Source organism: Cupressus sempervirens, chromosome 3 (assembly GCF_028749045.1).
Source record: "Cupressus sempervirens isolate cs-2001-9-10 chromosome 3, ASM2874904v1, whole genome shotgun sequence".
Classification (NCBI taxonomy): domain Eukaryota; kingdom Viridiplantae; phylum Streptophyta; class Pinopsida; order Cupressales; family Cupressaceae; genus Cupressus; species Cupressus sempervirens.
The window spans coordinates 654,048,107-654,173,096 of NC_143120.1; the positions used below are offsets into that span (position 1 = coordinate 654,048,107).

The window sequence follows — 124,990 nt, forward strand, 5'->3', positions numbered from 1 at the left end:
GCTACTATGATACACATTGATTACCAGATGTTGAAGGAAGACACTCAATTTGATGTTTGTAAAATTATAAGGAAACTTGAAAATATTGAGAATATTAAGAAAAACATATCACATATTTCAAATTTGGTTCCCTAATTGTTTATATGTTTATCTATATGAGGAAACTTATTTTAGGTATAACACGGCTAAACAATACCCCTGCAACACTTCATATTTTTTAATTTTACTTGATGCAAGATAAGGATCAAATTGGTGTATTGATCTTAGGTAAAATTAAAATATTTCAAAAGAGAATGAAAAGAAAGAAAGAATACAAAATATTACAGTGGAGAAATATGCTGATATTATATGCTTTATGGTGGAAATAGATCAATGTTGTATGGAGGTAGTTAAATTGGGGAAAATATAGATGCCACTGATGGGATATGAAGTGATCCTAGAACTTATTGTGAAGTATGTTGATGAAATACTCTAGAGCCCAACTAATATTAATTCTAAGAGATTTAATATTTTTTCATAGTAGTGTGTGGAAGTTTGGTATGAGTTGATAGAGAATGTAAGGAATAAGAAGATTAAGAATATGATTGCCAAGGTTGCAAAAAATGCATGAATCAGTAAGAAGGAAATGGTTGAAGCAAGGAATAAGTATGGAAGGGTGACAATCATTACTATTGATGTAGATGAGAATTCACCCACTCCTTTTACCTATTCATATTCTAAGAAAAACTAGGATTTCTATTCGTTCTAAAGATTCACCTCTAGTATATAAGACCACTTCTTAATTGAAGGCTAAGAAAGTTAAGACAAAACTTGTGAGAAGAACTAAATAGAAGACCTCAAGACCAAAAATTAAGAAGGCACTAGATTCTTCTATTGAAATACATTAATCAAATAAGAAGATTCAGACTAAAGGTGCCACAACAATAAGGATTGTAATTGACAATCCTATGAGTGTAGCTAAGAGTAAAAATTCAATCGATAGGATACTTTATAAGGTTGTTAAACATGGTGTCTTAGCTCTTGTAAAGAAATATTGTCAATTATTTAATGAAGAAGATATAAGAAACTTATTAAAAAAACTAAATAGATCACATGATTAAGTTCAATAAAGCTTTAGTAGAGATACAATATTTGTTGCTTGAACACTTGTATAGAATATTGGAAGAGAACTAATAAGTTTCTTTGGGAGAAGATTAGAGGATTTGAGAAGTGTTTGCTAAATTAATTAGGTTGGAAACTAGAGTAAACTACCCATTACATGTGGATTTGACATCCTCAAAGCAATTACCAATTGACTTTTAAATCTATATAATATCAAACTAGGGACGTTAACTAGAAATGATGTGGAAAATTTTATGCTCTAAGTCATGTCAATTGTCATTACTACTTTATTGAAAGGGAATGCTTGAAGTGAGATGCTAGAATTACAATCCAAATTTAAAATCTAGAAAATAAAAACATCTATTATATTGAAAGAAATTCAACAATTAGATAGGATTCTACTCAGTCTTCCTTTATTGTAGGAACAACAAAGGGTTTTGTCATTGTGTGACTACACGAACAATAGAGTGTTAAATGACTTCTAGGAAAATTGGAAATGAAACTAACATAAAATCTCACTCACCAAGTGGGCCCCCTTGGGTGAGTTAGAAAGGAAAATCCTCAAGATAAATTAATAGAAATAAAAATTTCTAGTTTATTCATACTTGAGAAACTAAATACATGTTGAAATGAAATACTTTTTTTATTAATATCACTCAAGATTACAATATGACTTCTTTGCAAATAACTAACTAACTAACCAAAGTTTGTAAGGCAATTTATTTATCAAAGCACCTTTAACTAACTTCCTAGATTTAAGATCTCATTAGCCATATGAATATAACATAATTCACATTGATTACAATAGTTATAGAATAAGTCTTTCAACTAATTGTTCAACCATAAATATAGATTCGTGTGCTTCTAAATTTGCACTCCAATAGTTGACTCCTTACTTGACTTGTTAGTTGGGATGTAAATGCCTTTATGGTGGTCAACTGCCACTTCCCATAATAGTCATGGAACTGGTCAATCTTCTTCCTTATTGATGCATCCTTGATCTTGTTGCCTTATTCCTAGAAAAGGTTAGTAACACATACCACATGTCACAACATATAATCATATCATCATTTAATGAACTAACTTATTCTTGCAAACATGGGTTGACTTGGCTACAAGACATTTAATCCATTAAGCATAGATCAAAGAGGCAAATGATTCATTAAGATATAAATATATGTATGTATGTATTTGTGTGTGTATATATATATATATATATGTATGTATGTATGTATGTATGTATGTATGTATCATGACTATTATAAGTTTGTACCAAAACATCAAAACGTCAACTATGACTTATACAAACAATAGGAAAGTTTATACAAGACATTTGTTTAAAGTTTTTGGTAAAAATATAATAAAAAATCCTAGACTTGTCATCTAGCCTAAGGAACATATTGGCCATAAAATGGCCTCATCATCTCCTCTTGACTTAGATCCTTGTTGGTCCTCCAGTAGATGCACAATTATTGATCCTTGTTAGCATCCTAAAGTCTAAGGGTAGACGGTTCCCTATACCTTTTGCAAAACTCCAATAATACCCTTTGGCTTCTCTCAAATTTTCCTTTCTTTTCACTTATTCTTATATGTGGGAGTCAACACCATCATCAATTAAAAAAATAGTGGATAAATCAGTAGGGGAGGTTGAAACCTTAGAGGAATCCAAAAGATGGTTCTAGTTATGTCCAAAAGAATGTACCATGAAGCTCTCCTACTTGTCATAACATAATTTGGTAGTGAATATGGCTCCTTTATCTTTAAGTAATGTGGCAATCTAACCCACCTCTAATTGATTGCCCCTAAATCCATATGATATCACTATTTTTCATCTTCTCATAGTTTGAATATGCAACTTCTCTAAGGGTCCATTTGGTTTGTGGAATTTTAAAAACTTGGATTACTACAAACCTTGGTTTAGCCAAATTGAGGTTTTGCAAATCTTCGTTCCAATTTTTAGGATTTTACTTGAACTGTTTGTTTCACTCGGAAGATGCGTGTGAAGACACATTTTTATGTGTAAGCTTGGAGTTGAAAGCAAATTTCAAAAAGTAGTCCAATCTATTGTTTTTTCACTCGTTAAAAAACATAACCAGGTTTTGATTTTCAATTCCTACTTGCTAGTAGGAAGTTGGAAAACTTGGTTTTGAGCCAAAATTGGAAGTCACGTATGCTAATTCCATTTTGCCAATTTTGAAGCAAATGCAAAAAAATTCAAATCTGGATTTTGAGAAAGCCAATTCCTGTCATCTTCCTGGAACCAAACAGAATCTAAGGGGTATATGTAGTTTCTCCCCGGATTTATTTTAGTAACATCTAACCAATCATAATAATAATGTTTGCCATATTTAACCTCTGTTTGAGGGTCAAAGAAGCACCCTCTTCTTTATTCCTATAAGATCTGGCCCAATGCTCCCTACTTATTTCATTCTAAACCAAGGACATGAATTCCCTTGACTATATATCTCCTACATACTCGAGAGGATTCTATTTCCTATCATTTGGAACAACATAGTTATGTAGGTACAAGCCATACAAAAAGTTCTTAATGGTAGTAGAAGAAGATGTGAATGCACCATGAAAATCATGAGAAGTGTCAAGAGAAGGGTTAAGCCCTTGAGTAAGCTGTGTCAACTTTAGATTTATAAATTTCTCTTTAAGGTGGAGGTTGTAAACCTTCGGAGGCTTGCATTGCATAAGCTCTGGCACTACATATATAATCTGTGTAACCTTCTCCTTTGGCAATGTGATTTCCTCTTCCTTGTCAACCGTCTCTTGAGATTGGTCATCTATTATCTTATGTAACATATTCTTCTCTTCCCTCCACATTTCTATTTCAACCAACATCTCCTAGTACAAATTGATCCCTTCTCTCAACGGGGTAGATATATCGAGTGCAATATCAATCCATTCAAGGCCAAGATTAGATGTCTCTGCATCAACCCGTGGACCATGAGTTAGTTTTGTAGTTGGCTTACCTGTCCATACTACTGCCCTTTTTGGATTGTCTACATCAACCTGCTGTGCAGCTTGCGCCAATACATCTAAATTGCCATCTTTAAAGATCTGGTTTACCACATTGTTGACAGGTTCCCTATCTATTTCAAGGTTTACATAAAAAAATATTCTTAGTGTCAATATCAGGAGGATCTTCCATTACCACATCTTCATAATCTTGTGTGCTATCAAAAAATGTCTCGTGATATATGATGTTCAAAATCTGCTTCTGTTTGTGGTTCTTATTAACAATTGTTTCTTCTTCAGAACACAAAATTTTGTTCTTGTTCCTCTTCCTGAACTTCTTCTTCAACCACATTGTCAAAATTTCCTATCTCAACTTCCTTTTCTTGCACATTCCTAATGTCATGTTCTGCTATTTTCTCAACCATATTTGTATCCTTACATCTTTATTTCAAACTCTCCTGTGAATTATTGCCCTTTGTCTCAACGTTTACCTTCGATTAAGTCATCCTCTTCTCCGTAAATTCTGAGTTCAAGATTTATTGTTGATATTTTAGGGGAGGTATCTTGGCTAGGGTTCTTCTTAAACAACCAACTTCTCCTAACAAGGGTTTCTATTTCAAACTTAGGAAGTTTTTTTCTTATTTCTTTTGAGAGGATTGTCCTGCAGCAGTTGTTGTAGGAGTTTCGTCCTAAGCCTTCTTTTGTTTAGAGGGAAGAACGGTATTAGTATTAGGATCTAAAATTGAAATTTCTTACCTTTCCTCATGTATTTCTTGTTAGTATGAGACCTCTTCCCTACTATCTGATTTCCCATTTCCCTTTTGGGCAGAAGACCTAGTTCTGATAGTAGAATTAGGGGATTGAGTCTATTTAATAGAAACATTTTTCTTCTTACCCTAACCATAAGTTGAAGCTTTAGAAGACCCTTCAAGTTTCTTTTCCAAGACATGACTAGAGTTTTGAGGTGGAGAATCATATGAGAGTATAAATTTTTCCACATTTTACTTAGTTCCTTCTTCTATTCTAATTCTCTACCTATACCTGCCCCTCTTGGGCCTACCTTAGTTTGCACAAATTGTTTAGACAAAATGAAATCATCCCAAGAGATGGTTGAATGCTTCTATAAATATCTCTCTACTAGAAAGGTGATTAAACAATGGTGAGAGATATAATTGGCTTACATTATTTAAATTTGTTAACTCTCTTTTCCACAATGTGAGAAAATGTGAAAGGTTTATTGGCCTATTTTCATGTCACATGAGGAAGTTGAAAAGCTTGAAATATACCCTATGCAAGTATGAATGTCATCCTTCATAGGTGAGATATTGTGCAATGTAAATAACACATTGCCTATAGGGGTCTTGTTGAAACATTTTTTTTGCTCCGTACTTCTTGTCTGCCTCCAATAGGCCATGTATGTAAAGGGAAAATAGTGCTCAGGTCGAACGAAGATCCATATATTTTGCAAAATTTTCTCCTTCCTGCAATAAACCCAAGACATTTTCTATTACCTTCTTGTTACATTTGGAATTCAATCCTTTTACCCTAGCTTCACCATTATGTAACATGTTCAAGAATTCAAATGCCACTTCTTCATCATATGTTGTGAGCTTCTCAAAGTAATTTAACCAACTCATTGCCTCAAATTTAGGGTTACAAGCCTAGCATGATAGGCAAAGTTAGTTTCTTGGTAATTCATAGACTAGGTCGACACAAAATCAAACACAAAAAAGATGTATGCTTGGGTATACTCACACGTAGACAAATTAGCAGGTCAAGGAAATGGTTAATGATGTATTTATCAGCATGTTCGTTCCAATCCTTTCCATCAATACTCCACAATACGATTTGGGGTGGCTCATGATTCAAGTCAATTATCAAAAGACTTCTAAAAATGTGACATGAACTTTTAAAAATAATGTGAAATGTGTCATGACATGAACTTTATAGATAGATATTATCAGGAGATAGAACAAAAGATTTATTATGAATTCTTTGAGAAATTTCAAAGAGATCTGAGAATATGGACATGTGGTCCAAAGGCCTCTGTTGTAGGAGTCATGGGATGCTCGGTAAGTTGGAATTTCTGCAATAACTCCTCCATACTTTGTGGTTTCTAATAAAGCTTTAGCATGTGCTCATTTACCAATAGTTTGAATCAAACTAGATCTATAGTTGAGGGCTACACAACTCCATTGTCATACACAACAATAACTTCATAAGGTCCCAACCACTTGGTTTGAAACTTACCTGGTGTGCTCTGGTAGCGAGAGTCATAAAGTAATGTTGATTCACCAACAAAAAAATCCTTGTCTTTGATGAACTTATCATGCCTCTTCTTTTGATATTGTTGAATGATTTCACTATTGTGTCAAGTAGCCTTTTTGTACTCATCCAATCCACTTAGTTGCAAGACCATTTCTTATTGACCTTGTGTTAAATCAATAATTAACTTGAGTGTTGTGCATAGGATTTTTTTGTAAACTATCTCAAATGTTGTAAAACCTATTTTTGTCTTCCATGTTGTTTGATAAGCACAAATGACTTCAGGAAGTCTGAATGCCAAATCTTTCTTATGGATGGTCACAATCTTTGTCAATATTGCCTTGATTTCTCTATTAGTAATTTAAGTCTGTCTATTTGTTTGAGGGTGATATGGAGAGGATTTACCATGTCTGATGGTGTACTCATTCATTAATGCAGTGATCAAGTTTGAGGTAAATTGAGCACCCTAATTAGTCACTAAGTCTCTTGGCACACCAAACCTATTAAATATTGCTTCATACAGGAACTCAGCAACATTATTATCTCTAGCATGCTTCATAGGTTTTTCTTCCACCCACTTAGTAACATAATCAGTATAGACAAGTATATAGGACTTTCCATTTAAAGAAGGTTCAATAGGTCTAACAAAAGCAATTCATCATTTATCAAATGAAGTGACAATTACATGGGGTTGTAGTGACATCTCATTTGATTTGGTTGGTCATCTCATTTTGTGACATGAATCACACTTTTTTGTATACCTTGAATCATCGTGTAAGGTGGTCAGTAATATCCAGTGGTCAAGATTTTAAATTTTATTCTTTTGGCAAAAAAATTGCCACCATAGGCTTCATCATGACATGCATGAAAAATGGCATGTCTCATCTTCTCTGACACACCTGTACATAACCTAATCACCTGTACATAACCTAATCAGATCCTATGTAGCACTTCCAACCTTTCATCCAAGAAAAGTTAAAAAATTTCTCAACTAACAACCTTCTTTCCTTTGGAGAAAAGTGTGTTTGTGTTCATCATGTAGCAAGGTAGTTAGCAATATCAACATATCAGGGACTGTGAGTAGTGATAGAGAAAAGGTTCTCATTAAGGAAACTGACATCAATGATTGTAGGATCATTTGGAACTTGTGGGCCAGATAAGAAATTGACAACCACATTTTCTTTAGCAGTTGTCCACCACTTGGATATCAATTTCTTGCATTAGAAGCAACCATCTACCCAACTATCCAGACATAGCTAGCTTCTTCATCAAATATTTAATTGTTGCATGATCTGTGGACAAAAATCCCATACCCTATGATGTAATGCCAAGATTTGTTGAGGGCATATATGACATCTAGTAACTCCTTTTCATTGACTGTGTAGTTGAGTTCTACTTCTCACAATTTTTTGTTGATATTGTAAATGACATGCTTCCCTACTCCCTTTTTACCAACGCCTGCACCGATAGAAAAATCAAAGGCATCTATATGAATATGAAACGATAGAGTACAATTAGGACCTCCCAATAAAAGTTGCTTTATCAATACCTCTTCTAATTGCTAAAATTATTTGTCACGTTCAAGAGTCCATGTAAATTTGACTTCTTTATTGAGAAGATTAGATGATAGTTTCACAATCTGACTAAAGTCTTAAATAAACCTTCTAAAGGAACATACATGTCCTAAAAAACTTATGACATCTTATTTTTTAGGTGGAGGCAATGTAGCAATTACCTTTATTTTACATGGATTAACTTGAATTCTCATGGCTGAGAAAAAAGAGTCCTTTAACACAACTCCTTCCTCTATCATCATAAAACATCTTTCACTACTCAAGGAGAGGTTATGTTCTTGGAACCTCTTGAGAAATTTCTTCAAATTACTCTAGGCTTCGTCAAAAGTTGTGTCATATGCGGTGAAATCATCCATGTGGATCTCCATACAATCAACAAAAATGTTTGAAAATATACATGACAACCCTTTAAAACGTGGCCCATGCATTGCACAAACCAAATGACAAAATTTAATAGGAAAATGTCCCCCATGGACAAGTGAATGTTGTCTTGTCCTGGTCTTTAGGTGCTATCTTGATCTGATTGTATCCATTACAATTGTTTGCACTCTTGAATGTTTAATTTTTTGTACATTCCAATTCAATCTTTGTTTAAACTTTAATTTTTATATCTTTGCATTTAACAAAAAACTAGAACTATTATTTAGTTGTATTAAATTATTTTTTATAGTGAATAGATTCGTTACATTTTTCTTTAAAAAGACTCTTATCCCATGTAAAAGTGTTTAATCACCCTCTACTCTACATAAAGAAACAAAAGTTAAGTTTCATTTTTATTTATTTCAATTGTATTCTCAAGTCAATAAGATTTAAGTCAAAGAAAAGTTCCCCTAATTATTTGAAGAACAGATTACTATACATGTCAATGTCTTGTATTATATTGTACAAAACTAACAATTTCATTAAACATTTGACAACATGCTTTGGTAGGTAAATGAAGTCATTTATAGCAAAGAACTTAATTCACAATTTTATTAAAGGGCATATTAACTTCAATGTAACATTGTAACAAAGCATTACAAACTTTCTACTTCATATGATTAACTTGTGCTCCAAGTCTCTAATAGTGTGTAGCAAGGCCTAAGAGTGCCTCCATGTAATGTTGAAGGGATGAAAGAAGGGCTAGTGAATTTTTTTTGAAAGATATATCCTAATGTAAATACTTCACTTAAATACAATGGCTATTTTTGTCAATTTTTATGATCTAACAATTAGCAAGCCAAAAACAAAGATGGGTAAAAGTTATATTAGTCCAAGTTACTCATATTGGATACGACTACTTGTTAATCTCCAATCTTCCCATGTTATCAATTCATTTGCTCCGAAGAGGAATTGGTCAATATACAACTTCATCCAATCAATCAAGAGAAATGAATTTATCTTTTGACAAATATAAAAGTTATAAGTTTGGCATAATGCCATGCAACTTTAGGTTCGACAAACTTCAATGCATCCTTAAACTCTAGCCACATGTTGAGCTATTGATCCTAAAGACACTACACATATTTACAACGGGGCAAAACATAATGAATTAATTGAGGTCTCATTGGATGAGACAAGGCTTTATAGCAACATGGACTCAAAGTTTCCTTTAATGTGATCTTAATGAGTATTGATTAGGGGCACATTTCTATGTTTTTTTTTGTCATTTTACATATGAAACTATATTTTTAAACATTTTGTTATAGTTTTTATATGATATATGTAAGCACATTGACAATAAAAAATAATAATTTATATATTGTCTCTAATCTGAAACTAAATGTAGCTTTAATGTAATGTATTAAAATTTAAAAATATATATAATGAATGTCATTGATTTTATCATATAAATATTTTTAATTTCCTATATTTTTACTGTCAACTCTTATAAGCCTCCAAAAAATATCTGTCCCGACATCCCCTTTTGTCCTTGTGCCAAAAAGTTGGTGCATCATAAAGTTACAAATCATATATTATAAATTAACAAACAACTATGCCAGAACTAACATAGAAAGCACTATATGGAAAGCTGTAGTGTCTTAGACAGAAACAGTACACGTCATAGCTGCAGCGAAATTGAGCATAGATGTATCCTCAATGAAGAGTGGTCTCACATCGGAATGTACGAAGAAAATGAGTCCTCAATATTAAATATTTGTATTGATTATCAATGCATTAGTTTCTAAGAAAATGAATTCTCAATATTTGGATTGATTATCAATGCATTAGTTTCTCAATTCACATATTTCTTAAACCATTCCAACATCTTTTTATGTGCCAATTCAGCATTTGTTACAGCAGTTGCATCATTCTCATCGTATCTTACAGTCCAGCCATGAGCAACTCCAGGATAGATATGCACAAAACTGTCTACCTGCAATGGAAAAAGGATGCAAAGAGTCAACTACATACCTCATCTGATAACAACTAAACAATTTGCTCATTAGAAATCAGTCAAAACATTTCACGGGATATAAAAATTCTCCCCTTTAAAGGGATGAGATTGAATTACAGGGGATCAGGTGGCTGGTCCTAACTTTGGAAACAAACTGGGGCATTATATGCTGTGATCAATTTTTAATCATGCGAACCACTTCATTCATAAAATTTCATTCACGAACTCTCAGCATGTTTAAATTTTCATGTTACTAAAGAATCATGCGCAATTGTATTTTACAATGCAGCCCGAATGCCATCCCTAAAACCCCCATTTGAAGTCATAAAATATCATTTTTTTATGGAGGGTTCAGACCTGCGAGGCAGCTCAGCCCAGCAGAGGCTCGAAGCCTGCAAGCTACCAACCAAGGACTGAGGGGTATCCACACCTCCAAAATTGCCCGGGCACAATCCTGACCTCATCCTTTATGATGTCAGAGTCTTGCACTCAGCAAGACTTGATCCCTAGTGGGATCATTGATAACCTTTCAACTTCACCAGTAGACCAAAGGCCCATTAACTAAAAAAATCATATTTTTTTGACAGGATACAGTTTATTATTATTGTCATTAACTATGAGCACATACAGCTTATGTAAGATTAACATTCCCATTATGCATCTACAACTTTTAAGAGATCCACAAAGGCCACGCAGGTTATTCCCAATTACATTCATGACAAAGGAACAAGCTTGCAATGGCCCTCCAATCATCATCGACAGTTTCATCATCATACTACAATTTGCACACTTGAAGTCCAAGGAACCATCTGATTTATTAGCTTTTCTTTCATTTGTAGAAAAGCATGTCACATTACATATAACTAAAAACAAATACATTATTCTGACAATATTATAGGAAAAGTCTCTCCGTAGATTGACTCCCCCACCCCCAAATAAAAATATTTAACACTAGAACCCTAGAAGCATTGACTCAATGCCCTTCCAAATACACTTGCTTTTACTATTAAGAAGCTAAGCCAACTACTATGTGAAGAATATCAAATTCCCTACACTGAGATTGAATCGTCCACATAAGAAGCATCCTTGCACAGAAATCAAATTGTAATTAACCAAATTGTGTGGCAACTTTCCCCAATTGTCCAACTATATCCAAGAAAAGTGTCTCACCAAAAAAGAAGAGATTCAATAAAATAGTTAATTCGTCTTGAAGCCAAGACCAAAAGGTTTTGGCAGGAAAACATCTCCAAGCACAAGAAATGTGATCAACAATTTCCTCTGCACCACAGAACCTGTACTAATAACATGTATCACCAGTATTATGAAACCTTGATGGAGCAATGATCATCTCAAAACAGTTTTTCTTTCAGGAAGGTTAATTTCTAAATAATCTAGTTCCCCCATCTCTTGCTTAATTCTGGAGCAAGTTCAAAGTGCATCTCACGAAATCATAGAGATTGTGCACTGCAAAGTTGTTGAAGGTCTTTCTATTAATCTATAGACTATATACAATCTATCCAATAGCAACTTGACAGTCAGAGCTGCATTTGAAAAAGAAAGTTTTCATGGACTATTCTATGAAGTTCTTGGTGAACAGATTTATTGATCCCATATACGGAGTTTGGTTTAAACATGGAATATTTTTCATTTCCTATAAACCTTGAAATAGGCCATTGAGAAATGAGCTACTTCACTCACATGTAGATTTAGTCTGAAAATATGCTGCTAGAGAGAATACAGTACATGACAGCAGATATGTAAGCAAAAATAACAGTATATAAAACATGGACTAAAACCAAATTATATAGTTTTCTTCACAACTTGCTTTATAACTGCTACAAGTCCACAATTCTGGTCATGAAAACCAGCAGGGAATGACCCCTCTTGCAGCTGCCACTTCCAATACAGTATCCATGTAAGATGTAGAGTATGGGTTTTTCTTTGTAACTACCTCAAGACTTGATCCAACTAAAACTCTGCATACTCTCAATTTATACATGTTTTTATTTGGTGCAATAACTAGTGATATCCACTGTTGCTCAGACATTGCAGCCACCAAATGGAATGGCAAGCTGGATCAATACCAATGCCGCACATAGAGCAGAACAATGGGAAGTCCTGCAAGTAATGTGACGCACAACTTGGGATGATCTCTACAATTAATAGGTCAGCTCCTTGTTAGATTTTCAACGAACTCTCACTTTTCACTTAAAGGAGAAAAAGGAAAGAGGGGACATGGAAACAAAACCATAACCTAGAGGGGCATTGTGGCAAGACAAGGAGAATTCCCATGGCATGGGGTTATAACACAAGATCTAATAATCCACTGGAGCAAGGCAACACATTTGCAGGAATCAGCGGTAAGACCGGAAGCATGTGCAGTCATTAGCATGCACAACGTCAGGAACTGCTGACAAGACATTGACAGGTCCAATACACATAAATCAAGGGTACCTGACTGCAAATGGAAATAAAGAAAGGAGAAGAATTCCCATCACAGCAATTGAACACAGAAAACCACAATATCTCAGTCACCAAAGTGAACAAACATAACTACTGAACAAAATGTGAGGGAAAGTTTATATATTTGTATTAGCTATTAGAGGTTACAATAAGATGGACACAATATACTCTCAAGCTCAAGCTTGCAAAATGTTATGGTTTCCCCCAATAATTTCCTCTAGTCCTTCTTTCTATTCATAAGAGCTCAGCACATCAGCATTCTTCAAGGATGCATCCCTGGTGGTTTTATGCAGCAAGAAGCATGTTGTGAGGTTGGCTTCCTATTGCTCAAATTTATGTGGTAGCCTCTTGTTGCCTGTTTGGCATGAGCATATGGTTATGTGCTCTCACTAGTCCACATCATTGGTTGGTGGCAACAATTGTTTCCATTTGTCCTTGGGCTAATTACCTAATCATTGAGGGAGGTCACATACACTTTTCTACATTCCTTGCAACCATTGAACTTTGTGGTTGGGTGGTTCGTGTTGGTGGTAGTTTTGGACGTGTCTATGCCCACATAGTGCCATAGGTCCATTTGGGTGGCATGGCAATCTTTGTGGTGAGACAAGGTAGTTGATGATATATATGTTTGCAAGCTCCACTGGGGTCATTGATCTCTGTTCAATGAAGAAGCCAAAGGGAAAACTCAATTGTAGAGCATTGTAAATGTCTACTTACCATCCAATCAACAATCAACAATATTTGGAAAGTCCTTTTCTAGCTCAATGGTATTGCAAAAGGAAATCAGGAATTTAGATGCCTCCCATGAGTAGTGAGCATCATTTATTCATATTGGTGATATGATTTTCTGAGGATGTCCATGGCTTTGAGTGCAGGTTTGGGTGCCAAATCAGATTTGAAAGTCAAACTTCTTACCGACGCATTTAAAGCTCAACAGCTCTTTTGCAAGCTTTTATGAACTTATCTGGTTTGTACATGAAATTGGAAGGAATGATTTCCTTGATTTTTCTACAAAATCGGATCCCATATGGTTCTTGTGCTTGTACAGAAGAATAAAATCTAAAGATCCATCCTTTGTTGGTGGATATTTTGATAGGCAAGAGAGACTGTTCCTACGATTTATTAGGAAATGTCATGAAATAATCTAGAGTGTTGGCATGTGTACTACTCATATAACACAATCTTTTGTTTGCAGGTTTTTTTGCAGGTCACAAGTTTGGTTGGAGTGCTCATTTCTGCCACTCTTTCTATTGTTTCTCTTTTCTAGCAAATAAATGTAATGCAGTGCTTCTTTCAATTTTCAAGATAGTGGCATGTCGGAACATGCTTAGAAGGATATCAATGTTTTCCAAATTTAAAGGACAATGGGGCAATGGTGAGGGATGACTATATATAATATGTATTTATAACTTAAATTTGTAGAAATACTTTTCAAGAAATGCATGGTATCAAATATAAGTTACATACCTTGGGGACACGTCCCCGGCAAAAATCCTTGGGTTTCCAAGACAGGGACGTCCTCGGGATGGGGGGATGGGTATGAGACGTCCCCCACTGCCCCAAACAACCTTGAAAACCAAGTGATGTTTCCGGTACACAGGGAATCCCAGGAAAAAATAGGGGGACGGCTAGTATGTAAAGGGGACGCCCAGGCGTCCCCCAACCATACCGGGGATGGCTGATCGTCCCCTATTTGTTTCATGCATAAAAATAAAAAAGTCAACAAAAATATAAAAATAATGCCTCCTATTTGGTCGCCCAAGTGGGCCCCATCCCTCCAAATGCCCTAAAAGGTTAAAAGAGACCACATTTTGATTGTTTTGTCATTTACTTGGTTTTGCTAGTGAAGTTGGAGTGTGTTACAGCTGGCTGGGGTTTTCATTTTGTAAAAAGAGGTAATTTTTTTTGCTTCCAAGAGCTTGAGCAAGGGTTTGAGCTTCTATTTTGTGCACTAAGTATGAAACTCTTTATGCTTCCATTTTCCATTTTTTAAATAGATTCGCAGCTTGAAAAGTTCGATTTTTTTAAAAGTTTTTTTCTTTGTTTCAGCTCATATTTCCATTGCATAACTAAATCTCAAAACAAAGCACAATGAGCAGCAGTGAGAGTACTAGTAGTAGTGGTGATGAGGAAGAAAATTTGGTTGGGGGTGATGTTGCTAGTAGTGGGACTAGGAAAAGAGTTGATGCTAAATCTAATTTGTTTAAATGCCCTTCCACTATCATGAAGGATTTTGCAAAGGGTTCTTTCAATAGGTAGAAACCTCTTTTTCAATATGTCACACCTAGGCCAAACGATAAAAAAAATTCAGGAGGGACTAGGGTGTGGGATTGCCACGTTTGTCTTAATGATTTTAGGGGCAGCTATACAAGGGTGAAGTAACACTTTTTAGTTGTTGCATGCCATAGAGTCGAAGCTTGTCCTAACTTGACTAATGAACAAAGATTAGAATGTCAAAGATTGCACTTAGAGGCTCAAATGGAGGGGCAAAATTTGACAGTGGCATCACCATCTATTATGTCAATCATCTAGGCATGTCATCCGCCATTGGTACTAGTGGCAGCCCTATTGAGTCTAGAGGGAAGAGAAAGATGAGTAGTGGTGAGAAGGGCTCAGTGGAAAGTATGTTTAATGCACAGGCAAAGGAAACGTGTGAGGCATCCATTGGTAGATTCTTTGTTGCTAGTGGCATTCCATATCATGCAGCCTGTTCCACTTATTTTAAACAAATGGTGAAAAAGATATTGAATATGAATCCCTCATTTGTATCCCCTGGTGAGCATAAGCTACGAACCACCATCCTAGATGAAGAGTACTCAAGGGTTGCTTTGTTGTTTGAGGATATAAAACACACTTGGGTTAGGACGGGCTGCTCTATTGTGATGGATGGGTGGACCGATGTTAGACATCAACAACTCATCAATATCATTGTCACATCCTTTGTTGGCTCTTATTTTTTGAAAGCCATAGATTGCTCAAGAAAGAAGAAGGATGCAGAATTCTAGTTCACCATATTGAGAGATGTCATACAAGAGGTTGGGTCGTCTAGTGTAGTACAGGTTAACACAAATTTTGCACCTGTGTGCAAATTAGGTGGTTTGATGATAGAGTGTGCTTATGGGCACATCTTTTGGACCCCTTGTGTTCATGCCTTGAATAATGCATTGAAGGACATAAGAAAGATTGAATGGGTGAAACAAGCGGTGTTAGAAGCTAGAGAAGTGCAAATGTTTATATGCAGCCACCACACTTCACTTGCTCAATTCAGGTCATTCTCTAAGGAGTTCCTCAAGCCAGTCAAGACAAGGTATGTCAATTTTAATTATAGTTTGCTTTAAGTTTATTTTATTTATAATTGTTACAAACTTATATGTGATGTTTTTAATCATTAATTTTTAACTTTATTTTAATTTATAATTGTCTCTATCGGTATTGCACATATTTCATTTTGATGGAGAGGATGATTGAGGTGTATGAGGCCCTTCAATTAAGGGCGGTGAATCCAAAGTGGGGACGATGGTCCAATTCTAAGTCCTCTAAAGGAAAAGTGGTAAAGCAAAGGATCCTTGATGAGAGCTAGTGGTCCATAATGAGGTCAATTGCTGATTTTTAAATTTAACATTAGTCTTTTGCTTGCTGATTTTTCATACTAACAGTCTTAAAAAATTTAAAATTCTAATTCTGATTTTTATTTTTGTTTGCATCTTGCAAATATATTTGCTCTGTCATAGCACCCATTGCAGGTGTCATTAGATATGCTAATACTGACGCTCCTAGTTTGGGAGAGATATATGAGACTATTGACAACATGTTGGAGAAGATGAAGAGAATTGTTGCAGCAAAGGATCCTATATTGGGGTTTTATGAGGAGCATATAGGGCCTATTGTGACATGGAGGTGGAGCATGATGAATACCCTGCTTCATATGGCAACATTTGCTCTAAATTCCAAATGGTATGCACAATTGGGTGGAAGAGGCCTCCCATGTGATGATCCTGAGGTATTGGATGACTTCACAAGAGCTAATGATAAGATGTATTCAGCTCAAGAGGCCTCTACTCTTTGTGCACAATTCCTTTACTTCACCAACCTTCGTGGCCCAAACTTGGGTAAGCCACAAGCAAAATTGGATAGAGTGGTTTTGGCATAGAGAAATCCTATTCAATGGTGGACTTGGCATGGGAGAGATGCACCTGAGTTAAAAAAGCTTGCCTCTTGCCTCCTTGCACAAGTTGCTAGTTCCTCGGTAGCAGAGAGGAATTGGTCCACATATTCATTTATCCACTTCATCAAGAGGAACAAACTTAGCCTCTAAAAGAGAAGAGAAGCTAGCGACAATGCATCATTGTCATGTCCCCTCTTTTACCTCAATCTAGCAGAGACATGTGAGTCAACTTATTATGGGGTCTTGTAGGCTAACAAGGTTGGATAGAGACCCAGTATGGTTATTCAGTGTTGGGGACTTGATCTTCTGGTAGTTATTGATCAATTAGGAGACGTTCCTTGTTTTTAGGAGGCAATTCCTACTTTTTAGGAGGTATGATCTTGCCTAGGGTTGGGTCTCCATGGGATTACTCTTTAAGTTCAGTTTCAAAGGGATAGAGCTTGTTTACTAAATTTTAGGAGCATCCCTAGATTTTAGGGATGAAACTACCAGTGGATCCTTGATTTCTAACTTCAGTCACAGATAGGTGACAGGATGATTTTATGGTTTGTGATATCAGTTGGGCATTTTGTGGCTATTTGGGTTATATTTTTAGTATTTCCTAAGTTAGTGTTTAATAATTAAATAAGGCTAAGTTGTTAGCCATTTTGGAGTAATAAGGGGTTTTTGGCCTCATCTGGATGTGCATCCTATGGTGTGATAGCTCATTGGAAAGGTCTTGAAATTCTCTAAATCTTTTTCTTTGGTCTCAAGGTAATTCAATGAACAGATTTATGTCTATGAGGAAAAAGGTCATTTTCTAGTAACATGACCACTTTAAAATAAGAAATTATAACACTTTCACTACCCACCGCCACTTGGAGACACTTAGGGTTCAATTTGCAATTGAGAGGGGTTATAAGGAGATAGAAGCTTCATTCTAAGATCATCTTTTGCATATTTGACAACTTGTTTATAAATTTGCTTTGAATGGGTGATTTTTAGTCTGGGACGCAAACCCCAGGTTAGTGATTGACTAGGACGTAGCCTTCAGCAATCTTTGGCACCGAATCTCTTAGGCATTGTGCGTGGTGATTAAGGACAGAGGCATCAATTCTCATTGGGGTTTCAGCGTGGCATATCATATTTCCAGTTGGGACATGGTTTATTGCAGCCTGTGGGACGCCATTTGCAGCAGATACACCACATGGTGTATAGAGTATTGCTTGTATTCACTTCCAAATGTATGTTGGATTCAAGAACAATCTTCACCTTCCAGTTTGACATCAAATTTGTATGTGAGCTTTGGGAAATGCATTGGATTTGTTGCTTGGCTCTATAATTCAAACAAATCTGCCTGGTACGGTTTGCAATAATTCTGATTTTTTACTGAATACTTATTTATTTCAGTGTCGTTTCATGGTTGTTGTTCCTTATTCCTTTCTATGTTATAAAACCATCAAAAACAAACAAACCTTTCTGCACTTCTTTTTTCTAGTTCTGCAACAAAACATAAATAAATAAGAAAACAGATTTTAAAATATAAAATTACAGCAAATCAGCAAAAGAGATCCATCAAGGATCTTTCAATCATGCTCTTTGACTTGCGGATTGGCAAAATCCAGAGTATATGCAGACACCAGCTTTGCAGTGGGATGTTGAGCCCGAGGATGTGGCCCAAATAGATAAGGATGACACAACACCAGGATTGGTCGGGGTTCCATTGGATGGGACTACGCTTCCTGTGGAGGATGATAGTGAGGACTCCTCTGATTTTGATGTCATGGCGGCACAAGCAGAATAGGAGCAGTAGTCTGCTTCATTTTTCTATGTTTTGATTTCTTAATTCTATGTTGAACTTGAACATGATGATGATACATTGATACTTTATGGAAGCCTCTAGCCTTTAAGCATATTTAGATTTACAGTTTAACTTTTTTATAATATTGTTCACTACTAAAATTATATTTAAATATTTTTGTTCACATAATGTTATGCATATTGACAATTGAGTACTGAACTCGGTTATTATTTCCTAGATGGCACTCAAATGTTGTATGTTAAGGTTCTATAATGTTTAAATGATATGATTTGTGCTTAGGTTCATATGAATAACATGTATATTTGCAAATTTCCCTGTATATATATATATATAACGGTCCCTGATCCCTCGTCCCCAAAATCGCAAAAAAAAAATTCCTGTCCCAGAAACCCGTTTCGGAAACTCAGGGGAACATAGAATATAGGGAACACATTACTAGCTCCCTTAATATATAAATCAAAATTATAGTTCAATATACATCACAGGTCAAAAAAATGAGTTCAATACATATAAACTTGGTACATTGTAGTAAATTTTTAAATGAAAACAACATTTTCCAAATGGTTGACCCATCTATATAAACCCAACTCACTCCAATCAACCAAGCATCATTAGGCAGCAAGCATACTAATATCATGAAATGAGTGCAGCCACCCAAACTCTCCCAGGTGGCAGAGGAGAATAACTGAATTTTATGTAGAGGATCTCCCATAATTGGTTGAACTGAAGTGTGCAAGTGCTCAAAATCAAACTACTCATAATTATTTTATACAATCAGCATTATTAGAAAGAGGAAACTCCACATATAGTTTTGACTGGTTCATGATGCACTTTAAAAGAAAGAAATGGAAAATTGTACCTCTGATTTTTCAGCTAAAATAACTTCAAATTGCTTTACAAGTTCAGGTGGTGAAGTTCTGTCAATTTCAGCTCCCAATATTGCCAATGGGACTTTAACCGCTGGTGCAAACAAGAAAACACTTGTTAAATATCCATCACCTGAAGTTAATAATAGAAAGTAATTGCAATTGTAAATAATGCTAAATTTTAAAGTTAGAGAAACACTCAAAACGACCATAAAATAAACTACCATATAGCAGAACCCAAAAAAAAAATTGTTACAGCTGACATTCAAGAAACTTACAAACAAACTTTATATTCTCACCCTTAATATCATCAACAGTAACACGCGATGGATGCAATAATACTCCTGCTTTTAAATCCTCCCCTTTTGCAAGCTCCACTACCACCTTGGCTGTAATAACAAATGCAGTAAAAGATTGAGATTTTCAAAGATAACTATGCTCAAGCCAAATCTGCAACTTTTTTAATGCACTAAATTGCTTATTGCATTTAAAATTCCACTTCAGATTTCAACAAGATAAAATACACCCTGAAAATGGCATGGTCGGAGTTTGAAAATTAGTCAAGCTTTGCAGGGTATCATCAGAAGGGGAAAAAATAAACTATTTCTCACCTCCCCAGCAAAAGCCAGCTGCTCCAGTACTAGTTATGCCCCTGCTCTTCAAAACCTCGATAATTTTTAGAGAGTCCTCAAATCCTTTTTCCTAAGGCAGTGTATACAATACTAATCAGCATCATCTTCCAATAGTTTGACATTGACAAAAAAAGCAGTGATAGTATTATATACTAACCCACTTGACAGTTCAACTTTAAACAATGCCAACATGTTACAAATAATAAAATCTGATATTGCATATAAACAAACGTCCATTACGAAGCATTACCGGTGCATGATTCTTGAGCCAATCCTGAATGTTACTCTGGTTTGGAACATATGGGTCCCCATTGAAGTAGTCAGGAACAACCACTAAGTATCCAGCTTCTGCTACTTTATCAGCAAGCTTCCTGTAGCCATGTTCAAATAATGTTTAGAAATTAGAATGTTTCATGTAGTCAAATGTCTTAATCTTATTCCAGTTGAGTCGTTATAAAACTTCACAAACTAGTCTTGCCTATATATATATAATTTTCACTACAATATTCACTTCTTTCGGATATGAACAGACCACCAAGAACTATATGGTAATATGCTAGTTTATTGTACTAAGGTTCCATACAGAAATTACAAGTTCTGCATGAACCTTGGAATATTTTGTAGATATGATGAAAGGTACTCCCCTTACTGACCCAAACATACACAACACAATAGCGAAATAAATGGAAAATTGAAAGGCCCAAACAATTGAAAGAATAGAAACACTTATTTTCTATATCTTCAATGAAATGACATTACAATATTCGAAAAAATAACATGCTACAGCCATATGGACATTTTCATTACAATAATCTACAAGATAGAGCCTCAAACTACCCTTTTGGAACCGAACCCAAAACCCACCTTCACCCTTGTATATGTAGCACTAATAACCGCCTTAAAATATTTTACAAAGTTGAAAATTCCCGTCTTGGCGATCAGCGCCTCAATTCCCCACCTAAGTGATTTTTCTCTCTTCCCTTTTTGTATGAAGACTTGACTCTTGATGGCACAACTTTTGGAAGCCAAAACTTTTAAATCATGTACCTGAATTTCTGTTATAAACACTCTGTGGAAACCTTTCAAACTGCTCTACAATTAGGACTGTGTAAAACAATCTTAGAAAAGTTCTGACCCCTTCAGAAGCCTTTATGGCCTTCAAAGTTGAGTTCAAAGTTTTTGTACCGCCCCGACAAAACTAGAAAATTCAATAATGTCAAAACCTGTAATGTCCCCCATTTCATTAGCATCAGTGTTTGAGGGATTAGCTTATTATTGTGTCCCTCATAGGCTAATTATTGTGGTTAGAGGGTTTTCTGAGGCAAAAGCTAGGTTAATGAAGGTTCTTGTTTTCTCTAGAATTTTGTATGTCCCTGTTTGGCCTTCATTTGGCTCATAGTGGACTTTGTTTGGGCTCATTTTTATATACTTACTATTTATAGTAGGTCTAAGGTTGATAGAGATGGGCCCTTTCTATATTTCGTAAGGTATTCATACAAACAGAGGATGACTCCCTAGTTCAAACGTTTCATCAAAATAATCAGTATTTTATGAGATAAGAATATTCTAATGGCTTTAAATGATGTTTATTTATTGAAGTTATATTATAAAGTTATAATTTGACTTTATAATAAGTGGGGGTCAATTAATACTTGTTGATTTAAAATGTGCTTTATTAATGATATATTTGTTGAACAAGTCAAATAAATAAGATGGGGGTAATCAGTTAATTCCCACACACTTAATAAATTTTTCATTTATTGGTTAATACTTAATAAACAACAACCATCACTTAAGATCTGTCGATTATAGCACAATAATTTACCAATGTAAAAATAAGCACGAACGCATAGAAACACCAACATAAACAACACTATGATTTTAAGCTCAAAAGTATGTGATTTTGCGAAGAAACTACCCCTGCAAATACGCTCAAAAGTTGGTGATTTTGCGAAGAAACTAAATCACATGGCCAAAAGGGTATCTAAAAGTTAGATACCCCTGCAAATACGCTCAAAAGTATGTGATTTTGTGATTTAAGCTCTTTGAATCAAATAAAGTAGTAAGCTCGCACTACCACCACATACAGCTTGCATATAAGCAACAAGGCTGTATGAATCGAATAAACAATCTCGAATTCATGGACTTGCATACATCCCTCTTGAAATGATCTTCTATGTATGCTAGATGCACGTCACAAATCTATCGGCTAAAAGGGATTTGAGATAGGACACACCACCTCGAGCAATGTAATGATCCTCGAGCATACCAATGCAACACAATGATCACTAGTACCAATGGTTATGATTGTACATGCTAAGAGAAGTTGTTAGGCCCAACATTAAACATATGCATCACAAAGGATTGGTCAAAAAATACAATCCACCAGAACAATGCAAACATCATCAAGGCAAAAAATGAAAAAACAATTAATACTTAGTCAACTTGTTAGTGAACAGATTGTCTTTTCCAATCAAACAATAATTTACTCTATACCCCGGGAATGGAAAATCCAAAAATATTCACAACAGCTGGGAAAACTTCATATTATTTGCTTTCCCTCTGCATTTATAGGTACAGCTCCCTTTTGTAAAATTTATCAATGGACTCAAAGGATTTAACAATAATGAAATGCACACTTTTTACCAGAAAGTGTATAAGGAACTCTCACATACTCTTGGGTACTGAGTTAAATATCCACATGCTTGTTTACAAAAATGACATGAAAAGCCCAAAGTCTCTTCATTAACAATGATCTAATGGAAAACTAAATACCATTATAGTTCAAAGTAATCATACAAGAAAATAAATGAACATAAATTGCGGAGAAACAGCGACAGATATCACATACACCAAATTATCAACATTCTAAAAAAACAAAAATGATTGTACTGCTTCTAACACCCAATTTTAAAGCACGGTCAAAAATGATATATATATGTATATGTATATATATATACACTCAAAACTTTTTCCAACCCATAGTCTTTCAAAGAGTGCTTATATATATATGTGTGTGCGTGTGTGTGTGTGTACTGTCTGTCTATGCTATATCAATTCAAAAAAGACTAACTTTATCAAAGTATATTTCAACTTTCAAATTCTAACCCCTAACTAGTTAAATGCTACAGCATTTATAGTTTTTTACATATCGGAAAAGGCCTCCATTAAAGCCTAGCCTTTCGGCTAAAATAGTTACAATCGATAAAGACAATTTCAAAAGAAACAAACGGAAAGTAACAGATCAAACTAGCTTCATCGCCGGTTCTCTCCTCCTCACCTGCGGTTTGCTTCACCAACTTCTAGCTCCTGAAGGTACTTGTGAATTCTTGTATCACATGAGAGTATGGGCTCTTTAAACTCAACAACTTGGATCTGCAAGCATCCTTTTGCCATTTGAGTTGTTTAATCTTTAGACTTTGCCATAGCATGAGGTTCCTGTTCAAATACAGCATGGATTCAATGTTTGCTAGCGTAGTGAAATCACTAGCAGCGGGTATGTCATTGTTCTTGATCTTCATTATTGCATCATCAAAGCTTTTTGTCAATGCCTCGGAATTCATATTGCCATCTTCGAATTGTGGAATTCCTGTAGGATTTACCACATTCATATCTTTTAAAAGCTCTTTGTGCATCCCGGCAATTTCATTTTCAATTGATTGCATTTCTTTGATGGCTTCTCTATAGATTGATTCTTTCCAACCCATGTTACTTTTCAGGACAAATAGCATACAGGAATCCACGGTTTTCATTGGATTTTCACCCAAAAATTTTAGTACTCCATATTTTTCGAGTTCACTAATCTGAAATACGATGGCCTGACATCAATTTCGATTGGCCTCCCATCTTGGTGTAAGAGTTTGAATCTCACCTAATAGTGTTTCTCCCTCAGCACACATAGTAGTGAAATCTAGAATAAATTTGTTGCCCTCTTTAATTATAGAGGTTATCCAATCCTACATCACATCCAAGAGTAGCTTTTCTTTCTGAATTTGTTTAACTAATTGCTAGCTGTGTGTGGAATTAGGAACAAAGGACTCTAGGGTCTGAATCACTGGAAGAGCACCGAGGTTCATCAATGAATCTATGTAGGCAGCCATGGTCACTACCAGTGCCTTGAGTTCCTTCTTTTCTTTATTGTCCTTTTCTGACTGGGTTAGCATGTGATCTACAGAGAACTTGAAAAAGTGGTTACTTATATCCCTATTAATGGTTCCTAATTCCACACAAATAACCTTAAAGCCTTCGGTATCAATCTCCCTAGATTCAATCTTTTGTTTATATGTGCCTACTTCTGTTGTTATCTTCCCAATCACTGGATCTTTGATCAAATGAGCATCACTTTTTAACTTTGGAGCCACGAGCCGCATATTTCGTGACAATGTCTTTTACTGGTGTAGACACAAGTTGCAGGTTCCTTTTCTTGCTGACTAAATGGGATAGCCAGGTTGGAATAATGGGATTAGTGGAGATTCCTTTGGCTTCTCTGGTAGGAGTCATGAACTAGGGCTGGTTTGTCCTGGGGGATTCAATTAACTGCACATTGCCATCAGGATTATCTGAAAAACTAAGTCCATCGCTTAGATCCTGTCCTTGAGCTAGCACCTTTTCCTTCTGAATTTCTTGTTGCATGAGTGCCTCTAACTTGGTTTTGGACCTTGTCCTAGGAGCCGTATTTTGTGCAGCAGACAGTGTTCTTTTCTGTCTACTAGGAGTCGATACACCACCTGCAACAGGAGATGAAACTAGAAAGTCAAAAGTTAGTGGTTCAGAAAAAGAAATTGTTTTCGGAGATTTTCCAAATTGTTGCTCATTGACCGTCTTCATGCTTCTTCTCCTTAGCCAGTTATCTATGTAAGGATGGATCTAGTTCTTAAATTTATGTCATCTTCTTCCTCTTGATTCCAATCCATTTCTAGCTATTTTGACTCACTAGCTTCCTCCCATCTTGGTTCAACAATGTCTGAACCATCTTCAACCACTCCTAATTGGAACTTCAGCTTGAGGGAACTGATTTGTTGAAGCGTTAACCTCGAATGATCTCTCTTTAACACTTCTTCATTTTTGCAATCTTGCCACAAGTCTTCCAAATGTGGAACTGTAGATGATTGGCCTTTTAAACCAAGAATTTGGGCTGCAAACCCTTTGCTATCAAAATCCCTCCTTCCTTGATAGGATCCAAAACTAAAACCAAGCAAATTATTCCCAATGATTGAGGCGTTAATCATGCTGCTACAGGTTAAAGGGCCAAGTTTAATAAGGAAAACTAATTCCCAACTTTCTTGGGGAAAATTATCTTTCATCACTGAAAACAATTGTCTGCAAACTTCGGCCAAGACAAAACAATCAAGTGCATAGCAAGGCAGCTTCATCGATTCTTCTTCGAACCCACCCACTCTTAAATAAGTGAATTTAGGAAACTCGATGAAATAGCTTCCATAGTTTTGAATCAATTTTTGGGCTTCTAAGGATAGCCTTGGCATGGGTGCCTTTTTCAAACTGAAATGCACGCTTTCTATTAACACATCGTGCACTTTCCTAAAATCTTCTAACACCCTGTTCCTTTGGAGTAGAGGGCAGTATTGGTAAACGGTTATTTCTTCAATCCAAGTTTCATGTGGAAGGGAAGTGATGTTACTGACACAAGCGATGCAATATGTGAGATAAGAAGCCATGTAGAAATTTTCTTTAGATTCCTTAGCATGTTTGAGCTCGCTCCTTAATGAACTAGCAATTACTTCAGCCCAATCCAACAACTGCTGTCCTTTTAAAATAATCTCCACATAACGATACATCCACTCTTCAAAAAGGAAAACATCAGCTGAGCCCTTGACCCGATGTAACAGAACCATGAGGCCATGAATATGGGGTTTCATGTGGTCTTTAGTGACTACTTTGGGCAGCCTTGAACCACCTCTGTAATTGGTCGTTGTCTACTTCATGGCGAGGATGTTAAGGTATTTACTAGGGCTTTCCTAATACTCAGCTAGGGACTGGATAGGAGTAAATGCAGCAAAGGTACATTCAGGTAAGTGTAAAACTGAGGAAATAGTTTCCCTAGAAATCGACAACATAGGTTCTCCATCCTTGTTCAAGATGCTCTTACTTCTCACATCATAGTGATCAATACAGAGTTGGAGCAATTTAGGGCTTGACAGGGCAGGAGGAAAAGTTGCGGCTTCAATTAAACTGTTGGTTAAGATTTCCATACAACCATTCACTTTGTCGGCCTATTCAAGGAAATTAGCTTGCAATTTCTCTACTTTAACACCCTCAAAATCAGTATCACTAATGATGGGTCTTTTACATTCCAGACTTGAAACATTCTTGAAGAAATGTAATACAGATTTCATCTTAAACAAAGCAAGTAAAGCCCAAAACTAATCTTTTCTTTGAAATGAACACAGACAATAGAACAAAAGGAGGAATTTTCTATGTTCTCACATGTAGCTTGCTGAGAAAAACTAGGCCCTTTTCCTTGTCTCTCTATCACTTCTCCTTCAAATTATTTTTTGCATAATAAACAAAAGGGGAAACTTATGTTCTTTTAAAGGAAGAAGAGAACATAGAGGTGAAAATACGGCCTCGTAATGAGGCATTCATGACAAATCAGTTGCGGCTGGATTCACACATTTGAAACCCCATGACAAGACCCCTTATTAAATAACTTCCCTTTGTGGCTGTCCTTGCTATGATTACTTTCATCTGACAAATGATCTACTTCTCAGGTGAAAGATTTCCCATCCCAAGTCATGATGACGACTTCTCTCATGCTCGAAATTAAGCTGCAGTTCACATTATTACCTCCTGACATATCAATCAATGCCTCGGGAACTGGGAACCTTTTGAAAATCATAACCATTTTCCCTCAAAGATTTTAGTTATAGAACCACTTCGAACTGCTTTGAACCGAGATTCAAAGAGGGTCAAAGTAGTTCAAGAGAACACTTTTATAATTATGGGCGTGTATCACCTATAGGAAAATGGTTAGTATAAAAACCTTTGGTTGGACTCCTTTGAACTACTTTGAACCGAGGTTCAAAGGGGTTCAAAGAGGTTCAGAGTATAAAAGATGTGACAGACAGTTCAGGTGACTTCATACAATGTTTGACGGCAACCGAGAAACATGAAGTCAAGCAGGCGGTTTCAATAACTAAACTGAGCATGCTTTGGGGAAGCGTAGAAAAATTAAATAATGGTGACTCAAAATAGGGCTAATAGGGGCTCTGACTGGGGACTGCTTACACGGAGTACGCAGAGAACTCAGAATACTGGAGACAAAACTAGCACAAGAAAAACACCTAAGCGGAAAACAAAGGAAAAAGAAAGGGAAAAGCAGGACGAAAAGCCAAAAACGAAGCATGTACATGACCGAGACTTTTTAGGGAATTACATCTTCATTAACTTTAGATCCTGCCCATTATAGGTAAAGGGTAGAACTGTGCCATCTAGGTAACTCAGGCGGAAAGTATTCAGACCAACAGTTTCTGAAATGACAAACTGGCCTTTCCAAAGAGAATCAAATTTGCTATGCACTTCTTTAGTTTCTCTCCTATCCCATAAAAGAACTTCATCCCCCTTTAGGAAGTTATGAGGCTTGGCTCTCATATCAAAAATTTGTTTTAACTTCATCTGATGTTTAGTAATATGATCAACAAGCTTATCTCTTTCTTCTTCCAGTTTGTTCAAATACATCACCCTTTCTTGGCAAAAACCATCCTCAATTACGGACTGCAATTTTGTGGTAGACAGCTCCAGAGGTAGGGACACTTGAGCACCTACTCCATACACCAGTTCAAACAGGGCCATGCCAATAGCTCTTTTAGGGGTGATCCAATCAGTGCGCAATGCTTCATACAATTTTTTATGCCAATTTTGGGGGTTATCAGCTACCAATTTCTTCATTATAGCAATCAAAACTTTGTTACTAGATTCTGCCTGCCCGTTCCCTTAAGGAAAATAGTCTAAGGAATGAGCTAATAATATGCCATGTTCATAGTAGAACAAGGAGATTTCTTCAGATGAGAAGTATGTTGCATTGTATGTTACTATTTTTTGAGGAACCCCGAACCTGACAAATATGTATTCAACTAAGAACTCACACACCACCTGAGAGTTGGCCTTCTTAGTTGGTATAGCTTCCACCCACTTGGTGAAATAATTAGTAGTTGTTAATATGTACACATGCCCAGCACTAGATGGAGGATTTAGTGGCCGCTAAAATCAATACCCCATTGATGGAAAGGTTCATCAATCACTATTAGTCTAAGGGGTAAAGCTGCTAACTAAGGACAACCAGTAAAAAGTTGGCATTTTTCACAATTTTATACAAAAAAAAAAAGCATCCTTAAACATACCTGGCGAATAGAAGTAATTTCTGAGGATTTTAAAAGCAGTGAAAGCAGATGAAAAGTATCCCCCAAAAACATCTGAATGATATAATTTCAACAACATTTTATGTTGCTCTTTGTCTGCACATCTCAGAAAGGTCCCATCCATTCCTCTTTTATACAACACACCATTAGAAATTACATATTTTTTTGCCTTTAGTCTAAGATTATGTTTTTCTTTATAGCTCATATTTGGAGGGCATTCACCATATGTCAAAAAGTATGTTACATTAGAGAACCATGGGTCTGTTTCGCTTACTAACAAAACAGAAGGCGTTACTTCAGTACTGTCAGGGAGTGATTCTTTATTTTCAGCTATCAACTTGCATAAGCCTCGTCCTCTCACCAAAGAAGTTGGTTTGATGGTTAAATGATATTCTTGAACTTTTTCCACCTACACAGCTCGTTTATTCACTGCAATTTCCTGTTGAGTCAGTATGCTTTTTACTGCTGTCTCAAGTACATAGACGATTGAATGGGAATGTAAAATGTAGTACCTGCACTACTTTAATGCTCTCACCACAGCGAATGCATGTTTCTCCATTTGAGTGTAATTTAATTCATGCTTTTTTAGGGGAATGCTCATCAAAGCAACTAGGGCTTTGTTGTCCTTATCGTCCCTCTGGATTAGAATACTTGACAGTATGTGTTCTAAAGCATAGCAATAGATAATAAAATCTTTTTCAAAATCTTGACTTACCAACATGGAAGTGTTTGAAATGGCTGTTTTAATATCTTCGAAGGCTTTTTGACCTTCCTCCTACCACCTAAAAGGGTGCTTCTCACTCATCATATTCAACAAATGCCTCACTTTTTCAGAAAATTCAGAAAAAAAACTTCTTAAAAAATTAATTTGACCAAAGAAGGATTTTAAATCACTCCTATTCGTGGGTAAAGCCAACTCTTGTATCGCTTTCACCCTATCTAGGTCAATTCTTATACCTCTTTTTGAAACGATATGCCTGAGAAATTTGCCTTCTTCCACGAAGAATACAGACTTCTTGGGATTGAGGGATATACTGCGTTGTCTGCATCAGCGCAACACCACCTCTAGATCTCTCAAGTGATGTTTTCTTCTTTTAGAGTATACAGTCAGGTCATCAAGGTATATTACAATTATTTTGTCTCTTAAATCTTTAAAGGAAGAATTCATTGCTCTCTAGAAAGTTGCTCCTGCATTGATTAGGCCAAACCGCATTTGATTCTAAGGAAAAGTGCCCCAGGGAGTAATGAAGGTTGTTGTGTTGATCCGCAGGTGCAACAATGATCTGATTGTATCCTAAATATCCATCAAGCATTGACATAACTTCAGACCCAACAATTGTTTGTAGAACGTGATCCATAGTGGGGAGCGCATAATTGTCCTTGAGACTGGCTTGGTTCAAATTTCTGAAGTCCACACAAATTCTTATTTCACCATTTTTCTTTCTCACAAGAACAATATTCCTATCCAAAATGAGTGATGGATTGGATAAATTATGCAAGCTTTCAACATCTTCTCTACTTCTTTGAAAATAGCCTCAGATACCTTAGGGTTATAGTTTCTGTGTTTTTGCTTGAAAGTGACAACTCCAATTTTAAGGGTATATGATACATAAATTCCCCATTCCTGAAATTCTTTAAATCTTTGTATCTCGAGGCGAAAACATCTTAATATTTGGTAAGAAGTTTCGATAGTTTATCCTTTTCCCTTTCGGAGCAGGTTTGGCCAATGGGAATCCATTTAGGGTTTTCTTCATTCCCAATGTTTATTTTGTCATGTTCCTTTAAGTCTTTATTGGGATCATTTTCCCTCTTCATGGCGCTATCATCCTTTCTACCAAAGAGATGTTCTAAAGACACTAACCCCTTTGGGATTCTGTTACCTTTTAATTGAATAACTTCTCCTAATTTGGTTAACTCCTCTCCAACCAATTTGCCATCATTGTCTGACCCTTCGAAGAAAGTATCAACAAAATTTCCAGCACATTCGGTAAAATCCCTTAACTGTGCATCATTATCAAAAATCTACCAATGATTTACATTATTTGGAACCCTAGGTCTCCAAATCATTTCAATTCTGTAAGTATCACTTTTGAATTCTAGATGTGGTAGCATCAAAGAGGTTGAGACAGCTAAGGAATCAGCTTTAGTGTTTTGAGATCGAGGCACAAATTCAATGGAGAAAGCATCAAAGGATTCAATTTCATCCCAAACTAGATTCCTATAATGTCTCAACTTATCATTTTTCACAGAAAACTGCTTTCTTACTTGTTTTACGATGTGTTCAGCATCACCTCTCACCTTTGATTGCTTTATCTTCTTTGCTTTGGCTTCCTGCAGGCCTAGGAGCAATGCTTCATACTCTGCAGTGTTATTTGTATTATGAAAATCCAATTTAAAAGAGAATGGAAACATTTCTCCCGAAGGTGAAATCAAAACAACTCCTGCTCCTGAACCTGAATTAGAGCAGCTACCATCGAATTTCAAAATCCACAAGGTGTCCTTATAGTTTCCCATACTATCCTCCTTGGGTTTATCTTCAGGCAAGATGTCATAATTTCCAAATTGGCACTCTTGATACAATATTTGGGCCTTTGGATTGTCTGAGGGTACCACCATGTATTTATTCTTAGGTTTCGGTTCTAGTTTTATCTTTTACTTTGCTATCGGGATGTAAGCTTCAGACCAATCCATCTTGTTTTCTCCACCCATATCCTTACAGAAGGTTCTACTGAGCAACATTCCATAACTAGTTGGTATATCAGCTACCAAGATGGTGAGTTTCAATCTTTTATCCAGGCAAGCATAAAGAACAGCTTGTACGTCTTTCACCTAGCCAACTAAAGGTACTTTCTTTCCACCCATGGAATAGCAACATCTGTAGGTTTTAGTGAGATCTAAGCCAAGGGCCTTAGCAACAGGAGGAGGCATAATATTGTCAGAGGCTACGGAGTGAATGATACAATTGCTGAGTTTTTGTCCATTTATCAATAAGGACACATAGAAAGGATTAGGTTCCTCTTCCATTTCCCCTTCCACAACATTGACCATTGGTTCAGTATGGGGGGCATTCTCTGTATGTCTTTCAGATACAAAGACTAATTTCTCTAGGGATTCTCGATTTTCAGCCATATGCCTAGCAAACTGGGCATTAGTGACAGGTGTCCCTTTTACATACTGAACTAACTTATCCAACTCTTTAGGGTTCATTCTTAAATATTTTGTTGGAGAAATGGATATAGAGGAAGATTTACAAAAATCTACAATGTCAAAAGAAGATGCACCAAAGGTTGTTTCTATCTTGGATAAAATCTTGAAATCTATATTCTTTGCTGGATCACTGTATACATGTTCCTTCCCTTTAGAACCTAAAGCAATTGTGTTAGTTCCAAGATAAGGCTTCTGATTTCTTTGATTTCTGGTCATAACAGTACAGGTCAGATCTTGGAGTGTCACGAAGGCATCTCCCCCTATTTCTGAGTCAAATTCATATTCAAGAAAATAAGTATTTGCATCTTCACCTTCAGTTCTTTCACTTACAATCGGCGATTCAGCACCAAGGGCATCCTTCGCTAGCTGAACACATCTCAACCAATCTGTGCAAGTTTTCCCATCATGGTCCATAGTCAAATGGAAAGAACACATAGTCTCTTTAAGTGCTCCCTCAATTTGTAACCCTTGCTGAGAAGTTGTTAAGAGCGAGGTTTTACCGTGAACCTGATGTTGTTGGCATCTATAAATGTCTTGATAGGGGGATTGGTAAGGACCATGAGGTCTATTTTGTTACCTTTTCAGCATGGCTATATCATTCATCAACCTTTGAGCGAAAGGGTCTGTGGGGGCAAAAGTAGAAGCAAGCCCGGAAGTTTGAACATCTCTCTTCCATTTACATGTAGTAATGAACGCATCTTCTAATTGGATAGTCAATCTTTAAGCGGCTGCTAAATCAGCAACTGTGTCTTTAATGAGGTGAAAACTCACATCAGAGGGAACTGCGTTGACAAAGAATATTTTTTGATTTTCCCTATTTGGTCTGGAGGCAGCTGGAATTCTCTCAATTAGCCTATTGAATTTCGCTACAAACTCCCTCATGGGCTTGTGCATTTTCTTCTTCAATTGACTTAGTTGAAGTAACAATGAGCATTCATTGTCAGGGGTCTTCAATCTGGTTTTGAACGCTATTTTCATGTCATCCCAGCTAGTTATAGAATGATAGGGTAGGTGGTTAAACCAATCCACAACAGCATCAGTTAGCGTTCGAACAAATAACCTGACAGTGATTTCTTGGGTCAAGACACTTATAACTCCGCAGGCAATGTGGAAGGCACTTAAGTGATCATCTGTAGAAATTTTGCCATCCCACTAAACTTAGGTAAAATTTCGGTTGCAGCCTTGGGTAATGTGGCAGGATTGACCCTAAGATTCAACGGGCCCATATTTTGCCCCCACAGTTGGTTGACAACCATGGTTGGTAGCACAAATTGCAATGGCCTAATGTTCAAATGAGAAGGGCCAGAGCTTTCAATGAAAGTAAAGATTGTACCAAAGGTGAGAGAGAGGAAGGCTTTGGGGGAGGATTAGGCCTGCTACAGGATTTAGTTTTCTTCATCTTTGGGTCCTTAAAATCAGGCAAAAAACTAAAGTTTTTCAAAGGCTCAAAATTTTCATCTAGAATGCCCCTTTCTCTTTCTCCTCTTGTATACCTCCTTTCAGCTAGGTCTTTTTTTATTTAAGGTCTCGCAAGGGGTTGAGCGAGTCTATTTACCACCACTTATTTTTGGACTTCTGGCACGCCTCTCAAAAGTTCAGCATGCTCTTCTTCCCTTTCTAGCACAATAAGTGCTTGTCGAAATTGCTGAATATTTTGGCGTAACGTCCAGGCAATAGATGACAAATCAGAGATTATGTCTTCCTGTGTGTCTTTAAATCTAAGATTAGGCTACAAAATAGGAAATACATTATCACTCGGGAGGACCATTGTGATTCATCATTACTTCACAAGGCTTAGTCTTTTTCAAGGGACTCTCTCCCCAGCAGAGTCGCTAAAAATCTGTTAGTGAACAGATTGTCTTTTCCGATCAAACAACAATTTACTCTATACCCCGGGAATGGAAAATCCAAAAATATTCACAACAGTTGGGAAAACTTCATATTATTTTCTTTCCCTCTGTATTTATAGGTACAACTCCCTTTTGTAAAATTTATCAATGGACTCAAAGGAGTTAACAATAATGAAATGCACACTTTTTACCAGAAAGCATATAAGGAACTCTCACGTACTTTTGGGTACTAAGGTAAATATCCACATGCTTGCTTATAGAAATGACATGAAAAGCCCAAAGTCTCTTCATTAACAATTATCTAACTGAAAACTAAATACCATTATAGTTCAAAGTAATCATACAAGAAAATAACTAAACATAAATTGCGAAGAATCAGTGACAGATATCACATACACCAGATTATCAACATTCACAAAGTAACAATGATTGAATTGCTTCAAATACCCAGTTTTAAAGCATGGTCGCAAATTTTATATATATATACTCAAAACTTTTTCCAGCCCATAGTCTTTCAAAGAGTACTTATATATATATATATATATATATATATATATATATATATATATATATATATATATATATATATATATATATACTATCTATCTATGCTATTTCAATTCAAAAAAGACTAACTTTATCAAAGTAAGAAACTTTCAAATTCTAACCCCTAACTAGTTAAATGCTCTAGCATTTATAGTTTTTTACATATCCGAAAAGGCCTCCATTAAAGCCCAGCCTTTCGGTTAAACAAGTTACAATCGGTAAAGACAGTTTTTAAAACAGTTTCAAAAGAAACAAACGGAAAGTAACTGATCAAACTAAGCCTCATCACCGGTTTTCTCCTCCTCACCCATGATTTGCTTCACCAGCTTCCAGCTCCTGAAGGTACTTGTGAATTCTTGCATCGCATGAAAGTATGGGTTCTTTAAACTCAACAACTTGGATCTGCAGGCATTCTTTTGCCATTTGAACTATTTAATCTTTAGACTTTGCCGCGACATGAGGTTCCTGTTCAAATACAACATGGATTCAATGTTTGCTAGCGTAGTGAAATCACTAGCAGCGGGTGTGTCATTGTTCTTGATCTTCATTAATGCATCATTGAAGCTTTTTGTCAGCGCCTAAAAATCCATATTGTCATCTTCGAATTGTGGAATCCCTATAGGATTTACCACATTCATATTTTTTAAAAGCTCTTTGTGCATCTCGACAATTTCATTTTCAATTGATTGCATTTCTTCAATGGCTTCTCTGTAGATCGATTCTTTCGAACCCATGTTACTTTTCAATACAAATAGCATACAGGAATTCACAGTTTTCATAGGATTTTTGCCCAAAAATTTTAGTACTCCATATTTTTCGACTTCACTAATCTGAAATATGATGGCTTGACATCAATTTCGATCGGCCTCCCATCCTAGTGTAAGGGTTTGAATCTCACCTAATAGTGTTTCTCCCTCAGCACACATAGCAGTGAAATCTAGAATAAATTTGTTACCCTCTTTAATTATAGAGGTTATCCAGTCCTGCATCGCATCCGAGAGTAGCTTTCCTTTCTAAATTTGTTTAACTAATTGCTGGCTATCTGTGGAATTAGGATCAAAGGACTATGGGGTCTGAACCACTGGAAGAGCACCGAGATTCATCAATGAATCTATGTAGGAAGCCATGGTCACTACTAGTGCCTTGAGTTCCTTCTTTTCTTTACTGTCCTTTTCTGAATGGGTTAGCATGTGATCTACGGAGAACTTGAAAAAGCGGTTACCTGTATCCCTGTTAATGGTTCCTAATTCCATAGAAGTAACCTTAAGACCTTTAGTATCAATCTCCCCAGATTTAGTCTTTTGTTTATATGTGGCTACTTCTGTTGTTATCTTCCCAGTCATTGGATCTTTGATCAAATGAGCATCACTTTTTAACTTTTTAACTTTGGAGCCATGAGCCGCGTATTTAGTGACAATGTCTTTTACTGGTGTACACACAAGTTGCAAGTTCCTTTTCTTGCTAACTGAATGGGATAGCCAGGTTGGAATAATGGGATTAGTGGAGATTCCTTGGGCTTCTCTGGTGGGAGTCATGAACTTGGGCTGGTCTATCCTGGGGGCTTCAATTAACAGCACATCACCATCGGGATTATCTGAAAAACTAAGTCCATCGCTTAGATCCTATCCTTGGGCCATCACCTTTTCATTCTGAATTTCTTGTTGCATGAGTGCCTCTGACTTGGTTTTGGACCTTGTCCTAGGAGCCGTATTTTGCGCAGGAGACAACATTCTTTTCTGTCTACTAGGAGTCGATAAACTACCTGCAATAGGAGATGAAACCAGAAAGTCAGAAGTTAGTGGTTCAAAAAAAGAAACTGTTTTTGGAGATTTTCCAGAGTGTTGCTCATTGACCATCTTCATGCATCTTCTCCTTAGCTAGTTGTCTGTGTGAGTAAGGATGGATCTAGTTCTTAAATTTTTGTCATCTTCTTCCTCTTGATTCCAATCCATTTCTAGCTGTTGTGACTCACTAGCTTCCTCCCATCTTGGTTCAACAATGTTTAAAACATCTTCAGCCACTCCTAATTGGAACTTCAGCTTGAGGGAACTAATTTGTTGAAGCATTAACTTCGAATGATCTCTCTTTAACACTTCTTCATTTTTGCAATCTTGCCACAAGTCTTCCAAATGTGGAACTATAGATGATTGGCCTTTTAAACCAAGAATTTGAGCTACAAACCCTTTGCTATCAAAATCCCTCCTTCCTTGATAGGACCCAAAACTAAAACCGAGCAAATTACTCTCAATGACTGAGGCGTTAATCATGCTACTACAGGTTAAAGGGCCAAGTTTAATAGGGAAAACTAATTCCCAACTTTCTTGGGGTAAATTATCTTTCATCACTAAAAACAATTGTCTGCAAACTTCGGCCAAGACAAAACAATCAAGTGCGTAGCGAGGCAGCTTCATCGGTTCTTCTTCGAACCCAACCACTATTAAATAAGTGAATTTAGGAAACTCGATGAAATAGCTTCCATAGTTTTGAATCAATTTTTGGGCTTCTAAGGATAGCCTTGGCATGGGCGCCTTTTTCAAACTGAAATGCACACTTTCTATTAACACATCATGCACTTTCCTAAAATCTTCTAACACCCTGTTCCTTTGGAGTAGAGGGCAGTATTGCTAAATGGTTATTTCTTCAATCCAAGTTTCATGTGGAAGGGAAGTGATGTTACTGACACAAGCGATGCAATATGTGAGATAAGAAGCCATGCAGAAATTTTCTTTAGATTCCTTAGCACGTTTGAGCTTGCTCCTTAATGGACTCGCAATTACTTCAGCCCAATCCAACAACTTCTGTCCTTTTAAAATAATCTCCACATAATGATACATCCACTCTTCAAAAAGGAAAACATTAGTTGAGCCCTTGACCCGATGTAACAAAACCATGAGGTCATGAATATGGGGTTTCATGTGGTCTTTGGTGACTACTTTGGGCAGCCTTGAACCACCTCCGTAATTGGTCGTTGTCCACTTCCTAGGTAGGATGTTAAGGTATTTACTAGGGCTTTCCTAATACTCAGCTAGGGACTGGATAGGAGTAAATGCAGCAAAGGTACATTCAAGTAAGCGTAAAACTAAGGAAATAGTTTCCCTAGAAATCAACAACACAGGTTCTCCATCCTTGTTCAAGATGCTCTTACTTCTCACATCATAGTAATCAATACAGAGATGGAGCAATTCAAGGCTTGACAGGGCAGGAGGAAAAGTTGCGGCTTCAATTAAACCGCTGGTTAAGATTTCCATACAACCATTCACTTTGTCGGCCTATTCAAGGAAATTAGCTTGCAATTTTTCTACTTTAACACCCTCGAAATCAGTATCACTAATGATGGGTCTTTTACATTCCAGACTTGAAACATTCCTGAAGAAATGTAATATAGATTTCATCTTAAACAAATAAAGTAAAGCCCAAAACTGATCTTTTCTTTGAAATAAACACAGACGATAGAACAAAGGGAGGGATTTTCTATGTTCTCACCTATAGCTTGCTGAGAAAAATTAGGCACTTTTCCTTGTCTCTCTGTCGCTTTTCCTTCAAATTATTTTTTGCATAATAAACAAAAGTGGAAACTTATGTTCTTTTAAAGGAAGAAGAGAACATAGAGGCAAAAATATGGCCTCATAATGAGGCATTCAGTTGCAGTTGGATTCGCACGTTTGAAACCCAATGACAAGACCCCTTACTAAATAACTTCCCTTCGCGGCTGTAATTGCAATGATTACTTTCATCTGACAAACGATCTACATCTTGGGCGAAAGATTTCCCATCCCAAGTCATGATGACGACTTCTCTCATGCTTGAAATTAAGCCGCACTTCACATTATTACCTCCTGACATATCAATCAATGCCTTGGGAACTAGGAATCTTTTGAAAATCATAACCATTTCCCTTCATAGATTTTAGTTATAGAACCACTTCGAACTGCTTCGAACCAAGATTCAAAGAGGTTCGAAGTAGTTCAAGAGAACACTTTTATAATTCTGGGCGTGTATCACCTACAGGAAAACTGTTAGCATAAAAACCTTTGGTTGGACTCCTTTGAACTACTTTGAACTGAGGTTCAAAGGGGTTCAAAGAGTTTCAGAGATGCAATGGACAACTCAGGTGACTTCATACAATGTTTGACAGCAACTGGGAAACATGAAATCAAGTAGGCGGTTTCAATAACTAAACTAAGCATGCTTTGGGGAAGGGTAGAAAAATTAAATAATGGCGACTCAGAATAGGGCTAACACAACTATAACACAATCAATTGATACACCACATAAGCACCAAGTTGTCAGTACACAACTACCGACACACCAAAGGTTGAGATAAGGAAGTTGACATCAATGAAAACCATCAACCCACATTCTAACAATCCCCCCCTTTGTCATTTATGGAAACAATCATCAATAACTAGCACAAAAAGAAAATCACTAGAACTCTCCAAGAAACTCTCCCACCAAACACTAAAAACTCTCCCCCTTTGACAACAATGACAAAGGGCCAAGAAAAAAGATAGTTGCTCCCCTTGTTGAACATACTGCGCTCCCTCTGAGAGGAAGCATAGCAGCATTGATCCAGAAAGATAAAGATGTGCAAAACTACTGGACCAATGCAAACACGGGTGGATACTAATGAGCACCTGGAAAGGGTAGAATGCCCAACTTCTCTCTGAGATACTCGGAATTGAAAGTATCCTAAGACAAAGGTTTAGTGAATATGTCTACGATCTGCTCTTTTGTTGGTACATACTCCAGCCTCAACTTTATCTTTGATAAAGTCAGATCTAATATCAATGTGTTTTGTTCTACAATACATTACCAGATTCTTGACAAACAAATAGCACTAGTATTATCACACAGTATAGGAACCGGTTCAGAAAAAACTAATCCTTATATTTTTCAAAGACTCCATCCATAATAATTGAATACAACACAAGGATGTTGTAATATATACTAATTGAGCAGTTGAAAACATTACAAAATATTGCTAGACCAAGTAACTAATCGAGAGTCAAGAAAGAAGGCTCCCACACTAGTACTCTTTCAGTGGTCCAAACATCTTTCCCAATCAGCCTCTACGTATGCCATCAAAGTAAAATCTAATATTCTTGGATATCAAAAACCATAATCTTTGGCCCCTTTTAAGTACCTAAAGATCCTCTTCACTGCCATCGCATAAGCCTCTTTTTATTCTTTCTGAAATCTAGTTGCCAAACATATTGTATACATGATATCTAGTTTAGATGCAGTCAAATACAACAAACCTCCAATCATCAATCTATACTTACTTGCATCTGCCTTCAATGAGTCATCATCTTTAGTCAACTTACAGATGGTAACAATGGGAGTGCTAACTGGCTTTGAGTTTTCTAAATCAAACTTCAACAATTCCTTCACATACTTAGAATTGACAAATTAAAATACCCTTGATGGTTTGGCTCATTTGCCATCTAAAGAAGAAATTTGTTTCATTGATCATAGACATCTCAAATTCGTTTTGCATATCCTCAGCAAACATCTTGTATAGATCATCTTCACCACCAAAGATAATATCATCCACATAAACAATAATCAAAATTTTGTCGATATTTACTGTGAAGTACAGATTATTGTCTATCCAACCTTTTTTAAAACCTCAACTGATCAAATATTTATCCAACTTACCATACCAGGCTCCAAGTGCCTACTTCAGCCCATAAAGAGCCTTCAACTTGCAAACTCCATCTAGATTTTACTTTGACCTAAAACATTCTGATTGCTCAATGTAAACTACTTCATTTAGTTCTCCATTCAAAAATGTTGACTTAACATCATCTAATAAACCTTGAATTTCATGTAAGCCGCAATTGTCAAGAACATTTTACTAACCATCATTTGAACAATAGGTGCATACAGCTCTTCAAAGTCAACTCCTACAAATCTAAGAGTAGCCTTTGCAGACATGTCTAGCCTTGTTTCTCACAACTTTACTATTGTAATCCAACTTGTTCTTGAAAACCCATTTAGTCCCAATCACATTCTTTCCTGTAAGCTTGGCAACAAGCTCTCAGGTTTGATTCTTCTAAATATGATTTTGGTCTTCTTTCATTGCCTTTATCCAACTCTGATCATTACAAACTTCTATCATGGATCTAGGTTCAATTTTTGAAAGTAGACAGTATAAAGTTGGCTCTCACTGCCTTACTTATGGTAACAACACCTTTATTCTTATCACTAGTAATCAGCTACTTTGAATGACACTTCTAAACATACCAGTGTAACACTAGTATTGAGGTACGTCAGGATGGGGGGCATCAAGACGAGTTTCTAGGACGGGGAAAAAATGGGCCTCATTTTCAGGATGGTGTGGGTACAACAAAAAGGGGAGGACATGGCAAGGAGGGGTGTTATATAGTATACATATAGAACTTGAAATGCTAGTTGTGAAATGATGTTTTAGTAGAACATACCAAATTTTAATACTTGAATTTAGAAAAATTGCAACATGAACTAGAACCATTGAACATTCAACATAGTAACATATTACATACCCAATAGTAACATTCAAAAATCAAAATTTAAATAGAAATTCAAGTACCCATTCTAGCAACAACATGGTTGTGGAATGGTAGAGGTGGTGGTACTTGGGTACTCAAGTACCCAGTGTAGGGATGTCTTGGGGACAAGTACTTCGAGGTTTTGGAGGGGGGTGCAAGTCCCCGTGTTACACTGAAACATACCTTAGAGTTTTTGTAGTAGGAGAAGGTGTCAATCTTTGATTTCACTTCTTCCTCCTTGTCATTTTCTTTCCTTAGTATCAAACTCATATTCAACAATCTTTTCTAGTTTCTTTTGAAAGTCTTCATCTGTTCTCACATTTGCACTTTCCACAACATTATTTTAGACTTTTGTTGAAACACCAGTACGCTTTGCTTCTAGCAAAGTATCCTAGAAATATTTCTTCATCAGATCTGGTGTCAAACTTTCACAAATTGTCTTCATCTTTGTGAATATTAAACTTACTTCCAAATTTTTTGAAGTATTTCACAGTAGGTGTCCTTCCATGCGAAATCTCATATGAAATCTTATAGTATCTCTTCCGCTACAAAACTCTATTCAAAGTGTACACAACGTGTAGTGCTTCTTTCCAACATACTTCCAGTAGATATTCTCTTTTTATCATAGTTCTTGCTATCACCTGAATTGTTTTGTTCCTCGTTTCCACAACACCATTTTGTTGTGGGGTTCTAGCTGCAAAAAGTTCTCTTTATTCCATGTTTCTCACTGTACCTTTCAAGTTCATCATAAGTAAACCCACCACCTCTGTCAAAACTTAAACATTTGATTTTCTTTCCACATTCATTTTCAACTCTATCCTTGAATATCTTATACTTTTCAAATGCTTCAAATTTTTCTCTTAGAAATGCAACCCATGGATATCTAGAATGGTCATCAATAAACCACAAATAGTATTCTCAACCTATTAGACCTCTTGTTCTTGTAAGACCACAAATATCAATGTGCACAAGATCCAATACACTGGTAGATCCTTACATTTGAACGTTTCTCTTCTTTGTTTCCTTTCTTGACATCCTTTGCAAATTGCATTGTCAAGCTCGCTCAACTTCGGTAAGTCTCTAATAGCTTCAATAGTACTTATCCTTACCAAATTATCAAATTTTATGAGGCACATTCTCTGGTGCTAAAGTTGACTGTCATCAGCTTTGGATATCAAGCATCCTTTTGTAGCTCTTTCTAACTGATACATATATGTGTCAATTCTCTTGACAACTGCAATTAATGCTATTGATCTCTTCCTGATTTCACAACCTTCATTCTTGAAAACAACATCATATCTATTCTAACACATTTGTCCAACACTCGACAGATTATGATACAAACCCTTCACATAATAAACATTGTCAGTGTAATTATTTCCATCAAAAGTAATTGGTTCTTTCCTAACAATATATGTTGCTTTGCCATCACTAGATCTAACAAGACCACCATCATACTTGTCAAGTGAAACAAATTTACTTTTATCTCTAGTCATATGATGAGAACAACTACTATCTATCAACGATTTCCTCTTTTTTCTTCTAAACATATATAGCAATTTCAATATCATCAAACTTTAACACAAATATTAGATACATCAATTTCAGATTTCTTGACCTTTTCCTCATCTTCTTCACCATAAAAAAAACAATCTTCACCTACTAACTCATCATAAAAAATACTAGCATCTTCATTCACATAATAAGCCTTTTTATTGAATCTTTTAAACTTCTACCTAGGACCTTTCTTTGGACAACTAGTAGCCAAATGATAAACTTTACCACATCTAAAACATTTCAGAGGCGCCATAGTTTTATACTTGTCAGTACCTTTCTTAAGTCTTCTAGCAAAGGTAGCTTCCATCTCTTCTTCAACCTCATTATCAAGTTCTTCTTCAACTTTGGTTGCTATGAAACTCATTTCAGATTTTCTCTTGTCATTGCCAAGCTTTCTCAAGCTCACATGTTGTTAATGTGCCAAACAACTGCTCCTTGGTAAACTTCTTTGGATTATAAACTTCTTCAATAGCCAAGACTTTGTCACTGTAACTGTTAGGTAATGTCATCAAAGTCTTCTCCATAAAGTCTCCATGTGTTATGTTGCCGCCTTGATTCTTGATTTCATTAACTGCACTTTCAACTCTCTGAAAGTAACTCTTGATATCTTCACCATCCTCCATTCTAAGATTCTCATTATGTCTCTTTGTAGTCAATTTCTTAGAAAGCTTTCACTTTATCATTTCCTTCATAGATTTCTCTAAATTTTTCCCAAGCCTCATTAGTAGTCTTCAAAGAAATAACTTTAGCAAGTTCTAATTTAGATAAAACAATAGTAATTGCATATATTGCCTTCTAATTCTCCTTGCATCCTTCGATTTCATTTGGGTTTTGTAAGCCATTCTACGGGAACACATACAAATTCTCCACTTTCTGCCCAGTCTTGTAACTAACTAATAACTAAGATCATCTCAAAAGGCTCAAAACTAAGATCATCTCAAATAGGTTAAAAAAGGTTCTTAACAAAATAATTTCAGATGTACAAAGTGATTTCTCTCTAGGAAGGTCCATTGTAGAATTCACTCGGTCAAGAAGGCTAGAGCTCCAAGCATGATCATAAAACTTGACGTTCTCAAAATATATAATTTGGTGTAACAAAAGGTTCTTGACTAGTGTGCTTCTTAAATTTGTCTTTGGCATTAACTGGGTCAGCTGGGTTGAAGGATGCATCTCAAATCTCTGGTTATTTGTGCTAATTAATGGAGTAGCACAGGGCTTCTTCTCATTTTCAAGGGAGATAAACAAGGGGGCCTCTATCTCCCTTCTTGTTCATAATCATGGTTGAGGCCCAGGGGAGAACAATTCAACAACAATGGCAAGCTAGCAAATGGAAGGGTATGGAAGTCTACTCGGGCATTGAGAACCCCACACACTAGTAGTTTGGAGATGATACAATACACTTTGGGAAAGCATCTAGGATAGAAGCAAGATTCATAAAAAGAACCTTGGATAGCTATACTCGGGCCTTTGGGCAGTCAATCAATGGTACAAAATCATAGGTATTCTTCCTTAATGTTCAGCTAAGACTATAACGAGAGAATGCAAGAGTTCTTGACTTAAAAATTGCCTCGTTCCCAAGGGAATTCCTTGGTGTCCCGTTGTTTGGGTGATCAATAAGAAGCATTTTTCGGATAGTCTAATCACAATTTGCAAAAAGAAAATAGATTTCTAAAAAGGAAAATGGTTGTCCTTGGCTAGTAGAATCCTCAATGATCAAATTGATACTTTCTGCCATTCCCATCTACTCGATATCGTATTTGAAAATACCAAAGGCAGTGAGTAATGATCTTATTAAAGTTATGCGGAGATTTCTTTGGAATGGGCCAAAAGATCAGAACAAAATGTTATGGGACAACATTTGCAAATCATTCAGTGCCAAAGGGGTAGGTATCAAGGAGATCCATAGCATGAACCTTGCCATGGATGCTAAATTGGTATGGAGTCTATATTGTGATGACAACGGGAAATGGGTACAATTGACGAGGAAAAAATATCTGGACTCTGATGAACCTATCAGAATTTTGAAACGCTCAACCCTCTCCTAGGGGCTAGACCATTTGGAATTTTATACTGGAATGCAGACATGTCATCACTATTACAAAGTAATTGATAAAATACTTGTTTAATATTAACAGAGACTAAGAGGTCAATACATACAAAAGAATAAAATAGTGTTTCCTTAGGAAACGATCATAAAGAATAGAAACATTCTATGCTATCTAAAAGAAAGCTAAAGAAAGCTAACAGATAACTACAGACTAACTAATATTAGAAACATTCTAATATTTACAATAGATTACAAATAGATAACCACTAACTAATAATAGAAGCTTATTTATTATCGTAATTCCCTCTCTTAATGGTTAATCTATCCACAACACCAAGCTATCCTTTGAATTTAACATACTTATTAGGACCAAAAGTCTTGGTGAGAATGTTTGAAGTCTAATCTGTGGTAGGAACATAGTGCAAGTCTATTGTCTTCTCTTCAACCAGCTATAGTATGTAGATACAGTGAACATCCACATGCTTGGTTCATTCATGGAAGACTGGAATTCATGCTAATTTGATAATGCCTTCATTATCAACAAAGTTGTCAAACCTGTAGGTGACATATGCATATCCCTAAGCATCCAATGAAGCCAAACAACTTCACAACCTACCTTGACTGTCCCTCTATAGAGGAGAGAGAAATTGCATGTTGCTTCTTATTGGTCCATGTCACAGCACTGGATCCCAATCTGAACACATAACCAAAAGTTGACTTTTTATTGTCAACAAAGCCCACCCAAGCTGAATTTGTGAACCCACTGAGTCTAGGATTAGAACTTTGAGAGTAAAGAAGTTCAAAATTTGTAATGCCCTTCACATAACAAAGCACATGCTTTGCTACCATCCAATGATCAGCCTTAGGAGTTGTCACAAAACGTGAGATGTAGCTGATATTAGGCCTAGAAGCAGAGAGATAGATGAGGCTGCCAACTAGTTGTTTGTATGTAGTATCATTAATAGGAGGAGAATCAGACTTGGCTAATAACTTGAGACCTTTCTCCATGGGTGTAGATACAGGCTTGCAATCCTACATACGAAATTTGTCTAACAGAGCCTTGGCATATTTGGACTGAGAGATGAATATACCAGAAGACTGTTGCCAAACCTCAACACCTAAGCAATAATGCATGAGCCCAAGGTCAATCATATCAAAAGACTGACATAAATTTTGTTTGATTCCCTGGATCAAAAATGTAGAACTTTCAGTGATGATCAAATCATCCACATAAATAACCGGAAGCATGACATCACTACCAATAGTCTCGATGTACAAATTTGAGTCTGAAGAACTCCTCTGTAAACCTTCATCACTAAGGTACTTATAAATTTTCATGTGCCATGCCCTCGGGGCCTGTTTCAAGCCATAGATAGCTTTCACCAATCAGAGAACCTGATGGTCTTTACCAAAAACCTTGAAACTGGTAGGTTGCGTCATGTAGACCTCTTCGTGAAGATCACTATTCAAGAAAGCACTCTTGACGTCCATCTGATGGACCTTTCAGCCATATTGTGCTGCCATAGCTAGGACTAATCTGATTGTACTCATCTTTGCAGTAGAGTCAAAGGTCTCGTCATAGTCAATACCCTGACATTGAGAAAAGCCCTTTACAACTAAACAAGCTTTGTATTTATCCAAAGTACAATCAGATTTGTACTTGATTTTGTGAACCCATTTGTAGCCAATGGGTTTCTTCCCTAGTGGAAGATCAGAAAGGACCCAGGTGTTATTCTTCAACAGGCTCTGGTGTTCAAATGTCATGGCCTATTCCCACTCTAGAATTCCTTTAGCCTCAGGATATGTTTGAGGTTCAAACACATTGTGAATGTTGTCCATGAGAGAAAAGTTAACAAACTCTATAGGTTTTCTCTTTTTTCGAGCAGTTCTCCCATCAATGAGCCCATCATCACGAAGATCAATAAGTGTCTTCGCCCACCACTCAGGACAAAGAGGAGAATAACCAACATTAGTATCAAGAGATGCTCTATGATCAGGTTCCTCATCTAAAGAATCTAGATCAAACTCAAGTGAAGTAGGTATAACTAGATCATTGGTATAACTAGAGTTGTAGGAGCTACTGGAGCCCTCCCTTCAAGTGGACCTAATGGAAGCCTAACTCCCAAATCATGAGCCTTCATAGGCTGGTCTATTGGATCAAGATCAGGAGAAACATGAATGAATGATCCTCGATGCTCATCAAAGACTACATGACGATTGTACAGGAGACGAAATGTCTCAGTGTCAATCAAGCGATAGACTTTGTGAAGAATACTGTATCCAACAAGCATGAGTTTCTAACTCTTGGCATCCAACTTGGTGCATGACGCCTCAAGGAGCCAAAAACTGTTAGGTGACCGATTCTGCGCTTGAGGCCTGACTAGGCCTCTTTCGGAGTCTTACCTTTGACCACTACTAGGGGTGACCAGTTCAAAAAATAAATTGCAGTGTTAACTACTCTACCTAGAACTTCTTCAGGAACATGTCTGTGTTTGAGCATCGAGTGAGCCATTGTGGTGATTGTTTTGTTCCAACAATCAACTACATTGATTTGTTGTGGTGTGTGTGGTGTGGTTAACTGGCGTTTGATGCCATGAGTATCCAACAAGCTAGAGAATTCAATAGAACAAAATTGCCCCCCATTGTCTTACCTAAAAGTAATAATAGATTTCCTAGACTCATTTTCAACTAAAGGTTTAGACTTCTGAAAGACAAGAAATGCATATAATTTCTTTTTAAGAAAATATACCCATATTTTTCTACTAAAACCATCAACGAACAACAGAAAATACCTGGACCCAAGATTAGAAGGAGTGGCCATAGGGCTGCAGATGTCAGCATGAACAAGATGGAGTACTTGAGAAGCTCACCATGAATCGCTACTAGTGAAAGGTATGCGATGTTACTTCCTAGCCTAGCATGCATCACAAACTCCAAGATGTTGAATCTGAATCTCTAGCAAACCGAGGACAAGCTCTTCCTGAGCAAGCTAAGAGAGATAATGCACATTTAAGTAACCATAGTGTTGTTGCCAAAGTGTGCTAATAGAAGACCGCCTACTAGCCATAGCTAAGTCCCGAGAAGCACCGGAATTAGTAAGTTAGAAAAGACCATGATCCTCAAGACCCACTGCAACAATAGACTGAGTCTCCCTATCAGTGATGGTACACTGATGTGAACTGAAGGTGACATCTAACTATGGAGAATGCTGTAGCAACTGACTGAGTGAGAGTAGATTTAGTTCCATCCCTAAAATGTAGTACACATCGAGGAAAATGAGATTCCTCCGGGAAAACTGAATCTTAATTCTGCCTTTGCCAAGAATGGTGTACTCTTCTCTGCCACCAAAAATAACAGAATCTGAATAAGGCCAATAGTCAGTGAACCAGTCTCTAAGGTTGATAAAATGACAAGAGGCACCTAGATCAATGCACCAGGAAAATAACTTCACATGATCTGCAAGTCTTTTAGCCAAGAAGATGTAAAAGGCAGATTTTGTTTGCTCAGTGTGCTCTGCATTGTTTTCTTTGGGCTGCGAAACTAATTGCTTAGATTGGGCAGCCAATCGTTTTTGACATTCAACCTTCATGTGTCCAAACTTGTGGCAATAGTTGCATTGAATGTTCTTCTTCTGAGAGTCTTTTGAAGCTAGAGAAGAGGACTTCTGCTAAGAAAATTGTTGAGACTTGCCTTTATCCGTCATAAAAGATTTGGTAACAAAGGCTTTGCTCTGTGGAGGTGGAGCTGGAACTGCTACCAAACTGTTGTTTCCACCGATCTTGCTTAAGGAGTGTGCAGAGATCTGTGAATTTCAGATCAACACCAAAAGAAGTGATGTTGAGAGTCGATAAAATGCTCATAGGACTTGGGTAAACTCCTAAGAGTGATGACCACAATGTCCTCTTCCTCCATCTTGTGACCAATGGCAAGCAACTGATCACAGATTTCCTAAATGCTATAAAGTTGAGCCTGGAGTGATGTTCACTCATCCATGATAATAGAAAACAAAGTGTTCTTCAAAAAGGAAGCTTTGCTTTTGTCAGAAATCTCATAAAGATTCTTGAGATGTGCCCATATCTTGGCAATTGTCTTGCCGAATGGACTCTGAGAGAGTTGATCATTAGCTACAAATAATTTTAGAAGCACCACCACCTCCTGATTATTCAGATCCCATTTATCCTTATCAATACCAGGGGCAATCGGATGCTGTGCAACACCCAGAACAATCTGATCAATATTCTGATATTGAAAAATTGCTATTATCCGATGCTTCCAATTGCCATAATTCCGACCATTGAATTTTGAATGGCTCTCAAGCAAAATATTAGTTAGAGATGCCATAGCACAATTTTCAATAAAAAAGCGCAAAAATCTATGAAGGCATGTACTTCAAGGCAAAAAATTAGAAGTCCCAAAAAAATTGAAGGGGCACCTAGAAGAGAACTCGAAAAACACAAAAAGAATATATTGTCGATTTCTGAATCCGCTAGCTCGAAAATTGGGGTATGAAAATCGAGGAACCCAGATAAAACAGACAACCCAATTGATATCTCGAAAAACCCACCAAGAATCTATAAAAAAAAATTGATCCGATACAAAAAATAAGGGTTTTGAACAAAAATGGCCTTGCTGCATAAAAAACCACAAAAAATGGTGGAAATGTGCAAAAAAAACAGATGACAGTTGTAGAAAAATGGTCAAGCAGATATCACAGAAAATAATTTTGAAAAATATTGCTCTGATAATTTTGAACAAGAAATTACAATATTTTTCGAAAAAATTCAAAGAATTGACTCTGATACCATATTACTAAGTAATTGGTAAAATACTTGCTTAATATTAATAGAGACAGAGAGGTCAATATATACAAAAGAATAAAACAATGTTTCCATAGGAAATGATCGTAAAGAATAGGAAAATTCTATTCTAGCTAAAAGAAAGCTAAAGAAAGCTAACAAATAACTACTAACTAACTAATATTAGAAACATTCTAATATTTACAATAGATTACAAATAGATAATCGTTAACTAATAATAGAAGCTTATCTATTATTGTAATAATCACATGCTATATAACATGGGAAGTCAACGATGAGAGGCAAGCCCAATTTTGGAAGGATTTATGGGACTAGATCAAAGTAGAGACAACTGTTAATGCAATAGGATCTCTGATAGAATAAACTGTATTTCAAACTGTAATAGAGTATGTAACTTGCTCTCATATTTGTGTGTTGCAAATCTTCAATTCAGAACAGTGCTTTGGTGCTTGAAAAATCTTCTACTTGAATGATAATGTATAGTGGTTCTTCAATAATCTGTAAGAGGAACAAACCGTTGGGACTACATATATGACTTGTGATTGATATATGATAAGTCCCACGGATACTATAATATATATATATCCAATGAAGAGTTACATCCCTGTAGGGGCATGACTCTACGTGGCCAAAGGCCACATAGGGTCATGACCCTACGTTGACATAACTACTAGATTATCTTTAACAAAACAATGTTATTCAAGATTAGCGGCAGTATTTTATCTTGCTCGATATAAACCATTTAACAATGCATTATGTGACATCGGTGATAGAGAATGTTTAATAACAAGTGAAGCCCAATATGAGTCGAAGGCAGTGATGTTAATTTCATAAACAGATACATATCTATATATATGTATATGCACATGTGTATATACATATATATATAGGTATATATGTCTATCTAATATAACCACAGAATCAGATTTAATCTGTTTAGTATTTACTTCGACAGAAGCTATATTTCAACAACAACTAGGGTATAAGGGAAGAAAGTTTTGGACTACAGTTGGGTCAATTGAGAAAATGGTGAACAAGTGTGGAAATGGAAGTCTTTCGATGATATCCAGGCACCAACAGAGAAAAAAAACAAACTGATTGCGATCCTTCATTCTCATGAGATTGTATGGTCTGGGTAGAATGATGTAATTAGTGGGGAGCCTCTCGGGATGGGGGATACAAGATTAGGGTTGGTTACAAAGTTTAGGAAGCTATTGTTGTCGATCCTCTATGGCTGAAAAAATTGTTGTGGGGTAAGTATTTCTCTCTGCATGTCAGTGCCTTTGGATGGCTTACCATCCAAGGTCGAATTTCTGACTTAGGATAAGTATCATTGACTTGGGTCACTGTCCACTATGCAAACAACAAGCCAAGGATGCTAACCACCTACTACTAATGTGCCTCTACACCAAATTTTGCTAGAATCACTTCCTACAAAAACTGAATCTGCAAACACCTAAACCAAGGACTCTAGAAGGTTGGTTCTACATGTGCCCCTCACATATCAGAAATTGTATCTTTGACTATTTATGGAAAACCTCTCCTTCCATAATTGTATAGGAGCTGAGGAAGGAACAAAATAGAAGGGTCTTCCAGAAGGAATCCATGCCTATAGAACAATTGGTTATTAAAATTGAGACTGCTATGATAGAACTTTTTATATTGCAGCAAAGAAGTGATCAAGTAAACACAAAATATTCTCTCTATGGGATGATAAATTGACTGAAATCTTTAGAGGACTCACTATTCTGACACTAATTGGTATCACTGATGTTGAGGATAAATCTAGAGCTCATGCAAACACACACTGGACAGTTCCAAAGGCTAGTTGGGTCAAAGTAAACTTTGATGGGGCTACTCAAGGTAATCCCAAACTGAGTGGCATTGAGGTTGTCATCACAGATGAGTCCAAATTCATTTTAGTAGAGTACAATGAATTCATTGGGAGGGGTAGTAACAACACAACCGAATTAAGAACTTCCATGAAGGGATTAGAGTTTGGATTGTAAATGTGGGCTAGAAGAAGGCGACTGCATGATCATTATAAATAAGATTAGGCAGAATTTTACTACAAATTGGAAGCTGAACAAATGGGTAAAGCAGACTAAGGAGCTTAACAGTTTGATTGAAGACATCAAAATTTGAAGGCAATTTTGTGGTGGATGAACTTGCCAAGAGAGTAATCATAGAGAAGCATGAAGGAAGAACCTAAACTTTTTCATTCTATGGTAGGGGCTCATATGGTATCAAGGAGGGCAAGATGAGTTTCTCCACTTGTGCTCAAGCGACTTCCTCCATTTCAATGTTTGGTTCTCTCTCTTCATAAAAATGACACTTTGATTTTGGAGAGTCTGGACTGGTCGAAGTTAGATTGTGGCATGTGGAAGACTTCACAAGTGGCATGGCATAGTTGAGATGTAGAATTGCTCACCCTTGCCAATGAATATTGATGGGCACAGATCCATGTCCTCCATCATATTGTTTGGATTATCCCTCACCCCATTTCTATTGTTCCCACCATGGCGGGATGTGATGATGGCCTTGATTAGTAGGATTTGGTTAGTAGATATCATAGTTACACCGCCCTGAGGGATAGGGAGATAGGGGGATGAGGGGACGAGGGGGCCTCAATTTGGGGACGATAGGGGTACGACAAGGGGGACGGGAGGGGAGGAGGGGGGTTGTATATACTAGATACTATATGTTTGATACTTAAAATGCTAGTAATGAAAATATGTATAACAAAAGAAGACATAAAGATGTAAAATACTATTTACTAAAATTTAAATACTTGAGTCTTGAACATGAAAGTAGCTCATTGAACAATAAATATTATTTTAAATACTTGAATGAGCAAATGAAAAAGTTCTAACTTCTATTATACAAATATTAAATAATAATAGTCATAGATATCAAAAGTATGAGTATCTCATCATAGAGATGATTACATTGACCAACATGATATGATATTCAATACGCCCAATAGAATATTAAAACATGTTTACTTTAGTTTTTTCTGGTTGATAGGGCACACCCAACCATCCTCTAGAGGGGTCAGGGGACTTAATTCTTGTCCCCTTATCTCCTCAAGGGACTTGTTCCCACCCCCCTATCTCCACAGGGAATGTGGGAACGTCTCCCCGTCCCCAACGAGACGGTGGCCCAATTATGGCAGCACTAGGGATGCGAGAACATCGTCCTCCTGTCTCAATTGCATCCCCATCTCAGGTGTGTTGGAGAAAAAGGGCGGGGAAGCATCCCCGTGTTACTATGGTAGATATGTAGTCCATCTATGAAGGAGTGTTATGGTCCACCTTTATACCTATAATCTGCTTTCAATGACTAATTTAATGGGAGTTGGCCCTCTTTAGCTTTTTAATTGTCCAAACAAAAATCATAGATCATGTGTTACATCCCAAATTTTGCCCTAATTTTTAATTTAATCATAACTGTTGGTTTAACGGATTATTTCTTTTCATGATCATGTGAAATGAGTTAGTTATTTATATATGCGTTGTACCAACTGTTAATGAATTATTACTTTCATGATCATGTGAAATGAGTTATTTATATACGTTGATGAAATGACCGGTAACCTATAACAGTTATTAGATGATTAACAGGTGTTTGATTGGAATTAATGATTAGTATATTTTGTTTTGAATTACTATGGAATTAATGTTTTGGCGAGAGTGTTTTTACATGGATGATTGCAGGAGAAGATTGAAGAGAGGGGAAGCATTGCTAAATGAGATCATGGGAATGGGATATTCATTTGGTTCAATCATCAAGTATGACCTAAGACTTCCTTGGAAAGGATACGAAGACTTGTCCACAGGTTACATTATGGGACCGCATGAGCTATTAAGGATACAATATAATAAAAACATAAAATAATCAAAACTAAAATATAATACATACCTTTAGATATTGTTTATTAATTTTTATCTTATCATTATAATAAACACTTATATTCGAACACATAAATATAAAAATGAAATGGCACCAATAAAATATAATAATATAATCTAATGATGTCACCTCATAAATATACTTATGTGAACGTATATAAGAACATACTATAATAATAAAATAAAAATTATAACTCTTCAACTCCTTATTTCTTTTCCCTCTATATTTCTCTTCCTTTCAAATCAAATTAATGTTTGAGTTCGAATGGTCATCTTGAAACCGATGGAAGCCAAGGAGTCTCGGCTAACCTTTAAAGAAGCCATGAATCGATTTAGGCGCATCATTCCCTCCCTCCTTCCTTCCGCTCCTTTCTTTTATATTTTATATTAAACCGAGCTTAGATGTTCTCAGCCGAACATCTTTTCCAATTTTTCTCAGCCCCGATTTCCTTATTTTCCTAGATACTAAAGTTGACTGAAGTCTAAGAACCAATATCAATTTAGCAGGTGAGCTAGTACCCATCAAGAGTTCCAGCCAGGAAAAGAGCCACATCTTAATCATAGGTTACATGCCTTATTTTTATCATCTTCTTTTCCAAGTATAAGCCCGACTGTAGTTGGCTACTCATTCCAAAGTTGAATGAAATACCATAGAAGTATTTGAAATTCATAATTCAATTACTAAGTAGAATGTCTGATTTCAGTCAGTATTTAACTGAGAATAAAATAAATATGTTTTAAGTTCATAACTCCTCCTATTTTGATTTGAGTATCCATCCATAGCCGGCTATGCATTGTAGACTGAGATCAAAATATAATACTTGTTGTTGATTCCCTACATTACATAGAGATCATTAAAGATCTTCATCAAGTATCCTTGTGATTTACATCATATATGAATTCAAAAGGTAGCTGTAGAAAACCAGATTGATTGTGTGAATCAACATCAATGCCCATGCTATCATAATTTTCCAAACATAACCATAAAATACTTATAAAACCGAGGAATTCCCCAGCAAGATGCCATAGAATTGGTGAAGAGGTGTAAGTAATATCAAAATGCTCATAATCTTACGAACACCAAGGAATTCACTGGCAAAGAAGCCATGGAATGGTGAAGAGGTGTAAATAATTACAGGATGATCATAATCTTTCAAGCACCTAGGATTCACCCAGCATAGAAGCCATAGAATGGTGAAGAGGTTAAATTAACCTGCAAAAGTCAATAATAAAATCAGATATGAATATCTAAATAATGAATAATTAATAGCTCATGCATGTCCCAGTAATGGAATCTGTTGTCAAGTTGAGTGGTGGTGATCGAGTCCATGAACCCAACTGAAATCCTTGGCCAAGGTAGTTTATAGGCATATGTGCCAATCTTGAGATCACTTATTTGTCCGCAGACGTCATTTATATAGGTATAATTCATTGGGCACTCAAACCACCCAGTAGCTCGGATGGCTAGACTGAAGAACATCCCAACCCCAATCTCAAGGCAGGGAGGGTCGTTCTAATAAGTTAGGATGTGTGGGGATAAGTATGGTCCGAGGTTGCGAGGTTAAGCCTATGTCAATGCTTCTCCTCTCACCAATGCCAAATCTTGAACAACTAGATAAAGAACCTTCCATTATTACTATATGTTTCATTTACACTTTTTCATTTTAATCCTTTAGTAGGAATAATTAGGCAGTTTTATATTTCAGAAAGAGTAAATAATTGTCATTTACATTGAATAAGTGTTTATTTCAGTTGATCTAAATTCAGTTAAGAAAGTCGTTACTTATTTTTCAGCTGAATATGTTATCAGTTAGAAATAGTTAAATTGTTAGCAATGTATATATTTATTTCTCATTCTCGTTAAATCAGCTGGACATGAAATACAGTTATTTTATCTTAGTTATATTCGGTTAATAGAAGTCATTGTCATGTGAAATGGAATCAGCTACTTATAAATCAGCTCATTAGGAGTTTTAAATTAGTTATGAAAAATTTGTATGTTACATCATGCCTTAATTTGTATCATGTTAATTATGATTATCAAATATATTGATGAATTGAATTAAGATCACTTGTTAAGTTTAATGAGACATGTTTCATGTAGAGACAAGTTCCTGTGCAGTGACATGTCTCTATCACATTATACATTTAAGCAAAACCGATCTCCAGGTCATGACAAAGATACATAAATTTATCAGATCTAGTCAAGACATAGCAGCGATACCTATCTCAATAGCAATACATTGTCACAATTCATTATTAACACATCATAGTGATATGGTGCCTTCGTATTGATTGATGTCATCAGTGAATATATTGCATTGATATCGATACTCAGATCAAAGAAAATCGATATCATCTTATATCTCATTGTTTTGATATTCTTATTGTTTCAATATTGTAATTTAAAAAAAGAATGTTAAAAGTAGTATCAGATCTATGAATACACCCGCAAAATATAATTAAATATATATTAGCATATAAATCTGGTCAACTATAACATGGTACCAAAGCCAACATAAGAAAGATTCGTATCAAATTGATAAGAGATCATCTAAACTACCTTTAGAGTTGTTTATATATTCTACAATATGGTGAACAACGTCAAAGTTGAGGATTGACTTGAATGAGCATCAAACTTCGTATCCTAGAAATTTAGAATAATGCTTGGCATAAAAGAACATGAGTTAGAGTCACTTGTGGAAAAATAAACTTCTATACCTAATGAAGACAATGAAGAACATCAATGGATGAAAAACAATAACAAAGCCATGAAGATATTGGTGGATGTTGTAAATAATCATATAGTTCCAATTATATCAAAATTAGATACTACATATGACATGTTCACATTCGTAGAGAACATGTATGAGATAAATAATACAAGTAGAGCGCTTGCCTTGAAACAACTACTCCACCATATCAAGATGAACAAGGGGAGAAACTGATTACATCATACTTCATTAGAATAGCAAAGCTAAGAGATCACCTATCCACTATCGACCACACAATTGACAACAAGGAATTAACAATGTTGGCTCTCAACAGACTTCCTATATCCTGGGAAGCCTTCGTGCAAGGAATAAGTGATCGATCTAAACTTCCTAAGTTTGATCATTTGAAAACCGACTACATTCAAGAAGAGACAAGGCTTATTGCTAGAGGAATTGGGTTAAAGTCTCAAAATGAAGATATTGAAGTTCTAAACTCTCATGCTTACAAGAAAGGAAAGAAAGGTAACTTCAAGAGGAAGAAAGGAAACAATTCAAGTGGTAAGCGATCATTCAAGAGAAAGAGGGACCTATTTAAAGTACGATGCTTTAGATGTGACAAATTTAGTCATCTTGCAATGAAGTGTCCAGATAGGCCTAAACCACAAGCTTCCATGGTTGAAGTTAATAGAGTGAGCTCAGATAAGGACTCTAAAAGACTTGTGTTTTATTAAGCCCAATCAAGTCAAGTAACTACCAACCTTAATACTTGGGTCAGAGAAAATGGAGCATCTCGTCACATAACAGAATTCAAAGAACACTTAGATAGCCTTGTAAAAGATTTAGATAAGGAAGTTCCCCTTGGGGTAATTCTAACTATCCTATGAAAGGAAATAGAACTTGCATTGTACATTTAAAAATAGGCATCTCTCTTCAATTGACAAACATCTTATTTGTGTCAGGTATCAAACACAATTTGGGTTTCATTTCAGCCCTTGAAGACAAAGGATATTGAATTACCATCATGGATGGTTAAGTTCTAGCCTGGCCCAAGAATTCAAGCTTCAAGAAAGCTCACACAATAAGGGTTCAACATGGATGCTTCTACAAAGTTTGCACTTCTCCTTCTCAAGCCTTAATTCATGAATCCTCCAATACATGTGATATTTGGCATAGAAGATTAGGGCATCTTCACTTTTGTGCTCTACCCTCAATGGAGAAAATAGTAACAGGTTTACCTAAACTAAAACAAGAACACAAAGGAACTTGCAAAGGGTGTACTTTGGGAAAGAACACCAAAGGCACCTTTCATAGTAGTGAAAATAGATCTAAAGATGTATTAGAACTTGTTCATTCAGATTTATGTGGACCACTAACAGTAACCTCTTTAGGAGGAAATTTGTACTATGTTATTTTTGTCAATGATTATTCTCGAAAAACATGGATATACTTTTTGAAATGTAAAGAGTCTGATAAAGTCCTTATGAGATTTAACAAGTTCAAAGCTCTAGTAGAAAATATGTCAAGTTCAAAAATCAAAATCATAAGATCAAATAATGGGAGGGAATACATCTCTAATAACTTCAAAACTTTCTGTAATAATGTTGGGATTAAGAGGGAGTTTGTTGTTCCTTACAACCCACAACAAAATGGGGTAGCAAACAGGAATAATAGGAAAATTGTAGAAGTAGCCAAAGCCATGCTACACGACCAAAAGCTTAATACCTTTCTCTAGGCTGAAGTTGCTAGTACTACTGTCTATATTCAAAATAGGTGTCCTCACTCCCATTTAGATAAAACAAAAACCTGAAGAAGCATTTCCAAAAGTAAAACTTGACATAAGCCACTTGAGAATCTTTAGTTGTCTCGTTTTCATTCATGTAACCAAAGAAAAGAGATCCAAACTAGAACCCTTCGGGAAAAGGGAAATATTTGTTGGCTACAGTGAAACTTCGAAAGCCTATAGGATTTACATCCTTGGACAAAAATTAATTGAACTAAGCAGATATGTAATCCTCAAAGAAGATGTTGCATTCAAAAGATACAAAGATACTCATGAAATGGATATTGAAGATCAAGAGTCTCCTCAAAATATGGAAGAAGATATTGCTTCTGAGATTTAGAGGGAGACTCTTGGACGCATGGAGAACAATAATCAAAATGAACCCATGGACTCTACTAATGAGCTTGGAAATACTATGGTACATCACAAAAGACCTCTATGGGAAAGAAAAATGATTCAAGAAGCTGAAAATCATGCAACTCCAAAAGGGACTTTCAGATAAAGAAAAAGACCTCATAGATACTCCAGCTATGTCACCCTTATGAGCAAAATTATTAAATTAGAACCTCCTAATGTAGAGGAATCTCTTAAACATCAATTTTGGAAAGATGCTATGACAGAAGAATATCAATCTATTCTTAAGAACGATGTGTGAGACATTGTTCCTAGACCAAAAGATAAATCGATGGTCTCATCAAAATCAAACATACTGCAGACAATAGTATTAAAAAATATAAAGCAAGATTTATTGCCATAGGATTCTCTCAAATAGACGGAATTAAGTATGAAGAATGAATTGCAAGCTTCAAAAGGATGGAAGATTCAGCAAATGGATGTGAAGACTACTTTTCTTAATGACATAATAAAGGAGAATGTATATCTAGAGCAACCTGAAGTATTTGTAATACATGGCCATGGTTCTCATGTTTGCAAATTAAAGAAGGCTCTATATGGTCTTAAACAAGCAACTCGAGCCTAGTTTGAGAGGATAGATGACTGCCTTTCAGGCCTGGGCTTCTCCAAGAATGATGCAGATATGAATCTATACTTCAACGTAATTAATTATGAAATGTCGATTCTCGATCCTAGGGTTAGAAGTATGGCAGCAAGCTGATGGGATTGCTCTAAATCAAGGAAAACACACTATTGACATTTTGAAAAGATTCAGGATGATGGATTGTAAACTAATGGCTACTCCTATGGAAACAAACTCAAATAAGCTTAAAGAAGCAGCAACAGACTCAGAATTGGCAAACTCAACCCTTTATCGACAAATGATTGGATCCTTGATATACTTGGTCAACATTGGACCAAGGATTTGCTATGCAGTGAATGCACTTAGTCAGTTCGTGTGTGAGCCAAGACAATTAAATCTAGTTACAGTAAAACACATTCTGAGATATCTATGAGGCATAATTGGCTATGGTCTAAAATATAATAATACAGATTCTAAATCTACATGGATATACCAATTCGGATTAGGATGGAAGTATAGTTGATTGAAAGAGAACTTCAAGGTGTTGTTTCAGCTTAGGAAGGGCTAAGATATCCTGGTTTAGTAGAAAACGATCTTTAGTTGCACAAAGCTCCACTAAAGCAGAGTATATTGCAGCATCCATGGAAGCTCGAGAAGTTGTATGGCTAAGGAAGCTCGAGAAGTTGTATTCTTGTAGGATTGTTTGGATAATCCATAGACCCTACTATCATTTACTGTGTCAACCAGAGTTGTATAAAGCTTTTAGTGAATCCTATGTTCCATGATAGATAAAAGCATATAGAAATTCCCTACCATTATCTTAGAGACATGGTGGAGAGAAATGTTGTTCAATTAAGATATATTAGTACAGGTGAACAAACTGTAGACATTTTGGACAAGCCCCTCTCCAAAGAAAAGGTTAAATACTTTAGACTCTTAGAGGTAAGCTTGGTATGGTAAAAATCTTATCTGAGTCTCAACAATGTAATTTTTTGTACTAATATATTCTAAAGATATTTAATGTCTAAACTTTTTTTTATTGTCATATGTGTGACTCCATGACTTCATGGGCCCCTGTGAGAGAGATGAGGATTTCTCAATGATGAACACATGTACTTCTACTTGTGATTGTAAGGTGACAACTTTACAATAATTAACCATACTATCATGAGACTCGATATCAGTGGAGATGTTATGATAGTTAATATCTCTTAAGTAATATACAATTATGGTAGATAACATTAGACTCGGTAGCCATAATGAATAATCTTATTGAGCTACTCATGGTGGATATTATCTGACTTAATATCCATGAATATGCCATGAATAAATATTATTTATGGAAGGTACCGTGTGACTTGATGCCAAGGCACATACCATAATGAATCTAGTGAGTTATGGTGAATATCATGTGACTTGATATTTGTGGACATGCCATAATCCCAATATTACGGTGAGGTGCTATCCCTAACTAACACAAGTTTATGATGAATATCATGAGACTCGATATTCATATACTTTAGCTTCTTATATCAAGGTGAGGTGCTATCCTTACAGATTTAACTAAGAAAGGAGCTTTCACATGGAATGAGGAAGCACAACAAGCCTTTAATAAACTTAAGGAAATCATGAGTTCTTGTCCAATCTTAGACATTCTAGACTTCATTGAATCATTTGAATTACAATGTGATGCATCAGGAGAAGGAATAGGAGAAATTCTCATGCAAAGGAAGAGACCAATTGCCTTCAAAAGTCGTAAACTCACAAATTCAAAAAAGCATTATTCTATATATGATAAAGAAATGTTAGCTATCATGCATGCTCTGGCCAAATTTCGACAATATCTAGTCTGCAAAAGATTTATTGTTAAGACAGATCATAACAGGTTGCGATTCTTTTTAAAATGAAAAGATCTCAATGACAGAGAATAGAAGTGGGTATGCAAGATTCAAAACTACAATTTTTATATTGAATATATAAAATGAGTAAATAATGGAGTCATTGATGCACTCTCTCGACGACCACATATCAACAACATTACTAACATCTCACAAGATTGGAAATGGGAAATCTTATCAGAATATGCTAAAGACTCTCAAACAAGAGACATATTAGAAGGCAACCTGCCCAACGAAGACTTCAAAATATGTAATGACATTATTCTTTACATAGGATAGGTATACCTGATCCCTCAATCAAAAATGAAGGAAAGAATTCTTAAAAGAATACCACAACAGTCCACTAACAGGACATCAAGGGTACTTCAAGACATAACATACGAAGGAACATACAAAGGAGACATCGGCTTCATCATCATCAACCAATCCACATGCGAGGGATAGTCCATAGACGTCAACCTCGTACTCTGCCACCTAACACAATCAAATCCTGTGCACACCTGACCACATGTCAAACCGGCAAAGACACCATCACCTATTGAATTAAGATTCTGCCTCAAAGCCACGTAGATAGGGAAACCCGATGGTAATCTGGCATCGGGTCTTAAGTTAATACAAGCCAAGTAAGATCACACACCATCAAATTCATACAAGGGACCCACTATTATGGTACATAATATAGATGGTTTTAATTATCCTAAGCAGTGTTACGAGACTCAGACTCGCCTCTGAATCCGAAAGTCTAAATTGGGCTCGGACTCAGACTCGGCAAGGACTTGAAAAATCAAAAAACTCAAGAAATTCAAATATTTTTAAGGACTCAAAGATTCTTTCATGCATCTTTTAGTCAATTAATATCAAATACACAATAATTGAGAAAAATAGAAGCTACTTATTTTTTTGCATAGATCACATAAGTATAAAATCAAATTTCTGAAGGAAAAGCACTAAACAACATACTATAAAGTTAAACATAGTACCACTATCAAATGTCTACAATATTCATGGATTATTAAATCCATAAAATCAAAAGTACAAAACATATATCAAGATAACAACTAGAGTGTAGAAGACTAAGGCTCATAGTAGCTTATGCCCTCCTACGAATACACCTAAGATAAGCCACGCAAGACTCTAGAGGCATCCTCTCTCCCTATGTCTGAGGCTGAACCTCAAGGGCATCCTCATCCTCATCCTCATCCTCACCCACATAATCCTCATCATTAGACTCATATCCATCATTCCTAGCATTAGGGTACTACACTCGGTCTCCTCATGCTCTAGCCTCCTCGACTACCATCACTACTACCTTTGCCTCCCAATCCACCTGATCAACCCACACATCTTCATCACTGAAGACAGGATCAGCAATCTTTTTGTTTCACTTTGCATGTGGATCAACAGTCTCTAATACAATTGATGATGTATTGGTGCCCTGGATCTGTCTATGGCAAAGGCAAATGTTGTAGTGAACAAAGATAAGATCATTCAATATTCGCACAAACAATGGAGCTTCGTAGAAGCCTCCTCCAAATGCTTCCTTTAACTCCTCTCAATACATAAGTGCAAGCTACAAAGTTGCACAAACAATCAATAATTGATATGGGAGAGCCAATCGATTTGCTAATCTCTATCTCAAAACCCCAATACTCTTCTCTAACTCTTTTCTCTCTATCACAAGCATTAGTAAAGTTGCACAAACAATCAATAATCGATATAGGAAAGCCAACTAGTTTGTTAATTTCTCTCTCAAAACCCAAATACTCTCCTCTTAACTCTTTTCTCTCTATCACAAGCATTAGCAAAGGATGGAATGACCTTTTTAGTCAAATAGATGTTATATAAAGCACAAAAAATTCACTTAACCCTTTTATTTTATTATTTTTTGCACTTTATGAGTCTTGTTGTCAGGAGAGTCCAGAGCTCAGGATTCTACAAGTCAGGAGAGTCCTTGGACTCCGTGAGTCCATGGTGACTCTGCCAGGACTCTGTCGAGTCCAAGTCCAGAGGTCATTTGCCTTGGAAATGTGTACTCTAGCTCAGACTCGCAGAGTCCCGTAACTATGATCCTAAGTATTGAATGTGCATATTAGATGTGTGGAATATAAGGATAGTTAGTGCTATCTATTTATTTATAAAAATAAAGAATATATTGGTGATAACTAATTCCTTATATAGGGAATAATAGAAAAGTGGTAATATGGTGTTGACCTATGGGGTCAGCACCATGAATATTGACTCGAAGCATGGAGCATGTGAGATCTTCGTTGTCCGCCATGGCCGAGAATCAATGTGCCAGAATATTTTGATGTTGTCAACATATGCATATGTAATTGGCCTTGGATAAAGGATGGTCATCTAAGAAGAATCTTAAGGGGTGCACTCCCAGGAAGACGACAAGGTAGCTATGAGCTAGGAAGCCCGATCTAAAGACGTCCTTAAGATTGAGGTTAACTTAGAAGGTAGAAGGATAGAAACGTTATTATTGTGTTTCTAATAAACCTTTATGTGCAGGTAGAACTAAATCAATTAACGCTACTAACCAAGAACATTGTAATTTTTATAGCCCTATTTTAAGATAGAATTTTAATAATAATTAGATAATAAAATGTTATAAAATAAATAATGATACTAAAGTTATATTAAAACTAATACTAAAATATAAAACTAGGAAATTATTATTATTAATCTATATTATTAATGAAATAATATTTAGTGTGATATTTTAAATAATTAAAAAATAATAAAATTTCAAAGAATAAATAAAGAAATAAAATTAAATACAAGAGACAATATTGTAGGAAGTATGTTAACTTTCTAAATGGAATTTAATAATAAACACAAATAAGTAAATAAATAATATAACATAGAATAATATAAATTAACTAAATCTAATGAAAAGTCAAGAGATGTTTAACAAATAGACATGACTCCTTAAAATTAAGATATAAAAAGGAGGAGAGTTTATTTTAGAAAGGAGGAAAAAGAAGAGGAGAAGAGAGGAAAATGGAAGATGAAAGTAATATGAAGAAATTAAGGAAGTGACCTTCTGAGAAGGTATCAATGATATTGAAAGGATGCGAACCTTTGTAAGGGTCATAATTATGAATAGTTGTGACTCTTCAAAAATATTTTGATTATAAAGTATTGGGACTTTTCCAAAGGATTTTAGTTATTAAGTGTTGTGACTTTTCAAAAGGATTATAACTATGAAGTGTTGGGACTTTTCTAAGGATTTGCATTATGAAAGGTTGTGACTCTTGGAAAAGAAAAAACAAAAAAGTATATTTTGTCATTTCCTTATAATTAGAAAATAAAGAATTTTGGAAAATAAATATAGAGTTGAGATAATCTAGAAGGAATAATTCATTGAATGCTCGACTAAGGATAGAGTCACGTGGACCAAGAAAAGAAGGTAAGAAAGGTATGTTTATGGATTATATTTGTTTATGTTTATGAATTTATTTATATTAATGAATCATATTTGTGGATAATATTGTATTAGCTAATGGGGTTAACACCATGGAGATTAATGAGACTCGAAGCATGGATCATGTGAGATATTAAGATCTTCGTTGTCTGTCATGGCCGAAAATCAATGTAGCGAAATATTTTGATGATGTCAACACATGCATATGCAATTAGCCTTGGATAGAGGATGCCCGTCCAAGAAGAATCTAAAGGGGTGTGCTCCCAGAAAGACGACAAGGTAGCTATGAGCTAGGAAGCCCGATCTGGAGACGTCCTTAAGATTGGGTTTAAATTAGAGGATCGAATAATATAGTTAGTTTGTTATTGTTGTGATTCTAACCATTATTTTGCAAGTATTACTTATCCCAAACTCACCCTAATAGTGGGGACATTACATCTTCCTACACATAATTGGGGGTCAAGTTCTCTGGCCCTCACTTCAGCATGAGACCAACACTTCAACCTCGTACCAACAAGGGTTATGGCTCTTTGGCCCTTATTGAGAGATAGTGTTTCAGACATCACTTCGAGGACATCATGTCCATGCTGACTCTTATAGACACTTTGATTAGACCGATTGTGCTCCATAGGCCTTTTGTTGGGGGTCTTTAGTGGAGTCAAACTAGGCTTTTGCAAAGCGGGTCCAAACTCTTTTCCATCGGTGTATCATCAAATGAAGACAGTATACTTCATACAGTATTGTCCTTGCTAAGTTTAGGGTCCATCCTTTCAGACTTTATACTATCTTCAATATGGTTTGGTTCTTAAATTGCCTAAGGTGTTTCGTAAACTCTTCTGAGGGGTGTCATAGATACTCATATCTTGCCTATTGCTCCTTGGAGGCTATTGCACGTTCTGATTCCACTAGGCAATCTCACTGTTTGTTTGCTCAAGCCTTCGCTCTTCTAGGTTCAGTCGGGATTAATATCAATCGCCTTCCCCCTTTCGAGTATTCCTTGGACAATCCCTCTCATTTGTTGTCACCCCAACAAGAGATGAAAATGCATATAAGGATGGACACTTACAAACACTGTATTCTAACTACTTGGGTAAGTCCCCCCACAGGGGGGATTCCCTCGACGATGGCATTCTATGCAGAGTACTTTGTCAAGTTACAAGACGTGATCGTTGTTCACCCCTCGTACCTATGTCACGGTTAGTCAAATGAGCTCCATATCTCTCTTGGTTCATTCAGAGTGGACTCACATTGGCTCTACATTCAAATCAACCACCATTTGGTGAGGGATGATAGAATCTACCAACTTTGTGGCATGGGGGAAGCTAAGATAGAGACAGATGTCATTTTTTGCTACCCCATCTAATATGAGATTAGAGGAAGATTCTACTACTTGTTCAGGGAGACTCAGTCTCTCCCATCCCTTTTTGGATATATGGATCAAAGGTGCCTTCCGCTCTATCTTCAAGAGACATGGAGGATCTAGGATCTCACCCTGCAATGGTTGTTCTCTTTTGAGAATGCACCTTGATCAGCTCATTACCTCATTATTTATGGTAGTTCCTCCCACACGGGGTACCAAGCGACTCCTTGATCCCCTTTTGGGTCTTCCAAGGATGTGACAACTCATACATCCTTTACTCAACAACAGCCTTCTTCCAACACTTCCTGGGGTTCTCAGAGACAGCATGGGATTTCTTGTCCTAAGGCCTATCCATCACTTTTGTACTTTTTCCTAGTTACTCGGAGAAACTACCCAGGTTGTTTGGTTTGGTGGCCTTTTCTTGCTCTTTCTCTAGTTGTTATGTTTTATCGTTCCCCATGCACAATTTGATACTCCTATTGTTTCTTTTGTTTTTCCTACTTTGTTTCAGTAGTCCCTCGGATCCTCTTGGTCTCTAGTTGGACATTAATAAATTGGTCTTATCTTATCTACCAAAAACTTAGAAAACCAGAAGTGAAACTTCTATAGAGACCAACCCTTGCAAATGAACAAGCATCATATAATGATTGTCAAAAATGATGCAAAGCTTCAACCTTGGAAAACTTAGGAGGAAGAAAACACTCAACTAAGTCCACTTCAAGAGGCTCATGCATCTTAACGGTAGACAGTTCTAAACATTTCATCCCAACACTGAAACTCATTGCTTAATGCACAATAACATGTGTGAGTGTGACAAGAAACTTTCTAACATCCTCTAGCAGACTTTACCCTTTCTACAATAACTCCATGGAACCGACCATACTCTCCCATTTGTATTTGAATCCCATCGACATGTTTGTCAAATCCTACATGCAACCATAGACATGAAAAATCAAGAATAAGACCACCCACAAAGTCTTAACCTGATTCCTAATACAAATCACAAACTTATGTGCATGACTTGGAATTTTGTTACGGCAAACATTTGCCTAAACCACTTGACACAGACACTTGAAAAACCACGACAACTATTTTTCAAAACAAATAACAATCCAACCTCGGAAAGGACTCCAAGCTCGGCCACAATAATAGCTCTATGAGCATTTACTTCCTTTTCCATATAAGTCATGATGAACCCATGAAGATGTTCACCTAGAACATCAAATTTCCTCATGCGACTACATATTTAAACAAACAAAATATATAAATTGTGAAACTCATTATTCTACCCTACTCTACTATTTACAATTCTAGAGATTTGATTCCAAAGAATCAAGTGATTCCCATGAGGAATATTGATGACTCTCAAAACAGCTTCAATGGAGAGTCCATACCAAATGAATCAATGAATGTCTTTCTCTAGTTAGAGATTACGATTTCAACCCAATAGAGAAAGAGCAAAATGCATGAAATTATCCTCAAAAACCAATAGGAAATCACGATACAGGAAACCCAACGAAAAGCATGAAAAAAATCAAAAAAACTTGTCTTGCTATTCTTACTATCCTTTGATCACTTCTCTTCCAAAAATCTACCTTTTTACATAGTTTTCTCTTCTCATTCCAGGGAATGAAACGTCACTGCCTGCCAAGAAAGCAAGACCGTTTCATAATCATGAAGGAATTGGCATAAAGCCAAATTCTTTCACCAACTTGACAGTTTGTGAAACATTCCTGAGGTTATCAGTTACTTAGGCAGTTCTATTATTCTACGCACATGCAAATACTAAGAAATAAACTGACTTACCAACAATATATCTAAACTGTCCTAGCCAATAGTAGCATGTTGTGATGGTTAAGTTGTTGAGTTGTTATCCTTGCCATCAAGGTTCAAATCTCATGGGGATGAGGTCCCCCATTTGTGACCTCACTAGTTCATAGCTCTAGGTCAAAAGCGTTTACCCCTCTTTAAAATAAAAATAAAAAATCTAAACTGTCCTAAGCAGCTACAATTAGAGAGCTTATAGGAACGCTCTACTAATTATGCCACCACACCATAAGACTTATTAAAACATAGCAATTTAATCCTATGAACAATAGAACTAAGGCATGTCTTTAAGTTCCTTCATATTTGTTGCATCCTCATGTAGCATCATCTTCAAGGTGTCTTCCTGTAGCACCTTTCTAATTGTTTGTTTTATTTTTGTTTCTTCGTATGGCACATTTCTGATGGTTTGTTCCTATCACATTATCTTCATGGCCTGCTCCTGCAGCAAAAAACAAGGAATCTTTTTTGCACTCTATTCCAAGAATAATGTATGGTACATTACCTGCAATGGGTGTCCATGAGGTAATCCAATCACTCTTGATTTTCCTTGATAAACTTAAAACTCCTACTCCTCTAACAATTTAGACTTGACAAAACATCAGAAGGTCTAATTTCTATCACATAGCAAAAGTCACCTCGACACCAACACTAGGTTCTTACATTTTGACATCCATTCACTTTCTCAAAACACGTGGTTCAGTTTGCATGGCACAAGAACTTTGTGCATGGAATTGTGTAGGCTATGTAAAAGCTTGGGCAAGGCTTGGACCATGCTCTATAAAACACTGTAAGGGAAACTTGTGCACAAGTTGAGCTCAAGTAGTATTGCCACAAGGTCCCATAAGATTCGCACAATGTCAAACAAGGTTGTGCCTTTAAGAATAAGGGTGTGCACGACTTTTGAGACTACCCAACAGACGAAAACATGCATATGCAACATAAGGTAAATACAGAGCACACACTGTTGAACCCTTGGTATTTGGTCTTTGATTGTTAATATCATCAGATTTCCACTATCAATTCGCAATGTATCAAGATTTCTGGAAATTTTAATTGTGGCAGATATTTTAACATCAATGTTTCGGATCACACACAGTGATCCATCATCAGGATGAGAGAAAATGCAAGCTCTCAACCTTTGATTGTTGTCATTTATGACAATAAGTCATTCATGTGATCTCTCAGTTAGTTAGTACACAAAATGCAAGTCTAATGGTCTTATGATATGGCTAACATCATTACTTATCTTATTCAATGTCTTCCTAGATTGGCCGAAACAAATTTAAGTTATTTGATTAAGTGTTTTGTGATTAACACTTAAAGTTCAAAAAGGATGAGAAAATGGCTATAGGCCCTTAATCAAAGAGTTTTGATCGAATGTAGTTTGCATAGATCAAACAAACAGTTAGACCTTGATCATTATACCAATTTGGAGAGTTTTTTACGTCTTCTGAAATGGGTCTGTATAAGTTTCTGCTAAACATGTGTATGGACAGATAAAAATGCAGTCAACCAAAACTGGTACAGTTGGTTGAAACTGTTTTTGGCAGTTCTAACTGATTCTGGTCGAATGGCATTATGGGGGTTGAAACCATCTTGAAAATTGCAACCACCATACTTTATAAGAAGCGGAATGATTGTACTTCAAGGAGGAACAGATGGATTTTTCCAAGAGCTGCATGATTTGTATGGTAGACCAGACAGATTGCAGGAGTCTATATAACAGCAAAGGAGAGGCTAAAGGTTGTTGATTCAAGTTTGTTATTCATGATTTGTTTTTTATTGCAGAAATTTATCATAAGTTCAAGAAGGTCTATTTACCACTTTATAAGTGATTTGAATCAGCATTCAATCAGATTCTTTTATGGAAAACAAATACTTGTTTGAATACTTAATGTCTTGAAGGGAACAGGGAGTTTATTGTTTCAAGAAGGTTGATAATTTGAAAGGCATTAACTCAAGTCATTCTTATTGCATTCAAATCTGTTGTTTTAAGTCTGATTATACATTTTATAATCTGATATATTTATTGTAAGAAGGCTTGCATCACTTGGTGTAATTTGTTGATGTAAACAGAATCAGTAGGAGAGAGAAGAAGAGAAGTATATCTTGCTTTATGTTTTCAACTCGGAGTTGAATTCTTGATTCATGATTTGTATTGTAATAAAGATGATCCTCTGATTTTGCATCTCATTTCTTTAGTTTGGAAGTTGGTGCTTCAAGTTGTAAGTGATTGGTGGTCCTTGAAATTGGTGTTTCTAAGACAGAGTGTTAGTGCTTCTTGGAGTTGTAGCTCTAAAAGATTTGCCCAAGAGGCCAATAGAGTTTCAGATTCAAAGTAGTTTTTTACCCTAAGGGTTTTCCACTATAAATATTGTGTACTTTGTTCTTTTTAATTCTCTTGTTCATATTTCATAACTATATGTTATAATTGTTAAAGTTTATAAATAACAAGTTATAAGAAACCATTGAATCCCCCCACCCTGCAGTGGTGTTTGTATTCCAACATACATAACACACATCCCTGCAAATTAATTTTACACACAAAAAAATATCACACAGAATAAACACTCTGCAAAAAAATACCAAAGAAAATACAATTTATTTTTGTGTAGTGCATGATTCTACCAACCCCAAGGATGTCCTTGCAGGAAAGCCTTTCCAAATTTTCCCTTATTTAGAAGTTGATGGTATTAAATGCCATAGCTTACTGTATTTAAAGACCATATACTTGCCTAAGAAGGCATCAATGCTAACTGAGAGAGCCACAATTCTCCTTATGCTTGACATGTAATTAGTTCCAATCATGCACACTCAAACATTGCATTTCTTGGTCCTTCGAATCAATATCTTGGTCAAAGTATGTGACTCTATAGAGCAGACTAATAGTTTTTTCCTCATTGTTGATACAATTGTCTTTGCAAGTAATATTCTACCTATGGTGGCGTTGATGTGAGGTTTGTTCCACTACAACATGCAGAATCAAATACCTAACATTTCAAGGTGAAACATCACATATTCAACTCTCTTGATATAAGGTCATCTCTTATGCTAACCTTGCAAAGTAAAATCATGAAAAATGACTTCAAGATTCCTTCTTAATTGTGGACTTCACTTAGTGAAGTAATTTGATTTTTTGGTTATCATAAAAGGTCTTACGCTATTTCATCCAATAGATATGAACTCTTGTATTTCTAAAGATTTTGCTTCACAATGTGCAATGAAAATAAATTTTCAACTTCAACTCCAACTTAGACTTATAAATTCTATTTCTACTTCTACTTCTAAGTACAAATGCAAGGAATCATGGATGATTTGGACTCTACTAGATGTAATCTCACAAGCAGCTCCACCCACCTTTCTCACTTAGACTAAAACTCTACCCTCCCACTAGGACTTAGGCTTTGAAAATACCTCAAAAGGACATCAAAACACTCACACAAACCCCAAACAAACATTACTTCCCAGCAAGCCAAATTTGCTCAAACTCACCTCGGACTTAGGGACTTGAGAATGTTGCCAACTAAAACCACCTAAGACAACAACTCCTACTTGCTAAAGCAAAAGGAGGGGGTCTCCATTTGCAATGGGGCAATGGTGTGAAAACCCCACAAGAAGTGGATTGGGACTAATTTGTAAAAATGAACCCTTATACATACATGGATTTATATAGAGATTTTATATCATCAAGTAATCAATACCTATATTTCTAAATCCTTTGATTGAGTTTCCTTTTAAAGAATAAAAGGACTTTCCACTTGCGTACTACCCCTCATCTAAGTCCTCTACTGAACTTCAGTTTCAAATCGCTTTGATCCTGTTAATTTTGGCTTCCTTCCATTTCCAACTTCCAATTACATACTCCAATCAAAACCATTCGCTTGCCTTTTCTTTCCACTTGATCTTTTATGGTTTGTATCTCTTCTCACAAGACATGTTTTGTTCACCTGCTTGGCTGTTGTGTTTGGGGTTCTAGTCCTTCCTATGTATTTTGCTTCATAGTTTTGGTCAAAAAGTGTATACTAATCAATCATATATTTGCAAAGTGTAAGAGTCCCCAAAAGAATTTATAATTCAAATGGATTAAGGATTAGCTAGGAGTGTATCTCCAATGTTGTTAAATATTAGCACATTATTATGTCGTTACTTTAATGGTCAATACATTCGTGAATTTATAAATTTTGTACATTCGTGAATTCTTTATAATGATCTCTTTGATCAACTTGTTAATACATCGAATATTTTACTAATTACTTTTCTTAAGGTATCAGAGAGAATTCTTCTTTGGAGAAATTTATAATTTCTTTATTAAAATTTTAACTTAAATTTTTGAAAATCTTTTATGGGATTTGTATGCAAAAAACTTTGAAACCCGACTAGGGTTTTCATAGCTATTCCTCAACAAATCACTTTATTTTTGGTCATCGTTTTTATTGGGCATTTTTTGTAGATCCTCATTTTTCAAGCATTTTTTTGCTTGAGTCTACAACTTTCAATCCTTCTCTATCAAAGTTTATTTCGTATGAATCTAGACACGGCAGCTGTGATCAAATTTTGGCTTGTTTCTAGGCCTTTCAACATTTTTTGTGGTTGTTTTTGCAGTCACCCATGCCGTTATTTGCAAGTAATGCGATTTATGTGCATGTTTTTCGCAGCAATCTAATAAAAACAGCTATTTTTGTAGTCCTTTGCTCTCATGTGATTCTCAGCCATAATTTTTGCTCCTTCAACCTTCTGTCTGTAATCATTAGCAATATTTTCAAAGAAATCTGCAATTTTTTGAAGTCTTTTCCATATGGCTAGGGTTTCCTTCAAAACTCTCAGATTCATTGTTGGTTTGAAAAACTAATTGTAGACTCTTGTAGGGTTTTTCAGGAGTTCAATTGGGTTCGTCTCACATTTTTTCTGTGTACATTTTTGTGCCTACAGATTTGACTTTGGACTTTTGTTTCTTTCTAGGTTTTTTGCAAGATTTTTGGGTTGTTTTTGGATTTTTTGGGGTCAACCGAATTTTTTTCTCAAAATCTGTGTCAGTCATACTTCATCATTTTTTTGATGTACTTGCATTTCCCTCTATTTTCTACATTGGTCTTCATAGTTTTGAATCCATTTTATTGCCTTTTTTATAGTTTTCGTTTTTCGTGCATTGGGAAACATGCAAGATGGCATTGTTGACTAACTTTATGTTGGAAGGCAATCAAAGATTCAACAACAAGAATTATAACACTTGGAAGCAATGAATGCTGACAATCTTCAAAAATAGTCAACTTGAGACAATTGTTTTGGGCATAGGGACTCATCCTAAAACAATACAAGAAGATATAAACAGGTTTGGTGATCAGAATCGAAAAGTTGTCATGCTTCTCAAGCTCTCTGTCACAAATGATTGGCCGCCCCAGATTCCTACTGGGAAGTCTGCAACCAACATCTAGCAGCAATTAAAGGAGTAGCCGCATGGGACATTTGACAAAAATCGAGCATTCTTCCTAACGAACTAGTTGTTCTCCATCGGGATGGATGAATGCATGTCCTTACAAAGCATCTCACAAAGATTAAAGACATTTGGGATTAGTCAAAGCTGTTGGTCGAAAGATGGAGGAAGAAGCTATGGTACTCATCACCTCAAAGACTCTACCAAAATCTTATGAGCACTTTATAGAAACTCAACATTACTTTTACTAATGTTGATCTAAAATTTCCGGAGATATGTACCAAACTTTGCAGCAGGAAAGTTGAAAACAATTGTTTGGTAGCAATGCCACCTCATCCTCCTCAGAGCATGCCTTTCCAGCAAAATCCTTTCTTAAGGAAAAAGGCGAATCTCAGCACTCTCGGCCATCTCAATAGAAGGGCTCAAATCAATCATAGGATGCTTCATAGAAGAAGAAGGTGTAGTGTAATTACCATAGTTACACCACCCTGGGGAACAGGGGGATGGCTTAACGAGGGGACAAGTTTCTGAGACGAGGGGACAAAGGGGCCTTAATTTGGGGACTAGGGGAACGGCAAGGGAATGGGAGGGGATTGCATATACTATACATATGGCACTTAAAATGCTAGTTACAAAAAGATGTATTGCAATATAAGATATAAAGATGTAAAAGAGTAAATACTTGAACATTGCATTGAACTGGAACATCGAACATTGAACATAAATAGTCAAATCAGCAAATAGTTTACACCGAGACATTCCCCATCCTCGGCAAAGGTGGCAGAATTTGGTGGCACCGCTAGGGACGGGGAACGGAGTCCCCAGGTCCCCAATGTGTCCAAGTCTCTAGGATGTAGGCCAAAAAGAGGGGGGACGCATCCCCGTGTTACTATGATTATTACTATCACAAATATGGCCATTTGCTCAAAGATTGTTGCAATCGGTTGGCTTTTGAACAGCGGAAGCACGAAGGGTCTCAGCCTAAAGCCAATGTTGTTGAGCACACTGAGCAGAAAAAGTTTTTCTTTTATGCCTTTGTGGCTAAAAGACTTGTAGACCATGTGAAATCACATTCTTGGTATATAGATTCTGGTGCATCTCAACATTTCACTCACAGGCATAATTGGTTTACGAATTTTCCTCCCTTTATAGATTTGGTTATATTTGGAGGAGGTGAAGAGTATATTGTTGTTGACAAGGGCAATGTACAGATACAATTTGGTGGGAGGAATCTCATTTTCCTCAATGTATACAATGTTCCTAGCATGGAACTTAACCTACTCTCAGTGAGTCAAATCATGTGGCATTCTCCTCAACTTGATGCGATATTTAGTTCACACAAGTCCTCGATTGTTGATTATGCAACACACACTACTGTTGCTGTTGGTATTGAGGATCATAGTCTATATAGACTTGTGGAAACTGGTGATTCTCTTGAGCATGCATTCACAGCAAAATCAGCTTCTATCAGTAGTCTCTAGCATCAACAATATGGTCACTTGAACATTCACCACCTTGCTTAGCTTGTTCTAAATGATTTAGTAATTGGCCTACCTGAAATTCAAACTCAAAACCAATGAGTTTGTAGAGCTTGTCAAGCTGGAAAGCAACACAAAATGTTGTTCAACAATGGTGACTCATGGAGAGCCTCTAAGGAACTACATTTGGTCCATGTTGACATATGTGGTCCAATGAATAATCCTTATGTTACTTGGTGCAGGTATTTCTCACTTCTTGTTGATGATTTTAGTAGAAAAATGTAGGTGAACTTTCTTAAACAAAAATCGAAGATTTTTATTGTAATTTAGAAATTTAAGGCCTTAGTAGAAAAAGAGTTTGGTTGTTCTATTATATCTCTTGGGTCTGATAATGGAGGGGAATTTGGTTCTATAGCTTTCTCCACTTTATGTGATACACATGACATAAAGCGTCAGTTAACCACACCATACACCCCTCAACAAAACGGCGTTATAGAGTGTTGTAACCACACCATTACAGAAATGGACAGGTATGTGATGGAGCGTGGAAATGCTCCTAAGAAATATTGGCCAAAAGCAATGTTTATGCGGTCTATCTTCTTAATAGGTCTCCCACACATATTGTTAAGGAGAAGACTCCAGAGGAAGCCTAGATTGGTTGCAAACCTAGGATTAGTCATCTGAAAGTTTTAGGCTCTTTAGCATATGTTTGGATTCTAAATGCCCAACGCTCCAAGTTGAATTCCAAAAGTCAGAAGCTCGTGTTTATAGGTTACAATGACAACCATAAGGCTTACCGACACTAATCATCTTATCTTCAAACGTGATGGTCTTTGATGAAGAACAGGGACCATTTCTCTCTTCCTCATCTTAACAAAATTCTGAGGATCAACCTTGAAGGCCTCTCATTTGGGTGTTTGCCTTCTATTAGGTCAGGATCTAAATCTGATGATACATTACCTGACTTTCCTCTGGATGATGTTAATATTCCACCTATTGCAGATCTTTTTCCACCTCCAATTATTCCTCCTCCTAATGTTGGCACATCTACTCTCCTGCCTAAATGGTGGGCTAAGACTATCAGTGATCTTCATCCTAATGAGCTCATTGAGGGCAAATCTTCTAGAAATAAGGGCAAGCAGCCAAATACAATTAACGTTGCTCTCATGGCCAACCTTCACAATATTTATCAGCCTCAGACATTTGAAGAGGCCAAAGGAATTCCAAAGTGGGAATAAGCTATGGATGTGGAATACCAGAGTCTTATGAAGAATCACCTAGATTCTCTCTGATATTTTCCAAGGAAGAAACCCATTAGTTGCAATTGAGTCTATAAGGTCAAGTAGCATGTAGATGGTACCTTAGATGAATACAAGACTAGATTAGTTGCTCGAGGGTTCACACAACGGGAGGGCATTGATTATGAGGATACTTTTGCTCCTACTGTCAAGATGACTAAAATTCATCTTCTTCTCACCATTTCAACTCAATTTGGATGGATAGTCTATCAGATAGATGTTAAGAGTGTCTTCACCATTGTTGAGTTGCAGGAAGAAGTCTACATTACACGGCCTCTTGGTTTCAAGGTTGTTGACAAAGTGTACCAAGTATGTAGACTCAAGAAAGCACTCTATGGACTTAAACAGGCCCCTCGAGCATGGTACATCAAAATTGATCAGTAATTGGTTGCTCATGGTTTTCAGCATTGCCACTTTGACAATAATTTGTATATCAAATGCAATGGTGATGATATTCTCTTTCTTGTTGTCTATGGAGATGACTTGATTGACAATTCAAAATATTTGATTGCAAAAATCAAACAAGATATGTACAAGGATTTTGATATGACAAAGTTGGGGCTTCTCCATTATTATTTAGGTGTTGAGGTTTGGCAAACTAATGGTAGTATCTTTATTTGTCAGTCTATGTATGTCACGAACTTGCTTGACAGCTTTCATATGCAGGATTGTAAACCTGCTTCCACATCTATGCAAAAAGGACTAAAGTTGTCAACCAAGTCTGATTCTCCTCTTGTTGATGAGACTGTTTATAGGCAACTAGTAGGCAGTCTCATCTACCTCACTACCACTAGCCCTGATCTAAATTTTGCAGTGAGCTATATTTCACGCTTCATGACATCCCCCAAGATTGATCATTGATAGCAGCAAAGTGTGTGTGAAGGGCACCTCTGATTATGAACTTCTTTACAATATAAATCATGATTCCAGACTTGGTAGATTCACAAATTCAGATTGGGAAGGTTCACTTGATGATAAGTCATCAATTTTTGGATGTGTTCAAATTCGGGATCTAGTGCAGTCACCTAGACTAGTAAGAAGCAGCATACAGTCTCACTCTCCTCTACAGAAGCAAAGTATCGAGGAGCTGTTAAGGCAGCTTGTAGGGCAGTTTGGCTTTGACGGATACTTGCGCATATGCATTTATCTCAAGTAGGCCCAACTCTCTTGCTCTTTGATAATCAGGGCTACTCAAACTTGCCAAGAACTCGATCTTTCATCAAAGAACCAAACACATGGACGTTCGTTGTCATTACATTTGGTAGTTGGTTGAAGACAAGACTGTTCACTTGCAGTATGTTCCAACAAAAGATCAGACTATAGATATTTTCACCAAGCCTCTTGGTCCAAATAAGTTTGTTCAATTCAAAGGACAGCTTGGTGTTCTGAACAAATTGATCACATTTAGGGAGATTATTAGCATATTATTATGTTATTACTTTAATGGTCAATTAAGTATAATATCTAATTATTTGTAGATAAGATCGTCTTTACGATCTTCTTAAGTTTCTTATTAGAAACTTTCTTTTCTATATTCTTTATAATGATCTCTTCGATCATTTGTTAATACATCAAATATTTTACCAATTACCTAGCATAATATTAAATGGTTGAGAGGTGAATTCAGCCATCTCTATATTAAGGAATGGTTAGGAGGGTAACTCTAGCAGTCTTCTAAAATTGCAAGGTGAATCTAGCCATCTCTATTGAGTATCGTATTAGTGGTGGATTAATGGGCATTTTCTAAAGCTATTCCTATCACTCTACTACTTTTACCATTTTTCATTTGGAAATTGAAATCTCCATTCTAGTTAGTTGCAAAACAGTTAATTGAAATGCTTATTGAATAAGCCCCAATTTCAGCAAAGGTTTCTGCTATCAATGAATTATATGAATACATTTCTCATTGTTTTGCTTATGGATTTACATGCATAATTCTTTGGTCTATATTGGTGGATTGAATTGGATTGTTTGCCCCATTCACTCCTTGCTATTTGTGACCCATTCAACGTTTATGATTTATGAAATATTATCATGACAAACTTCTTATCCTTAAGAATATCTTTCTGACTATTCAACATTTTAATTGCTTCTTTTTTGTGACACAGATTGAATCTTACCTCATGGAAACACATTCCTTGTATACAAGGCATTCCCTATTGTCAAAGCTGCCAGTACAAGTTCTATGTTACTTAACCTATGTGCAGAAGTTGCAACAACTTAAGACTCTCCAATCCGTTGAAAAAGATTATCTAAAAATTTTGTTGGTAAAGGACCACAGAGATCAATGCATTCATATTGTAAATTAATCTCCATAGTAGCTTCCCTGCTCATTTTTTTTCTTTAATTTTTGTTAAGGAAAAACCAAAGTAATAAGCAGAACAGTGAAAAGCTTGTATTAATCTAATACAGCTCCCAACTGAAACCTAAATGGTGTGCTTCTTAGCATTTCATCCAACATTTGCATGGATTATGAAGTTTATTATAGATTATATATAGAACTGTATAAAATTGGATCACAATGGTCATCAGAGTTTACCTAAAATTTGGAGCCTCGTATCCTGCATCAGAGCATCCAAACAAAAACAATTCAGGACTCTTAGCCTAGAGAGTAACAGATATTTCAAATAAAACCATGAATGCATACATTGTGTTTCTTCACTATTCATGAGATGGTTTTAGAGATGTTTAGAATAACAGATTGAATATCTCTGTATACAACTATCAACAGATATTAACTGATCATAATGTAACGGATGTAAATGTGCTATGCAAGCAAAATAAGGAATATCTATTGTTAGCAGTGGAATATGCATTCATTGGTATAATCTAACATTTTAAAATCTATAAAAAAATAATGTAGGAATATCTAGAATTTGCAGTGGAATATACACTCATTGGTTTTAAAATGTATTAAAAACATTATCAAGTAGTTAATATCCAAATCAAGCAATTATGGAGATTCAAAAATGTGATATTAAATCATGTTTCATAAGCATAATTTTCCATGCTGAGTTCCAGATATATCCTAGAGCTTTATGGTTATAATCGTACAAATATTAACAAAGGGAGTGCAATTCATATCATGAAACGAAATCAGAGTTCATAGTCCATACTCCATAGTGCTATATCGGCTAGATGACCTAAAAATACACTATATCTCATTTATTTATCAACAATTCTCCTATTATTGAAGCTTGATTAATCTAACCAATATTCCAAGCATCTATCATCAACTAGTTACTCCCACTAAGAAACAAGAATTAATGGAGTTGATTTATATGATGCAGTTGAATCTATTCCATTCCATATGTAAGTAGTCCTGATGGTTAACCCATTGAATTTTCCTACTCCTAGGAAATAATCAAGCATGATCTACTGACAATAATGTAAGTGTTCGTATTCCGCAATATATAAATGGGGAATTAATGGTGCATTCATTGCTCTTGTTTCCAAGAAGTAACATGTTATTTTAATGTTTTTTGACCTGTTACTATCATTCATGATCTATAAGGTTATCATGCCAGCTTATATTCCTTTCATTTATCATATCACTTGAACAATCTAGTTGTATGGCCAAGTATCAAATATGGACAAAACTATATTTTCTTGTCTCGAGATTTCTAACAAAAAGCATGTGATGATAATGCTAGATATTACAAAATCTTATGATGCTCGTAATCCTACATAAAGGCCATCATACAACATTTTGAATAAGTGATCAGTGGGTGTCATGGTTTTTGTTTTTTTTTTTTGAAACGTCCCCAACATTCCTTTCTTTGATGAATAAGACCCCATAATTTTTTTCAAGCTTCCTACCAAATCAAAGTAAAAGGCCCTTTCCATAGATGTTACAACAGGATGAAGTTGGATGCTGCATAGACACTTGCTAGGTAAAACAGAAGGCTTGTTTGTGGGTGCATCTTCTTATCCTATTATAGATTTTCAAATTGTTCATGATTTACTCATAGGAAAGGAATCAATTCAAAAACTACAAACCTTTCAACTAGAGATGGATAACTTCTCATTTGTTTTCAAGTTGACTATTAAAAACACTAATCAAGGTTTATTGTGTTTAACATAAACTAAATGCTGGATAATACAACCTTAGTGAGAATATTATCTCATTATGGTTTTTACTTTAACACTTATTCTAATATAAGGTTATAAAATCTTATGTTGATTATGTCTTATAAACCATCTAATATTTAATTATTAAGAAACTATTAAACTATTAGATTATTAATTATCAGTCACCTGGAGAGTTTGGAAACTGGTATGGCAAATTATCAAAAAATAGGAGACCCCTGTACTGGAGACACCAATTTTTTTTATTATAACTTAATAATTTCCCCAGAAAAATCATAACATACAACTTCAAAACAAGAACAATGGAAAAGTTTAACATTGAACTTTGAACATTAACCTAGAATTTATAGCGTATACTCCTCAAAACATCTTATAAAATTCGTATCATATGACAATGCTGGGTGAATGCCTTCACATTTTGTATACATTTCTGCTCGTGCAATTGCATGCAGCTGCGCTGGCAAACATGTATGCAAAATTTGGAAGCATTCACACACACAGCATGTCAATGCTTAAAATTTTAAAATAAAAACTTGAACCTCAGACTCCCAATCTCATTGAATGCCACAATTGCAAGTCTGTATGAGGTTTACACAAAAAAAAGATCTAAAATATAAGCAATACTAAATATAATATAAAATAGATCCTAGTGAGCATGGTTGAAAAACATGCAATTATATCCTGGATATCCCGATATATTGCACCTCACAAGGGTCAGTGATATTAATGCCATCAAACTTGCTGGCAATTTAACCAGTTCTGCGTGGCAATCTCTCCCAAAAAAATTGCCAAAAGGGAATGCAATTTCTTTGAAAAAATAGGTGAAAAGGACAAAACAAAAACCAACAGGAAGTATTAGGGTTCTTTTGATCAAAAGGTTACAAAAAATGTCAGTACGAGTTCTTATGCAAACATGTGTAGGTTTTTTCTGCTCTGGTTGAGAAGAAACATTTTTTGTAATCTTTGGTTGAGAACAAATGACCTTATCTCTGCAAATAGTTTTACAGCAACAATATTATCTCTGTAACTGGTTTTACAAGGCGATGACCTTTGGCTTGAGACTTCTATTCAAGTTTTTATTTATTGAAATTTGAAATTTTAGTTTTTTTTCAAAGTCTTTTACATTCACAGTGATAAGTTATTACGGTCTTTTATTTATCTTGTTAGTATTTACATTATAAATATGTGATAATACCATATTTATAAATATAACATACAAAAAATTCAAATATTTTATTTATTGAAATTTGAAATATATGAAATTTAGTTGTGTCATTTTCATCTTTGATATATATTTGATCTCAAACTGAGACAACTAGTTGGTGACTTCATGTTTATATTAAACTCAGAATTGGATAGCTATTTGGTGACTACCCTATTTAGAAGTCTGATAATTTTTTATTTTTGTTACTTCATAGACTTAACTAATATTTGATATGTAACAATCCGTCCAAGAACCCATGAGAAATTAACCTAACTTGACATTAAGTTAATGCAATATTTTTTTCTTAAACATTAAACATTATATTAACATTCATAGACTCAGTTAACAATTTGAAGGGTTCTGAGACATAGCTATGTATAAAGTTAACTAATTGACTAAGAACAACCATCACATAATCACATGATATGTCTTACGTTCATTTTAAATCCCAAATTGAAATAAGAACTAGTTCTTTACTTAACCATAAAGAAAAGATTACAAATCACAGAGTAAACTAACATATACATTACAGTTTGAATCCTAAGATAAATTCATCACAACAAAGCAAGTAAAGGTACAATCAATAAAATACAATGACACCTCATGGCATACATAATAGTACACTCCCACTGCAGATGAAAAGAAGTCTGGAAGAGTTTGCATCATAGACTGAAAAGGTAGTAAAGAGGTGGGTATTACACGATCTCAGACTTGACAACTATTTCAATTTTGGTGGCTTCCCAATTTCAATAAGTTTTGATCTCAGCTACTTCAATCACTTAGCTAATTTTTGAACTCAAACTTACAGTTTGATAGATTTGGTGACTGCCTTCTTTAAAAATCTGATATTTGATCCCAGACTTAGCTAATAGAAAACTATTTGGTGACTATCCTCTTTAAAAGTTCAAATATTAGGCGACTGCCCTCTTTAAAAGCCTGATAAATTTTGATCTCAGTTAGTTTATAGTTGATCTCAAACTTAGACAACTATTTAGTAACTGCCCTCTTTAAAAGTCTTATAAATTGCTTTATTGACTTAGCTAATATTTGATCTCAGACTCAGACAATTATTTGGTGACTGCCCTCTTTAGAAGTCTGATAAATTTTGATCTCAGTTACTTCATAGTTCATAACTTCGTACTCATAGACTTCGCTAATATTTGATCTCGGGCTTACATAATATATGATTCTCTATCCTTGGACTTGCAGACTTGTAGTACTAGTAAATGTAGAAAATGGTTGCTAGTAGAACAAGGGGCAAATTATGGAAACATGGGACAATCGAGGAGATGTGACTTGTAACCATTGCACTAAACAGAAAGGGGAATAAGTCAGCTCAAATATCGCTGTACAAAGATCAAATGTCATGATATTACACCGTGTGACACATGTCCCAAAGAGGCCATGAGGGAGGCTTTGGTAAGCCTTGAAGAATATGCACAAAAGAAGGCAGGAAAAAAGAGACAGCAAAGACTATGGCAACCCCAATGGGAGATTTTAGTCCTATGGGGTCGCAAAGATGTGCAGGAGTTCCTTCCTCCATTGGGCCACAGATACAAGAATCAGGAAATGTGGGCGGGCATTTATCAAACGTTTGAGTTCCACATAATACTCATGGTGCTCGACCTGGATTCCAAGGCATCGCATGGAACAAATAGATGCACCGGCAGAGAAAGGTGGTAGTTGAAGACTTTGGTACTAAAACAATATTCCCTTTAATGCTTTATGGAGTCCATATTGGGATCAACTGGTTGCTAAAATGATCGTTTCTAGTAAGAGGTTTGAGACCCCAATCATTATGAGGTGAGTGGGTCATTGTTGCAAAATGAGGTACAAAACACTCATCAACTTAAGGAAAAGCAAAGACCTTGGGAATAGAAAGGCTGCGCCATTATATCCAATAGGTGGACAAATGGCAGGAATAGGATGCTCATCAACTTTCTCGCTGCTTCAGGGAGATAGATACTATTTGTATAATCGGTTGAAGTCTCTGATCAAGTGAAAAATGCAAAGACTTTGAGCAACATGTTGGATGATGTGGTGGTGGAAGTGGGAGTGGGTAATATCATCTAGATTGTGACTGATAATACAGTTGCATATGTGGCAAACAATAAACTTATAATGGCTAGGCATCCCACATTATTTTGGAGCCCTTATATTGCACATTGTCTTGACTTGCCCCTTGAGGACCTAGGGAAACTGAGTTGGGTGGAGAAGGTGGTTGAAGATGGAATGAACATAACAAAGTTCATCTACAACCATGCATAGGTCCTAAGTCTTATAAGAGAGGACACTAATGGTAAAAATCTTGTGCAATCAGGGATCGCACGCCACAATCGCACGCTTTGCTACTAATTTTCTCACCTTCTAGAGCATATTAGCCACATTGCAAAACATGAAGCAGATGTTTGTGAGTAAGAGATAGTCGGAAAGTCCTTATGCCAAAAAGCCAAGAGCAAAGAAGGTTGTGAAGGTTGTTCTTTATGTTAGGTTTGTCAAGATGAAGGAGATTATCAATACAAGTTTTCAAACCTTGATTGAAGATTTATTATTTAATTTTCAGATATTGCAATTTGCTGATTTTTGTTAAAATAATTATGTCCAAGTGTCCAAACCATTGGTGAAGGTTTTGGAAAAGGTCAATGGGGATAAAAAACCCCATGGAGTAGCCAAAGAGGTCATTCAACACTTATATGGTCAAACAAGACCAAATATGAACCCATATGGCACATAATCAATCAAAGGTGGAATTGACAACTCCACCAGCATATTCATGTTGTTGCCTACTATTTGAACCCCGAGTTTTACTTCTCCAACAATTTTAGTGCAGATGCAAAGGTTAGTCTAGACACATGTATTTGGAGACTAGTTGAAGATGAGAACTTTCGAGTCCTCCTACTTGATGAGTTACAAAGCTAAAAAAGTTCAATGGGTCATTGTTTTCTTCACTTGATCGCAAACATAAGAGGGACACCTTGCAGCCGGGTAAAAAAGAATTTTGCTCATTAAGTTTATTGGAATCTTTACCAAATTATAAATGACAAATTTTTATCCTTGTAGATCTATGGCAGAATATTATGGTCCCACAACACCTAACCTTCAAAAGCTTGCCATCAGAATATTATCACAGCCTTGCAATGCTTCTTATTACGAGCACAACTAGAGTGTTTTTGAGGCCATAGATAAAGAAGTACAGCAAGTTAACTCCAAAACGCTTGATTGACTTGGTTTATGTGTGGTACAACCTTTGATTGCACAAAAACAAGGTGCAAGGGCAAGCTTCACAAGAAACACTTGACTTTGATGACGTTTGATCCATATTCAACAAATTGGGTTGTTGTTTCTAATGATGATGATTTGGATGTGGATGTGGATCCTTTCTTGATTGATGATCACCTAGCCAAGTTCGAGATAGAGGAAGACAACTGGGGAAGGAACATGAGCTTGGCCATCAAGCTGAGACTTTTGTTGAGGCACTTGTTGAGGATGTTACAACTACTTCAGCACCACCCATCTAGTGGCAGAAATCTCTTTTGAGCTTTAGTTGTAGACATAATTTATGATTTATACTTCTAGTTTTCATTGATACTAAAACTTGAATTTAATATGTATTCGGAGGTTGTAATTTCATGGGGTTTGATTTTGATATGTATTGAACTCAATTTTATTTACATGTTGGACTTGTTTTTCTGTATATGATTCTATGTTAATGTGCTAAGTTCCAATCGCTAAGTATGTAACTCAAAACTTTAATTAATATACGATGAAAATCTAAAAACAATATATGTTTTACAAATTTGGTGTATGTGTGGGTATTTTAGAATATTTTAAGAAATTATATATTTTCAAATGTTCAACAATAGTGCTGATTTTTTCACCAAGCTTTTGGTGAGCCGGAGTTTTTCATAAATTTTGGGCCGGTAGTGTTATTGTCAAGACTGAGTTTTTCAACAATGCTAGTGAGACATGTCCCTTATAATCTATGACTCTTCTCGAGGGTATCTTTCCAACCAAGAGCTCCATGACCCTCTTGCAGTAGTTTGCAATCAGATCAACAACTCTATTCTATATACTAATCTTTTCCTGCAAATAAACAACAAGCATAGGTCTGAAATTAAGCAAGGAAGATTGCAACGGCCATGTGAATCTAACTATGCACAAAAGTTTGGTTGGAAGTTTGATGTGTTTGATGGCAACTAGGCCTGATAAAATGCATGCAATAAGCCTGATTTACAAATTTATGGAGACGATCTTGAGGTATATTGAACAGAAAATCCAGACTCTCTGCAAGTATCCCGGGTTGGCAAGTCAGGTCAGCCCTATTGAGTCTAGGTCGGCAAACCGGGTCTGTCCTGTCGGTTTCAATATATGATAGCAAAAGGGTTAAGGCAAGGGTAAATCTTCATAAAAATTTCAAGGGCTTTGTCACTTTGCCAAGTCACAGCCGAGTTTGAGCCAGTTCACGAGTCGAGTTACCCTTGCCAAGTCAGGGTCAAGTCCGAGGTTGGGAACTTTGATGTTGATGGCACCAAGGGATATGGTATTTTGTATACTACAATAAATGAATTATTATTGGTTGGATTAACAAAAGTGATTGAGCAAGAAGTGTAGATGACAGCAAGAACACACTAGAAATTGTGTTCCACTTGGATTCAGGAGTTATGTCATGCGCGTTCAAGAAAGAACCATGATTTTGATTTTTTTCCACAGCTGAAGCTTAGTATATAGCAACAAATGCAGCGACATGCAAAGCTAGTTGGCTACAAAGTATCCTAGAAGATTTGAAAAAGAATGAATGTCAGTACAACCATATTTTGTGATAATGTCTAATGAATAGCCTTGACAAACAATCCAGTCTTCCATGGACAAAGCAATCAAATAGAGATCAAGTATCCCTCCCTAACTTGTTTGAACATGGATAAATAAAAATTCAATATTGGTGACTAGTTGGTTAGTCTAGACACATGTATTTGGAGACTAGTTGAAGATGAGAACTTTCGAGTCCTCCTACTTGATGAGTTACAAAGCTAAAAAAGTTCAATGGGTCATTGTTTTCTTCACTTGATCGCAAACATAAGAGGGACACCTTGCAGCCGGGTAAAAAAGAATTTTGCTCATTAAGTTTATTGGAATCTTTACCAAATTATAAATGACAAATTTTTATCCTTGTAGATCTATGGCAGAATATTATGGTCCCACAACACCTAACCTTCAAAAGCTTGCCATCAGAATATTATCACAGCCTTGCAATGCTTCTTATTACGAGCACAACTAGAGTGTTTTTGAGGCCATAGATAAAGAAGTACAGCAAGTTAACTCCAAAACGCTTGATTGACTTGGTTTATGTGTGGTACAACCTTTGATTGCACAAAAACAAGGTGCAAGGGCAAGCTTCACAAGAAACACTTGACTTTGATGACGTTTGATCCATATTCAACAAATTGGGTTGTTGTTTCTAATGATGATGATTTGGATGTGGATGTGGATCCTTTCTTGATTGATGATCACCTAGCCAAGTTCGAGATAGAGGAAGACAACTGGGGAAGGAACATGAGCTTGGCCATCAAGCTGAGACTTTTGTTGAGGCACTTGTTGAGGATGTTACAACTACTTCAGCACCACCCATCTAGTGGCAGAAATCTCTTTTGAGCTTTAGTTGTAGACATAATTTATGATTTATACTTCTAGTTTTCATTGATACTAAAACTTGAATTTAATATGTATTCGGAGGTTGTAATTTCATGGGGTTTGATTTTGATATGTATTGAACTCAATTTTATTTACATGTTGGACTTGTTTTTCTGTATATGATTCTATGTTAATGTGCTAAGTTCCAATCGCTAAGTATGTAACTCAAAACTTTAATTAATATACGATGAAAATCTAAAAACAATATATGTTTTACAAATTTGGTGTATGTGTGGGTATTTTAGAATATTTTAAGAAATTATATATTTTCAAATGTTCAACAATAGTGCTGATTTTTTCACCAAGCTTTTGGTGAGCCGGAGTTTTTCATAAATTTTGGGCCGGTAGTGTTATTGTCAAGACTGAGTTTTTCAACAATGCTAGTGAGACATGTCCCTTATAATCTATGACTCTTCTCGAGGGTATCTTTCCAACCAAGAGCTCCATGACCCTCTTGCAGTAGTTTGCAATCAGATCAACAACTCTATTCTATATACTAATCTTTTCCTGCAAATAAACAACAAGCATAGGTCTGAAATTAAGCAAGGAAGATTGCAACGGCCATGTGAATCTAACTATGCACAAAAGTTTGGTTGGAAGTTTGATGTGTTTGATGGCAACTAGGCCTGATAAAATGCATGCAATAAGCCTGATTTACAAATTTATGGAGACGATCTTGAGGTATATTGAACAGAAAATCCAGACTCTCTGCAAGTATCCCGGGTTGGCAAGTCAGGTCAGCCCTATTGAGTCTAGGTCGGCAAACCGGGTCTGTCCTGTCGGTTTCAATATATGATAGCAAAAGGGTTAAGGCAAGGGTAAATCTTCATAAAAATTTCAAGGGCTTTGTCACTTTGCCAAGTCACAGCCGAGTTTGAGCCAGTTCACGAGTCGAGTTACCCTTGCCAAGTCAGGGTCAAGTCCGAGGTTGGGAACTTTGATGTTGATGGCACCAAGGGATATGGTATTTTGTATACTACAATAAATGAATTATTATTGGTTGGATTAACAAAAGTGATTGAGCAAGAAGTGTAGATGACAGCAAGAACACACTAGAAATTGTGTTCCACTTGGATTCAGGAGTTATGTCATGCGCGTTCAAGAAAGAACCATGATTTTGATTTTTTTCCACAGCTGAAGCTTAGTATATAGCAACAAATGCAGCGACATGCAAAGCTAGTTGGCTACAAAGTATCCTAGAAGATTTGAAAAAGAATGAATGTCAGTACAACCATATTTTGTGATAATGTCTAATGAATAGCCTTGACAAACAATCCAGTCTTCCATGGACAAAGCAATCAAATAGAGATCAAGTATCCCTCCCTAACTTGTTTGAACATGGATAAATAAAAATTCAATATTGTAGGTCCATGCAGCAATTTGCAAATATTTTTACAATGCCACTGACTAGAGACAATTTTGAGCATTTGAGAAGCAGTATGAGAATCATGGATAAGTGGCAGCCTCTCTGGAGCCCTTTGTGGTAACTTCAGAAGTAATGTACAACAAGCTACTGAGAGCTCTGGATTTAACAACTTTAGCTCCAGAATGTTGAATGGGCATGAAGGAGGCTCAAAATTAAGGGGTAATCTTCGAATTTACTGTTCTCCTATGCCTGTCAAAAACAAAATCATCAAAAATCTTTTGGGGGTCTTTATCCCCTCTTTCCCCTTCACACTGGTTGCAGCAGTTAATTTCATTGGCATTGAAGTAGATGCTGGTAGATAAATTTGAAAATAAGGTGGAATATTTTGTGCGAGACAACCACGGACAAAAAAATTGTTTTTGCACTAGCAGAACTTGTGTGTACAGAAGGGAATGTTGAATCAACAACAGAGTTAGTTAATGAGAACAAAAGAGTACGGAGTGCAGCACAGCAACAGATAGCTCCAAACTAGAAGAACAGAATAGTGTGCAGCTCTAGAAAGGCCAAGAATATAGCAGCTCCATGCAGCTATAGGAAAGCAAATACTACATCACAGTGATAAGATTGTCTGTAACATTTTGTAATCTGAAAGTGTAGTAAATGTAAGTCAGATGAAAAAATAGAACTTTTTTGAGTGTTGACTCCTGCAGTGGTCTCCATTTTTTTTATTGTTCTTATTTATATGAGTACATCTCTGTTCGTGTGATTCATTTAGGTTTTATCCCATCAAACTAGTATCAAAGCTCTATCTTTGTTTGTAGTTGGGTTTTATTCCATCACAATTAGCAAATATAAAATGATTGAGAGAAGTGGGCCACAATCCCTATAATCACAAAAGAAATTCTCCATACAGTGCAACACCAAGCCTAGAGAAATACTGAATTCTCCAAATTTGCATCAATGCTTGGTCTTCAAAAGTTGCCATTAAGAGGGATGGCAGACGAAAATGAAACTTCTAGTGGCTAACTCTTCATAGAAAACGTAAAGGCACTTGTTAGACCTCCAAGCATTAGATAAGACCCAAAGGCTCATATAAGACCCACAAGCATTATATAAAAGATCTAAAAGCACTTTGCATGCTTTATTGTGTGTCCTTCGAGCACGTGGTACTTATCTCTATAATTCTTCCACTTGTAAAGGATTGGATTATAGATGAGACCTATAGGCACTATATAGTGAACCATTGCATTAGATATAAGACCTGAGGGAACTTGTCAGACTTGCAAGCATTGGATTAGACCTAAAGGCACATATAAGGCCCACAAGTATTGTATGTAAGAACTACAAGCACTTTACATGCTTTATTATGTAACTGTAAATCATTCAAGCATATTGTAATTTTTCCTATGCTCCACGGAACTTCTGGGACGGGGACATTTTAGGGGACGGGAATGTGTTTCCAGTACGGGTACGGGTTGAAGCAAAAATTTAGGGGACGGGACCTCAGGGGACAGCGATTAAAAACATAAGGGATTTTTTTTATATATAGAGAGACAGAATTTGAATATGTGTATCATAACATTGATAAACCATTCACCATAGACATCTTAGAAGATCAATGCATGGAATTTAATCAAATGACAAATACTAAATACTTCCATTATAACAATATGTCAATATCACATACATATATAGCAAAAATCAAAATATGCTGAAATCAGAATGAAATAAAGAGAAGTCCAACTAAAATAGTTAGTAAATACTAAATGCAATCTTTCCTTACTGCTGCTACTGCTCTTATGTTTTTTTTCTTCCACTTAGCAAGTATGTCAAATCTAAAAATGATTAGAAGAGTTAGCGTTTTAATAGACCATATATGGGTTGCATATTTTTATTATGTCTTTAAGATGACTAGGGGCCATCTGGACAGCAAAAATTAGAAAAAAATATTTTTTTGGTGACGTTTTGCCTTTACCAGATTGGCTGGAAAAAAAGGGGACGGCCAGCAGTTTCGAGGACGGATAGGGGACAACAAAACCATCCCCGGTACTACTGGTCGTCCCCAAGTTTCCTGTCAAAAAAAAAAAGGCCATTTGGGGGACATTTCCGAATTTGCCAAAAAGGGGACGACACAGAGGACGGCCAAAATCCATCCCCGCATCCTCGTTTGGTCCCTGGTACAGGTACAACCCCAAAACCATAGGGGACACGTCCCCGTGGAACACACGATATTTCTCTATAATTCTTCCACTTGAAAAGCATTGTATTATATAAGACCTATGGGCATATGCAATTAACATGGGGAAGGCTAGTTTAAGAAGACCCAAGCTCCAACAAAAACATAATAAATCTCATTAAAAGCATCATTACTTAAAATATTAGGATTAAAAATTATGACGAAATGGCATTTCACATAGCCCAAAATAAATGATATTCATTTAAGAATAAACTTGTGCCCCAACTTATCTTTGCAAAAGAAGACCTACATTACTTGGCTGCTTCAATTTTTTTAATAGAAATCAATAGGTATGCCCCTTTTGTCACTCAATAGTATTGCAACATAATGTTATTAGGGGTCATAAACTTATAACATTCATATATTATTCTAATAAAAAAAATTTAAACTTATGCTTAGTGTATGCTTCATGAAATATATACCATTTAATAACTATTCATGCAAACTGTTTTTTTTAACAAATTAGAGTTTTGGATAGGTATGATGCCCTTTCAAGTATTTTGTCACCTCTTCGATATTTATAGAGCTTCTCTCTCATTCAAAGGTGATCAATGCTTGGAGATTTAATAGGATGGTGAGCTTTAGTACTCTCCAAAAATGAGCTAGTATTAGCCATGATAATTACTGGGGTTTTTATCCGCAAGTGTTTTGTCCACATATATATTTGTAATATGTCAAATATACCCATCCTATAACTCTCATTTCATTTTCTCTATATTTTAATTAAGATCTTAATTTCTAACAACCTATAATGTTTTTTGGGTTTCCCAATTCAAAACATAAGTTTTCCTACTTGAGACTAAAATAAATGTTCCACGAGGACCTGTATCCTATAACTCTCGTCTCATTTTTTCCATATTTTAATTAAGATCTTAATTTCTAACAACCCCTAATGTTTTTAGGGTTTCCCAATTCAAAATATAAGTTTTCCTACTTAAGACTAAATATGAATGTTCCACAAGGACCCATCGCCACCCAAAAACTCCTTTATACAAGTTCTTATTCATGTGAGAAAAATGATAGTTGTAAGGTCAACCTCATAACTCTTTCACTTATGAGAGTCTCATAGTGAGCATCATGTAGAGCGAGTCCATTATGTCATCATGTTGAGAGATTTTGTGATAGGAGTTGGAAGTTTGTTGAGAGAGTCCATGATAAAATGTTGGTTCTAAACCCTACTAAATTGTCATGTTGAGACAACATCACGTTGAGTGAGTCCGTGATGAAAGCTGATTGTGATTCTTGCAGGTTTGTCATGTTGAGAGATTCCATGACAACATCACATTGAGTGAGTCCGTGACGAAAGTTGATTGTGATTTTTCCAAGTTTTTCATGTTGAATGACTCCATGAATTTTATAGGATCTTTGTGATTAGATTTTATCATTGACATTTTGGTTACAAGTTTGTGTAACTACTCAGCTAAAGATCTCTCTCTCTCTCTCTAAAAGGGGGTATTGGAGAGTGTAGTTGCGATATCTTTATCTCTAGGTGTTAATACAATTATGATCACCTTCAGCTAAAGAGGACACTTATGATAAATTTTAATATTAAAAATAAAGACGTGTCATACAACATGCATTGAGGCATGGAAATACGAAGAGTTGTATTTGAAAATAAAGAGTCATGTTTTGGGAAATTGAAGAGACCTTCAGTTGTAATGTGAAGAATCTCTCTATGTTATATATGTCGCATCAAGCGTAAGGCATTGTACACTTTAATTTTTATTATCAAAGAAGTGATCTTTCGTTGTGTGGCCAAATTTTTTCCTTCATTCTAGGAGGGTTTCCCAAGGTATTTTTGTGTGTCTCTTGTATCTATCTTGACTATTCCTTATTGTTGTTTATCATCTATTTTTGGGCAAATATTCAACAAAGGCAACTAATAGGATCATTGATCCTTACCCATCTTGAAATGACCTATCAGTTGGATTAAGCAGACCTCTACTATACCTTGTTCTTCTAATTCAATATTCCAATTGTTATGAGATTATACACCAAACTAATAACAGAAGGTGTGGGACACTTACCTCAATATTTCTAAGTTAGATTAATGATTTAGAGGATTTATTATATATGCTTCTACTCTAACATTCACCTGGTTATACAAACGAAAATATTATAGGTATGAATATTTCCTAAACTATTGGTGGCACTTACAGAACTGATTCTGTCTAAATCCTACAGAATATTTTTGGGCGTGGCTTTAACTGTGCTTGCTCTTGCTTCTTAGTATTCGATTTTAAATACCCATCTAATTATAATTCATATGCAAATCACAACAATAAATGAGGATATAAAATATAATATTGTACCCTACCATATAATCATATCGTGACCCTAATAGTCACATATGAAATAAAGCATGTATGTTTGCAGTAAAATACTCATCGCCACCTTTTAGCCTGGTGTTATTTTTATATCAATGTGTTCTTACTATGCTTATTTGTGGGGACCGCTGAACTCATTTAGTTTTGGCGTGATAGTCAATCTTCCACCTGGAAGTATTCTCGTGGAAGTATGTTCTTAAAAAGTCGGCATTAGGTATATGCATTAATCCATGTTTCGCCACGACCGACAGTATTCCTTATGATTGTTTCATTCACCTTTTTTATATCATGGAATCCACAAGGGACGCCACTTTGTCCAATTGCATTTGTGAGATGTTGGGTATTCTCCCCTTTAGAATCGTTATTTGTATTTTGTTTTCATAACGTTTTTTTGTGTGCTTTGTCTTACTTCCCAACCCTCTTAAATAGGGTGGATCCTCCATAATGGGACAGTCGCATCCTTAAAATGCCTCCCGCCATTTTTAATCATACCATTTATTTATATCGTCTTACTAAAGGTGTTGATTTCCTAATCGACGATATCTTATTAAATAAGTCTTTTTATCAGTGTTACCCGAGTGTGCACACCCGGGTCAAAACCCCAAAGCACCGGGTGTGTGTACGTCCCCAGTGTGGGTGCATCACACGCCCGAGTAACCCCCACCATGCAAAAATTGTGGCCGCACCGCATCCGCACCACACAAGCACTCAAGTGGGACACGGGTGCGTCATGGGTGCTTGGGTGCAAAGGTGTGCGCGGGGTGTGGGCAGCCCATTGACTTCAAAGTCAATAAAAAACATCTTTTTGCCATTTGTTTAATTTATTTGTTTTTTTGCTAGGGAACCCTGATTGGGTGTAGGTCCCATGTGGTCTATTTCAAGGCTTAATAAGGCCAATACACCTTATTTTCATTTCATTGTTTTGGAGCAGCAAGGAGCAAAGTGAGTAAAAGAGGTTGGAGGAGTTTGTGAGAGCTTAGTGGGTGATTTTGCAAGGGATTGCAAGATCAAGAGGAGTAAGAAGATTTGATTTGGCAAGTGTCTCACCAAGTTCAAGGTAGGTTTTTATTATTTTACAAATTTTTTTTGTCTTAGAAATTAATTTATATTATATAATTTGCTTTTAGTTTTAGCTTTGAATTTTTTAATGTTTCATTCTTGAATCTTGTTGATAGTAGATAGTTTACAATTCTTAGATTCTATGATTTATCATTTTTATAATTTATATTAATTTTTTGTTATTAAAATAGGCTAAAATGTATTTAGCTTACTTTTTTAATATTTTATTATTTCTAAATAGTAAAGTTTTAAGTAGGCTGAAACTAGTTTGTTATAATGTTTTTTAAATAATTTATAATTGCTTGGGCTGAAAATTGAAATGTATCACAATTCATAATCATTTTTATTTTGTGAGTGCAGTTTTATAAATGGCATCTAGATCCAGTAAAAGTCAGAAGATATGGAAATTAATGAGGGAAGTGCATCTGATTATGAGCTTGAGCCTAAGGGAAGTGATCATGGGGCTCATATAGATGCCCAATCTGAGGAAGAGCCTCCTTATATTGCATCAGGGGTGCCTTCTATTGATTGCCCTTTACAGATTTTGGCGCAATTTGCTAGGGGTCCTTATGATCCAAAGTCCCCTGTTAAATAATTTGCTCCGAAGTGGCACACGTAAATGTAAGTGTAACATATGTGGCGCAGAATGGTTTGGCAGCATTACGAGAGTTAATGCACACCTTTTTTGGACTAGTTATGGTGTGAACCCATGCATATTCTTGACAAATCTTGAAAATATGAAATGCAAAATTGAAGTGAACAAACTATGGGGCATTTTTTATGATATTGAAGTCTCAGTGCCTAGATCTTTGGTTGCTAGGAAACAGGTACAAAGTATACAGCAGTTATAGGGGCAACGAGATACATCTACTCATATCTTGCATCAAAGAGCAGGGACTATGTCACCTACACCATCCTTTTCCTCACCTTCACACAGTTCAGTGGGAGATAGCAGCAGGGGGAAATGAAAAGCAACTACAAGTCATAATGGTAGTAACACCATTGCTCTATAATGACCCTACTCAAATCTGATCCCTAAATGCTGATAAAGGTTCAAGAAAACACTTTACATACAAGGATCATATGACTGATATAAAATTTCAGTTTTCTTTTATGGCTCTTTCCTTCACTTAGCATCACTAAGAATGCTTGCAAGAAGACTCTAAATTGACTAAACAATGACCTAACATGAATGTGCAACTTATTTTGACAATATTCAATGCATATATGTGACTGAAACTACTTGCAATATGCAGCTACAGCAACTAGTAATTTTGACAAACACTTGGTATGTAGAATTATAACATTATTTATGCCAAAAAAGAGAACCTACAGCCAATTGACATTTTGTCAAACAATTGGCATGCAAACTAATAAGTTGACCATGAATCATAAATACATATTCAATTACACTATATCAGACCAACAAATTATGTCTCATTTATTGCACATAAAATGTTAACTACAATGCTAGTATGAAATGGCCAAGACTCTTGGCTTACATCCACAAGAATAATGCTTAAATCTGTTACAACTTTCACCTACGGCCTTACCTTCTAATATGCATCTAAATGATAAGAACAATGCATGTAATATCCAAAGGAACCTGATTGTAGATGGTTGTAATAATTTTCTCCAATGCTGCCTTTCTGCTTTGCTTTTTCTGATCTGCTTTTTCACTTGCTTTTTTCGGATCTGCTTTTTCGCTTTGCTTTTTCGAACTACTTTTTTGGATCTGCTTTTTCGGACTGCTTTTTTGAATTTGCTTTTTCAGACTGCTTCCAAAAACTCAAACCCTTAGGTAGTCTGAGTATACAAATTAAGCTCAACTTGAAATGGCTGAATACCACTTCCAAAGTGCAACCATTCAGAAGGTCTTTCACTTCCTCAGTTATGCAATCTCTTGAGAGGTATCGTTCTCAAGGATTATGCTAAATATTTGCAGACCATCAAACTCCACAAATGCTCATAGAAGATGTAGTTGAGTTACCAAATCGCGTGTTTCCAAATGGGAGCCCAAGCCCTCTATTTATCTACTTTCCTAAGAAGTTACTAAGAACTTCTAGAAACATCCTTTTCTAAGAAGTTACTAAGAACTTCTAGAAACATCCATTATAAAATCCCATTATAATGCACTTTTTTTATAATAAATAACTTTGTAAAATAAAAGTGCAACTCAACTTAGAATTATAACATGTAGGCCCCGTATAAGAAGTGATGATAAAATATAAATAAAATAATATCTCCAAAAGCACAATGAGCCATCTAATCACTAAATAAACGCCAAAATGACTCTCTCATCAATCCCATCTACCTACAAGAGTCTGTAATAGGCAAATCAACGAACAATGCCATGTCGTACTAAAGAGGGGACATTACATGCTCATTTATTTAACATGCACGCAAGAGAGCAGTTAGATGATGTTGTTGGTGATTTCTTCTTTTCCAATGGCATCTTTACTCATGTGGCTTGATCTCTCTATTTTATGAGGATGATGTCCATGGCAGTGAAAGAGGGAGAGCCATCATATGTGCCACCAGGTGACCACAAGTTGAAAACCACAGTGTTGGATAGAGCCTATGACAAGGTTGGGATCTTGATGGAGAAGATGAAGGCATGTTGAATGGATTCAAGTTGCAGCATTATTATGGATGGGTGGACGGACATTAGTCATCGTACACGCATCAACATTATGGTCACATGCACCGAGGGCCCATAGTTTTTGAAGGCAGTTGATTGTTCAGGGCATCGTAAAGATGTTGATTTTTAGTTTCATGTTCTCAGGGAAGCCATTGGGGAGGTTGGGCCACAAAATGTGGTCCAAGTTGTAACAAATGCAGCACATATGTGCAAAGCTGCAAGGAGGTTTGTTGAGGCAGCTTATAGGCATATTTGGTGGACTCCATGTTGTGTGCATGCCATGAACAATGCACTCAGAGACATGGGAGAAATTGGTTGGATTAGATAAGTGGTTAATGATGGGAGAGAGGTGTAGCTGTTTATCTGCAATCACCATTAATCACATGCACTTTTCAAGAGCTTTGCAAAGAAGAAATTCCTGAAACCAGTTGAGGCCAGATACGCATCATATTATATTCTCTAAGAGAAGATGATTGAGTTGCAAGAGACATTGCAACTCATGGTTATGACACAAGAATGAAATCGATGGCCTAAGTCCAAAACAGAGCAGAGGAAGAGGGTAAAGGAGACAATGAAGAGTGATCAATTTTGGAGTGACACAAAGTACATAGTCTCCATCATTACTCCAATGTTTCAAGTGATTAGATATGGAGATGCAGATTCACCTAGCCTTGGAGAGGTTTATGAGTGCATTGATTCCATGCTTGGGCAGATAAGGGTTGATGTACATGTGAGAGACCCCACTCTAGCATTTTATACAGAGCACATTGAGCCTATCATTCAACGCAAGTGGGAGAAGCTGAACACTCCTTGGCACATGGCCGCCTATGCATTGAACGCGAAGTGGTACATATCTAGGCCTGGTAGAGTCACACCACTTCAGGATGATGAGGTGAAGAATGGGTTCTTTCGGTGCATTGCCAAAATGTATGATACTGAGATTGCTAATGAGATTCGCACCGAGTGGTCCAAATTTGCTAGTCTTTCAGGTAATCCTTAAATCTTGATTCAGTGCTCTAAACTCTTTATAATTATAGGTTCTTTTAATTGTTACTTATAACTTTATTTAAGTTATTTTAATATTATGTTGTAAACTTATAACTTGTAGGATACTCATATATTGCAAAGGTGGATCTCAAAACTATGGCACAAAAGAATCCCATTTTGTGGTGGAAATGTCATGGGTTACAGAAGTCAAAGATCACCTCACTAGCCATCCGACTACTTTCTCAGGTTTGTAATTCCACCCCTTCATAATCTTGACTTTAAGAGTTTTACTTTACTAATTTATGATTCATTGATTCAATGATTTACCATTTATCATTTGTTATAAATTGTATGAACGTTTGTTTGTAAGTTGTAACTTTCAACTTTGTTATCTCAGGTGTCTAGCTCTTCCGCTGCAGAGAGGAACTGGTCCACCTATAGTTTCATCCACTCTATTAAGAGGAACAGACTTACCTCTAAGAGAGCGAAGAAGTTGGTTGTTGTACATGGTTTCTTGCGGCTCAAAGGTCGCAAGACCCGCGAGTACAACGAGAGCCCTGTAGCACGATGGGATGTGGAGCCAAAGGATCCAACTCAGATTGATGAGGATGACGATGCAACAGAATTCAATGTAGGGCTAGTTGGTGTTCCTTTGGAGGATCGAGATCTTACCCACGAGGAGTCTAGTAGTTCCAGTGATGAGGACTTCAATACAAGGGATGATTAGAGAGCACTTGCGATGATTCCATTCTCATTATTGACATTTTGTCATTTTTTTTATTTTACTGACTTTGATATGGCTATGATACATTATTTCATTTCACTGTTTCATGCTACTCGGCTCATTGTCATCATGAGCATCTTTATGATATATGATATTCATATTTGAACATTAACAATGAGTTTTGAATCTTGCATCTTTGTAATTTGATAAATGGATAGTCAATGGTTGACTTACATCATACATGGTACTGTGTGGTTTATATTCTTCATTTATCATTATCATTATTATCATTAGACATTATGTTTAAAAGTTTTAGCACTTTACTGTTTTACTAATTTAAATGGTCATTGGTAATGGTTATGAAGTTTCAAGTTTGAACTTATGGTTCGTGAAACGCATTTTAATTTTCTATATTCAACTATATTTGGTATGTTATATTGAAGTATCATTTCATAATTAGCATTTTCAGTCATTTTCAAGGCAACTAATAGGGATGCTAATCCTTACCCATCTCAAAATGACCTATCAGTTGGATTAAATAGACCTCGACAATACCTTGTTCTTCTAATTCAATATTCCAATGATTATGACATTATACACCATATTAAAAACAAAAGGTGTGGAACACTTACCTCAATATTTCTAAATTAGATTAATGATTTAGAGCATTTATTATATATGATTCTACTCTAACGTTCGCCTGGTTATACCAAACGAAAATATTATGGGTACGAATATTGCTTAACTATTAGTGGCCACCTACAGAATCGATTCTATCTAAATCCTGCTGAATATTTATGGGTGTTTCTTTTATTGTGCTTGCTCTTGCTTCTTACTCTTCAATTATAAATACCCATCTAATTATAATTCATATGTAAATCACTACATTAAATGGGTATATAAAATGTATTGTACCCTACCATATAATCATATTGTGACCCTAATAGCCACATATGAAACAAAGCATGTATGTTTGCGATTAAACACACTTTGCCACCTTTTAGCCTGACGTTACTATTATACCAATGGGTTCTTACTATGCTTATTTGCAATGACCGCTGAACTCATTTAGGTTTGGCATGATGATCATCTTCCACCAATTAGTATCCCCTTGGAAATATGATTTTGAAAAGTGGGCATCGGGTATGTGCATTAATCCATGTTTCGCTACAACTGGCCGTATTCCTTCTTAGTGACATTTGATTTCCACAATCCATTAACAATAATCAGAGTTTTTCTGGATTTGATTGTGTCTATATTTTTTAGCATCAACGTTTCGGATCACACACAGTGATCCATCATCAGGATGAAGAGCAAGAGAATAGAAAATAAGTGGATCACTTATTTTCTATTCTCTTGCTCTTCATCCTGATGATGGATCACTGTGTGTGATCCGAAACGTTGATGCTAAAAAATATAGACAATCAAATCCAGAAAAACTCTGATTATTGGTATTCCTTCTAACTGTTTCATTCACCTTTATTATATTACAGAATCCACATGGGATGCCACTTTGTCCAATTGCATTTGTGGGACGTTGGGTATTCTCCCCTTTTAAATTGTTATTAGTATTTTGTTTTCATATCATTTTTTTGGTGCTTTGTCTTACATGCCCAACCCTCTTAAATAGGGTGGGTCCACCATATCAGGACGATCGCATCCTTAAAATGTCTCCCACCATTTTAAATCATACCATTTATTTATATCGTCTTACTAAGGGCGTTGATCTCCTAATCAACGATATTGTTATTAAATAAGTCTTTTTATTCTTATCATTCATTATTATTGATCCTTATTCACTTAGTATTGCTTTGTTATGTATTTGTTTAGTTGATCTCTATTGATTAGTAATCTAAAGATTGATTTTAATATTATTTAATAATGATTGTATTATTGATATTTGGTAATATCGATTATGTTTTCCATATATGAAATAATATTGTGAATAGTTGGTGATTGTATTTGAAGGCTTTACTTGTATGTCTTCCTATATGATCTATCTTTTTAACTTTCATATGGATAGGTTTATATATATTGTTATTATTTATATTTTATCTCAAGGAAGGGATATTACAAATAACAATTTGTTCATTGTTATGTTGAGATAACAAATTCTTTTAAATCTATGATAAGATCTGTGTTGACATTATTGTTGGTTGCAGGTAACATGTAGGGCTACAAAAGAAGTTGTGTGGCTTTGCAAATTACTTGTTAGTTTATTTGTTCAACTAAGTGAACCTAAAATGATTGTGTGACAATCAAAGTTGTGTAAAACTTTCAGTCAATCCAATTCGTCATGATAGATCTAAAGATGTAGAAATTATATTCCATTATCTCAAGGACATGGTTCAAAGGAAGGCTATTGAACTTAAGTATATATCTACTGAAGAGCAGATTGCAGTCTCACTAAGCGCCTTCCTAGAGTAAAGTTTTTATTACGAAGTAATTGGTAAAATACTTGCTTGTTATTAATAGAGACCGAAAGGTCAATATATACAAAAGAATAAAACGATGTTTCCTTAGAAAAAGATCGTAGAGAATAGAAACATTCTATTCTAATAGAGAAAGCTAACTAAAACTAACTAGATATTTACAATAGATTACCATGAACTAATAATAGACGATTATCTATTATTGTAATACCCTTCCTTAATGATTAATCTATCTAGACACCAAGCTGTCCTCTGAATTTGACAAACTTATCAGGACCAAGAGGCTTGGTGAGAATATCTACAGTTTGATCTGTGGTAGGAACATGCTACAAATCTATACTCCCATCTTCAACTAGTTCTCATATGTAATGACAGTGAACATCCACATGCTTGGTTCGTTCATGGAAGACTGGATTTCGCACTAACTTGATAATGCCTTCATTATCAACAAACAGAGTAGTCGGTTCTGCTAGTGACCTTTGCATACCCCCAAGCATCCAATGAAGCCAAATAGCTTCACATCCTTCCTTAACAGTCCCTTTGTATTCGGCCTCTGTAGAGGAAAGAGAAACTACCTACTGCTTCTTACTGGTCCATGTGACTGCACCGGATCCCAAACTAAACAAATATCCAGAAGTTGACTTTTTATCATCAACAGAGCCTACCCATTCTAAATCTATGAACCCACTGAATTAGGATTAGAACTTCAAGAGTACAAAAGTCCATAATCTGAAGTCCCCTTCACATAATGAAGCACACGCTTTGCTGCCATCCAATGATCAGCCTTAGGAGCTGTCATAAAGCGTGAAATATAGCTGACTGCGAAGCTGATATCAGGCCTAGTAGTAGAGAGATAGATGAGGTTGCCTACTAGTTGTCTTTATGTAGTATCATCAACGTAAGGAGAATCAGACTTTGCGAATAACTTGAGAGCTTTCTCCATAGGCGTAGAGGTAGGCTTGCAATCCTACATACAGAATTTGTCTAACAAGGCCCTAACATATTTGGACTGAGAGATGAATATACCAGAAGATTGTTCCCAACCTTCAACACCTAGGAAATAATGCATGAGCCCAAGGTCAGTCATATCAAAGGACTGGCATAAATTCTATTTGATTCCCTGAATCAAAGATGTCAAACTGCCAATGATGATCAAATCATCCACATAAATAACCAAAAGGATGATGTCACTATCAAAAGTCTTGATGTATAGCTTTGAGTTTGAAGAACTCCTCTTAAAGCCTTGATCATTGGGGTACTTATCAATTTTTATGTACCATGCCTGAAGGGCCTACGTCAAGCCATAGCGAGCTTTTAACAATCTGAGAACTTGATGGTCTTTACCACCAACCTTGAAACCAAAAGGTTGCGTCATGTAGACCTCTTCAGGGAGATCACCATTCAGGAAAGCACTCTTGACATCCATCTGATGGACCTTCCAACCAAACTGTACTGTCATGGCTAGGACTAATCTGATGGTGCTCATCTTTGCAGTAGGAGCAAAGGTCTCCTCGTAATCAATGCCCTGACGCTGAGAAAAGCCCTTCGCCACTAAACGAGCTTTGTACTTGTCCAAAGTACCATTCCATTTGTATTTGATTTTGTAAACCCATTTGCAGCTAATCGGTTTCTTCTCTGGTGAAAGAAAGGACCTAGGTGTTGTTCTTCAATAGGCTCTGGTATTCAGATTGCATGGCCTGTTCCCACTCTAGAATTCCTTTAGCCTCGGAATATGTTTGAAGTTCAAACACACTGTCAATTTTGGCCTTGCGAAAAAAGTTAACAGAATCTATAGTTTTACTCTTTTTCCAAGCAATTCTCCCATCAATGAGCTCTTCATCACAAAGATTAGCAAGTGTCTTAGCCCACCACCTAGGCTGGATAGGAGAATGACCAACATTAATATTAGGAGATGCATGATGTTCAGGTTCCTCATCAAAAGAATCTAGATCAAACTCAGGTGAAGCATCTACAAAGCAAGGTGATCCTGCAGGAGAAGCTGGAGGTGTCTGTACAAGTATCACTGGCATAACTGGAGCTGCAAGAGCTACTGGAGCCCTCTAGTCAGGTGGACCTAATGGATCAAATCATGAGCCTTCATAGGCTACTCTGTTGGATCAAGAATAGGAGAAACAAGCATGAAAGGTCCTCGCTACTCATCAAAGACTACATCGCAACTATAAATGAGACGACATGTCTCAACATTGATCAGGCGGTAGGCTTTGTGAAGACTGTTGTATCCAGCAAGCATGAGTTTCTGACTCTTGGCATCAAACTTGGTGCATGACGCATCAAGGATCCAAACAAAAGCGAGGGAGCCAAAAACCTTCAGGTGACTGATTCTGTGCTTGCAACCTGACTAGGCCTCTTCCGGAGTTTTACCTTTGATGGCCATTGTGGGTGACCAATTCAACAGATAAACTATAGTGTTAACTGCTTTTTTCCAAAACTTCTTCGGAACATGTATGCATTCGAGCATAGATCGAGCCATCTCGATGATTGTTCGATTCCGACGTTCAACTACACTGTTCTGCTGTGGCGTGTGGGGTGTTGTTAACTAGCGTTTGATGCCATGTATATCCAAGAAGCTAGAGAAAACATTAGAACAAAATTCCCCCTATTGTTTGATCTAAGAGTAATAATAGATTTCCCAGACTCTTTTTCAACTAAAGGTTTAAACTTCTGAAATACAAGAAATGCATCTGATTTCTTTTTAAGAAAATACACCCACATTTTTCTACTGAAATCATCAACAAACAACAAAAAATACTTGGACCCAAGAACAAAAGGAGTGGCCATAGGGCCGTAAATATTGGCATGAACAAGCTTAAGTACTTGAGAAGCTCGCCATGAATCGCCATTGGTGAAAGGTGTGCAATGTTGCTTCCCAGCCTGGCATGCATCACAAACTCCAAAATGTTGAGTCTGAATCATTGGCAATCCAAGAACAAGCTCATCCTGAGCAAGCTGTGAGAGATAATGCACATTTAAGTGTCCATATCATTGATGCCAAAGTGTGCTGACAAAAGACCACCGAGCAGCCATAGCTAAGTCCCAAGAATCACCAAAATTAGTAAGTCTAAAAAGACCATGATCATCAAGACCCACTGCAATAGTAGACTAAGTCGCCCAATTAGTGATGGTGTACTGATGTGAACTGAAGGTGACATCCAAGTGTGGAGAATGTCGCAACAACTGACTGACTAAGTGTAAATGTAGTTTCATCCTTGGAACATAGTATACATCAAGGAATATGAGATTCCTCCTAGCAGATTGAATGTAAATGTTGCCTTTGCCGACAATCGTGTACTCTTCTCTGCCACCAAAAATAATAATTTGAATAAGGCTGGTAGTCAATAAACCAGTCTCTTCGGTGAGTGAAATGACAAGAGGCACCTGAATCAATGTACCAGGCAGACGACTTCACATTATATGTAGGTCTTTTAGCCATTAAGGCATAAAAGGCAGATTCTGTCTGCTCAGTGTGCTCTGCAATATTCACTTTGGGCTACGAACCTAATTGCTTAGATTGTGCAACTAAGCGTTTCCAACATTCAACCTTCATGTGTCCAAACTTGTGGCAATAGTTGCATTGAATGTTCTTTCGGGAACCATCTGATGCTGGAACAAAAGACTTCTGCTGAGATGGCTGTTGAAACTTGCCTTTACCCTTCTAAAAGGATTTCGTAGCAAAGGCTTCCTTTGTGGAGGTGAAACTGGAGCTACTACCCAACTGTTGTTTCTACCAATCTTGCTGAAGCGACAGGGTGCAGAGATTAGAGAACTTAAAATCAATACTAGATGTAATGTTGAGAGTCTCAATAAAATGCTCATTGGACTTTGGTAAACTCAGAAGAGTGATAACTGCAATATCCTCTTCCTCCATCTTGCAATCGATGGCAAGTAACTGATCACATATTTCCTGAATCCAATTCAGGTGTGCCTAGAGCGAGGTGCATTCATCCATGACAATAGAAAACAAAGTGTTTTTCAAAAAGAAGGCTCTGCTTTTGTCAAAAGTCTCATGAAGACCTTTGAGATGTGTCTAGAACTCGACAGTTGTCTTGCCGGATGGAATTTGAGAAAGTAGTCATCAGCCACAAATAATTTGAGAAGCATCACCACCTCTCAATTATGCAGATCTCATGTATCCTGATTAGAACCAAAAGCAGTCAAACGTTTCGTAACACCCAGAACAAGTTGATCAGTGTTCCGATATTCAAAAATCAACGATTTAATTTGGAGTTGTGCTCGAGCAAAATGTTTGTCAGAGATGCCATGGCACATTTTTCAATAAAAAACTATGAAAATTTGTTAAGGTACATTCTTCTAGGCAAAAAAATGGAAGACCCGCAAAAAACAGAGTGACCTAGAAGAGAGCTCAAAAAACTCAGAAGGAATATGTTGTCGTTTTCTAGATTCGTGGGCTCGAAAATTGAGGCAAGAAAAATGAGGCACCCAGAAAAATGAACGACAACTCAGTCGAGCTCTCAAAAAACCCACCAAGAATCTATGATCAAAAAAAATTCCAAGCCCAAAAATTAGAGTTCGATCAAAACCCTAGCCGGCAGCCATGAATGGTCAAAAATTGCAAAAATAATGGGGTTTTTTGATAAAACCATCGAGTTTGCTTCAAGGATGGATGAAAAGGGTTGAATAATGCTGAACAAACACCAAAGAAATGGCATAGTAGGCAGGAGAAGGAAGACTTGAATGCAAAAACCCGTCTCTAAAAAAAATGGCACATTTTTTGCAGAAAATGGGATGCAAAATGCAGATATCTGCGGTTTGTAGCAGCATCGAGCCCCTTACAAATGGGAGTAATAAGTTTGTAGCAGCATTGAGTTCCTTAGTGAACAAAAATGGGAGCAGTAAACAAAAAATAGGAGTTTGTGAAAATCACGATTTTTGGAGGGTTGACTACTCTGAAAAAATGAAAATCACACAGGATGCAAGTTTGTCATTCACAAACTAGAGATCAGGTAATCTTCAGACAAATTCGATGATTTTTTATTGATGATCCTCCAAAATTCGAACAAAAACCCTAGCTGGGTTTTTTTTTGAAACAAGAAAACTCTAAAATTATTTCAAAATAAAAATAAAAGAATTAACAGATTTTTTTTTTTTTAAATTTTGAAGTATTGGCTCTAATACCATATTACGAAGTAATTGGTAAAATACTTGCTTGTTATTAACAAAGACCGAAATGTCAATATATACAAAAGAATAAGACAATGTTTCCTTAGGAAACAATCGTAAAGAATAGAAACATTCTATTCTAACAAAGAAAACTAAAAAAGCGAAAGCTAACTAAAACTAACTAGATATTTACAATAGATTACCATTAACTAACAATAGACGATTATCTATTATCATAATAGTTTTGTGGTGTAGGACCACCTAGCGATAATATAATTACAAGATATCATAATAGATATTTTAATGATTTAGTTTTGTTCTTATACGTTGCAATTTCATTCTATGGAATGGAATTCAATTGAAAGGAAAAGTTGTAACAAAAATGTAATGTTTTTCACATTGTCATAGTTAAGGTCCCAATTAATTTAATATGTCAAAAATTGTAAAATAACCCTTGAAAGGGTAATAACCATGTAAAAGGTTATCAAATGGTCATTTGGATTTGTCTTTAAGGTTTATGTAGAACTATGGCATCATACTTGTCAAAAATCTCAAAAGTTGTTGAGAAGATGAAGAGTTGCAAAAAAATGCAACAATGTAAAATTGCATTAAAGTTGTAAAAAGAAGTCCAAAGGTCATGGGTGGTATTTGTAAGGTCTAAACTGACCAAGAAACTATAAAATGCATTGCAAGATCGAACCAAGCAAGAAAGGGAAGGAAAGGAAGAGAAAAAAAGTGAATAGTTAAGTTCTTTTGGAGCACTTTATACTTTAACAAGAACAAATTTCCACAATCAATCATAGTAGAGAGATGCAATTTTTGGTTTAGATTGTGTGCCATATTTTTGCATCAACATTTTGAATCACACTCTGTGATCCATCATCAAGATTAGAAGAGCTAAAGGAGAAAAAAGATGATGGTCACAGAATGTGATTCGAAACGTTGATGCAAAAATATGGCACACAATCTAATCTAGAAATTGCATCTCTCCACTTTATACTTGTTATTTTGATTGGTTTTTCTTGTTCTTTTGTTATTTTCAGGCTCTGTACATCCATGTACAGCTCGAAAAAGATGTATTATTGATATGATAGTGTAGGAAAATGAATAACCCTTCCCTTGCTTTTGGTTTGAGTTAATTTTATGCAGATATGAGATAGTTTTGAGTATTCTATGGACGACAATTTTTCAGATTTTCATATTACAGTTATATTAAATCTAATGTCCCTCGGCAAGCAATGCAGAGAATTCCAGGCTTGTTTGTCAAAACTGGATGCAAATTTTCCCAACAAGAGGTCAATACGATGGGTGAATGGCTCTCAAAGATAGCCGTACGATAGAGAAAACTGTTGCAATGGTGAACAGAGTCCGTACGGTGGCAAATAGTGAGCTATACGGGAAAAATTAGAGCCGTACGGTTATTGACAAGGCCGTACGGATGGTGCGAATGTCATACGGCAGGTAGGGAGCCGTACGGGTAATGACTAATGGTGTGGATGTCGTACGGCAAGCAAGAAGTCGTAGGTGATTGTTTGGTGCCCGTACAGGATGCAAAATATGACCGTACGATTGGAGGGGAAGACATCAAAGGGCCATACGGTGATGTAGACTTGCCGAACTTAGCAAATTTTAGGTCGTACAGGTGGTTGGGAGAGAGGGAAGTACGGTGGTTGGCAATATAGAGTTAATATTGCCATACGGAGTCTAGTGTGCAAACAGTAATGCTCTTGTAAGTGATTCACAATACAAATCAAGAGTTGCAGGAAATACATACACAAATTCGTAGATGCCGAGCCAAGAGTTTCACCAATGGAAACAAGATATATAATTAAGCCTTCAAATTGCCAGATATAGATTGAAACGAACACCAATGGAATAGGGTGAGGGATGAATCCCACCGAAACCGCACAAGCCAAATAGGGAAGGTCTTTCACTTTCGAAATGGCAAACAATGTCGAACTCCAACAGGAATCCGCAATATAGAGAAATGAAATCCAAAAGCATACTTACAGACAACTTATAGCCGTGCTTAAATACCCATCGGGAAACATTCCAAGGGTGTACAAAGATAGCCGACGGCAACACAATCTACTAAGACAAAAATATGAATCCGAGATAAATTAAAAATAATCGGCCCATTGCACAGATTAATTAAATACATTTATTTTTGTCAGGGACATTACAGTTCTCCCATCCCAAAATTTGCTTGTCCCCAAGCAAGTGCAGTGCCGAGTACTGGAGGATGTGTTCGCCTTCCCACGTTGCGTCGTCCAGCGGTAGATGTCGCCAACGTACCAAGTACTCCCTGATGGATCGGTTCCGCAAGACCTTTTCACGCACTTCGAGAAACTCAGCAGGTTCCAAAATGAGTTTCCCCTCCTCATTGAGTGGTGGAAGGTCAGTAGTGACAGTGATGTTTTGCCCTATAGCCTTCTTCAGATAGGAAACATGGAAGATATTTTGAATGTGGCTACCCTCCGAAAGCTCCAATTCGTACGCTACCTCACCAATGCGACAGATCACGCAGTAGGGACCATAAAATCGTGGCTTCAGTTTCTCCTTCCTTGTTCCCTTTAATGAGGACTGTCGGTATGGTTGAAGCTGGAGATAGACCAGATCCCCCGCTTTAAAACTCCTCTCAATCCGATGTCTGTCGACATACACCTTCTGTTGGTTTTGTGCCTGTTGAAGGTTTTCTTTCAAGCTCCTCAGAATGTCCTATCCCTCCTGAAGCCAATCCTTCACCCTTGGAGTGCGGCTGTCGCCCAAAACTGTATTGATGGAGAGTGGTTTGTGCCCGTATAGAGCTTTGAATGGCACCATCCCAATTGACATGTGATATGTGGTATTGTAGCAATACTCCTTGAAATGGATCCATTTCACCTACGCGCGTTGTTGTGTCAAGACGTAGTTCCGTAGGTAGCCTTCGAGCCATTTGTTCACAATTTCAGTTTGGCCATCCGTCTATGGGTGGTAGCTCATGCTCGGTGATAATCAGTCCCTGCCATCCGAAACAATTCTGTCCAAAAGATATTGACGAATCGTCCATCCCAATCGCTGACAATGTTTCGAGGTAACTCGTGCAGGCAGAAGACTTCTTTGAAAAACAGTTTGGCGGCCTGTGCAGCCTGAAGATCCGAGGGGATGGCAAAAAAGTGAGCATACTTTGTCAATCTGTCAACTACCACGAAGATGTAGTCCTTTCCGTTCACCCTGGGAAGACCTATTATGAAGTCCATTGATATACTTTTCCACTTATGTTTGGGAATCGACAGAAGCTGTAACAGTCTGGCACGAAGAGTGTGTTCAGATTTGTTCTGTTGGCAAACAGTGCATTCTCTGACATGTTGCAACACGTCCCCTTTCAATCCCTTCCATGAAAATCTCTCCCAAATACTTCTATAGGTCTTAAGGAAGCCGGGATGTCCAGCCAGGGGGGAGTCGTGCACTTCCTTCAGGATCTTCTGCTTCAGCTTGGATTCTGGCACTAGGTAGATCCAATCATTATAATAGATGATATCATTCACCATCCTATATCGATCGTCATGGATGTGACCATCCATTATCTCACAAGCAAACGTATTTTTGGAATATTCCACCAACAGTTGTGCCTTCCAATCGACTGAGATCTGTTCTAGTGAGTAGATAGTGGGTTTTCGAGACAAGGCATTTGCAACAACATTGTTTTTCCCTTTTACATATTCAATGTCGAAATCAAAAGATTGAACCTTACTTACCCATTTTTGTTGTCGTTTGTTCAACTCCCGCTGCTCCAAGAAATATCTTAGACTGTTGTGATTTGTACGAACAACAAACTTGGCACCAACCAAATACTGCCGAAACTTGGTCAGTGCGTGAACAATGGCCAACATTTCTTTATCATAAATAGAATAGAGGCATTCGGCTGGTGTAAGCTTCCTACTCTCATAGGCGATGGGGTGTCTGTCTTGCATCAAAACCGCTCCAATGCCTTCCCCTGACGCATCACATTCCAAAATGAACAGTCAGGTAAAGTCGGGCAGTGCCAGCACCGGACAAGTGCTCATGGCCTCTTTTAGCTTATCAAATGTGAGTTGTGCTTTTTCGTCCCACTGGAAAGCCCCTTTCTTCTTCAAATCCGTTAAAGGCGAACTGAGCTAAAAAAAACCTTTGACAAATCTTCTATAGTAACTGCACAATCCGAAGAACCCTCGCAGATCCGTGAGTGATTTCGAGGGAGGCCAGTCAAGGATAGCCTGAATCTTCTCCTGATGCACTTGAACCCCGTATTGACTGACGACATGCCCCAAGTACAATATCTCTGTCATTCCGAACTCACATTTGGACTCTTTGGCGAACAGGGACTGTTCTTCCATGATACTCAGAACCTCGTTCAAATGTTTTAGGTGCTCTTCCCACATCCTGCTATAAATGAGAAGATCATCAAAGAATACCAATAAATATTTACGCAACTATTTGTTAAAGATGCGGTTCATGCATGACTGGAATGTAGCAAGTGTGTTGGTCAGACCGAATGGCATGACCAAGAACTCATAATGTCCATAGTGGCAGCGGAAGGCCATTTTTTCCACATCCTCTTCCCTCATTCGGATCTGATGGTATCCGGAACAGAGATCTATTTTTGAAAAAAAGACCGCACCATGTAGTTCATCCAAAAGCTCATCTATCCTTAGGATGGGGTACCTGTTCTTTATTGTCCTTTTGTTAAGTGCGCGATAGTCCACACACATGTGCAACGTTCCGTCCTTCTTCTTGACCAACACCATGGATGACGCAAAGGGGCTAGAACTAGGACGGATCCATCCCTTCTCAAGAAACTCCTGAATCGCCCACTCAATTTCATCTTTAAACTTCTTGGGGTGGTGGTACAATGTCGTTATGACAAGTTTCGCCCCTGATTCCAACTCTATTGTGTGTTCAAATCCCCAATGCAGTGGTATGCCAAGAGGAATATCCATGAAGACCCTTTCATGCCTACTTAACATATCCTAAAGCTCTTTATCCTGTAGAGGTGTTCGGTGCCCCTTTATAGGTTCTGTTGAGATAAAACATTGTGCAGTCCACGCAACGTCATCGTGCCGCAGGATTGCCTCCATCCGATGTGCGGACACTTCCCTCAGTCCTTCATTTGCCATCCCTTAGAGGACCACCTTCTTCCCATCAACCACGAAAGTGAAGTACATTCGCTTGAAACTCTGAGTGTACTCATCAAGCGTCTCCATCCACTGTATGCCAAGAATGACTTCCATATCGGTGAGGTCCACTATGAAAAAGTCCTCCGTCACGGTATGATTCGGCATCATGATGCTCAGCTGAGGAACAAGGTGCATACAGGGCAAGAATGTCCCTCCGGCAACCTTGACCTGAAAACCTGTGTGTGCCTCCGTTGGAAGATTTCTTCGCTTTATCAAGGAGTTTATGAAATTCAATGTAGCTCCGCTATCCAATGTCATCGTGACCCTTTGTCCCTGAAGGGTACCCCGCACACGGAAAACTATGCACCTCGGACTGCCAGCCAAAGCAATGGATCCACCGCGCTGTACCAAGGCAACAATCCTCTCCGTACGGTTTAAGTTGGCCAAGTTGGTGTCACCGCTAGGTTGGATATCTTCCACTGGCATTTCCTCTTGTTCCTGTTCATCTTCTTCATCGAATATTACCTCGATGTAATGAATTTTTCCTTTCCCAAGGCATCAGTGGCCAGGTTCCCAAGGCCCCTTGCAATTGAAACACAACTTCTTCCTTTGGAGTTCTTGTCGGGATGCTTCATCCAATGACGGCTTCTTGGGCGGAGGTTTGTCCCTTTGAAATGTCGGCGGTTTCAAATGTGAGTGACTCCAAGAGGATGAGGATGATGCCGACGACGAGGCCATGCTATGTGCCTTACTAATTGCTTCCAACAGGGTTGACAGATTGAATCCCTTCACCCAACCCTTCAATGGTTTTGCTAGCCCATCCATAAAGAGCACGACCCACCTTCATTCAGAGATGTTTGTGACCAACACGGAAAGTCTCTGAAATTCTACGATGAACTAATCTACCGATCCTGTTTGCCTCAGTTGCACCAGATCTTTGAAATTGAGTTCAGGGTCTTTTCCATCAAATCGTTCAATTAATCTCTCTGTGAACTCTGCATAAGTCCTTATTTGATCATGCCCAAGTGTGATAGTGTCGTGGTGCCACCATTTGTGTGCAACACCCTCCAAGTGCAACGCGGCAAATTCAATCGCTTCTTCTTCATGCATAGGATTTAGCTGGAAGTACGTGTCAGCTTTCATCACGCACGCCTATGCTGAAATGAAGCTCGAACCATCAAATGGAGACAAGTTCACTTTACTCAATTTTCTCCTCAAATCATCGTTAAAGTATCCTCCTCTGTTTCCACCTCCTGCGTATCTCATTCTTAGATCTGAGTAATCCTTGTAGGAAATGTCCTCTTCAAGATTTGCATTCCTCCAGTCTTCCCTTATCTCTTCAAAGGTTGGAAGTCTTTCTCCTTGATGTGTCTCTGTCCGCAGTAGGAAAGTCGGCATGGACGGTCGAGAGCGTGCTAAGTGAGGGTGTGATCTACCTACCACCAAGTCCGCACTGTGCCCATTCTGTTCTCCAGATATTTTGTTTTCCGCCAACTTCTTGAGAGTTTATTCCATGAGCCACTGCATATCAGTGATTTGTGCCTGGTTCCACGCAAGATCCCTCAAAAGTGCAACAAATTCGGCACCTGCCGGATCCCGTTCCCGTTCTTTAGCCATTCGATCAACAGAATGTGTCCTTCTCTTCTGGCTATAAACTCTCATTCACTATCCACAAGCTGGCAGGATCAAAGGCTCTAATACCACTGTAATGTCCCTCGACAAGCAATGGAGAGAATTCCAGGCTTGTTTGCCAAAACTGGATGCGAATTTGCCCAATAGGAGGTTAGTACAGTGGGTGAATGGCTCCCAGAGATAGCCGTAGGGTAGAGAAAACTGCTACAATGGTGAACAGAGTCCGTACGATGGCAAATAGTGAGCTGTACGGGAAAAATCGAAGTCGTACGGTTATTGACAAGGCCATATGGATGGTGTGAATGTTGTACGACAGGTAGGGAGTCGTACAAGTAATGGCCGATGGTGTGGATGTTATACGGCAGGCAGGAAGCCGTAGGTGATTGTTTGGTGCTTGTACGGGATGCAAAATATGACCATACAGTTGGAGGGGAAGACACCGAAGAGCTGTACGATGATGTAGACTTGCCGAACTTAGCAAATTTTAGGTCGTACGGGTGGTTGGGAGAGAGGGAAGTACGGTGGTTGGCAATACAGAGTTAATATTGCCGTACAGAGTCTAGTGTGCAGACAGTAATGCTCTTGTAAGTGATTCCACAATACAAATCAAGAGTTGTAGGAAATACATACACAAATTCGCAAACGCCGAGCCAAGAGTTTCACCAATGGAAACAAGATATATAATTAAGCCTTCAAATTTCAAAATACAGATTGAAACGAACACCAACGGAATAGGGTGAGGGATGAATCCCACTGAAACCGCACAAGCCAAATAGGGAAGGTCTTTCACTTCCAAAATGGCGAACAATGCCAAACTCCAACAGGAATCCGCAGTACAAAGAAATGAAATCCAAAAGCATACTTACAAACAACCTATAGCCGTGCTTAAATACCCGTCGAGAAACATTCTGAAGGTGTACAAAGATAGTCGACAGCAACACAATCTACTAAGACAAAAATAAATATGGGTCCGAGATAAATTTAAAATAATTGGCCTGTTACAGAGATTAATTAAATACATTTATTTTTGTCGGGGACATTACATTGAAGCAGCGTGTATAACCATTTAATGGTTGTTTTAAGAGATGAAACTTATATTTCTCGAAAGAGGGATGAATTAGCTTTCTAATGCAATTGGTTTGGTATATTTTTGTTAAGTTTTCCAAAAGTTATGACAGTTTTAGTGAAAACTGGTTTTTAACCGTCTTCAATGGAGTCACAGAAAAATGGGTCTCGGTGTAGAGACCATAACTTTTGATTCTACCATTGGATGTTTCTGCATTTTGGATATGTTGTTGGCTACCAAATTGCACTTAAATTGAAAGGTTGGATTGAAGAAATAAGATCAGGTTAAAAAGTTATGAATCTCTGTATGCAGATCTAATTGAAGACTATGTTTTCAAGATTGATTTGTTATTTGATAATGGAGATTTTATTGATCATTTTATTGAGAAAAATGTATTGATGCCTCTAGAATATTGAATAAATTGTATTTATGATATAACTCCATGACTGATTTGGGGGTTCTTGAAGGGTTTTTGAATGATGCTCTACATCATTTTGCTACTTTTGGGATAACTTGGGCATTTTTGGGATAACTTGAGCATTGTGGAGAGAGAATCTCAGCTTTAGTGATTCATTTCATGATGTGTGCTTCTCTGTGAGAGAAGTTCAAGGTAAGATTCATATTTCCATCCTTTGCGAGTCGGCATGATGGAAGTGCATTCTTCTCTCGGAGGAGTCTAAGGTTTCAGCCCTCATTCCACCCACTGCAAGTAGGCATGGTGGATCCACCCTCTGCGAGTAGGCATAGTGGAAGTGCAATCTTCTCTGGAAAAAGATTGAGGTGCAAGCCCTCATTTTCACCCTCTACGTGTAGGCATGATGAATCCACCCATTGCGAGTAGGCATGGTGGAAGTCATGTGTGTGACTCTTTATATTACCTCTATCTCTCACCCTCTAGGAGTAACTATGGTGAACAATTTTGTTTTGAGATAAAATTTGTTTATTGTTATGACGAGATGACAATTTGTTCATTGTTATGCTGAGATAACAAATTCTTTTCAATCTATGAAGAGATCTATGTTGACCTTATTGTTGATTGCAGTCATGTGCACTTGTCACAAGAAGATATTATGAAGATCTCTCTTGCTAAGAGGGAGTGTTTAATTCTAGTAGCTGTGAGACAAATCTTCCATTCATCAGTTCTACAATTTTGTGCTCATTTGGTCCTAGTCTTCTCTTCCAACCAAATTCTTATACTTTCTTCTCTCACTCAAGTATGGAAATAATAATTCTGGAACTGTCGCTGTTCAATCTGAGCTGCGTCATTCATCTGGTTATTTTCCTTCGTTCTCTACATATTGGCCGGAGACGGCTATGTTATGTTATTATGTTACTTCCACATATTATCACGCTGACGGTGGATAGTTTATTCTGCTGTCTTACATATAATATGGTGTTCTCTATATGTTATAGTCGGAGCCGGTGGATAGTTTATTCTGCTGTCTTACTTGGTCTACTCAGCTCCACATAATATCACCATGGCTGCCAACTATGCTTAGACTCGTGGATATCTATCGTGTCTCCTATCTTGTATAATCGTAAGTCATTTAATATTCGGGCGTTTCATTTATATTGACACCAAGTTACTGCAAATAAAAAAGGTATCGTGTTTTTGAACGGTGGACGATTTAACAGTCATTTTTGGAGTTCGCATTCTCTGTTTTCGTCATCTAACCTGGAGCAACGAAGAGTTTCATATTTGCATGATCATTCGGCTTTTATTATCGCTAGCTGTGTGTGGTTATTCGAAACCTTTGGAGTTTCAGATTATTTGAAGCATCGTATGAGTCTTGACTTGATTATTATGTGTCTCTTCTTATGTTGGATAGCGTACAAATGTCGATGTAACGCTGTAACATGTATCATTCTGGAACAAGTTGGTTTAGTTATATTTGCTATAAGGCAGATCATCGAGGTATCTTCTGTAAGTTAATAGCAATATTATTCGTCTTGCTACAAGATTGTTGATTCATATATTATTGTGATTCTCTGATTATCAAAAGCTGAAAAATTGTATTGATCTTTGCGAATTCTCAATAAAAAGTTTGATATTTAGGGGCTGGGTTGTTTCCCTTGCTGAAAAGGATTTTTCCCGGGATAGTTGATTTGTGTTGTGTGCTTATTTGTGCAATTATTTTCCTATCTCTTACTTCTGGCTCAGATTTCAACATTTCCAGAACACGATCGGTTTCAAGAACTTATTGTACAATAAAAGCATGAAAAGATAAGCGCCCTAAAACGCAAAACCCTCAACCGCGAGAAAGTCATTTGGGAGGCTCAGATCGACAAACATGCAAAGGAAACTGATAGAGTCCATCGAAGAATACAAAAACGTCGGAGATGAGAATGACTGTAGCTGTGGCGTCAGAGGGACCAGTGACATAAGCCGTCAAGTCTTCGAAGGATTCAAGGCGTCCGACGCCCACGGGAGGCTGATCTCGCGGCGGAGGCGACTCACAACACTGCGGACCCGCCATTTTTCCCTCTTACAAACCAGCTTTGAAATGCTTCCTCTGTTTACTCCAACTCATATATATGAATAGTGCATTTTGTTGGCGTTTCTCGTTATCAGTAATTTGAAAACTACTGATTTTTATATTTAGTTCTTTATTATCGTCATGGCGTTCGTCATCATTATTCTCCGGCATTGATACTGTATTTTGGAAGTAAGTTCGATCACTTTTTGCTATGCCTCTTAAAATTTCTCTCCAATTAACTAGCACTTGTACGTAAGCAATGAGCTAATAGGAATTGTGACTTTAAAGAAATAGTTATGAAGCAACATTATTTATTGCTATAAACCTCATTTGAATAGTAATTACAATGGGACACATAAATCCAAGAAACTTTTAGACCCATTTCCCCCTTTTATTAGTCCGAAAAAAAAAATTATACTAAATTACTATTGAATGAAAAAATAGGAGTCTATATTGGAAAATTGAAAGACATGAGAAAATTATATATATATTAAAAAAAAAAGGAAAACTAGATATTAAACTAATTAAATATTAATAAAGTAATATAAATCTAATTAAAATTAAATATATTTTATATAATTTGAATAATAAATAATAAATTGAAGCATTATTATATTTATTCAAATTAAAGAAAAGAGTTGCAAAGCAACATTATTTATTGCTCAGAAACATTCTTGCGCTAAAATCACAATTGTTGACAAAATTAGAAATCTACATCAGAAAATTGAATGACCCAAAAAAAGTCGTAGATTTTGATAAGTCTCCCCCTTTAAAAAAATGAGAAAGAATAGAGAAGTAACAAGATAACAAGATAACTTGTTAAACATTCTCACATTGAAGACATGACATAACATCTTTCATAATTGTGCTCTGTAACTTTCGTGCCCTGCAACTTTTCCTACTTGTTTGCTTTTCAAATACTTGATGCTAGATGTTGGGGAGGATTTGTCCTCTCCCTAACTCCTATGGTCATGTGCCTTTGGGGTCGTCCTTTGACCTGATGTTGGCTGAAGCAGACCATGGTCTACCACTTGGGGAAACTGTGGAGGTTCTTGGGACACGGAACGATGGTTATGAGATTGTCGAGTCGGTGAACCCCACCAATAATGGTTGAAAATTCGTGCTTATGGGGGCTTCTAAGAGCATTTTAGAATCGGTCCTAGTCAACGTAAATACCATGGATGAGGGTACTGAGATTGGACTCCCTAACTGGGTGGTGGATAGAACTATGGCAGATTTGCATTTGGCGGTAGTGGGTAGATTTCTAAACTTTTGACCTTCGATTGAAATGGTCAGGAAATGGGTTATGGGCCAATGGAAGTTGAAAGACAGTGTCTCTACCTCAGTTGTGTCGGGTAGTCTTTTCCTTTTCAAGTTTACAATTGTTGAAGATCTTTATATGGTCCTAATGAGGTCATGGTTATACAACAAGCATCCCTTCACTTTGGCTAAGTGGAAGCCATGGTTTGACCCGACCAATGACCTTTTGCATATGGTGTTGGTTTGGATCAGATTACAAGGACTCCCAATAGAATTTTGGGATGAGCAGATATACCATTGGATTTGGGATTCCTACAGGAATTTCATCAGTATGAATGGTGTTACACTGTTCAAATCCAAACTTGTGTTTACACATTTCTATGTAAATGTGGCAGTAAATAAAACCCTTCCCACCTTTCTCATACTAAAGTCAAGGTTTAAGGAGCATATACAAGCTCGGGTATATGAAAATGCTTCCATGTTCTATCAGAATTGTAGACCGAAGGAACAAAAAGAAAAGGAGAAATTCTCATCCTCGAGGATTGCAAAAAAATGATGAGGGGGCAAGTTCAAAAGCTAGTGGAACCACCACTCAAGTTCTTGGAAAAGAGTTGGAGGAAGGAGAAATTTTCGTCTCCCATTGGGTGAGGCAAATATTGGAACCACGGAAAGGGAGATATTACAAGAGACCATAGAGGTATAGGATGGCCCTCAAGGAGGAGAAATCCAACAAACTCTTGCTGAAAAGGTACAAACTATTGATATTGACCACCATCAACTAGAGGATGAGGTTTTGCAACCTCACGACCCCCAAAACTCATAGGGAATAATGAACCAACATGCAATGGTGGATGTAGGAAGTACCATGGATCATTTTTTCTAACACCATGTGGAAGGGGAGACTTAGGAGCAGGACCTGCAAAACTCTAATGGTTCTTTGGGTAAGACCCCTAAGGATCTAGTTAGTATTACAGACCTTTCTAAGACTACAACACTCAACCCCCACCCCCCCCCCCCCCCCCCCCAACAAAAGGGTTACACCAAGAGGAAGACCTCTGGCAATAGGCAAAGGAAACTTCGTTGGAAGCTAAAATAGAGGAGGAGGAAGAGGAATGGAGAACTCAAAATAAGAAGAACAAAGGCAAAAAAAACTAAAAAGCTAGATGTGGGTCAAGACTCCACAAGAGGAAGACCTAAAGAGAGGGACTAACATCAGAAAGTCATTCCAAGGGAGATTTCCACTGGAAGGCAACTTGCCTTAGACACCCATCAAAGAAGTAAGAAATGATCTTCCTATCCTGGAATATAAGTGGGATAAACAACCCTAAGAAGTAGTTTATTATTAAACAATACATTTTTTAGCACAAGGTGGTCATCCTGATGATTCAAGAAGTTAAAATGACTTACAATAAATTTTCCCAATTTTTTAACAACCTTTGGTTAGGTTCCATGTATTTGTACTCCAAATCCAATGGAGTTTTTGGGGTTATTGCCACCCTTTGGAACCTATCTAGATTGAAAGGTTCCCTCATTTCCTTTTTCCAAAACTACCTTTTGATTTTTTTTGAGAAATATCAGAATTCATGGTAGCTTTTCAATGTGCACACCTCCAACACTAGGGCTGGCAAAAAATCCCTATTGGAAGAAATACATAATTGTTTATAGTCTTTCCCTTCTAACAATTACCTATTGGGAGGGGACTTTAACTCCCCTTTGTACCCATCTGAAAAGGTGGGGGGGCTTGTTGATTATAGTGATAGCATGGGGGGCCTTGTTAGCTTCATAAATAATTCCAACCTTATGGATATAAATCTCACTGGCAACCCTTTTATGAGGACAAATAATAGGAAAGGAGCCCATTTGATCCAAGTTAGATTAGATAGATTCCTTGCCTCCTCTACTTAGGTGGTTTCCAATGATTCTCATTTGAAGTCTTTGCCTTGTACTATCTCTGATCACAACCTATTGTTGTTTCGATGGAAGGATACTCTGTTGCATGGCCCTCTCCCATTCAGGTATGAGATTATGTGGTCTTCCCACCCATCTTTCAGGGAGATGGTTAAAAGGTGGTGGAACACTATTATAATAGACATTGTTATGTTTAGAGTTGCTTCTAAATTGGAGATAATTAAGACTAAGGTCAAAGACTAGAGTAAACATATTCTGGGGGACATATTCATTACAAAGAAAGATCTTTCTTGCTCGTTATCCCACCTCCAGGCTCAATTGGCTAAAGGGAATGCTTTTTTCAAGGATTACTTTAGTGGCTAATATTTGCCAATTCGCTAATCTCACTCATTAGGGACCCCAAATTTGGCTTTATTTGCACTTTTGGGGTGATCATGTCACCTTCACTTTATGAAAATTGTGTCCCATGCTTAGGTCGATCACCAATAATAATACAAAAGCATTTTTTTTAGTGATGATTTTGCCAATGGAATCTAATTTTTCCACGTGGTAACTTAAATATTTTTGCCTACAATTTTGAAGGATTGTCTTAAGTGATGGTCATATTCACCCATATTTGGTAAGAATTTAAGTTAGGTTATAGGTTAATCAATAGATTTGACATGTGTCTCTATCCCAAAGACTTTCCCTAAAACTTTTTTATCCTTTCTCACTTTGGCCCAAAATAGATTTAATTGGAGACACGTGTCTTTATTTTGGGACTTTCTTTAAAACTTGGTATTATTTTTAAAGTTTGGCCTAAAATAGGATATAGACCATTGATTTAAGATCATCCAACAATTACAAATAATACGAGTGTTGCCCCCAAACCACTATTCAATAATTTGGAGGGAAATTGTAATGATAAAAGTGAGCTCAATTTAACCTTCAAGTTTTATGATTCATTTGGATCTATATAATAATAATAAAATCATGGTTTCTAGCTATGTGTACTTCTATCCATGATTTTCTAAATTAATATAAGATTTGCCAGGATTTTATAGAATTTTCATATGATCAAAAAAAAATTGCCAATAAAATTTTAAAAAATCCTACTTTAAAGAAAAAATTAGCCAAGAGAAATTAATTTTTTTCCCCTCAACCAATGTTTGATTCACCAAAATTTTATACTTTTTTCCAAAAGGGAATTTCTTAAACTTATCCCTGGCTTTGTTGGATGTTCAACACAATGAGGATAAGTGTAGAGGGGACTAGAAATAACTCATGGACAAAGAGGAAACCTATTGGAACCAATGTCAAGAGTCCAATGGTTGAGGGGAGGAGATAGGAATACTTCATTCTTTCACAAATCCCCTGCAAATCATAAAAGAAGGAACACTATTAACACTCTCCAAATGAAAGGGGAGGAACCTATAATGATATATTGCTTCTAGGGGGTATGGCTACCAAATCCTTCTTTACCTCTACAGGTACTGACACAAGTAGGTTCCATGATCAGCTCCTCTAACATATCCCAAGTGTGGTTACTGCAAAGGACAATGAGTACCTTCTGGACAGGGTCTCGAACAAGGAGATTAGAAAAGTTGTGTTCTCTATGAATGCTTTCAAGGCCCCCAGCTCGAATGGCTTCCCGCCTGCCTTCTACTAGGAATTATGGGACATTGTGGGTTTGGATGTGTCAAGAGCTGTTAGGGACTTCTTCAAGACTAACAAAATGTTAAGACAACACAATAAAACTTATACTATGTTGATACCTAAACATAGCACTCCAATTAACATTAATGACTATAGACCTATAAGCCTTGTCTTCACCTTTTACAAAATTCTCTCCAAAATCATGGTTAATAGAATTAAGACTATACTAAAAAAACCTATCAGTATAAATTAGAAGGGGTTTGTCCTGGGAAGATAAATATTGGATGATGTCATCTTTACACATGAAATCATCCACTCTATGGACAAAAGTAAGCATGTGGGTATGGCTCTTAAACTTGACATTTCCAAAGCATATGATAATGTTAACTAGTCCTTTCTTTACATAATTCTTTCTTGCTTTAGTGTCAATAACAAATTTGTCACTTTAATCAAGGAATTGTGGAAATGATTAACTACTCTGTTATTATTAATAGCACACTGAGGGAGTTTTTTGGTCCTAGTAAATGCCTCAAATAGGGAGACCCCCTCTTGCCCTACCATTTTATTATGGTTGTTGAGGTTTTAGGAAGGAACATACAAAGAGTAGTGGTTGAACAAATAGTGAAAGGCATCAAACCAACCTCGATCGTCCCTCCCTCTATTATCCAAAAATTTGTGGAGGACACATTTTTCTTTAGTGAGTTCTCAGTGGTGGAAGCCAAAGAATGAAAATGCCTATTAGATTATTATGTTGTTGCTTTTGGTCAGAAAATTAACCTTTCAAAAAGTAGAATCTTCTTCTTTGATATGGACCAAGGTATTCAAAATAATATATTATCAAAATGTTGGGCTACCAACCTGCTCGCCTCCCCTCTACTTACATTGACCTCCTGCTCATGGTTAAGGAGGTTAAGTCTAGGTTTTAGGACTCTATGATAGAAAGAAATCATAAAAAACTTACAGGGTTGAAAGGAAAACTCCTTAGTCACGCTGGTAAACTCTAGCTATTGAAATCTACCCTCTAGGGTATATTGGTTTACTTCGTGCCTAGATCTCTAGTGTGATGGCTAACAAACTGGAAAGGATACAGTGCAATTTCCTATGGTCAGGAAATGAGGAGAAAAAAAGACTCTCACTTGTTAGTTGGGACATGGTTTGTTGATGCAGTACAAGGTAGGAGAATCCCCAAAGGAGATATATGAGCCCCCAGTAGATAACCACACAAGGGAAATAACACAACAAAGTAGCAATAATGTAAGATATGATACCAAATCACAACTATTTATTGATAAAATAATTAATTACATGCAATATACCCGATTGGAAGGTCTTCTGAGTTTGGGCCGAATACAAACAACAATTACAAAAATAGTTTTGCAAGATCCCACAAGATCCAACTTACAAACTCAATCCCAGCTAGTCCAGATCGACAACTGGATAAGAACATCAAGAAGAATCCACACTTGTACCCTTAGGTTCACCAAGCAATCCTTAGATTCTCAAGCCATAGACCTAGCTCTTCAAAATTTGCATCTACACAATCCCCTTCACTCCTCTGAATGAATCAATTCTCCCTATATGCTAAAGACTCCACAAAACCCTTTACTTATACCCAACTAAGCCACGAGTCATCCCAATGTATAACAAACTAAATTAAATCCCTTACATTAAATATAAGATAAGCCACAAAAAAAAGTAAACACCCATACATAAATTAAATTCCAAAAGTTAGCTCACAAAAAACTCAACACCAATAGAAATCAAGACCAAGTTGAGTGCCAACAAAACCAAGTCGAACACTAGTAAATTCCCAAGCATTACCGAGCTCCTATACCATGTCAAGTTCCAAAGACTGTGCCAAGCTCCAAGACCATGTCAAGCTCCAAGACTGTCAAGCTCCCAAGAATGTTGAGCTCCATAGTGTATGCTAAGCTCATAGAGTATGTCAAGCTCCTAGGCATAAACTATGCCCAACAATGACCGAACACCACTTCTTTGGTGACCAAGTCCACAACCACAAACCAGAATTCCTCCAACATGCAAGATAGTAAGAAAGCCTAGGATGCTACTACATTAGACACCCCAAGTTTGAAAAGATTTTCTAGTAGCTGGAAGAACATCTTTTGGGATTCAACACATAAATCCCAATTGGTTCTTCACATGCATATCCTCCAAGTCTTTAACTTGTACACTCTTTTCCTTGTACTTCTTCTACTTCTTCACATCTATCTTAGGTGTGTTATAGGTCTTCTTTCCACACTAATCTCCAACTTTCTTAGAATCTGCCAACTCAAATTGGTTGCCAATACTTATGTTCCTCCTACAAAGCTCTTCATTCTGTAAAGGAATTAGGGAGAACTTCTTGCCACCTTTCTCAATAGTGAACACTTTCTTGACACAATCATGCACAACCCCTACAATCATACTACCAAGGCCTACCAAACAACACATGATAACTATTCATGTCCACAATATCACGCAACACTTGATCCTTATACTGCCCAATCTGGAAATCAACAAGGCATTGCCCCCTCACTTCCAAAGCATGTTCACCTTGCAACCAGCCAATCCTATAAGGATAAGGATATCTTGCTCTCTTCAAACCAAGTTTATGAACCATCTCCTCAACAACAAGGTTATTAGTAGTACCACCATCCACAATCACCTTGCAAACTTTACCACCAAACTTACAACAAGTCCTAAACAAACTAGCCCTCTGACAAGGATCTAATGTCCTCTCACCAACTAGTACTCGTTGAGCCAACAAACTTTGTCCTTGCTTAGGCTGACTATCTTGGACTGCAACCTCATTCACAATAGCAGTTATCCTACCAATCAGACTTTGAAAAGATCTATGCCCTTCTTTACCACATTTGAAACAATTACCTTTGAATCCACCTCCACATGTCCTCCTTTTCTAATCAATATGTTTTGGCTCACCTTTAGCACTCAATTTAGCTTGTGCCAAGCCATCCTACTTCTCCTTCCCTCTAACATTACCTTGACTTTTCCTCTTCAACTTATCCTCTGCCTTCAGGGCATACTAATAAGCATCCTCAACTAAAGAAATATTCAACATACCAACCTCATCTTGAATATTGAATCTCAAACCATTAATGTATCAAACTACCATTTCCTTTGACAATTCTCTATGACCAAACCGAATAGTCAACTTGTAGAATTCCTCGCTATAATCTTTCACAGACATATCTTTCTATTTTAGATTCAGCAGCCTTTTAAACAACTCAAGTTCATAATCAGCAGGAATGAACTTAACCTTCAACTTAGTCACCATCAACCTCCATCTATTGATCTTCATTTCACCTTCCTCTTCTTTGTCTCTTTGCAATTATTTCCACCAAAGAGCAGCATGTCCTTTCAACTTAGTTTGTGCTAGCCTGACTCTGAGTGGATCCTCAATATCTTCAAGCTCAAAGCAGTGTTCCAACTCACTAATCCAATTAATCAAGCCTTCAAGAGTCAAAGTACCTGAGAAATTAGAAACCTCCATATTATGCTTCAGCCTCAACTAAGATCTAGGCCTAGCAAACTAACCAACCCTAGTTCCAATAGGTCTTTCCACACGATTAGTTCTATCCTCACAACTAGATCCAACAACTTCAAAGTCTTCAATAGCTTTTTCATGACACCTTTACTACCCACATGCCTAGTAGGCCACCTAAAGCACTTACAATTTTAGTAATCATGTCACTCTTCATCAATGCAATCTTAGATCTAAACTCTGATCTAATCTTCTATATGATCCTTTCCTCACAACATCACTAAGATCATCAATTGCTCTAGGGTCCAATCTTCTTGGAGGCATATTTCAAAATTTTAGTAAACCCTAAGCAATATATCCACTAATCTAGAAGATCAATCAGTCATAAGATCAACCTTCTCCAACCCAAGATCCTTGATGCAAACTGCCTCAACTTTGGCGACTTGTCTACACACTCAGGAATAACCTTTGCTCTGATACCATCTAATGCAGTACAAGGTAGGAGAATCCCCAAAGGAGATGTCCAAGTCCCCAGCAAATAACCACACAGTGGAAACAACATAACAAAGGAGCAATAATGCAAGATTTGATACCAAATCACAACTGTTTATTCATAAAATAACTGATTGCATGCAATATGCTCAGTTGTAAGGTCTTCTAGGTTAGGGCCAAATAGAAACAATAATTACAAAAAATAGTTCTGCAAGATCCCACAAGATCCAACTTACAAACTCAATCCCAGCTAGTCCAGATCCATAACTAGATAAGAACATCAAGTAGAATCCACACTTGTACCCTTAGGTCCACCAAACAATCCTTTGGTTCTCAAGCCGCAGCACTAGCTCTTCAAAATTCACATCTACATAATCCCCTTCACTCCTCCAAATGAATCAATTCTCCCTATATGTGAAAGACTCCACATAACTTTACTTATACCCAACTAAGCCACAAGTCGGCCTAGTGCATAACAAACTAAATTAAATCCCTTACATTAAATATAAGTTGAGCCACAAGTCAGCCACAACATAAATTAAATACCCATAGATAAATTAAATGCCAAAAGTTAGCTCATAAACAACTTGACACCAACAAAAACCAAGACCAAGCCAAGTTTTAGGGAAACCAAGCCAAACACCAATAAATTTCTGAGCATTTCTGAGCTCCTAGACCATGTCGAGTTTGAAGACCATGCCGAGTTCCAAAGACCATGTCGAGCTCCAAGACCATATAGAGCTCCAAGACC

General features: G+C 36.7%; 1 protein-coding gene across 1 annotated transcript; it reads right to left on the reverse strand.

Annotated features, from left to right (window-relative positions):
- Positions 1–10,020: 10,020 nt before the first annotated feature.
- On the reverse strand, positions 10,021–115,486 carry LOC149568390 (endo-1,3;1,4-beta-D-glucanase-like). Its single transcript, XM_089817554.1, has 7 exons — positions 115,292–115,486; positions 77,780–77,801; positions 20,459–20,579; positions 20,188–20,278; positions 19,876–19,965; positions 19,570–19,670; positions 10,021–10,260 (listed from the first exon to the last, which is right to left on the reverse strand). Exons 1-7 carry the CDS (start codon positions 115,440–115,442, stop codon positions 10,120–10,122), a joined length of 717 nt encoding a protein of 238 aa, XP_089673680.1. The 5' UTR covers positions 115,443–115,486; the 3' UTR covers positions 10,021–10,119.
- Between the last annotated feature and the right edge of the window lie 9,504 nt (positions 115,487–124,990).

Coding starts and splice junctions, on each gene's coding strand:
- LOC149568390 (XM_089817554.1), bottom strand. CDS start 115,442: ATGGCGGGTCCGCAGTGTTGTGAGTCGCCTCCGCCGCGAGATCAGCCT. Junction 77,802..115,291: donor TCTCATCTCCGACGTTTTTG/TATTCTTCGATG, acceptor GCTCTGATGCAG/GATACGAGGCTCCAAATTTT. Junction 19,966..20,187: donor AGCTGGCTTTTGCTGGGGAG/GTGAGAAATAGT, acceptor TTGTTATTACAG/CCAAGGTGGTAGTGGAGCTT.